This window comes from Mauremys mutica, chromosome 15 (genome assembly GCF_020497125.1).
Source record: "Mauremys mutica isolate MM-2020 ecotype Southern chromosome 15, ASM2049712v1, whole genome shotgun sequence".
Lineage (NCBI taxonomy): Eukaryota > Metazoa > Chordata > Testudines > Geoemydidae > Mauremys > Mauremys mutica.
Window position 1 is genome coordinate 5,816,054 of NC_059086.1, and position 136,010 is coordinate 5,952,063.

Genomic DNA, 136,010 nt, shown 5'->3' on the forward strand with positions numbered 1-136,010 from the left:
TCCCAGGTGGGGGACAAAAAGGCACAGTTCGCTCTGGCCACTGCTGTTCGTTGTGCCACCGTTCACTCCACTGCTCTGTTGCCAATGGCCCTGAACAGTCACCTTCTGCTGTCACCTACCACTGTGACCTCTGCGAGTTGGTCTCTTGAGGTTCCACCAGCTCTCAGTGATTTCAGCTGAGCTCTCAGTGGGGGAACCTCGCTGCTAGTGCAGTCTGGGCTGTCTCTTACACAAAAACACTGTACCCACAGGAACACTGTCCCCACAACAGGACTAAGCACTTAGACCTGATTGTCAGTGATTTCAGCTGCAGTGATCACTTAACAGAACAAAAGAGTATGGAGCCTAATCAGCTCTGTCTTTAAACAGTGGAGAGGGACAGGTCCCCACCCTCTCCCTTGATGCCTTAAAATCATCACAGACTAAGTACAGTTCTACTGCCCTTTACATCATACAATAAGAACAACATTTCATCCCCCTTTCCCCCCACATTCAAGTGGTTTGTAACCCAACACCAGCCAAAATCTATCACTTGGACAACACAGCTCTGTTTGCTGGATACCTAGGTAGATTAGGTGTGAATGTAAATATAATCTGGCCCTGAAGCCTTAGCCCCCAGCTCATCACTAGCTGTCAGGGAGAACTCACTTAGACTTCGCTTACAAATCATCATTTGAAATTATTAGGTTGGCCAACATCACCGAAATCAATGCACTGACATCATAAAAAACAGCTGTATAAGGAAGCAAGGAAGCTAATCTATGTTCATACTTTTCAAATCTATTATACTTTTTCAGATATACGTATTTTATCATATACTGTATAAGCTTTTAAAGTGTGTATTAATGTTTCAGTTTAAATTCAGATTTCCAAACAGTCACTAAATTGGTATGTAACTAGCTCACAAAACTTGGGGGGGTGTTGGGAAAATTCAGGGGGGGTGTAGGGAAATCACTGCTGCCAGGTGTATGGGGGAGGTGGGCTCATATAACACACATCCCACCATCCCAGCCAATGCACACCTCCACACAACCCACACACAATGCACACCCCCACGCACAGAATATGCACCCCCAATACCCCCACATGCGCACAACACACACATTTCCACAATAGTTCCCACACACACACAATGCACACACCTCCACAACACTCCCCACCCCACCCCCCAACACCCTCCCACCACATGCACTCTGCACTCAGTGTGCACACCCACAACATCCCCTATACTCCCACAACATGCACACTGCACACTCCCTCAGCTTACACAGACCCACACAACAGGCATACAGCCACAGAGTGCACATACCCAAAACAGCCCTGTACACAACTCTCACACAGTGCACACACCTCCACACAATTAACACGGAGCATACAACCACAATATCCTCCTATACAACTCTCACCCCCACCCCTCCACCTAACCCACAAAGCCCCTATGCAACACAGCCAGCCACAATGGCAACACAAACACTTGTGCACCCGCAGCACATACACAACACAGCACAATACGCCCGAACATCTACACAACTCACACAGCCCCCTCCCAACACAGGCACCTGCAAACCCACCCTCCATAACTTGCACAACACAGGCACCAGTGCACCCACATTCCCAGTCACACAGCATGAAATCCAGTGCCCAGACGGAGCCCAACACGCACCCCTCAGTCAGAATACGCCCCTGTGTATGGACAACACACAACCCCATGGGACCACGACACAGGCATCCCACATGACACACATGCACCACAAACTCTAGTATCCACAACACATGCACCCCCACTGCACCCCCCATCACACACAACATCCCTACAACAGCTACCCCTCCACACAAAACACACAACCCCTGTGCGCCCCCCCACACCCCTGTGAGAAACCCACAACACAGACCCAAGGATCCACAGCCCCCCCCCTTCCCCCACACCACAAAACACAGGTACCCACCCATACATGACACCTCCCGCCCCACGTTTCCAGAGTCCCAGGCTGCGGGCTGATAGCCCTAAGCCAGGGGCTTGAGCCCGGAGTGGGGGCAGTTCTGTAGAGGGGTGATGGGGGACTTGCGGGAAGGGGTGGATAAGGAGGTGCAGGGGGGCAGGCTCAGGGGGATGGAGGGGGCAGGGCGGGGGAGCAGTTGGCTGGTTCTCTAGCCTGATTCGGAGCTCGAGGGTGCTGGGTGGCCCTGCGGGGGGGGGGGGTGAGGGCATGCCGGGGGGGGGTGCATGTAAGAAGGTCATACGGTGTGTGCAGGGTGTACGGGGAGGGTCGTGTGGGTGGGGAGGGAAGGTTGTGTAGGGTGGGAGGGGCATGTGATGTGGGGGGTGCACACGGTGTGTGGGCAGAGCTTGTGCAGCGTATGCGTGGGGGGGGGTCGTGCAGTGGGGGAGTGTTGGGGGAGGGGTCGTGCAGTGTGTGCATGGGGGGGATTGTGCGGTGGGGGAACTGTATGGGGGGGATTGTGCAGTGGGTGCGTGGGGGTTGTGTTGAGGGGTCATGCAGGGGGGTGGTTGTGTGGTGGGTGTGCGTACGTGGGGGGATTGTGCAAAGGGTGTCATACGATGGAGGGGGGTTTGGAGGGGTGGTCACGTGGCTTGTGGGGGGGTGTCATGCTGTGTGTGTGGAGGGGGTATTGTGGGGGAGGTTGTGCGTGGGGGGGGTGGGAAGGTGTCATGCAGTGTGTGTGGAGGGCATATTGTGTGTGTTGTGTGGTGTGGGGGTTGTGTGTGGGAGAGGTGGGGGTGTCATGTGGTGTGTGGGGAGTTCTGCATGGGAGGGTATGTGGGGGGATGTCATGCTGTGTGTGTGTGTGGGGGGGGAGATCAGTTCCTGGTGCCCACGTCCCATAAGCCAACCCGACCAGGCCCGGCAGGGGCAGCGCCCGTGACCCCAGGATGGGGGGTCAGGGGGCCAAGGATCCCATTTCAGCCTAGACTCAGGGCAACAATTAGAGGGTGCAGCCGGGGGGCAGGCCGGGGCGCAGGCCAGGGGGAAGGGGTAGGTCTCCAGCTGCCCAGCTCTCCCCCAGGTCCCCGGCAGGGCTCAGGGTCCCACGGAGCTGTCAGCACTCACCCGCCCACAGCCCGGCTGCTCTGCGCGTCCCGGGCAGAGAGCTCGGCGAGGAGCTGGGTGCTGGGAGAACCTGCTCCGCTCCCAGAGCTGGGGAGAGAACCCAGGAGTCCTGGCCCCCAGGCCCCGCCCCAGCGCTGTGAGCCCCTTGGCTGGGCCATGCTGGGCTGGCACCATCCCCGCTGGGGCCCATGCAGCAAGAGGGGCAGGTGGGCAGCGCTGGGCCAGGTGCTGACGACACCCGTAGGAGGGGCCAGAGGCCTCCCCCCAGCCCCAGCAGCTTCACGGACAGCTCCATGGCCCTGCACCAGGCCCCCTCTGCCCTTTGACTGAGGGAACCCTCCGGGTGCTGTGCTGCCCCAGTACGGAGCCCCAAGCCCAGCGGTGCCCTGCGGGCCAGGGCATCCCTGGGTACCCTGGCCCTGGGACTTCCCCGCTTGCTGCCAGGAGGGTGCAGTGCAGGGACCTCAGCCCTCTGCGCTCCCCTCCTGATGCCCCCCAGCCTTGCTTCCCTCCCCTCCTTCTGTGCCCCCTGGCACCCCCCAGCCCTGCGCCCCTCTGCACCCCCCAGCCCTGCTCCTGTGTGCCCCCCTCCTATCGCCCCCCAGCCCTGCGCCCCTCCTCCTCTCTGCCCCCTGGCACCCCCCAGCCCTGCTCCCCTCTGCACCCCTCCCCTCCTCCTCTGTGTCCCCCTCCTATCATCCCCCAGCCCTGCTCCCCTCTGCACACCTGCTCCTCTGTGCCCCTCCTCCTGGTACCCCCCAGTCCTGCTCCCTTCTGCACCACGGAGAGCCGGCAGTTCCATCCCACCCAGGGGTGTCACCCACTAGCTGGCACCCAGGGGACCAGTGTTTGGCCAGAAAACACCGAGGACACAAACTTGACCCATGTCCATCACCTCAGACCAATGTTGGGCTGGAGGGATCTCGCCAGGCCCCAGCGTCCAGCTTCCCCCCACCCCTGGGAACGTCTAGATTGTGTCCCGCAAACCCTCCAGCGGCAGCGTCTCACCCCAGGGTGGGAGGAGCTCAAAGCTGGGAGTTCCCCTGAAGAGCAAAGGCCCAGGGCTCGAGCAGGGCTAACGAACAGCATTGGGGGGAGAATGGCCCTCCCCAATCCCAGCCTACCGTGCTAGGCATGCGGCCAAACGAGGTGGAGCAGCGGGAGGAAGGTGACACGGAGGCGAGTCCAAGGACCGCGCATGTCCTGGGATTTACCGTGTCGGCAGTCTGGGGCCAGAAGCAGCGGCTCTGGTGTTTGTACAGCCCCTAGCGCCATGGGGTGGGGGGGCTTCTCCACGCCTGGTGCTTCGAGGCATTCCCTCCGGGCCGCTCTGAGGCAGCGAGCACATCTCGCCCCTGCCCAGCCAGGCCTGCGGTACCACAAAGCCAGGGCCGGCTCCAGACCCCAGCGCGCCAAGCGCGCGCTTGGGACGAGTCCCGTGGGAGGGCGGCAGGCGGCTCCGGCGGACCTCCTGCAGGTGTGCCTGCGGAAGGTCCGCTGCTCCCGCGGCTCCGGTGGAGCATCCGCAGGCATGCCTGCGGGAGGTCCACCGGAGCCGCGGGACCAGCGGACCCTCCGCAGGCACGTCTGTGAGAGGTCCACCGGCGCCGCGGGACCAGCGGACCCTCCGCAGGCACGTCTGTGAGAGGTCCACCGGCGCCGCGGGACCAGCGGACCCTCCGCAGGCACGTTTGCGAGAGGTCCACCGGAGCCGCGGGACCAGTGGACCCTCCGCAGGCACGTCTGCGAGAGGTCCACCGGCGCCGCGGGACCAGTGGACCCTCCGCAGGCACGTCTGTGAGAGGTCCACCGGCGCCGCGGGACCAGCGGACCCTCCGCAGGCACGTCTGTGAGAGGTCCACCGGCGCCGCGGGACCAGCGGACCCTCCGCAGGCACGTCTGTGAGAGGTCCACCGGCGCCGCGGGACCAGCGGACCCTCCGCAGGCACGTTTGCGAGAGGTCCACCGGCGCCGCGGGACCAGCGACCAGCAGAGCGCCCCCCGCGGCGTGCCGCCCTGCTTGGGGCGGCGGAAATCCTAGAGCCGCCCCTGCACAAAGCGAAGCCACTTGCCTGGGGAGGTTGGTGTCCGGCTGGCCCCTGACTGCAGAGGGGGGGCCTGACTCGGCCTTGCTTCCCCCGCCCTGCTCCTTGCGGATCCCCGTCACATACACACACCCTGGGCGAGTCTCAGCAGACGTTCTCTGCGCGGTAACAAAGCCAGGCCCTGGCACCCAGCGACGCTGCCCAACAGGTGCAGATCCAGCCGGGGTGGGGCCAGGTGGTTCGGTGCTGGGCATGGGGGACACTCTGGCTGGAGCCTTGGGAGCGGCCCAGCCCAGGAGGCTACGTGCAGGTTTAGGGCCACAGGCTTCAGCCCCCCCCAACCAGCTCAACAAACAGGGTGAGGCACGGGGCAGCGCAGCCTGAGTGACAGAACTGGGGCGGGTGGCAGAGGAGAGAAGGCTGGTGATGTGGGACCAAAGTGTGATGGTGCAGCCACAACCTGGGGGGCAAGAGGCCAGGCCTCTTGGTGCCACTCAAACTGGGGGGCTAATGGCCCAGGTGTGCTGGCGCCATACAAGATGGAGGCCACGGGATACGGTGGGAGTTGCTGAGGGACGAGGCCTGCTGGTGCCGCTCAATGCCCAGCTGGGAGGTTGAGTGAGGAGGTCACGTGTGGCAGTGGAAGGGGACCCAAGGGGGTAGCTGCTGCCAGTTTCCCTGGCACCCCCCCACCCCACTCCTGCCCGCCACGCTCCCAAACCCAGGCAGCAGCAGGCCGTGTTATATAGAATATAGATATATTTATGGATATACAAATTTCATACAGTACCAGGATGGATGGATGGATGGACAGACAGACGGACAGACACGCAGAGCGCTACGTTTAAAAAAAACCCAACAATAATAATGTACAGGGACGACGATGACAGAAGCTTCTTTTAAAAAAAGAATCTCGGGTAGAAATGATTGTTCCTCACAAAAAAAAATTGTAGCAAAATGGTGAAAATAATAATAATAGTGAGATGCACTAGTACCTGGTGAGCGGAGCTAGGGGGAGGGTGGGACAGGAGGCAGTGCCCCAAGATTCAAGTGTCCAGTCTGGGTCCCTCCGCAGATAACCATGGTGCACGGGTGGAGGGGAAGGAAAGGAACCACTGGTGCCACCCCTCTGGCTTGCCGGACAGAGCTGACCGCCCTCGGTTTGTTCGTCTTGGACAGCCAGAGAAATCCAGAAGGCTCATGGGAGGCCAGGGTGCCGGAGGAGCCCACGGGCACCACGGTTGGGACAACTTTGAGGATTCACAACGGAAGCTCTGGATTTTTGAGGATGAGGAACTGGGGAAGAGGAGAGGCCGACAGGGGAGCCGGTCCCAGAAGATGATGAAGCCTGAAAAACCACAAAGAGCAGCTTGTTCCGAGGTGGGTCCAAGGGAAGCCAGCTGCTCCAAGGGGAGGGAACCCATCCCAGTGTGGATCTAGAACCTGGAAGCTCCATGAAGCTGGGATCCATTCAGATGATGATCTAGAACCCTGGAAGCTCCATGGGGTGGGAACCCATTCTGATGCTGGTTCCAGTTGCACTGTGGAGGATCCAGTTCCAGTGTGGATCTAGAACCTGGAAGCTCCATGAAGCTGGGATCCATTCAGATGATGATCTAGAACCCTGGAAGCTCCATGGGGTGGGAACCCATTCTGATGCTGGTTCCAGTTGCACTGTGAAGGATCCAGTTCCAGTGTGGATCTAGAACCTGGTGGGTTTCCTTGGGGGGGACGGGATCTCATATTGCCATGGATCAAGAAACTGGCTTCTCCACGAGGCAGAGTTCCCATTGAGACATGGATCTAGAATCCAGTAATTCCATGGCAGGGGAAAGCTTCTATCCCAATGTAGGTCTAGAATCTGGGCACTCCATGGGGCAGGGATCCCAGTCTGATGTGTATCTAGAACCCAACAGCTTCATGGTGGCAGACAGATCCCACTCCAGTGTGGATCCAGAACTCAGTTACTCCATGGAGCAGAAATCCCAGTCTGGCACAGATCTAGAACCTGATTACTCCATCAGGCTGGGATCTGATCTGGTGTAGATCTGGGACACGGGGGTCCCATTCTGCTGTGGATCTAGAACCTGGTTGTTCCACAGGGGGAGGGATCCTGTCCTGCGGTAGATCTGGAACCCAGGCATCCTGTGTGGAGAGGACCCTGTACCAACACGGCTCTCCAGTCGCTCTGTAGTGTGATTTCGGGGAGTCCAAAGCCTTCAACCAGTCCAACGTACCCCCTCTAACAAACCCCACCAGGCTGGCGGGAAACGCGGCCTCGGCTGGCCAAGGCAGGAGTGGCCACTGCTCCGACGTAGTGAAGGTTTACAAAAGTTAAATGCACTTTATTTTTTAATATAAAAGGTTCCGCTCGTGGGGTGTTTATCCTCCTGCTGGAAGAGCGATTCAAAAAAACAGTGAGACCATTAAATACAGGTGGGGCGAGGCGCCCCGGGGTGACGGTCCCAGGCACGCTGGAATCACGCAGCAGGATTTGCTCCTTCTAAAAATATATAATTTTTATATATAGATAAAAATTCTTTCACGTAAAAAAGAAGTCAGGTCAGCTGGTTTGTAGTGTCTAGGAGTGGAAGGGGGGAACCATGAAATTCAGGGGGAGTAATTAGAGATGACTGGGCAAAAGTGACCCCCGATACTTCCAGCCCCGTACACATGGGGAGCTGGCATAGAGGGCAGATTTGGGGGTGTGGCTATTCGCTGCCCCCCAGGGCGCACAAGGGGTGTGGCTAGGGCGGACGATGGGGAACCCCAGGGCAGGACAGAGGAGCAGGGACCCAGGCCCCCGAATTTTCCTCCACCAGAAAACAAAGTCAGTGGTTCCCGCAGCGACCGACGGGACCTGGGGTCCGATCAGCAGCTGCCCCAGAAACCCTGCTCCCTTAGCACCAAGACCCCCCCCCGCGCCATGCGGCTCCCACACCCTACTCTGGGAAGACGCTTAGTGTTTCTAGGAGGGGGGGGCAGGAGCAGGGGGGAGATCCTGCAGCCCATTAATGCCTTCTCCTGCCCGCTCTAAGCCACAACAGCTGACACCCCCTTCCTGGGGGCTCGGCGCTTGCCTGGCCACAGCCAGATTCCTCCCCACGTTTGGAATTGTAGTGTTTGGTCATCGCACCCCCCAGATGCAGCCACAGATCTGGCACCGCCCAACTGCCCAGAGCCTTTCAGGCGCCCGCAGCGCCAGGGCCCCTTGGCAGCAGGATCCGGGGCGAGGGCTCTACAGATGTCTGAGAGTTTGGATCTGAGGCGCCGGGGGCAGCGAAGGCATGGAGGAGCCAAGACCCCCACAAGGAGGTGGAGCCCTGGTCCCATCTCACGCCCCCACCCCCGGCCGAGCCTCTTACAAGTCCAGGGGCTCCTCCACGGGCACCGACTGAAGCTGGGTCAGCACCTTCTCGTCCGAGTCGAGGCCCTCGGGATCCAGGGGGTCGCTGGCTGAGCTGCCCAGCAGCAGCCCTTCGCCCTCGGGCAGCAGGAGGCCGCTCGGCTCCGTGCCATCCAGCACCTCCACTGCCCCCTTCTCCATCTCGAAGAGCCCCTCGGTGCCTGCCGCTTGCATCTCCATGCCCGGCGAGCCAGGCCACGCTGCCGGCTGCGGCAGCGGGGACAGCACCAGGCCCTCCTGGGGGAAGTTCGAGAGGACGCCAGGCTGACGGCCGGCCACACCGTCCGCCCCAAAAGCCAAGGCCGGCTGGCCCGCCCCGGGGCCCTCGGAGTTCACGGGCCCTGGGACGGGGGCGCTGGTGCCGGTTAGAGGCGCCGTTTCTTGCTTGATGGCCAGGGCCAGGCTGCCGGCGGGGGCGGAGAGCACCGGGGACATGAGCATGGTGGCCGGGAAGGTGGCGGTCAGGATGAGCTTGCCCTGCTGGAGTGTCATGCCGGTGAGGATGGTGCCGCCGCCCGGCACTGGGTTTGTCAGGAGGAAGTTCCCTGCAGAGGGGAGAAGAGGGGTGGTGGGGGGGGGAAACCCACAGGCCTCAGATGGGTGGGTGTCATCATCCCCATTGTACAGCTGGGGAGACTGAGGGGAACGGAGCGGAAAGGACTTGCCCATGGTCACCCGCTGACCCCCCCCGCCACAGCCAGTCCTGAACCCACACTCTGGGAGAGACATGGGGTCTCGGTGGGAAGACTCGGGGACTCCCCCAACCCTCTAGGACCTTGTCCCAGGGTTCAGCACCCTTCCCCCTCCCCCCACCCCAACAGCCCCAGGCCTCCCTCTGCTTTGTGGGTGCTCCAAAATAATCTTCCCAGGGCCTGGGTCCACGACCCCACCCCCCCTTCTCTGGGATACATGGAACAGTCCCCGCCCCTCACCACCTCCCCCCAGCCCTCAGGTCCTTCCTCCAGTCTTCTCTGCCCCCCCCCACCCCCACCGCACACAGCCCCCAAATCCACCCAGCCAGGGCACAGGCCCCAATCCTCCCCCAGTAATTTCGGCTGCGCTCCCCCGGCCAGCCCCTCCCTCCCGCCCCCAGCGCGGCACCCGCGGGAGTACCTGGCGCGCCGGCGGGCAGCTGCAGCGTGGTCACGCCCATGTTGGCGTTGATGAGGTGCACGTTGCCCTGCCCCACGGTCCCGCCGGCCGCCGGCGGAGCCCCCACCTTGAGCGGGGCGGCGCTGGCCAGGATCTGGATCGGCCCCACCCCCTGCTGCAGCGTCACCACCTGCGACGTGGGCACCACTTGCGGGAGCGAGATGAGCTGGGACCCCTGGGGCACCGACACCAGCTGGGGGGCGGGGGCCCCCTGGGGCACCGAGTACACCTGGGTGGGCGAGAGCGGCACCATCTGGGGAGGGGACAGCACCGGGGTGCCTGGGGCCGGCTGGGACAGGGGCACTACTTGGGAGGGAGGCGAGACCTGGGAGATGGGGATCAGGGGCGGGGCAGGGACGTGGACTACAGCGGGCACCGGGGTGCCCTGAGCTGGCCCCGGGATGGGCGAGGTCAGGGGAGGGAAGGACAGCAGGGGAGAGCCCTGGAGGAGGGGGGTGGCAGCCGGGGGAGGCGACGTCACGGGCAGGGCCTGGCTGGGCTGAGAACTAGGCACCACTTGGGAGAGGGGAACAATCTGGCAGCCGGAGGCCACCGGCTGGGGGAGGGCTGGGGCCGGGCAGGGGGCTTCCTCGCCCGACGGCACCACCTGCGGCACTGAGCCGGCCGGCGCGGGAAGCAGCGCCCCCTTTGGGTCGGACGCGGCCGGGGGCAGGGGAAGGAGCGTGGGCACCTCGGACAGGGCCCTGACGGCCTGGCTCTCCTCCGTCTTCACCTCCACGGTGCCCGGGCCGAGCACCAGGGAGGGCAGCGCCTCCCCGGCTTCCGCCTTGATGTCAGGCCTGGCCGAGGAGGCCGGCGGCGACTCCAGGCCAGCGCCGGGCGGGGTCTTGGCCCCCCCCAGGGCGGCGCCGTTGAGGAGCACGGGCGGGGTGGACGCCACGGGGCTCAGGGTGATGGTTTGGCTGTCGCCCAGCGCCAGCCCGTTGATGAGCACCCCGCCCGGTGCCTGGAGCACGGAGCCGCCGTTCAGCAGCATGGCCTGCGGGCCGGCCGTGGTGATGAAGTTGCCGTTGAGCAGGATGGACGAGGCCCCGGAGCAGGCCCCGGCGGGCGCCGGCAAGAAGAGGTTCCCGGAGGCGACGGCCCCGTCCGGCACGGCGGGCGCCCCCACGGCCAGCTCCGTCTCCTCCGGCCCCCGGCTCAGCTCGTCCTCCGTGCTGGGGTTCCCGTCCGACTCGCTGCGGGGAGAGAGGGACCGTTAGGGGCGGGGGGGGTTAGTCAGAACTGTCGCCCCCGCCCCCTCCCCAGCTACTGCCTCTGCCCCCACCATAAAGGGGGCTGATATCCAGAGAACAATGAGAGACAGAATGGCCTAGTGGGTAGAGCAGCCAACAGGGCCTTCAGAGACCAGCTCCAGCTTGCTAGGCGAGTCCCTTCCTCGCTCCGTGCCTCAGTTTCCCCTTTGTACAGTCAGACTGCCAGCTCCTGGGGGCAGGGCCTGCCTCTCACTCAAGGGCCGGTGAGTTTAACAGCACTGAAAGCTCCTGACCCTCCCGACTGCTCGTTTACCTCGTTGCACAAACCTTCCCGGGGTCCCCAGGCTGCACCACATGCAGGAAAGTTCCCCAGGGAACCAAGAGCTCCCCACCCCCCTGGCAGAGTCCCAGCAGGACTGATTCCAGCCAGAGGGGGGCCCTCCGAGCCCACGTGGCCAGAGCCCGAGACCCCGCACGTCCGGTGGTGCCGTATAACACAGGCAATGAACCAGATCCCCAGCTGGGGTCAATCAGCGTCGCTCCATTGGCGTCTCTGGGGCTGTGCCGATCTCCCCCAGCTGAGGCTCTGGCCCCACAGATCTAGGGAAGGCAGCAGAGATCCAGCACTAAATACGTTGCGGGGTCTCAGAGTCACCGCCTCCCGGTCAGGCATCGGCCTCCCCGCCACGCGGCAGGGTACAAGGAGCTGCGACACAGAGATCCGGCCGTCCCAGGCCACGTCTCCAGCCCCGTGGGTTTGCACCAAGCCCCAGCCTCGCAGGACCCAGCTGCCCCAGGCCCCCGGCCGCACTCACTGGCCCCCCCGGCGGCACACCAGCACCGGCTGGAAGGTGAAATCACCCGGATGCCAGAGAGCTGGGGGTGGAGGAAGGGGGGTCTCACATTTCACAACAAAGGGAGAGAGTTAGGAACAGCCCCCCCTCCCCTCATGGGGCGAGGCGGAAGGTCACCAAGACACCCCCTCCTTCTTGTATTGAGGGTGTATCTGGGAGGGGCTGCAATCCCTGTCCCCCACCACCACTCTTCCCTCGGGAGCTGTGTGAGGAGGGCCCGGGTCCAAGCATCGTGGGGGATGGGTTGGGGCATATGATTTTGGGGTGCACCTAGCTGTCCTTGGGGTGTCCCAGCACTGTGGAGGGGTGGGTTAAGGTGCATATGATTTGGGGGTACACCTTGCTCTCATGGGGGGAGTCACAGCATTGTGGGGGGATGGTTTGGGGGGGGGACAGGATTTTGGGGTGCATCTAGCTTTCTCTAGGGGCTCCCAGCACTGGCTTCTGACCCTGTAGGAGGATAAGTTGGGGGTCTCTACCTATGAATATGTGGGGGGCTGCTGGCCTGTCCCTGGGGAGAGATGGGGGGCACATGGGGTTTTGGGGTGCACCCTCCCAGCTCCTCTCCTGCCCATGGGTGAGATTTGGGGAGGGAAGCTGTGCCTCTTGCTGAGTGGTCTCAGTCCAGCGCACCCCACAATGGGGGGGTCTGCCTAGGTGATTTGGAGGTGCTGTTACAGAGCAATTCCTGTGCCTATTACTGGGTGCCCTGCCGCTGGAGGGGTTGTGTTGTTTTGGAGGGTCGCTCCAGAATCCTGGGGCTCCCCATCCCCTCTCACCAAAAGGGATTCTTCCTTTCCCTGGGGGGCCAGCTTCGGAGTTCCTATAGGTTCTTGGGGTCCCCCCTTTCCCTGTGGCCCAATGAGATATTGAGGTATGCGGGGACCTGGGATGCCTGCAAAGGGGGTTCCTCTTGCTGGGGTCCCCTTCGCCTTATAAGGGGAAGCCTGCAAGAGGTCAGGATCCCCCCCAACCCCCTGTTGGGGGGTGCCTATAGGATCTAAAGAGGGGGTGAATGGGATTGAAGGGGGATCCTTCCAGGGATAGCTGGATAGGATCTTTGGGGGATGTAGCATCAAGCGGGGGTGCCTACAGAAGAGGGCTGCACGGGATGGGGTGCCTGCAGAGGAGAATCGGGGGGGGGGGAGGATGTGTAATTTCTAGAGGGGGTCCCTGCAGGGATAGATTGTAGACAATCTGAGGGGTGCAGATCTCCTGCTCCTCTACAGCCCAGGTTAATTCCCAGGGGGAGTGTATATGATGTGTGTGGGGGGGTGCGCCTTGCAGGGGCAGACTGTATAGAATCTGGAGGCCCCCCCAGAGGGGAGATGGAAAGGATCTAGGAGTTGTAGTCTGGGGGGGCGGGTTCTCCCATGGGGAAGGGGGTGCTGCGTGGGAAGTGTTCCCTGCAAAGTTTTCCAGTACTGGGCTCTCAAGGGAGGAGGTGTCCCCCACCCACAGAGGGAGGAGGTCCTGTGGGGGGCTTTCAGGGGAGCTCTGTCCAGGCTCTCAGGGGATCCCTGCAGGGGGGGGGGGGTTGTCCAGGCTCCTGCCGGGGGGAGGGGGTTCCCCGCAGGGGTGGCTATCTGGGCTCTCGGGGGGGTGGGTTCCCCACAGGGGGGGGGGATCTGTCCAGTCTCGAGGGGGGGTTCCCCACGGGGGGAGGGTCTGTCCAGGCTCTCGGGGGGGGGTTCCCCGCAGAGGATGGGGGGGTCTGTCCGGGCTCTCGGCGGGGGGGTCGCCGCGGGGGAGGGGTCTGTCCGGTCTCGGGGGGGGGTCCCCGCCCCCCCCTTTACCTCTTGCTGGGGGTGCCGGCGCCTCCCCCGCTGCGGTCCCGCTGCCGCCGGTTCTTGAACCAGTTGCTGACCTGGGTGAGCGAGAGGCCGGTGTCGCGGGCCAGGCGCCGCTTCTGCTCGGGGCTGGGGTAGCGGCTGCGGCCGTAGGAGTCGCGCAGGGCGGCCCGCGAGCGGCGCTTGAAGCAATACACCGTCTCCTCGCCGTCCCAGATGGTGCTGGGCAGCGGGAACTTCTTGCGCAGCCGGTACTTGTCCACCGCGCCCAGCGCCCGGCCCCGGGCCGCCTCGGCCTCGCGGTAGCGGGCGCGCAGGTAGAGGTCCTGCAGGAAGGGGTGGTGCGGGGCGGCGAAGGGGCGGCTCTGCAGCAGGCGGTAGAGCTCCCCGAAGTCCCCGCGCTGGAAGGCCAGCAGCGCCCGCGCCTTGGCCAGGCTCTCCCCGCCCGCCGCCGGCTCCTGCTCCCGCTCCGGCTCCGGCTCGGCCGGCAGCGAGCCCAGGAAGCGGCCCAGCCGGCCCGGGTCGCCGGCCTGCAGCAGCGCCTCGCACACGCACGACACTTGCTCGGGGGAGAAGCGCGGCGGCGGCGGGGGGGAGCCCGCGGGGGCGGGGGCCGGCGGCGGCGGGGACGGGGGGGCGGCCGCTAAAGTTGGCAGAAGTTGGCGGGACTCGCCCGGCGGCGGCGGCGGCGGCGGGGGAGCCCCCCCCGGGCCGCGGCCGGGCGCGGCGGGATCCGCAGGGAAGGAAGCCATGTTCGGGGCTCGGGTGCCTCCTTCCCCGCCCTGCCCCCCGGGTCCCCTCCCCCTGCTCCCCCCCCGCGTCCCCTCCCCCTCTGCTCGCCGCCCCCCTCCCTGCGTCGCCTCCCCCCGATCCTCGACCCCCCCTTGTCCGCTCTTCTCACTTTCCCCCTCCCGCCTGCTCCCCCTTTCCCCCCCTCCCGGTCCTTCCCCAGGCACCCCCCCCCCGCACACCCCGGGGCTCCGCCCCCTGCCCCTCGGCTCCGCCCCCTCTTCCTCCACTTCCCAAGCGCCAGCCTGGCTTGTCCCGTTCACACACAAAGGGAGCGTCGCCAAAAAGCAGCTTCCTTCCTCCCGGCACCGCCCCCCCCCCGCTCTGCCCCCCTTCTCCCGGCACCGCCCCCCTCGCCGCCACTTTGCAAAAGTTTCCAAACACGTTGCCACGCGGGGAAGGGGGGCGGATCCCGGGGCTCTCGCGCCGCTTGGCCAAAGTTGGCGAGTGTTTGCGGGTCCCTGCCGGCGCGGGGGCTGCGGCTCCCCCCACCCCCCGCCCTCGGGCGCAGGGAGACGCGGCTGCTCTGCGGGAGGCCGAGTCCGGCCCGGCGACTGGCCGCAGCGAGCCGGGGGAGGGGCAGGGCCGTTGTTGTCCGGCCACCGGGTCGGGGTGGGCTGCGCCCTGGTCTTCCTGGGCCGGGGGGAGCTGGGCGCAGCAGAGCTGGGGGCGGGGGGGCGGGAGCAGCAGAATCGGGGGCTGGCTGTGGCGGGGGGGGAGCTGGGAGCAGCAGAGCCTGCGGGGTGGGGCTGGGGGGGGGAAGCTGGGTGCGAGCCCACCCTCGGGACTATTCCGAACCTGGTGACTGCTCAGGCCACAATGTGGGGGCCCAGTCGGGGCTGAAACCGTCTCCCCAGCAAAAGATGGATTCAAACTTTCCCCCTTATAATCACCCCCTTCATACACCCGCCCCCCCCCCCCGTGTGGGGATGCAGCTGCCGCAGGCCGGGCTGGGGTTAGTTCAGCCGGGGCCGGCGGAAAGAGGGGGACAGCCCAGGGCAGTGAGCGCAGCAGGGTTGGTGTGGACCATGGAAGAGCCATTGAATCGCTTCAGCGTAGCTGGGGGTTCCCCACCACAGCCAGCCTCCTGCCCCGCTCCCCACAGCACCCCCTGCTGGGCCAGCCCAGGGCTGGAGTAGCCGGGAGCTCATAAGAACGGCCAGGCTGGGTCAGACCAAAGGTCCGTCTAGCCCAGTGTCCTGTCTGCCGACAGTGGCCAGTGCCAGGTGCCCCAGACGGGAGTGAACAGAACAGGGAATCATCAAGTGATCCATCCCCTATCACCCATTCCCAGCTTCTGGCAAACAGAGGCCAGGGACACCATCCCTGCCCATCCTGGCTAATAGCCATTGATGGACCTGTCCTCCAGGAATTTATCTAGTTCTTTTTTGAACCCTGTTATAGTCTTGGCCTTCACGACATCCCCTGGCAAGGAGTTCCACGGGTTGACTCTATGTTGTGTGAAAAAATACTTCCTTTTGTTTGTTTTAAACCTGCTGCCTATTCATTTCATTTGGTGGCTCCCCATGCAGCCAACGCCTCTGACCGGCTCCCCGCAGTGTGGTTGATGTGTGTGGGTTGTGGTTGTCGGCGTCTGGGTGGGCGTGTCGTCGTGTGGGTGGCTGTCCATGCCGGGGGTGTATCCGTTTGTGAGTGCGGCTGTTTCGGTGCTTGTGCGGGGTTGTCAGTGTGTTCAGGTGTCGCTGTGGGTGATCGGTACGTGTCAGTTGTGCTTGTCACTTGTATCGGGCCGTGACTAGGGGTTTGTGTGTGTCACTGTGGTGGGTGGTTGTGGGTTTGTGTCTCTCTGCCGCCCGCTTCCCCAGGCTATGACCGCCTCAGGGCTGGGTCTCCCAAGCATTGGTCACCCCTGGTTGCGGATTGGGGTCCCAGGGTGGGTTTCAGGGTGGATTGGGTTTCAAACAGCTGGGTTGGGAGAGGTCCGGGTTGGGAGCCCAGAGGAACAGGGATGGGCAGACCCGGCTGTCGTGGGGAGTTCCTGGCTGCATCTCTAGGGGACAGGCCTGTCTGACCCCGGCTGCTTGTGGCCAGTCCTGGGGACAGACGGGAGCAGCTGCCTGGCACAGACAGGGTGGGGAGCAGCCGCCACGGCTTAATACCCGTGCCCGGGGTCAGGTTACCAGTCATGCCCCCACCTTGGCTCGCTGGACGGCCCCAGCCCATGGGGGCAGGCTGGGACAGCGGGGGGTTCGTGGCAAAGGCAACCCTTGCAAAGCCCTCAGCTCCTGGGGAGCGTCTGAGCCTAGGGGCCGTCTCAGCCCACCCCAGAGAGCCGGGGCCATGCAGCGGGACCAGGGCCCCGAGGGTGGGGCTGGTGTTGGGGAATTCCTCCAAACTGCAGATACCAGCCTGCCTGGATTCAGGGCTGGGGCCCTGTGGGTCAGGAGTGAGGGGCAGAGCTGGGGGTGGGGGGGAGCCCAGGGCTGGGCTAGCAGGGGGCTGCGGGTCGGGAGTGAGGGGCACCGGCAGAGCTAACCCCTCTCCTGCTCCGCCAGCCCCTTTGCTCTGCGCATCCCAGCCGGGTTCTGGCTGGAGGGAGCCCAGCGGCCGCTGCCCTGTCCCTGGGGGTGTCAGATACACAGTCTCAGCGGTGGAGGGTGCCCAGGGGAGGAGGCAGCAGCCACGGGGTGGGGAGCTCTAATCTGCTGCCCTCTGCTGGGCAGGATCAGAATTGCCCGTCAGCGTGTCAAAGACCCTCCCTGCAGCTGGGATTCTCTGGCTCAGGCTGCCAGGGGAGGAGGGGCTGGGGGTGCTCTCCACACTATTGCCTACAGGGGCCAGAAGGAAATCGGGCCCAGATCCACCAAAGCTTCAGGGTCTTCACTCCCCCCCCCCCCCAAAAAAAAATATTGGGAGCCCCCCCAGGGGTCATTGATCATCCCCTCCAGAGAGACTCGCAGCAGCATGTGGGCCTGGGCGAGCACCAGGGCCTGGATCCAAGCACCCGGCCTTTGTCCGGGTAAGTGAGAGACAGGCAGAAAGTGGGACTCAGCTGGGGGCTCCCCCCACAGCCAGCTCCTGCCCTGCTCCCCACAGCGCCCCCTGCTGGGAGAGGCAGGGGCTGGAGTAGCCGGGAGCTCCCCCCACAGCTGGCTCCTTCCCTGCTCTCCACAGCACCCCCTGCTGGGAGCTCTGGAGAACACGGTGCACCAAAGTGTTTTTGTCCATCCTGGCGATGTAGCCGGAGAATGTGCAACGTGGCTTTTGAATCTAACGGGCGACTGGAGGATGGCCAGGCCTTTGTGGGCTTGTGACATTTCACACACACACAGACCACGTTATGCCCGGGATTTGGCACTGACGGCACGTATGGAAAGCCTCCAGCCGCTCCAGGTCTGCCCGGGGCAGGGACCAGGTTTCTGACCTTACAGCAGTCCAGGGAGAACATGGCACAGATCCTGACCTTGGTCTTAGCACAAGGAGGGTTTTTACATCCGTAGTGAGACCTGGACTCAGGCAGGAGGTGGCGAGACCTCTCCGTGGGGGAGCGTCCCGTTCACCACCACCGGTCGAACTCTGCCAGCAGTCTAAGTAGATGAACTCATCCCCACTCCCCATGGCGCTTGGCCCCACCTGCACCCAGGGTTCTGCTGGCCCAGCTCCCAGGTCTGGATCTTGATCTTCTGCCAGGGGACATTCAACCCCACAGCGTGGCGGGTGGGGCTGAGATTCTCTGGCTTCCCCACAAGCCAGGCAGCCCTTAGTCAGTGACCAGGTCTTGACCAACCTTGATTCTGACGGGTGGCCCGGCAAGTCCCACTGGCCAGTCAGTAGCTATCTGCCCCATAAAGCAGGCGGTTAAGTTCTCGGTGCGCCTCTGCCGAGGAGCGGCTGCGTCCCACCAGGCAGACCGTGAGCAAAGCCCCTTCCAGGGACCTAGGACCAGGAGATCGGCCTGTAGCTGCCCCACTTGGTGCGAGATCCTCTGCCCGCTGTGATGCCATCTGTCCGTTCGGCTGGCGCTTTGCCTGGTGCCCACAGGCCGATGGTCGCTGGGTACCAGCAGCATGGCCAGTCCCACCTCCTTGAGCATTGGTTTGCCGGGTCCTGTGGCATCAGCCGGGCACCAGCAAGCACGTGCCTCAGTAGGAGCTGCCTGGCCTTGTGATGGAGGTGTTAGACGGCTGTGCCTGGCTGTGGAGGCAGGACGCAGGTGCAGGATGTTGTGTGCTCTGCTGCCCTTGGCACCAGGATGGGCACATCCACCCCCGGACGCTGTGCTGTCAAGTGCCCTGGCGCCGGGGGCTGCCCCGAGATCCCTGGGATTGAGCTGGAGCTGGGAATCTGCGATGCCAGGTGTGACGCCATCAGCCGTGGGCGCGACGGGCCGCAGTAGGCGATGATGCTCTCCATAACCCACCCATGCCAGGGATTTCCCGGGCACCTACTGGGAGCCAGGTATGAGGGGTGGGGGGGTCTGGCCTGGGGTGAGGAATCACAGGAGCAGACAAAGACTCGGGTGAGATGGTGGCAGCTGGGCTTAGAGACCTGCCCGCCTGGCACAGGCTCCCTGGCCGAGGCCGAGGCTGCGACGGGCGTCACCCTCTGCTCCAGCCCAGCCATTTGCAGGGCCAGTGTCTGGCCTGTGCTTGTAACCAGCAAAGGTGGGAACTTCCAAGGCTGTGAGCTTCCTCGGAGCAGTGCCGGCCCCTCAGGCCAACTGAGAGCCTGGGGTCCCAGTACAGCACCAGGCCCCAGCGCCAGGATTCACACCCAGCCCCTCGGGCAGTGCCCGGGCCCTGGCACCAGGATTCACACCCAGCCCCTCGGGCAGCGCCTGGGCCCCAGCGCCAGGATTCGCACCCAGCCCCTCGGGCAGTGCCTGATGCACCTGGGTCCCAGTGCCAGGATTCGCACCCAGCCCCTCTGGCAGCGCCTGACGCACCTGGGCCCTGGCACCAGGATTCACACCCAGCCCCTCGGGCAGCGCCTGACGCACCTGGGCCCTGGCACCAGGATTCACACCCAGCCCCTCGGGCAGTGCCTGATGCACCTGGGCCCCAGTGCCAGGATTCACACCCAGCCCCTCAGGCAGCATGTGACACACCTGGGCCCCAGCGCCAGGATTCACACCCAGCCCCTCAGGCAGCACCTGACGCACCTGGGCCCAGGCACCAGGATTCATACTCAGCCCCTCGGGCAGTGCCTGGGCCCCGGTGCCAGGATTCGCACCCAGCCCCTCGGGCAGCCCCCAGGCTCCGGCGCCAGGATTCACACCCAGCCCCTCGGGCAGCGCCGGGGCCCCAGCACCAGGATTCACACCCAGCCCCTCGGGCAGCGCCGGGGCCCCAGCGCCAGGATTCGCAGCCAGCCCCTCGGGCAGCGCCGGGGCCCCAGCGCCAGGATTCGCAGCCAGCCCCTCGGGCAGCGCCCAGTGCCAAGCAGAGGAGCTGTGAAACCTGCCAGGGGGTCAGGCGAGGGGAATCAGCCCCTTATCCTAGCCCCTTGAGGCCCACCTTGCTTCGCCTAACCCCCTGCCCCTCCCCGCACAAGGGACAAGAATGAGCTAGGGGCGCCACCTTGTGGCTGATTGTAGAACTGCAGAAATGCAAGACACCCACGCGAGGTATGCAGGGACGTGCACTGCCTAGTGGTTAGAGCGGGGAGGGAGGGAGCTGGGAGCCAGGACTCCTGGGGTCTAGTGGTTAGAGCAGGGGGGCTGGGCGCCAGGACTCCTGGGTTCCATCCCCAGCATATGTCCACAAGATAAGCATGAGATTATTTAGCTGTGCCTCCTCCTCTCCCTGCCTCCAAAGCCCAGCAGCTCCCCCCCAGCTTCAGCATCCAGAGCTGCCTCCCGGGGACACCAGCCCTCCTGGGTCTCCCCACCTGCTCCTGGCCCTGCTTAGCTTGAGGAACCCGGCTGAGCAGTAGCAGCACCTCCCCGCCTGCTGCATTTGTGTCCCTGGGGGCCTGCTGCTCAGAGCAGCTGGGGGGCTATTTTTACTCTGGTGTCCTGCCCTTTCGCAGCCCCCCTGCACCTGCTGGGATCCTGTCAGGGGCAGGTGTCGCTCTGCCCAGGGGGTGCAGCTGGGCATGTGCATTCTGGCCTGCCAGCCCCACCCTGGCTGCAAGGGCCGGCCCAGACTGACCTCTGCCAGCTCCATCCCCAGTCTAGCCATCCGGCCCGGATTCAGGCAGCTCCCAGAGGCCTGTGTTCAGCTACCCTCCCCGTCCCCGGAAGGCAGCCTGCCTTGACATGAACCCCAGGCAAAATCGTCCCATGTTCTGCGAACCAAGGGGGCAGCCCTGGCTTGAGGCCCTGGGCTGTGTGGGTCACCTCATGTCCCATGGCCCAGGGCAGGTTCAGACCAAGGGCAAATTGGAGCATGTCTCAAAGGCAGCGATCGGCCTCTTAGCCCAGGGACGACGAAGAGGGCACAGGAGAGGTCATGCCTGGGGGCTTCTGCTTCCCCCGTCCCAGAGCACAAGAACGAGGGAACCGTCAGTGAGATCAAAAGATGGCCAATTCCAAAGCAATGAAAGGAAAGACGCGATTAGCCTGTGGAACTCCCGGCCCCATGAAATCGCTGAGGCCAAGCGCTTTGCAAGATTCCAAGCAGGAGGATGGATCCCGACTGTGTTGCCAGTTCTAGCCTCATGCTTCAGGCTCAGGTAAGCTCTGGCTACCAGGGTCGGAAAGGCTGTTTTGCGTCTCCATCTGGAGCCAGACGCTGTTGGAGGCAGGTTCCCAGGGTAGAGGGACCCGGGATCAGATCCAGTCCGGCACGGCCCATGGGCCTGTGGCCGTTTAGGGCAGAGGTGGGTAAGAGGGGAGGGCAGGAGATGGACTAAGGCGTGGGGCAGAGAAAGGTGCTGCCATACGAGCCGCAGCACAAGGATGAGGGGCACGTGGCAACGCTGAAGGGAAACGATACAAGGAAAGGACTTGGTTACGCAATGGGCCTGTGGAACTCACAGCCACTGGATATCAGGGAGCCCCCCCTCCCCCGAGCTGAGCAGGATCCAAACCAAGGAGCGACACTCCAGGGGGTTAATAAGAGAAGGGCCCATCACTGAGCCTGGGGGGGGGGGAGGGTTGCAGGTAACGTCTCCTGGGCCAGTTCTCCCAGCACTGCCCACTAGAGCTGGTTTTGCACCTTCCTCTGAAGTGGCTGGTGCTGGGCACTGCCAGCGGTGACAGACCTGCCTAGCTGGCCAAACCGCCTCCCTCCGGGCTTCTATCGCCACCTTTGGGAGGGAGTGGGGCCTAGTGGTTAGAACAGGGGGGGCCTGGGAGCCAGGATTCCTGGGTTCTATTCCCAGCTCTGGGAGGGGAGTAATGTCCAGTGGTTAAAGCAGGGGGGCTGAGAGCCAGGACTCTTGGGTTCTATTCCCAGCTCTGGGAGGGGAGTGAGGTTTAGTGGTTAGAGCAGGGGGGGCTGGGAGCCAGGACTCCTGGGTTCTATTCCCAGCCCTGGGAGGGGAGTAATGTCCAGTGGTTAAAGCAGGGGGGCTGAGAGCCAGGATTCCTGGGTTCTATTCCCAGCCCTGGGAGGGGGAGTGAGGTCTAGTGGTTAGAGCAGCGGGGGCTGGGAGCCAGGTCTCCTGGGTTCTATTCCATAACGCAGTATCATTTCTCCTTCCCACCCCCCTCCACCCCATCCCTATTCAGTTGTGTACAGCCGAGGGGAATTAACACTGCCCGACCACACAGAGGGACCCGGGCATTGACCTCTTAATGCCACCCGCCCGCCCACTCTGCCCTCGCTCCACTGAGGGGTCACCACCATGCGGGGGTGGCAGGGGGCAATGGAGCCCTGAAGGGTTAATGGAGAGCAGGTGAAGGGTTAACTAGCTGGATAAAAGCATGGGGATGGGGGTGGGGCTAGCTAGCTAGATAGTTGGGGTGTATGGGGCTAGATAGATTAGACAGAGGGGATGGATAGATTAGATAGATTGGTGTATGGGGATAGATAGAGAGAGCAGGGGGTGTATGGGGATAGATAGAGAGAGCAGGGGGTGTATGGGGATAGATAGATAGATACATTAGGTAGATAGATAGATGGGGTGTCTGGGGATGGATGGAATAGATGAGTGTATATGGGGATGGACAGACGGATGGGGGTGTTTGGTGGCTAGGTGTGTGCAGGTGGATAGATGGGTTTATGTGAGGATGGACGGATGGATAGACAGACCGATACATGGGCAGACAGACAGACGGGTGGATAGGTGTATGGGGGGGGGGCGGACAGACAGCTGTGTCTGGGGGTGGGTGGATAGATGCGGACGGACGCACGGGAGGATGGGTGTGTAAGGAGGCGGACAGACAGCTCTGTCCAGGGATGGATGGGGGGATGGATGGATCGATGCGGACGGACAGACAGACAGGTGGATGGTTATGGGGGGAACGGACAGACGGGGAGAGGCGGACGGGAGGACGGGTGAATAGGCGGGCAGAGAGCTGTGCCCAGGGATGGGTGGATGGATGGATGCGGGCGGACGGGAGGATGGATGCGGGTGGGCAGAGCGCCGTGTCCGGGGATGGCTGGGTGGATAGATGCGGAGGGACGGGAGGACGGGTGTATAGGGAGGCGGACAGAGCGCCGTGTCCGGGGATGGATAGATGGGTGGATGCGGGAGGACGGGTGTATAGGGAGGCGGACAGAGCGCCGTGTCCGGGGATGGATAGATGGGTGGATGCGGGAGGACGGGTGTATAGGGAGGCGGACAGAGCGCCGTGTCCGGGGATGGCTGGACGGGCACAGACGGGCTGGCTCCGTGGCGGGGCGGTGGGGGCTGGCTCCGTGGCCGCGGGGGGGGGGGGGGGGGTTGGCTCTGTGGCAGGCGGGGGGGGTCTGGCTCCGCGCCGGGAGCGGGCGCGGCGGCAGGGAAGGGGTTAAGCGCCCCCCCCCCCCGCCCCGGGAGCTGTACATGGGCAGTGGGTGCGGCCCCGCCAGCCCCCGCCCCCTGGCCCGGGCGGCTCCGTCCGCTGCGCTGCCAGCCCGGGGCAGGGCGCAGGGAGCCGCGGGCCAGGCCGGGGAGGTTCGGGGAGCCGCCCGGGGCCGGCCGGGGGCTGCGATGAGCCCGATCCGGGCCAGGGGGCGCTGAGCCGGGCGCCCATCCCCGTGGCTTCGGCGCGCCTGGCTGGATGTGAGGGAGGGGGCGAGGGCTCTGCCGACCCACGCGCGGGGGGACCCGCCGGGCTCGCGTCCGTGTCCCCGCCCTGCCCCCCACCCCACGAGCGCCCGCGATGTCCGCCGAGGTGCGACTGAAGCAGCTGGAGGCGCTGGCGCTGGACCGGAGCTTCCTGGGGCTGGACACGCTGCTGGACCTGCTGCTCTGCGTCTCCCACGAGCTGGGCGCCTCGCCCCTGGCCCACGAGAAATACATCGCGGAGTTCCTGCGCTGGGGTGAGCCCGCCGGACGCCGGGGTCCCTCCCTGGCCGCCCCCGCTCACGCCCCGGACACCTGGGTCCCGCCCCGGCTGCCCCCACTCACACCCCGGACACCGGGGTCCCTCCCCGACCGCCCCCCCTCACGCCCCGGACACCTGGGTCCCTCCCCGGCCGCGCCTCCTCACGCCCCGGACACCTGGGTCCCGCCCCGGCCGCGCCTCCTCACGCCCCGGACACCTGGGTCCCGCCCCGGCTGCCCCCCCTCACACCCCGGACACCTGGGTCCCTCCCTGACCACCCCCCTCATGCACCGGACACCTGGGTCCCTCCCTGACCACCCCCTCTCACGCCCCAGACACCTGGGTCCCTCCCTGGCCAGGGTGGCATATCAGGGGCCACGCAGCTTGGTGGGGTGATGATCCAAGGGGACGTGGTGCTGTGATGAGTTGGGGGTGCCTGGAAGCCCATGGGGAGGGGGGGGGCTGGTGGCCAGGCAGTGTCATGAGTTTGGGAGGACAGGAGGGGGTCTCACGTTCTTGGCAGCATTTTCCTTGGCATCTCCTCTAAGCCCCCTAACGGCCTGGCCCAGGGTGGGCCAGGAACCAAGATAAAGTGGCCCCAGGGCAGCCCACTTATGGAGGAGAGCCGATGAGTCACCCCAGCAAGCCCAGGGCACTGGGCAATCCACTGAGGGGGGGGGGGAACCGGGGCACGGCCCCGCTGTCCCTGCCCCCTCACCTCCTGGGCACAGCGGGGCCCCCAGTGAAGGGCAAACGGCCCGGGTGCTGGGGAGAAGGCTACCAGGTGTGGGGCGAGTCCCTGGGGGGCAGGGGGTCTGTATCGAGATCCCCCCGCCAGTGAAATCAGCGACGGGTGCCCAGTGACGAGGGGGTCCGGGCTGGGGTGGGTCTGGATCGGCCTGGTAGGGGGACGCCTGGGTGTTGCGGATCCGAGCTCTCTTGGGGGTCTGGGTTGGGGGGGTGTGGAAGTTCTGGTTGCCTGAAGCCTATATCGTGGGGTGGTGGCAGGAGCCCCGAGCCCCACAGATGATTCTGCATCATGCGTGGGACGGGGCTCAGGGCAGGGCGGGGAGCCTGTGGGATCCACGCTGGGGGGGGTCTCCAGCCTGGTATCACCAGACCAGACGGGCGGCCGCTGGGTGTCGCGGGAGGGGTCCCCCTGGCAGTTCCAATCTGGCCTCCGTTAACCAAAACCTGCCCCTCGCCGATCCCCCTCTCAGCCCAGTTCCGAGTCGGCGTGTGAGCTCCCAGCCCCCGGCCGGCCCATGGAGATGGAGCCTCACGGAGTGCGGTTCCCTTGGCCGGGGGGGGGGGGGGGACGACAGCACCTGCTCCGGGGGTGCTTCAAATCCAGGCCTCTCTCGGGCCTGCTGCCCAGTCAGTGTCCGACGCTCCCAGGGGGTGAAGAGGGGGCTGCTGGGCCAAGAACCCTGGCTGGCGCTGAGGGCTCTGGGAGGAGAGTGGGGTCTAGTGGTTAGAGCAGGGGGGCTGGGAGCCAGGACTCCTGGGTTCTAGTCTCTGCTCTGCCACAGCCCATAGTCAAGTCCCTTCCCCTCCCTGCGACTTCCTTTCCCTCCGGTGGCAATGAATAGGGAGGGCAAGGAAGGTTCATTAGTGACCTCAGGGGAGGTCGCCAGCTCGGAGGGGGGCAGGGTGGGGGGGGGTAAGGACCCCAGGGTTCTGTTCCTGGGCAGGGTGGAGTTCTTGGGGGGGGGAGGAGCTTGCCTAGGGCAGGGGGTGCCCATAATTCCCTAGACCTCCCCCTCGCTGCCCCTCCTTGGCTCTGTCCCTGGCGGGCGGGGGGCAGGCTGGCTGACCAAGTGCTCGGCCAAGGGAACGTGCTGTGGGCAGAGGGGATGGCCCCGCCCACCTGGCAGCAGCCATGATGCCCCCCCCCCCTCCCAGGGCAGACTCAGGGGTTAGGCCAGGAGAGGAGCTGGGAGCCAGGACTCCTGGGTTCCCTGCCCAGCTCTGGGAAGGGAATGGGGCCTAGTGGTTAGAGCAGGGGGGGTGGGCGCCAGGAGGGGAGCGGGGCAGCGTGCTTCCAGCTGGGAAAGTTTAGCGTCCGGCTCCTGTGTCCCTGGGTAAGGGCTGGAGCTGGGTAGCTTGGGCTGGTCTCTGGCTCAGGCGGTTACCGCAATAAGGAGAATTGTCTGACGCGTTCTCCCAGCCCGTTGCAGAGCTGGGCGGGCCGGGGGCCCTGGCTTCCCCCTCCGTGAAATGCGGATGAGGAGGCCCAGAGAGGCCACGTGACAACCAGAGAACCCAGGCGTCCTGGACATGTGCCGTGCAATCCATGGGCTGGGAATCCTCACCCCCCCAACCACAAGGCAGGATGTAGGCCAAGGAGCTCGGGCGGAGGGCTGGAATAGCGGGGGTGGGGTGGGGGCTGGACTGGGGGGTAACAGGGGCGTTGTCTTCTGAAATGGAGGAATCTTGCAACTGTCAGGTGATGCCTTGGAAGGGAAAAGACTCATAGCCTGGGGGGTCCCCATCCTGCGCTCCCCTCCACCCCCAGCTCTGCCGGTGCCCCTCACTCCCAACCCGCAGCCCCCTGCTAGCCCAGCCCTGGGGTTCCCCCAAAACACTAGCTGGCAGATCTCCACCCAAATTGACCCCCAAAGCTTTCTGGTTTCAAGGCCAGCTGCCCCCCCCACTCTCTCTTGTGCCCCTCGCTATGCTCTGTCTGCCCTGCCCCCTCCTCCCCAGCCCCTGGCCTTCCCCCGCCCCCCCTCCCAGCCAGGCCTGGTGCATTCCAGACCCCCATTCGCATCACACAGCTGCTATTGTTCAGCCTGGATGGAGCCTCATGGCACAGGCATGCCAGCTGTCCCAGGGAGGCGGGGAGTCTGTCCCCGGGGGTTGGCATCCTGGCCAGGCCGTGATGGGGTCCCTGGAGGCAGCTGGGAGAAGGGGCACAGGTTGTGGGCACAGGCTGCTGGCATTGCTCCGTTCTCTGTTGAATCTCCCCGGCGTGGAGACTTCAAAGCACCCAAGACGTTATCCCTGCTCTCAGGATTATGGGACTGGACTGGCACCCAGGACTCCTGGGTCCTCTTCCCAGCTGTGGGAGGAGAGAGGGGTCGAGGGGTTAGAGCAGGGGGCTGGGAGCCGGGACGCCCAGGTTCTATTCCCAGCCATGAGAGGGGAGAGAGGTCGAGGGGTTAGAGCAGGGGGCTGGGAGCCGGGACTCCCAGGTTCTGTTCCCAGCCATGAGAGGGGAGAGAGGTCGAGGGGTTAGAGCAGGGGGCTGGGAGCCGGGACTCCCAGGTTCTATTCCTGACTCTGTCACTGATTTGATGCACTTCTCTGCTCTGGGATTTGGTTTCTTGTTTGGATGATGGAGCCGGTGACACCCATAAACCTCTGGAGAAAGCAGCCAGGCACTCAGGCAGAAGGTGTTCAGGGAATGAAAATTGCGGCCACCTCTGGGGTGGGGCGCAGCAGCTGTGTAACAGCCACCCAGCGCTGCAGTGTGGAAGCGAGAGGCGGTCGAATGGGGTTACCGGGGAGCTTTCATGGGCACCTGCCACTGGAGATGCCAATGCCTGAACAGGCCGCAGGCTGAGCTTCCCTCTCCCGCCTCTAGGGGGAGCCCTTGTGGGGCTGAGCTGGGGCTTGTTGGCAGGGTGGGGACCCACCAAACCCCTCCCTCCAGCCTCATCCCCAGCTGGGAAATGGCCAGTCTTTGGGCCTCGCTACACGGGATCCGGCCATCTCTGCCCCAGGGTGGTGGGTTCCCTTCCGAGCCCCACTGGCCAGGGGTGACTCGCCCCATGTGCTATTGATGGGGCACTGCTGTGGGGAAGCTCGCAGCGCTGGAGCCCCCCAGCTCTGTGCTGATGGGGCACTGCTGTGGGGAAGCCTGCAGCACCAGGGGTCCCAGTTGGCCAATGCCGGGGGAAGCCCGCAGCGCCGGGGGCCCAGTAGGGCACTGCTGCCTGGAAGTTCACAGCACCAGAGCCGGAAGGCCCCCACCTGCGTTCGCTCCCGTCAGCCTCATCCCCGAGCGGGATCCCGGCGGGAAGACACTGGGTTTGGCAGTGGCTGCCGGCCACTCCGCCAGGCCCGCTGGATCCGCTCCTTATGTGGAGAAGCTGGCAGAGCCGCTCCTGCCCCCGGGCCCGGCCTGCGCCACGCGCTGTCGCAGGGGGATTTGTTGTCTGCATGCTGGGAGTTTGTGCAATGCCATAAAAGGCCGGCTGCTCTCGCCACTGCCTCCCCCACCCCCCCTCGCTCTGCGCCGGGAGCTCAGTGCCAGGCTAAACACAGGTCCAGGTCCCGCTGCTCACGGGGAGCCAGCAAAGCCCAGCTCAGGGGAGCAGGCTCCAGCACCCCCCAGTGGCCTTAATATCAGAGCAATGCCCTGCCCCACACAGCACCCCCTGCTGGGAGAAGCTGGGGCTGGAGTAGCCAGGAGCTCCCCCCCACCGCAGCCAGCTCCCGCCCTGCGCCCCACAGCGCCCCCTGCTGGGAGAGGCCGGGGCTGGAGTAGCCAGGAGTTGCCCCCACAGCCAGCTCCTGCCCCGCTCCCCACAGTGCCCCCTGCTGGGAGAGGCCAGGGCTGATTTGTCTTCTCAGTGAAGGGAGGACAGGCCATGAATTTTACAAAGCTGCAGTAGGGCTCAATGGTTAGAGCAGGGGGAGCTGGGAGCCAGGACTCCTGGGTTCTACCCCCGGCTCTGGGAGTGGGGTGGGGTCTAGTGGCTAGAGCAGGGGGCTGGGAGCCAGGACTCCTGGGTTCTACCCCCAGCTCTGGGAGGGGTTGGGGTCTAGTGGCTATAGCAGGGGGCTGGGAGCCAGGACTCCTGGGTTCTGTCTCAGCGCTGGAAGGGGAGCATGATCTAACTAGTGCTCTGGTCAGGCCCTGACTAGATCCCTTGCTGTAGAATCAGTTCCCACCCCCACACCACCAGTTCTCCGGGCTCCGGTCATCAGGCCCAGGGCTGACCCCATTGCCTGGGGGCCAGCATGTGGTTACAATAGTCAGTGGCTCCATCATGTCTTGGGGGGATCCTGGAGAACTTCTGGAGCAGCACGGCTGGGGACAGGGAAAGGGAGCAGTGGGGGTACTGGGGGGCTGTGGTGAACTGGTGGGGGCGGATGGGGGAGACTCCTGGGATGTGGAGGGGTAGACTCTTGTGGTGGACTAGTGGGAGGGGAGCTGGAGGGGGCGCTGTGGTGCACTAGCGGGGGTGGAGGGGGGCTGTCGGGGGGGCTGTGGTGCACTAGCAGGGGTGGAGGGGGAGCTGGGGGGGCGCTGTGGTGCACTGGCAGGGGTGGAGGGGGAGTTGGGGAGGGCGCTGTGGTGCACTGGCGGGGGTGGAGGGGGAGCTGGGGGGTGCTGTGGTGCACTGGCGGGGGTGGAGGGGGAGCTGGGGGGTGCTGTGGTGCACTGGCGAGGGTGGAAGGGGAGCTGGGGGGCGCTGTGGTGCATTGGCGGAGAGCTGGGGGGGCGCTGTGGTGCACTGGCGGAGAGCTGGGGGGCGCTGTGGTGCACTGGCAGGGGTGGAGGGGGAGCTGGGGGGGCACTGTGGTGCAATTGCGTAGAGCTGGGGGGGGACTGTAGTGCACTGGCAGGGGTGGAGGGGGAGCTGGGGGGGCGCTGTGGTGCACTGGCAGGGAGCTGGGGGGGGTGCTGTGGTGCACTGGTGGGGGAGGAGGGGGAGCTGGGGGAGCGCTGTGGTGCACTGGCAGGGAGCTGGGGGAGCGCTGTGGAGCACTGGCAGGGGTGGAGGGGGAGCTGGGGGGCGCTGTGGTGCACTGGCAGGGAGCTGGGGGAGCGCTGTGGTGCACTGGCAGGGGTGGAGGGGGAGCTGGGGGAGCGCTGTGGTGCACTGGCAGGGGTGGAGGGGGAGCTGGGGGGGCGCTGTGGTGCACTGGCGGAGAGCTGGGGGGGCGCTGTGGTGCACTGGCAGGGAGCTGGGGGGGCGCTGTGGTGCACTGGCAGGGGTGGAGGGGGAGCTGGGGGAGCGCTGTGGTGCACTGGCAGGGGTGGAGGGGGAGCTGGGGGAGCGCTGTGGTGCACTGGCGGAGAGCTGGGGGGGCGCTGTGGTGCACTGGCAGGGAGCTGGGGGGGCGCTGTGGTGCACTGGCAGGGGTGGAGGGGGAGCTGGGGGAGCGCTGTGGTGCACTGGCGGAGAGCTGGGGGGAGCGCAGTGGTGCACTGGTGGGGGTGGAGGGGGAGCTGGGGGGGCGCTGTGGTGCACTGGTGGGGGTGGAGGGGGAGCTGGGGGGGCGCTGTGGTGCACTGGCAGGGAGCTGGGGGGAGCGCTGTGGTGCACTGGTGGGGGTGGAGGGGGAGCTGGGGGGGCGCTGTGGTGCACTGGTGGGGGTGGAGGGGGAGCTGGGGGGGCGCTGTGGTGCACTGGCAGGGAGCTGGGGGGGCACTGTGGTGCACTAGCGGAGGTGGAGGGGGAGCTGGGGGGAGCGCTGTGGTGCACTAGCGGAGGTGGAGGGGGAGCTGGGGGGGCGCTGTGGTGCACTGGTGGGGGTGGAGGGGGAGCTGGGGGGAGCGCTGTGGTGCATTGGCAGGGGTGGAGGGGGAGCTGGAGGGGTGCTGTCGTGCACTGGCAGGGAGCTGGGGGGGCGCTGTGGTGCACTGGCGGAGAGCTTGGGGGGCGCTGTGGTGCACTGGTGGGGAGCTGGGGGGGCGCTGTGGTGCACTGGGGGGGAGCAGGGGTGCGCTGTGGTGCACTGGGGGAGAGCTGGGGGGGCGCTGTGGTGCACTGGTGGGGAGCTGGGGGGGGGCGCTGTAGTGCACTGGCAGGGATGGAGGGGGAGCTGGGGAGGCGCTGTGGTGCACTGGCAGGGAGCTGGGGGGGCGCTGTGGTGCACTGGCGGGGAGCGGGGGGGGGCGCTGTGGTGCACTGGCAGGGAGCTGGGGGGCACTATAGTGCACTGGCGGGGAGCTGGGGGGCGCTGTAGTGCACTGGCGGGGAGCTGGGGGGGCGCTGTGGTGCACTGGCGGAGAGCTGGGGGGGCGCTGTGGTGCACAGGCGGGGAGCTGGGGGGGGCACTGTAGTGCACTGGCAGGGAGCTGGGGGGGCACTGTAGTGCACTGGCGGGGAGCTGGGGGGGGCGCGGTGGTGCACTGGCGGAGAGCTGGGGGGGCGCTGTGGTGCACTGGCGGGGAGCTGGGGGGGGCGCTGTGGTGCACTGGCGGGGAGCTGGGGGGGCGCTGTGGTGCACTGGCGGGGAGCTGGGGGGGCGCTGTGGTGCACTGGCGGAGAGCTGGGGGGGCGCTGTAGTGCACTGGCGGGGGCAGGGAGTGGGGCGCTGTGGTGCACTGGCGGGGGCAGGGAGCGGGGCGCTGTGGTGCACTGGCGGGGGCAGGGAGCGGGGCGGGGTGTAGCCCCTCCAGGCCGTAGTTTGTATATGGAAAGTTTCAGGCGCAGGAATTTCCGTCCCGGGCACAAGCCCCGCCTAGGCCCGGCTGGAATCTGAGAATCGCAGCGAGCCCAGATTCCCAACCCCGCCACGGCCCGAAATAGGAGCTGGGGGAGGGGGGGGGGGATCCTGTCAGCGCCCCAAGGCCTCCCGCGAAGCTGCCTCCTCCCCCACCGAGGGGGCGGGGGAGGGGGTCTGAAGTGTCCAAAAATAGACCCACGTCTTCACTAACGTGTTGCTGGCCACTGCTCTCCTCCCAGCGCCAGGCCTTGGTGGGGGGCAGCACCTCTGCCCCTCCCGGGTCTGTGCAGCACCTGGCGCGCTGGGGCCCTGATCCCTGCTGGGGCTCAGGGGTGATAGTCATAATTCCTCTCCCTGGCCCTCCCCCTTCATTGCCACCAGCGGGAGAGTGGGGTACAGGGAGGGGCTGTCACAGAGCCGGGGGGAGAACCCAGGAGTCCTGGCTCCAGCCCCCCTGCTCTAACCACTAGACCCCACTCCCCTCCCAGAGCTAGGGAGAGAACCCAGGAGTCCTGGCTCCCAGCCCCCCTGCTCTAACCACTAGACCCCACTCCCCTCCCAGAGCTAGGGAGAGAACCCAGGAGTCCTGGCTCCCAGCCCCCTCTTCTAACCACTAGATTTGTCAGGTGTCTCTAAAGCGAGCGGGTCGGACCCAGCCCCCTCCTGGCTCTGCTCCATTTTTCCATGAGGTTTTTTTCATCAGCTCGCTAGGAAGCCGCGGCCTGTGGAGCATTTGGGGCGTGGCAGGGACAGGCATTCGGGGCGCTGTGGGGACGGAGTGGCGTGTGGGGCGTGGCAGGGACATGGGTGTTCAGGGCATTGTGGGGACGCAGGGGCCTTCGGGGCGCTGCGGGGGGGAGGGCGTGCGGGGCGTGGCAGGGACGGGCATTCAGGGCGCTGCGGGGTGGAGGGCGTGCGGGGCGTGGCAGGGACGGGCATTCGGGGCGCTGTGGGGGGAGGGCGTGCGGGGCGTGGCAGGGACGGGCATTCGGGGTGCTGCGGGGGTGGAGGGCGTGCGGGGCGTGGCAGGGACGGGCATTCGGGGCGCTGCGGGGGGGAGGGCGTGCGGGGCGTGGCAGGGGACGGGCATTCGGGGCGCTGCGGGGTGGAGGGCGTGCGGGGCGTGGCAGGGACGGGCATTCGGGGCGCTGCGGGGTGGAGGGCGTGCGGGGCGTGGCAGGGACGGGCATTCGGGGCGCTGCGGGGTGGAGGGTGTGCGGGGCGTGGCAGGGACGGGCATTCGCGGCGCTGCGGGGTGGAGGGCGTGCGGGGCGTGGCAGGGACGGGCATTCGGGGCGCTGCGGGGTGGAGGGTGTGCGGGGCGTGGCAGGGACGGGCAGTCGCGGCGCTGCGGGGTGGAGGGTGTGCGGGGCGTGGCAGGGACAGGCATTCGGGGTGCTGCGGGGTGGAGGGTGTGCGGGGCGTGGCAGGGACGGGCATTCGGGGCGCTGCGGGGTGGAGGGCGTGCGGGGCGTGGCAGGGACGGGCATTCGGGGCGCTGCGGGGTGGAGGGCGTGCGGGGCGTGGCAGGGACGGGCATTCGGGGCGCTGCGGGGTGGAGGGCGTGCGGGGCGTGGCAGGGGCCTTCGGGGCGCTGCGGGGTGGAGGGCGTGCGGGGCGTGGCAGGGACGGGCATTCGGGGCGCTGCGGGGTGGAGGGCGTGCGGGGCATGGCAGGGACAGGCATTCGGGGCGCTGCGGGGTGGAGGGCGTGCGGGGCGTGGCAGGGAGGGGTTATTTGGGGCGCCCAGGGAGGGGGCTGCTGCGTTGCCATCAGCCAGGAGGGGGATATGGGCTCGGGGCACGTGGAGGGGGTGGCCGGAGGAGCAGGCACTGGCTCAGTCAGCCTGGGCTACGGGGGTTTTAGTGGGGCTCTGAGCTCGCTGGGTTCCGCTCTGGCCCGGATTCCTGTCCACGCGGGGCAGTGCCCCAGACGGAGACGGCTCCTGGCTCGTCTCTCCCGCGGTGCCAGGCGTGGCCAGGCTGACAGACCCTCCCCATTCCACTTCCCCAAACAATCCCCCCCCCGCCCGCCGCGGTGTTTACACTCCCCTATATTAATAGACTGGCACGACCTGCCCCCGCCTGCTGCCCAGCCACAGGGGACGGATTTAGCTCTGGATCTCGCCCAGCTGCATCTCCCCCCCGGTCCCCGCCCCAGGTCAGACCTCGGGCTATTTTGTCCAAAGAATGGTCTGGCGGCGAAGGCGGGTGGCCGAGTGCCAGCTTGAGGGCACCTCAGCCCCCTGACCTTGCTTCCTGCGCGGCAGGAGGAGGGGACTGGGGCTCAGGAGGTCTAGCGGTTAGAGCATGGGGGAGGGGGGGAGTCCGGACTCCTGGGTTCTCGTCCCAGCTGCGGACAGGGAGCACGGGCGAGTGTTAGCAGCGAGTGATTGTTACCACCCCCAAAGCTTGTTAGGAGCGCGCCGTGCCCCCCCCCCCGGGGTTGAGAGCCTCCGTAAGCGTGGCACCCGCCATCCCCCACCCCGCCAAGCCCAGGCCTGAGGTGATTGAACTAGCAGCATAGGGGCCTGCACCTGCCCAGGGGCGAATGGCCCCCAACATCCAGCCAGTCACCCCCACCCCAGCACCTTCTGACCCTCCCCCCGCTCAGCCCAGGCTGGCCCCTTTGCTCGCACACATGATGGGAGTAAGGGGTCACGGCCCCTCCCTGCCCAGCGCAGGGTTGTGGGCGGAGACATGGGTGATATGCCCCGTCCATGCACGGGACCCTGCCCCTTTGCCGTGGTCTCTTCCCTCCCTCTCTCTATCCCCCCCCCCCCCTCCACACCATCTAGGGTTAAATGCCCCAGGCTGATTAGCCGCTCCCCAGGCCACAGCTAAGGTCTGGGTGTGGGGAGCTCGGCCTCGAGTGATGGGTCGTTATTTGCCATAGTCCCGGCCAGCCGAGGGAGCAGGACCCAGGCTGGTTCCTGCCCCCAATTGCTTGCAGAGAGGTGGGGTAGGGGGGAGCCCCTGCTGGCTCCAGTAAGACGCTGGCCTGCATCGCTTGCCTGGTGGCCGTTCTCCATGCGGGAGTTCGGGGTCCCATGCGGGAGCTGGGGCAACACACACTCCCGTACTCTTCCCCCTCCAGCGGGATCCGCGGGATGCGAGCCTGCCCACCCGCGAGCTAAAGGAGCAACCGCAGCAGCCAGCAGCGGTAGTTGGCCGTTATCCTCTTAGTAAAGCAGCCGCTCCAGGGGCCACTGGCTGCACAGGGGCGTTAGCGCCTCACCCGTGTTTCGATGCTGCAGCGACAGGCGCCCCGAGAGACTGGCGGAGACGGGGGAGCTTCCAGCAGCTCGGGAGGAAGGGGACCGGTCCCGGACACAGAGCGTTTTACCGTGGCTAAATGTCTGGGAACAAAGAACGGGGGCCGTGCTCCCAGGACGGGGGGGACAATCGGCAGAACACGGGTGCCCAGTGCGGCTCCGGGGCCGAACAGGCTAACGCACCCGCAGGGGCGTCTTGCGGAGGAGCAAAGAGGTGATTTTCCCTCTGGACTGGGCCCTGGTGCGATCGCTGTGGCACTCCTGGGTCCAGCTCCGGCGCCCACGATTCAAGGATGTTGATAAATTGGTGTAAGCATCGGTCGGGAGCTCCCGGGACCCCCTTGCAGCCCGGCTCTGGGGCAGCAGGGTTGAGGGCAGCAGCAGGTGCGGGTAGACTGACTCCAGTGGCTCGGCTGGGATAAAAGCACCAGGGCTCCCCATCCTCATGCTTCAGCTGGGAGCTGCTCACCGGCAGGGTCAGGAAGGCCACTGCCCCCATGGCATAGCACCGTGCAGCCGGCAGGGAATGCATGTGTGAGATCTTCGCTTGGCTGCTGCTGGAGCTCCGGGTTGATTCGAGTGTGTTTGGAGGCAGGATACCGGAGTCGATGGAGTCCCAGGTAGATCCAATGTGGCTAGAAGTGGGATATGGGCCAAGATGGAGCCTCGGGCAGATCCGGTGTGGCTGGAGGCAGGATACTGGAGTGAATGGAGCCCCGGGCAGATACGGTGTGGCTGGAAGTGGGATATGGGCTGAGATGGAGCCCTGGGCAGATACGGTGTGGCCGGAGGCGGGATACTGGAGTTAATGGCACCTCGGGCAGATCCGATGTGGCTGGAGGCAGGATACTGGAGTGAATGGAGCCCCGGGCAGATCCGGTGTGGCCGGAGGCGGGATACTGGAGTCCATGGAGCCCCGGGCAGATCCGATGTGGCTGGAGACAGGATAATGGAGTCCATGGAGCCCTGGGTAGATCCAGTGTGGCCGGAGGCAGGATACTGGAGTCCATGGAGCTCTGGGTAGATCCGATGTTATTACTGCTCCCAGTTCAGCGCCGTGTCCAGCCCTGCATCCACACTAGGGACAAAGGGGCTTTTTTGAACACACAGTAAAAATCTTTGCATGGACAAGGGCAGCTTGTAATTTTCCCACGCGTTCGCTGCTCCAGGCTCCCCTCCCAGGATAGGCATACGCTGCCCCGTGAGCCCAGGATTCGAACTCCGGCTCCAAACTAAACCACCTTCCATCTACGCACAAACGGTGCTAACCCAGGACCCGGACCCAGCCTCCCAGGACCCTCCAGGGCAGAGTGTCCAAGCCTGAATCAAGCCAGGACCCAGGGTTCAAATCCTGTTGCTCTGGTCTGCAGTGTAGACAGTTTCCCACGGCTGGCTAATGGATGTGAACCAAACTGCCTTGTCCGCACTCGGGTGTTAGCGAACGTGGGGTAAAACCGCCGTTGTTTCTGCCTGCCTGGGCCCCAGGCCCCTGGTGTTGTCACTGACCCTGGTGAAAAATGACTGGGAACCCCTCCCGCAGCAGAACGGCCGGGGAACGGGGTGTGGATAGGAATCGCCGGCTAGGGCCTGGGACCAGCAGCCGATGCACTTTGGAGCCCCGCTGCCCTGGGCCTGGGGGCTGTCTGCACCGCGCCTAGACGGCACCGCGGCCCATGGCGCTACCCCTGCCCCGGCAGCCTGGATTTCACCCCCGAGCGCACACGCAGAGCCCTGGTGGCGTGTCCAGCTCGTGCTGGGATAGACCCGTGCTGTGGCTTTTCCCTGGAGGCAGCCAGCAGAGGCCGTTATGGATGGAAGGGGCAGGGCTGCTTTCCAGGTAAAAACTACCTTTGCTTTGCCTCCCCTAGGATTTCACGTGGCGATAGCTAGTCGGGCTAAGAAACCCACCTTTTTTTTTTTTTTGCTGTGACTTGACACGTTCTCAGGGTTGCGCCGGCTTCTCCGTCACGCCTCGTGCTAAACTGCTGCGCAGCGTCGCGGCGTGAGCGTTTAACACAGCTGCTGCGCCCCGCCCCAGAGGGGGCTGCATGGCGGTTGAATTTGTCCGGAGCGCCTGGGGCTCTGGCAGGGCAGGAGACCCCGGAGAAAGGAAAGCACTCGATGCAGGCGGGTATTGAGAAGGCTGGGGCTGGCGCTGAGAAAGGAGCATGCGAAAGACCTTACCCCACAGCACCCGAGCCCGGCCTGCGTTCAGTACCAAGCAATCAGCCGCCGGAGACTGAGGGGCCTGAGAGGGGAACCTCAGGGGGGACCAGGGGTGTGCATGGGTGGGGGATCCCTGGGAGTGCCAGGGCCCCATTCTACCCTCCCCCACAGGGCTGGCTGTGTGGGGAATGGGGAGGTGCAGAACCGATGGCTGTGGGGGGCAGGTGAGGGGGGAGCACAGGGCTGGGGGGATGGGGAGGTGCAGGATCGTGGGTTGTCGGGGGTGGGTGAAGGGGGGGAACAGGGCTGTGGGTGGGGGTGTGCAGGACTGATGGCTGTGGGGGGCAGGTGATGGGGGTGCACAGGGTTGGCTGTGGAGGGGATGGGGGTGTGGAGAAATTATGGCTGTGGGGAGTGGGTGAGGGGGGTGCATGGGGCTGGCCATGGGGGGGATGTGGAGGTGCAGGCCCAAAGGCCGTGGGGGGGCAGGTGAGGGGGGTGCACGGGGCTGGCAGTGGGGGGGATGGGGGTGTGGAGAACTGATGTCTGTGGGGGCAGGTGAGGGGGGTGCACAGAGTTGGCAGTGGGGGGGATGAGGGTGTGGAAAACCGAGGGCTGGGGGGGCGGGTGAGGGGGTGCACAGGGCTGGCAGTGGGGGGGATGGGGGTGTGGAGAACCGAGGGCTGTGGGGGGCGGGTGAGGGGGGTGCACAGGGTTGGCAGTGGGGGGGATGGGGGTGTGGAGAACCGAGGGCTGTGGGGGGCAGGTGAGGGGGTGCACGGGGCTGGCAGTGGGGGGGATGGGGGTGTGGAGAACTGATGTATGTGGGGGCAGGTGAGGGGGTGCACAGGGTTGGCTGTGGGGGGGATGGGGGTGTGGAGAACCGAGGGCTGTGGGGGGCGGGTGAGGGGGGTGCACAGGGCTGGCAGTGGGGGGGATGGGGGTGTGGAGAACTGATGTCTGTGGGGGGCAGGTGAGGGGGTGCACAGGGTTGGCTGTGGGGGGGATGGGGGTGTGGAGAACCGAGGGCTGTGGGGGGTGGGTGAGGGGGGTGCTGGGGGGCCAATGGCTTCCGGGTGGTGTGACCCCCGAGCCGCAGTAGGGAGGGGGGCGGATTGACCTGGGAATGTCATTTGGTTTTACTGGCACTGTCTGCGTGGGGGATGGGAGAGCAGGGGGTGACTTTAGGTGGGGGATGGTACCTGAGCCTGGAACCTGAGCGGGGGGGGGGGGGGGCCGAGGCGACACCTTTGCCCGGGAAACCGGACAAAGGGAGGGGGGAGAGGAGGGGGGGAGCTGGCTGGAGGGGGGTTGGTTTCAGTTTTGGGCTGGCTGGGCAGAGGCAGGAACCCCAAGTCTGGGGTCTGAGATCTTTGCGCCCCCCCCCCCGAGGGTCCTGGCTGGGGGGTCCTGCTTGGGACCGTGTTCCTGTCGTCTAATAAACCTCGTTTTACTGGCTGGCTGAGAGTCCCGGTGAATCGCAGGATGTGGGGGGTGCAGGGCCCTGACTCCCCCACACTCCGTGAGCCCCCCCCATAGCTTGATTGACCTGCGTCCCTCCTGTCCCACTCCAGCCGAACCAGTGACCGCCCGGCTCAAGGAGCTGCAGCTGCAGCGAGACGACTTTGAGATCCTGAAGGTGATCGGGCGCGGCGCATTCAGCGAGGTGAGAAGGGGCCGCGTGCCGGGAAGCCGGGCCAGCCGCAGGGCCGCCGGCATGCCAGGCAGCCGGGTCCCCCGGGATCCCAGCGCTGACCTTGTGCATGGGGGGAGGGGTCGCAGCTGCCATGTGTCCGGCTGCGTCAACACAGCCCCGCCCCCCCCCCCGCCAGCCCCCGGCGGGGTGCAGAGGGCTGCCCCAGGCAGCCGCAGGAGAGCTGCCGTTGGCCATTCGCTGGGCAGCCCAAAGGAGCCAGAGAAAATGGTTTCGTATCAAGCCGAAAATGCAATTTTTGGTGACTTGCAAAGTTAAAAAAAAGAAATCGTTCCGGGCCGAAGAAAATCTTTTGGTTTTTTCAGAGCTTTTTTGAAGTTTCAAAACCGAAATGAAAGAAAAGGACCATGGGGCGCGTAAAGTCGCTTCCGAGGGAAACCCTGGGTCTTGGAAAGGATGGAAGGAAACCTTTCGATTTCCCTTTTTTCCCTGGAATTTTCCCCTCCTGCCCCCACTGCGCCCCGCCCCCCCCCGCCCCGCCCCCTGAAACTCTTCGGCGCCACAAATGCACAGTGTGTCCTGGGGTTGTCCAAGCTGCGTTTTTTCACAGAAAAAATGGTTCAGGGTGGAAAAGTTTGTCCAGCTCTAACTGTCAGTAATACACACAAGGAAGGAGTAATTCACTCCCCGTACAGTCAACCTGTGGAACTCACTGCTGGGGGATATTGTGAAAGTCAAAAGTACTAGTGGGTTCAGAGGAATGCGAGTCGTTTCTGGAGGATAGGCCAAGACGGGCAGGGATGCAGCCCCATGCTCCGGGTGTCCCTAAGCCGCTGACTGCCGGGTGCTGGGACTGGATGACAGGGGATGGATCATTCGGTAATTGCCCTGTTCTGGTCATTTCCCGGCATCTGGCAGTGGCCACTTCCAGGGTCAGGATACTGGGCTAGCTGGCCCATTGGCCTGCCCAATCTGGGGAGGAAGCTCTGGCCACAACATCAGGGCGGGTCCTTCCCGCTAAGGATGCGGGTTCAATCCCCGGGTGTGCTGGGTTGGAGAGGGACCAAGCACGGCAGAACCAGCGGTGTCAGGTCTCTGCTCTACAGCTTGGGCAGTGTGGGGTGGTCAGTGCCCCTCTGGCCGATTGGTAAGGGGGAGCCCCATTTCCCAGCAGTGACCCACTTCATAACCTTCCCCCCAGAGCTGGCAGGTTCTGCCCTGCCCATGCCCTGTCCCCAGGGAGGTGGCACTGCAGCCCCCACCCCCTGCTCCCCACCCCCCACTGCACCCCAACTCTACCCTGGATTCCTAGAGGGGCCTTATTCCGGCTTTGTGACCGGCCCATCCCAGGCTGCGGATATTGGCGCCGGGGTGGGGTGGGCTCTGTTCCTGCTGGGAGCTGCACCGAGACAGCCAGCCTGCCCCCTCCCGCTGGGGTGTCTCTGTGCCAGCCACGGGCCGTGTCTCCCCCCGCCGACAGGTGGCGGTGGTGAAGATGAAGAGGACGTCGCAGGTGTACGCCATGAAGATCATGAACAAGTGGGACATGCTGAAGCGGGGCGAGGTGAGTCGGAGGCGCGAGGCGCTGGGGGGCGCGGGGGGCTGATCCCAAACGGGCCTTGGGCTTCCCCGAAGGTCCGGATGCCCCCTTTCCAGTGCCTCTCCCTGGTGCCCACCGGGTTGGAACGTTACCACTGCCCCTACCTGCTGCCAAGGCATGGCTCAGACGCCCACTCCCACCCATGGCAGCCCCATTCCTGCCCCCACCATGGCACGGCCCAGCTGCCACCCCCCCGACCCACGGCATGCCCTGTCTGTGCCCACCCCTGCCACAGCTCGGCTGCCACACACCACCCATGGCAGCCCCATCCCTGCCCCCCACACAGCACGACCCAGCTGTCATCCCCCACCCATGGCAGCCCCATCTCTGCCCCCCACCATAGCACGACCCAGCTGTCATCCCCCACCCATGGCAGCCCCATCCCTGCCCCCCACCACAGCACGACCCAGCTGTCATCCCCCACCCGTGGCAGCCCCATCCCTGCCCCACGGCACGACCCAGCTGTCATCCCCCACCCGTGGCAGCCCCATCCCTGCCCCACAGCACGACCCAGCTGTCATCCCCCACCCGTGGCAGCCCCATCCCTGCCCCACGGCACGACCCAGCTGTCATCCCCCACCCGTGGCAGCCCCATCCCTGCCCCACGGCACGACCCAGCTGTCATCCCCCACCCGTGGCAGCCCCATCCCTGCCCCACGGCACGACCCAGCTGTCATCCCCCACCCGTGGCAGCCCCATCCCTGCCCCACGGCACGACCCAGCTGTCATCCCCCACCCATGGCAGCCCCATCCCTGCCCCACGGCACGACCCAGCTGTCATCCTCCACCCGTGGCAGCCCCATCCCTGCCCCACAGCATGACCCAGCTGTCATCCCCCACCCGTGGCAGCCCCATCCCTGCCCCACGGCATGACCCAGCTGTCATCCCCCACCCGTGGCAGCCCTATTGCTAATTCCTTCTGGCCAGTGTCTTCATCTGTCTGCCCCCCCCAGCAATAACTCCCACCCCCACTGTGTCCAGGATCCTCTGCCCTCCCCCCCCCCGGGGCCTGCAGGGTAAGAGCCTCTGAACTGCCCCACCTGCCCTGCTCTGCCCCCTCTGGCATTGCCCTGTATCCCAGCGCCACGTACCAGGGCCAGACCCTGCTCCGATCGCTGCTGGGATCCTGCCCTGTCAGAGCCCTGTGTCCCCACCCGCTGTAGAAGTGCCCGATCTGCCCACCCCCTGGGCACTGCCCCCTCTCCCACCTCCCTCCCCCCATGGCATGGCCCCTTCTAGCCACCCCCGTCCTCCAGGGCATCGCCCCACCTAGCAACACATACACCCCCCGGTGATGCTGGCCTGAGCCTCTCGCTGCCCGCCTCTCCCCATGGCATTGCCCCGTCTTTTCAACCCGCCCACCTCCCGCCCGTGGCAGGGCTCGGTGCCCATCTCCCCAGCTCTGTTATCCCCGCCCCCCTGCCCCTTGCCACGCTGTGAGGTCCCAAGGAACTGGGGGCCCTGTTGTGGGGCCCAGACCCTCCCCCCAGCCTGGCTGGCCCCTCTCACCCCCTGTCCCCTGGCGGGCCCCACCCCCCCCCAGCCGGGCTCAGCGTCTCTCCCGCGGGGGCAGGTGTCCTGTTTCCGCGAGGAGCGGGACGTGCTGGTGAACGGAGACAAGCGCTGGATCACCCAGCTGCACTTCGCCTTCCAGGACGAGAACTACCTGGTGAGCACCCGGCGCCGGGCACCGCGGGTGGGGGGCGGGGGGGGCAGGGGGCACATCGCCAGCACCTCCCGCCCTGCCCCCTTCACAGACCATCTGCCTAGGGATGGACCACTCCAAGCCCTATAGACCTGAGAGCCTGGGGTCTCCATAGGGGCCACGCTGGGGAACAGCCACTCCAGACCATATAGGGACCTGGCCTGTGATCTCTATGGACCCTACAGCCTGAGATTTCAATACAGGGACACACACTGGGGGAAAGCGACTCTGGGCCCTATAGACCCTATAGCCTGACGTGTCTGTAGGGGACAGAATGGAGACCGTGGGATGTTATGAAGGAGACATCTTCCGGACCTCCCGCCACCAGCTGTGAGATTACAGCCGGGCCGGGGCGGGGTGGGGGGAGGAAGCCAGGACTCCTGGGTTCTCTCCCCAGCTCAGGGAGGGCTGTGGGGTCTAGTGGTTAGAACAGGGGTGGTGGGAGCCAGGACTCCTGGGTTCTCTCTCCAGCTCAGGGAGGGCTGTGGGGTATAGTGGTTAGAACAGGGGTGCTGGGAGCCAGGACTCCTGGGTTCTCTCCCCAGCTCAGGGAGGGCTGTGGGGTCTAGTGGTTAGAACAGGGGTGGTGGGAGCCAGGACTCCTGGGTTCTCTCTCCAGCTCAGGGAGGGCTGTGGGGTCTAGTGGTTAGAACAGGGGTGCTGGGAGCCAGGACTCCTGGGTTCTCTCCCCAGCTCAGGGAGGGCTGTGGGGTCTAGTGGTTAGAACAGGGGTGGTGGGATCCAGGACTCCTGGGTTCTCTCCCCAGCTCAGGCAAGGCTGTGGGGTCTAGTGGTTAGATGAGGGGTGGTGGGAGCCAGGACTCCTGGGTTCTCTCCCCAGCTCAGGGAGGGCTGTGGGGTCTAGTGGTTAGAACAGGGGTGGTGGGATCCAGGACTCCTGGGTTCTCTCCCCAGCTCAGGGAAGGCTGTGGGGTCTAGTGGTTAGAGGAGGGGTGGTGGGAGCCAGGACTCCTGGGTTCTCTCCCCAGCTCAGGGAGGGGAGGAGGGTCTAGTGTAGCTAACACAGCGGGCGCTGGTCATCCCAAGGGCAGGAGACCCCCACGCTGCCAGCACGGTCTCTCCCCTGCTGTTCTGGCCCCCGTGGGGGGCTGCCCTGGAAGGTGGCCTGTCGGGGGCGTTGTCACGCCGCGTCTCCGCTCCCGCAGTACCTGGTGATGGAGTACTACGTGGGGGGCGACCTCCTGACGCTGCTGAGCAAATTCGGGGACCGCATCCCCCTGGACATGGCCCGTTTCTACCTGGCCGAGATGGTGATGGCCATCGACTCCATCCACCGCCTGGGCTACGTGCACAGGTAGGGCGCCCCCCGGGGCAGGCGGGGCATTGCGAGCAGAGGGGGCAGCCGGCGCTGGGGGGGAGGACAGCAGAGTGCAGCTGCTTGATCTCAGCAGGGACCGACCCGCGGGTCTGGCCAGGGGCCGGGCGCCTAGAGCATCAGGCAGACGGAGCCCCGGCCCCCTTCTTCAGCCAGACACCCCCTGCCACCCCCAGCCCCCTTCTCCAGCCAGACACCCCCTGCCACCCCCCGGCCCCCTTCTCCAGCCAGACACCCCCTGCCTCCCCCCGGCCCCCTTCTCCAGCCAGACACCCCCTGCCACCCCCCGGCCCCCTTCTCCAGCCAGACACCCCCCTGCCGCCCCCCGGCCCCCTTCTCCAGCCAGACACCCCCCTGCCTCCCCCGGCCCCCTTCTCCAGCCAGACACCCCCCTGCCGCCCCCCGGCCCCCTTCTCCAGCCAGACACCCCCCTGCCGCCCCCGGCCCCCTTCTCCAGCCAGACACCCCCCTGCCACCCCCCAGCCCCCTTCTCCAGCCAGACGCCCCCCTGCCTCCCCCAGCCCCCTTCTCCAGTCAGACTCCCCCCTGCCACCCCCCGGCCCCCTTCTCCAGCCAGACTCCCCCCTGCCACCCCCCGGCCCCCTTCTCCAGCTAGACACCCCCTGCCACCCCCCGGCCCTTCTCCAGCCAGACACCCCCCTGCCTCCCCCAGCCCCCTTCTCCAGCCAGACACCCCCCTGCCTCCCCCCGACCACTTCTCCAGTCAGACTCCCCCCTGCCACCCCCCGGCCCCCTTCTCCAGCCAGACGCCCCCCTGCCTCCCCCCGGCCCCCTTCTCCAGCCAGACACCCCCTGCCACCCCCCGGCCCCCTTCTCCAGCCAGACACCCCCCTGCCTCCCCCGGCCCCCTTCTCCAGCCAGACACCCCCCTGCCGCCCCCCGGCCCCCTTCTCCAGCCAGACACCGCCCTGCCGCCCCCGGCCCCCTTCTCCAGCCAGTCACCCCCCTGCCACCCCCCAGCCCCCTTCCCCAGCCAGACGCCCCCCTGCCTCCCCCCGCCCCCTTCTCCAGTCAGACTCCCCCCTGCCACCCCCCGGCCCCCTTCTCCAGCCAGACACCCCCTGCCACCCCCCGGCCCTTCTCCAGCCAGACACCCCCCTGCCTCCCCCAGCCCCCTTCTCCAGCCAGACACCCCCCTGCCTCCCCCAGCCCCCTTCTCCAGTCAGACTCCCCCCTGCCACCCCCCGGCCCCCTTCTCCAGCCAGACACCCCCTGCCACCCCCCGGCCCTTCTCCAGCCAGACACCCCCCTGCCTCCCCCAGCCCCCTTCTCCAGCCAGACACCCCCCTGCCACCCCCCGGCCCCCTTCTCCAGCCAGACACCCCCCTGCCGCCCCCGGCCCCCTTCTCCAGCCAGACACCCCCCTGCCTCCCCCGGCCCCCTTCTCCAGCCAGACACCCCCCTGCCACCCCCCAGTCCCCTTCTCCAGCAAGACGCCCCCCTGCCTCCCCCAGCCCCCTTCTCCAGCCAGACGCCCCCCTGCCTCCCCCAGCCCCCTTCTCCAGTCAGACTCCCCCCAGCCACCCCCCGGCCCCCTTCTCCAGCCAGACACCCCCTGCCACCCCCCGGCCCTTCTCCAGCCAGACACCCCCCTGCCACCCCCCGGCCCCCTTCTCCAGCCAGACGCCCCCCCTGCCACCCCCGGCCCCCTTCTCCAGCCAGACCCCCCCCCGGCCAGCCCCCGGCCCCCTTCTCCAGACAGCCACCCCCCTCCCCCCCCCGGCCCCCTTCTCCAGCCAGTCTCCCCCCTGCCACCCCCCGGCCCCCTTCTCCATCCAGACACCCCCCTGCCACCCCCCGGCCCCCTTCTCCAGCCAGACGCCCCCCTGCCTCCCCTGGCCCCCTTCTCCAGCCAGTCACCCCCCCTGCCACCTTCTCCAGCCAGACACCCCCCTGCCACCCCCCGGCCCCCTTCTCCAGCCAGACACCCCCCTGCGTCCCCGAGCCCCCTTCTCCAGCCAGTCACCCCCCTGCCACCCCCCGGCCCCCTTCTCCAGCCAGACGACCCCCCTGCCACCCCCCGGCCCCCTTCTCCAGCCAGACGCCCCCCCTGCCACCCCCGGCCCCCTTCTCCAGCCAGTCACCCCCCCTGCCACCCCCCAGCCCCCTTCTCCAGCCAGACACCCCCCTGCCCCCCCCCGGCCCCCTTCTCCCGCCAGACGCCCCCCCTGCCACCCCCCGGCCCCCTTCTCCAGCCAGACGCCCCCCCTGCCACCCCCCGGCCCCCTTCTCCAGCCAGACGCCCCCCCTGCCACCCCCAGCCCCGCTTCTCCCGCCAGACACCCCCTGCCACCCCCCGGCCCCCTTCTCCAGCCAGACACCCCCCTGCCACCCCCCGGCCCCCTTCTCCAGCCAGATGCCCCCCTGCCTCCCCTGGCCCCCTTCTCCAGCCAGTCACCCCCCCTGCCACCCCCCAGCCCCCTTCTCCAGCCAGACACCCCCCTGCCACCCCCCTGCCCCCTTCTCCAGCCAGACACCCCCCTGCGTCCCCGAGCCCCCTTCTCCAGCCAGTCACCCCCCTGCCAATCCCCAGCCTCCTTCTCCTGCCAGACACCCCCCTGCCTCCCCGAGCCCCCTTCTCCAGCCAGACGCCCCCCTGCCTCCCCCAGCCCCCTTCTCCAGCCAGACGCCCCCCTGCCTCCCCCGGCCCCCTTCTCCAGCCAGACACCCCCTGCCCCTTACCCTGGGGGGCTGCTAATTGTCGGAACAGAGCATCAGATCAGCCCTTTGCTCCCCAACCTGCAGCCCCCAGGGCCGGAGCACGTGGGAGCTCAGAGCTCCCAGACGCCCTCTCGTTCCCCCGTGCGCTGCCCAGGGCCCCGGCCAGCCAGGCACTGTACCAGGCTACCAAACGAGGTCGGATTTCTTGGCTTTCACAACCACCCCTGTCCCCTGCCCACCCCCCAGCCCGTGATGCTGGGTCTGCCCCTGGACGCGCCTGCCTGAGCCAGAACAGCCATAAACGCTGTCCTAGATTCAGAATCATCTCGCCCGGGCCCGGCTCCAAATCACATGAGCCACCGAGGCCTGGGAAGGTTCAGGGCCAGGCACAAGGGCCGGGGAAGGCCCAGAAGAGTGGGGGAGGGTGAGGGGATGGAGCAATGGATGGGCAGACGGACAGGGCGGATGGACAGACAGACAGGCGGATCCTAGGCCAGCTGGATCCTGGAGATGGCCGGGGAGGGAGACCCAGGGCCTGGCTTTGGGGAGGACCCTGCGTTAGCGCTGGTCGAAGGGGAGCATCCGGGCCCCTGGCTTCCTGCGGGGACCTTGGTACATGGGCCTGGCCTGGGATGGGAAACCTCCAGGCAGAACCCGCGGGGAGGAGGGCGGAGTGAGGTGGCGCTTTCACCAGCCTGGCACTAGGGGGCGCCGTGCTGCCGGGAGTGGGGTGAAGGCACAGGAAGGGGCGCTCTGCCCTCGGTCGGTGGTGCCCCAGCCTGGCACTAGGGGGCGCCGTGCTGCCGGGAGTGGGGTGAAGGCACAGGAGGGGGCGCTCTCCCCTCGTCAATGGTGCCCCAGCCTGGCACTAGGGGGCGCCGTGCTGCCGGGAGTGGGGTGAAGGCACAGGAGGGGGCGCTCTGTCCTCAGTCAGTGGTGCCCCAGCCTGGCACTAGGGGGCGCCGTGCTGCCGGGAGTGGGGTGAAGGCACAGGAGGGGGCGCACTCCCCTCGGTCGGTGGTGCCCCAGCCTGGCACTAGGGGGCGCCGTGCTGCTGGGAGTGGGGTGAAGGCACAGGAGGGGGCGCTCTGCCCTCGGTCAGTGGTGCCCCAGCCTGGCACTAGGGGGCGACGTGCTGGTGGGAGTGGGGTGAAGGCACAGGAGGGGGCGCTCTGCCCTCGGTCAGTGGTGCCCCAGCCTGGCACTAGGGGGCGCCGTGCTGCTGAATGTGCCATTGGCAGAATTCACACGCCCGGGACGCTGTTGGCAGGAGCTGGAATGTTTTCCCAGCGTCCCGGCTATGTGGCAGCCTGGGCCCCCGATGGCTTCTCGGGGTGGGAGGGGGGGGGGATGGTCCTCCACTTCCTGTCTCAAAGCTGCCAGGCTCCCCCACAGGGCTGGGGGAAGCGAACGTCACCTGGGAGTGAGGGGGTGACACCCTAACTCCCCCCCCCAACAGTTTCTTTCTGCCCACCCGCCACCCTCCCAGAGACATCAAACCCGACAACATCCTGCTCGACCGCTGCGGGCACATCCGCCTGGGGGACTTCGGCTCCTGCCTCAAGCTCCGGGAGGACGGCACGGTGAGTGCAGTGCCCCCTTCCCCCCCCCCCCAACACTGGCCGCCTCGGGCAACAGCGCCGAGGCAAACGACGCAGCTTCCCGCCGGAGATCTGCCGACCGGCAAACCCCTCTCTGCCACGGCTGGACTGGGGGGGGCTCCCTGTCCACGCTCCCTGCTTCTAGTTCGCTCTGCCTCACCCTGCCACACTCCTGGACTGAGCAGCTAGGACACGGCTGGTCTGGGAGTCTGGGTGAGTCAGCAGAAGCAGCTCTGCATCTCTATGCAGGGAGCAGACGGTGTGGGGAGGGCAAAGGGACCCTGCCACGCCATGGCCCTTGTGGCACCAAAGACAAGGGGGGCATCTGAAATGGTGTCCCCCACATGCTGAATCCTCTCCTTCCCCCTCCCCGGCAGATCTGCTCGTCGGTGGCAGTGGGGACCCCCGATTACCTGTCCCCCGAGATCCTGCAGGCCGTGGAGGACGGGAGCCACTCGTACGGCACCGAGTGCGACTGGTGGTCCCTGGGCGTCTTCGCCTACGAGATGTTCTTCGGGCACACGCCCTTCTTCGCCGACTCCATTGTTGAGACCTACGGGAAGATCATCCACTTCAAGGTGGGGGGCGGGCAGTGGGGCAGGGAGGCGGCACCGGCACCTGGGACCCCAGGAGGAGTGAACAGTCTCCTCTAGTCCCCACCCGCTGCCAGGCATCCCCTTGCCTCCCCACAGCACCCTGCCCCCCATCTCCGCCCCAGCGCCCTGCCCCATCTCCGCCCCAGCGCCCTGCCCCCCATCTCTGCCCCAGCCCTGCCCCCCATCTCTGCCCCAGCGCCCTGCCCCCCATCTCTGCCCCAGCACCCTGCCCCCATCTCTACCCCAGCCCTGGCCCCATCTCTGCCCCAGCGCCCTGCCCCCCATCTCTTCCCCAGCCCTGCCCCCATCTCTGCCCCAGTGCCCTGCCCCCATCTCTGCCCCAGCCCTGCCCCCATCTCTGCCCCAGCGCCCTGCCCCCCATCTCTGCCCCAGCCCTGCCCCCCATCTCTGCCCCAGTGCCCTGCCCCCCATCTCTTCCCCAGCCCTGCCCCCCATCTCTTCCCCAGTGCCCTGCCCAATGTCTCTGCCCCAGCGCCCTGCCCCCATCTCTGCCCCAGTGCCCTGCCCCCATCTCTGCCCCAGTGCCCTGCCCCCATCTCCACTCCAGCACCCTGCCCTCCATCTCTTCCCCAGCCCTGCCCCCCATCTCTGCCCCAACACCCCGCCCCCAATCTCCACCCCCGTGTCCTGCCCCCCATCTCTGCCCCTCATCACTGCCCCAGTGCCTTGCACCCCCATTTCTCCCCCTCTCCACCCACCGGCCCTGCCCCCCGTCTCCACGCCCAGCATCCCCGGTTTGCCCCCCCAGCTGCCCTGAGCCCCCGGCCTCCCGCCTTCCAGGAGCACTTTCGCTTCCCGCTCTCGGCGCCGGAGGTGCCGGACGACGCCCGGGCCCTGATCCGAGGGCTGCTCTGCCCCCGGGAGACGCGGCTGGGCCGGAACGGGGTGCGGGACTTCCGGGAGCAGCCCTTCTTCGCCGGCGTGGACTGGGAGGGGCTGCGGACGCTCACCCCGCCCTTCGCCCCCGAGTTCGCCAACGCCACCGACACCTGCAACTTCGACGTGCTGGACGACTGCCTGACGGACATGGTGAGCGGGGGCGGGGTAGGTGACCTTTCCTTTCTCAGACCCCCCTCCCGTCAGCGCCCCGCATGGCTGCCCCCTCCCCCCGCTGCACCCCCTCTCACCTTGGTCACTCGGGGCCGGTTCCGCTCGCCCCCGGGCCGGGCCGCCCGGAGACGCTCGGGGCGGGCGATGGCCTGGCATCGCCACGTCTCTGGCCAGCTCAGGCCCCCTGGCACCGCAGAATGGCCCTAAAGTGGGGGTGAGGGACCCCCGAGTATCCCCCCCACTGGCTGGCATGGAGCTGGCGTAAGGGTCCTGCTCCCAGCCCCTGGGGTGTGGCCAGAGCGCCCTGTGCTGTGGCTATTCCCTGCCCCCCAGGGCCCATGGGGGGGCACAGAGAGGGCAGAGCACGAGTTAGAGCAGCCCTGAGGCTGCACTAAGTGAGGCCAGGAACTGGGGGCAGCTGCAGAGACCCTGGGTGCCCCCTAGGAGGGCGGGGGGTCCCTGTCCTGCTGCAGGCTGAGATCTGCCCTTGCCTCCTGCCCCGGGGGGGGGGGAATAACATGAACTCCCAGCGCCCCCCCCAGTCCCTTTCCCAACTGAGCCAACATAAAGCTTCCCTGTCTGCCCGCCAGACCCCCTGCCCCCACCTATTGCCCCCCATCCATCCCTGTCCTCCAGCCCCCACCTATTGCCCCCCATCCACCCCTGTCCCCCTGCCCCCACCTACCGCCCCCATCCACTCCTGCCCCCAGCCCCCACCTATCGCCCGTCAACCCCCCTGCCCCCACCTATTGCCCCCATCCACCCCTGTCCTCCAGCCCCCACCTACCACCCCCCATCCACCCCCTGTCCTCCAGCCCCCACCTACTACCCCCCATCCACCCCCTGTCCTCCAGCCCCCACCTACCGCCCCCATCCACCCCCTGCCCCCAGCCCCCACCTACCACCCCCCATCCACCCCTGTCCCCCAGCCCCCACCTACCACCCCCATCCACCCCCTGCCCCCAGCCCCCACCTACCACCCCCCATCCATCCCTGTCCCCCAGCCCCCACCTACCGCCCCCATCCACCCACTGTCCTCGAGCCCCCACCTATCGCCCCCCTTCCCTGCCTGTCCCCTGCCCCCACCTATCGCCCGTCAACCCCGCGGCCCCACCTACCGCCCCCATCCATCCCTGTCCCCCAGCCCCCACCTACCGCCCCCATCCACTCCTGCCCCCAGCCCCCACTTAAGACCCCCATCCACCACCCCTCCCACCTCCCACTCGCCCCTCCCGCCTACCTCCTGCCATCCCCCCAGCCATCCCCTGCCCGCCCCTCAAACCAACCCACACCCACCTCTCACATGTCTGCATGGAGCCTGGAATCACCTGCACACGTGTCTGCCTTTTGCTTGCATGGCTAACGCAACCGGCCCATCGCGGGCGGGGGGGGGGGGGGCAGGGCCGTGTTGGCCAGCAGAATTCGGAGCTGTGTGGGGCACATGGGGCAGGCCCTGCCGGGGGTGGGGGCAGAGCTGCGTCCCCCCCAGTTCAGGGCCCCCCTCGGTGTCGCCCCCAGGAGACGCTGTCGGACGTGCTGGAGAGCTCCCCGCTGGGCGTGCACCTGCCTTTCGTGGGCTTCTCCTACGCCAGCACCAGCCTCAAGTAAGGGGGTGCTCGGGGTACGGGAGAGGGGGACACGGGGCCTGTCCCCTCTGGGGGTGCAGGGGGGGGGCTCGGGGCCTCCCCCGGCCCAGCTCGCAGGGTCCGTGCACGGGCAGCCTGGTCAGGGGCTGGGCCTGGTCTGGGGGGAAATGGGGGGTTCCCCTTCCTTGGGCAAGGGGCAAGGGGAGCCCTCCTGAGGACTGGTTGGGGGTGACCCTGGCAGGACTGGGGGTACTGGGGTGCCGGCCGTGGGGGGGCATTGGGTTTGGGGGCTGGGGCCGGCTCTGACAGAGCTGTGGCGGGGGGCCAGCTGTGGCTGGGGTACAGTGTGGTTGGGGCCTGGGGCCAGCTGTGGGGGGGCAAAGTGGGGTTGGGGGCTGGGGCCAGACCTGGGGGGGGTGCTGGGGGGTTGGGGGCTGGGTCCGGCCCTGGGGGGGGGTGCAGTGGGGTGGGGGGCTGGGGCCAGACCTGGGGGGGTGCTGGGGGGTTGGGGGCTGGGTCCGGCCCTGGGGGGGTTCAGTGGGGTTGGGGGCTGGGTCCAGCCCTGGGGGGGGTGCTGTGGGGTTGGGGGCTGGGGCTGGCCCTGGGGCTCCAGGCGGGGCCGTGAGATTCTCCCTTCTCTCAGACAGAATGAGCCGGGGGACAGGGGCCGGGAAATCGCTATGGAGCTGGAGTGCAACCGGGGACCCCCCCTACAGGAGCAGCCCCCCAACCTGCCCCCCGGAGACCTGGTAAGTGGCTGCACTTGAGGGGCCCAGTTGACTTCCTGCTGTGGGGTCCCAACCCACAGCCCCCCCCCCCCCAGCTCTGCTAGTGCCCCGCAGTGGCGGATTTAGAGGTTTAGGGTTACGGTGCAGGAGCAGGCTGGGGGTTGGGGTGCAGGGTCTGGGAGGGAGTTAGGGGGCGGGAGGGGGCTCAGGGGTGGGGGTGCAGGGTCTGGGAGGGAGTTACGGGGTGGGAGGGGGCTCAGGGCTGGGGGTGCAGGGTCTGGCCAGGAGTTAGGGGGCAGGGGACAGCTCAGGGCTGGGGGTGCAGGGTCTGGGAGGGAGTTAGGGGGCGGGGGACAGCTCAGGGCTGGGGGTGCAGGGTCTGGGAGGGAGTTAGGGGGCGGGGGACAGCTCAGGGCTGGGGGTGCAGGGTCTGGGAGGGAGTTAGGGGGAGGGAGGAGGCTCAGGGCTGGGGGCAGGGTCTGGGAGGGAGTTAGGGGGCGGGGGACAGCTCAGGGCTGGGGGGGCAGGGTCTGGACCAGGAGTTAGGGGGCGGGAGGGGGCTCAGGGCTGGGGGTGCAGGGTCTGGGAGGGTGCAGGAGTCAGGGCAGGGGGCTGGGGGTGTGGGCTGGGGTCGTGGGGGTGCTCCCAGCCCCCTGCCCCACCCCACCCCTCCCCTCCCCCTGCCCTGAGAGCAGGCCAGGCTGGGGTCCCTTTGGAGCCTGGGCCCGGTGCATTGGCACCAGTGGAAACCCCGTCCTGGTTCACGGGAAGGCACAGAAAAGAGCAGGGGGCTGCGGTAGAGCGCCTCAGTGGGTGGGGTTATGCAGATTAGGAGTCTACAGGGAAACCAGCCAGAGGAAGGCGGCTGCAAGACTTCTTTGTGTTTGAACAGAATTGTGTGTTCAGGGCTCTTGCTTTGAATCCTTCCACTGAGTCATGTCGGGGAAGTGAGCCTCACTTCGAGTTACCTAGTTGTGGTGTTTGTTGCGTGGCTGGGACCTGGTCACGGTGAGGCAGAGACTCGCAGATACTCAGTATTGTTTCTCGGCTCTATGCGCTAAGCTCAAGCGTAGATGCTCTTCCCGGCTCATGAGACAGCTCATAGGGTCCGACACCATCGGGTGGTCCAGACACATTCATACAGGACACCGACAATACCACACTGAGTAACTGAGACCACTGGCCAGGGAGATAACCCACTTCCTTCCTGACGAACCAAGGGTCGCACCCCACCATGTACTCATTCGCTGCACCGGACTCCTTCTACATCCCATGGGTGGCGTGCCCGAGCCCACTTATCCACTGACGCTTCAAAAACTCTTGCACCCCAATCTGGGGCTATGCCAGTTATGTGATATTTATGTATCTCCTCACCCTTGCAACCGATACCTGTCATCCCTCCGAACTCCAGCCTGCCCCCAGATGGACGGTACCTTCCCTCTTAGTCTATTTAATTTTAAACGTTAACTTTAATCCATGTTTTAAATCTGTTCTTGTCAGTTTAATCGCGGACATGTCCTTTCAGTGAGGACTGTGTAATGAATTGATTTTGGGAACAGGGGGCTGGGTTAGGAGCTTGCTCCAGCCGCCTCGTGCATGGACCTGGTATGGCAGTGCCGCCGGGAACGGTGCGGCTCCTTCTGGGGAGAATCTTCTGGTCAGAAAATCAGAAAGAGTTTTACTGAGATGATGCTTCTTTAAAGTGGATTTTATTCAAGTAGTTGAAAAATGTGACGTCTGGAGCACTTTGGTTTATTGATTGTTACGGTTTCTTGGGGGTGTTTTGTGAGTCTATAGACGTGAGGTTCTTTGTCTTGCTAGAGCAGCGGTTCTCAAACGTTTGTACCCAGCAATTCTCTGCATGCCCAGTTATTCTCCCAGCAAGTCTCTGCGTGCGACCCCCCTTATCAATTAAAACCACCTTTTTATATATTTAACACCATTGTAAAAGCTGGAGGCAAAGCAGGGTTGGGGCTGACAGCTCGTGATCCCCCCCATGGAATAACCTCGTGACCCCCCGAGGGGTCCCGCCCCCCAGTTTGAGAACCCCTGTGCTAGAGGATTGTTTAAGAAGCTGGGATCCTTCTTTCTGCTGGGAGTCTTTTCAACAGTGTGAGGGCCGAATGCTTTCCAGACTGTGGGGCTGTTGGGGAGATGGTTGGTTGGGTTTTTTGTTGGTTTCTTTTCGGTGGGGGGGGGGGGGCGGGGGGTTGGTAATATTTGAGGTCATACGTGTATCAACACCTGCATGAGTTACAGAGACTTCTCCCCACCCAGCCGACGTGCCATGTGTCTTGGTTTGTAAGACCAAGACAAGGCACCAGGTGTCGTGCTGCACCCGGCACACGGGGGTCTCAGTCCTGATTGTTTCCCCCCAAACCTTCCGTAATGTAAATGCTAAATAATCATCCTTAACGTCTCAGCGATGCCACCCTCCCCCTAACCCCCGAAATCACGAGATTGGCTTTAAAATCATGAGGATTCTTTTTTAAAAAAATGTAATGAGCAGTGTGTGGGGGGGAGGAGGGCAAGGACGCTGGGGAACCAGGGGTCTGGGCAGTCGGGGTGGGTTATGGCCCCTGATGGAGCTGAACCCGGGAGCGACCAAACACATCTAGCCCCTGGGCCAGTCCTGCCTGGCTGGGTGCCCTGGCGCCACGGTGCCCGGCCAGGCTCGCCCCCCTCACGGCCGCTCTCTCCCGGCCAGGGCTGCAAGGCGCCCGACGGGCAGAAGCTGGATCTCGCCGCCTTCCTGGAGCTGCAGGCGGCTTTCGAGTCGGAGCTGCACACGCGGGAGGGGCTGCGCCAGGAGCTGAGCATGGTCAAGGTGGCCAACCAGACCTTCGCCAGGTGAGGGGCAGGGAGTCCGGGGGGAGCTGGGGGCATGGGCGGGGCGGGGGGGCTGGGGAGAGCCAGGGACATGGGCAGGGGGGTCAGGGGCCTGGAGCTGCCTGGGGGGGGTTTCCAATGCTGCCCCCCTGAGGTGTGTGGCAGCGCCCCCTGCCAGCCAGCGGTGCCCATGTGAAGGGGGCTGGGCGGGGGGCAGATTTGCTGGTTCTGGGGCTCAGCTCCCCTGATGCGCCCCCCTCACCCCCCAGCCGCCTGCAGGAGGCCGAGAGCCGCAACCTGGAACTGGAAGCTCAGATCAAGCGATTGGAGGCGCAAATCGAGGGGATGAAACGGCCTGGGGAGGAAGGCAAGTGCCCCCCTGCCCATCCCCCTGCCCCCTCCAGCTCTGCCCCCTGCCCCGCCCTCCCGCTCTCCCCTTACCCCCCTGGCCCCCTTGTGCCCTGCCCCCTATGACGCCTGCCCCACCCCCTGCCCCCTCCAGGCACTGCCCCAGGCCCCCTACCCCCCTTGCCCCCACTGACCTGCCCCCTACACACCCCCTGGTCTGCCCCCTCCGGGCCCTGCCCAGGGCCTGTCCCCCTGGGACCCTTCTCCCACCTCCCCTCAGGGCCTCTCCCTGTCCACCCCTGTGTCACGCCCCTCGCTGTGCACCCCATTCCCTGTCACTCCCCTCTCTGCACCCTCCTCTTTCTCCTCCCCCGCCCCCCACTTTCCCCTCGATTCCCCTGCTCCTGCCCCACCCCCGTGCCAGGGGAAATCGGCCCGTGGCAGGCCCCCTATGCTGAGGTGGCCACATCTCTGGTCCGACTGGGGGATCCCCCTGTAATGGGGGGCTGGGGGTTTCAGGCTGACGGAAGGGGCCGGGGATGGGCAGGACCGTAATTAATTGGGCGGGACGGGGGGCAGAGACCATTCCGGGCTGGTGACGTCTGTCTGTCCCGGCGCTAGCCTGGGCTTTGCCCCCTGCAGCCGCGGATGTGAGCCGGGAATTGGCCCCCGAGCCCTGGCACGGCCAGGGAAGCCGAGTTCCCGCGTGGGGCAGGTTACACCCACGCTCCCGGCCGGTGCCCTTACCCAGCCCCCGCGCCTGGCCAGACCGACCCGTTCCTGAGCTGGGGAGCTGAGGTGCCGCCCCTGGTGCCCGCGCGGGTGGGGGCCTCGGTTCACCTAGGGCTGAGCCTGCCTGCGGGACAGGGGTCTGTGCATGCCTGGGGCGGGGGCTCTGGTGCCCACGAAGCTCTGCATGGCAGGCACCGGGGCTGAGCAGTGGGCACGGCTGGGTGGTGGGGGCCCGTCTGCCCTGGGGGAGGGGGGGTGACCCCTGCATGGCTGGGTGGTGGGGGCCGTCTGCCCTGGTGGGGTGGGGGGGGTGACCCCTGCATGGCTGGGTGGTGGGGGCCCGTCTGCCCTCGGGGGGTGACCCCTGCATGGCTGGCCTCCTCGGGCCGCGCACGGTCCCACCTCTCTCTTTTCCTTGCAGCTGCTGTGGGGCGGCCCCCCGGCTGCGCTGCCCCCTGGCTGTGCCGCACGGAGCACCCCACTGATGTAAGCCTGGCCTGGGGGCACCGTCTGGAGGGGGGAGCTGGGGCTTAGCACCGGGGCTGGGCACCAGGCTACAACCCAACGGTGCCACTCAGGGCCCCACGCCTGGGGGTGTACGTGGGTTATGTCTGTGGGCAGCTTGGGGAGCTCTGCCCGCTTGTGCCAGGGCTGGGGTGGAGAGCAGGGCCCAGTCCCCTTCCCCCTGCCGGGGCAGGTCTGGCAGGTCTGGGAGGAGGTTTGGCCTGGGTGCAGCCCCAGTGCCGGCCCGCCCCCCCCCCACGGCCCCTGGCCGGTTCTGCTGATCGGGCATCTCTGCTTTCTCCATCCAGCCAGGCGGCACCATGGCACCGCGACGCTGTGAATACCCGCTTGTGGTACCTCTGTACCGCCACTTGCTGCTCTTTTCTAGGGTACGTCGGCCCCCGCTGCTCGCCCGCCTGGCGCCTCACCCGCCCTGCCCCCGCCTGGCGCCTCACCCGCCCTGCCCCCGCCCGGCTCCTCACCCGCCTGGCGCCTCACCCGCCCTGCCCCCGCCTGGCGCCTCACCCGCCCTGCCCCCGCCCGGCTCCTCACCCGCCTGGCGCCTCACCCGCCCTGCCCCCGCCTGGCTCCTCACCCGCCTGGCGCCTCACCCGGCCTGCCCGTGCCTGGCGCCTCACCCGCCCTGCCCCCGCCTGGAGCCTCTCCTGCCCTGCCCCCGCCTGGTGCCTCACCCGCCCTGCCCCTGCCTGGCTCCTCACCCGCCCGTTTCTGTGCCCAACTCTGTGCCCCCTGCCCTGCTTTGTGCCTGGCTCTGTGCCTGCCCTGCCCCCACCCTGCCCAGCCCCACCTTTGGGGCTCAGGCTGGGGTTTGGTTTAAAGCCAACTTGCGCTGGTGGCAGCTGCAATCTGACCCCCGCTGGCCCCCCGGGGCCCCACCTGCTTAACCTTTGGCTTCAGGTGCTTTCCTGCCCCCGGACCCGCCTCCTCTGACTAACCCCATGTGTCACCCCCATGTGGCTGCTCCCACATGAGCTCCAGCCCCCTCCAGTGTGACCCGCCCTCCATCCGGGCCCCCCAGGCCTCCCACCAGCAGGCCCCAGGGGGCACCCGCCGCCAGCCCCGCTTGGCCTCCGTGGGGCGGGTGTTTATAGCGAACATGCCACATTGTGGGGAGCGGGCGAGGGCCCGTCTAGGGGCACCAGCTCCCATCTAGCCCCATGGTGCGGACCGGGCGGCTTGGGGCCCCAGGGATTATGGGACATTGGGCTTTTCCCCTCTAGGGGCGCTGGCTCTGGTCTGGCCCCATGGCAGGGACTGGTTGGCTCAGAGGGGTGGGGAATGGGAATAATGAGCCGGGGGGGGGGAGCCGCTGAGCAGCCCCCAGTCCCCGAGCCCCCTCTGCCTGCTAGGGGGGTGCCCTTGCTGACGGTGCATTTCCCTCGCAGGTACCTAGGCCCTGCATCACCAAGGCGGGATACCTGCTCCTTTGTACCGGCGGCTTTGGGCTGGCAGCGCCCAGCCAGGACCTGGGGGAGCCGTCCTGAGCGAGGCCGGGCGCTCGCCCCGCTGCCCCCGCCCGCCATCCCCGTCACTGCCCGGCCAGCACCGCGGGGGTGCCCGGCAGCCCTCCTCTCCGGGAGGCCTCACACCAGAGCTGGGGACGCCTGGGTGCCAGCACCCCAGGCCCACAGGCCCCTTCCCACCCGGAGCCAGGCTGTGTGGCTCGAGCCCCTCCTGCCATCAGGGGACCATCTCTCCAGTCCCCTCCTAGGCCTACCCTGGCCCTGGGTGCGTCTGCTCCTGCCTGGCAGCCCTCTGGCCTCCCCACTGCGGACCCTGGCCAGCCCCCTCTGCGTGGGACAGGCAGCCCCTGCCCTGCCCAGCCCCAGCGCCACCCCACGGCCCTGTTCGTCAGCTGGGGAAACTGAGGCAGAGCGCGAGGAAGAGAGGCACCTAAGGACGCACAGTGAGTCAGGGGCAGAACTGACAAACGAACCCGGGAGACCTGGCTCCCAGCCACCCCTCCCCCTGCTCTAACCACTACACCCCACTCCCCTCCCAGAGCTGGGGATAGAACCCAGGAGTCCTGGCTCCCAGCCCCACCCCCCCTGCTCTAACCACTACACCCCACTCCCCTCCCAGAGCTGGGGATAGAACCCAGGAGTCCTGGCTCCCAGCCCCACTCCCCCTGCTCTAACCACTACACCCCACTCCCCTCCCAGAGCTGGGGCTACAACCCAGGAGGCCTGGCTCCCAGCCCTCCTACCCCAACCACTAGCCCCCAGATTGTTCTAAGAGGCCTGTCACTTTGGAAGTAACCCCAGTCCCTGGGGGGGGGGGGGGGTGAAGCGATGGTCATGCCAGGGGGTGGTGCCAGGCTGGGCAGCCCGCTACACCCCCCCCCCCACAGGAGCCTGGTGTTTCCTAGCCCCCGCCCCAGCCCCCTGGCTCTTAGAAGGCCCCATGGCACCGCTCCCAGCGCCCTTTGCCCCGGTGATCCTGGGTCCTTGGCACCGGCCGTGTACCCCCCTGCTCCATGGGAAGGGGAGGGGCCCAGCGGAGGGGCCGGCTGGGACCTGCAGAGACGCAGCCGAGGGAGCCCATGGGTGCCCGTCCCTGCCCGAACAGAGCCGCAAGGTGGCAACAGCTGGTGGGGGCCTGCTGCCCAGGGTGCCCTGCTCCCCCCGGGCACAGGGTTGGCATCGCCATTAAAGGCTGAATTTATGCTGCTAAATCACCCATCACCTGCTGGTCCCCCTTCTGCCATGGGGGGGGCAGTGACTCCCCCCCCTCCCGCAACACCCCCAGCTAGTAATTTATTTCTAGTGTTGGCATCGCCCATCGACCCACCCCCAGGCCACTGGTTCCCTGCCCCCCAGCCACCCTTCTCCATTGCACACCTGGGGGGGGCGCTCTTGGGGGGAGGGTCCTGGCAGAGCCGCCAAGGGCAGTTTTGCACTTTGACCCTGTTAATTTATAGCCACCTGCTGCCCCCCTCCCCCATGTATTTATTGGCCCTCGGCGCCAGCCGGGCCCGGGGGCCGGAGGCGGGACGAGGGCCCCGGCCAGGAGGCTTTGTCTGAACTGTGGAGAGGAAATAAAGAAGCCGAATTGGTCCCGGGGGCGCCAGCCTCGTGTGTGAGCGTCGGGGGGGAGGGGGGACACGGGATCAGCGCCGCCCGCCCCAGCACCAAGGGGGGAGCCGAGCCTGGGGCGCCCCCGCCTGGCTGAAGGGATCTGCCATGGTGGAGGGGACGAGAAGCTGGGGATCTGGGCCCCACACGGCCTCTGCTGGCCAGTCACTGGGGGGGCTCGGCGACTGTGCCCTCTGGCTGGCCCAGGGGCGCCCCCTCCTGGCTGAGCGCGATGCTGCTGCTCTGGCCCTTGGGGCCCCAACCCCGCTGGGGCCGAGCTCTGCCCCCTGCTGGGGGGGGGTTACGCTCAAAGGGGCCCAGCAGGCCGACCAAGCAAGTGCCCCCCAGTGGGGATAGTGGGGCTTTACCCACAGGCCAAATGCAGCCTGGTGGGGGTTGGGCCAGGGTGCGGGGAACAGGCCAGCAAGGGGCACTCGCCCCCCCCCCCGCAGCGGGGGTGGGGGGGGCAACAGGCCTCAGGGCCAGGCCCATGGGCAGCGGGCAGCAGCCAGGAGCTGAGTGACACAGGAATGGCCCAGGTGCACACACTGAGCCCTCCCCCACCCCCGGCCACCCCAATACCCCACCCCCGATGCCCACCCCATGCCCCTGCAATAGCCACCCTCCCACCAGGCACCCGCTCACTGCCCCCCAATGCCCACTCACCCATCCCCCCCATGTGCACCTACCCACCATCCCCCACACCCATCCCCCTCGCCCCACGCACACCCGCTCACCTTCCCACTTACCCCCCCACGTGCACCCACCCACCCACTATCCCCCACACGCACCCCCTCACCCAGCCCTCTCGCCCCACGCACGTGCTTACCCATTCCCCCTTGCCCCACGCACACCCGCTCACCCCCCCACTCACTCATCCCCCCCACGCACACCCACCCACCCACTATCCCCCACACGCACCCCCTCACCCAGCCCTCTCGCCCCACGCACCTGCTTACCCATTGCCCCTTGCCCCACGCACACCCACTCACCCCCCCACTCACTCATCCCCCCCACGCACACCCACTCGCCCCCCCATAGCTCCACCCCACGCACAGACTGGTCACATCCCCCCTCGCCCTGCCTGGCCCAGGCTACTGAGCCCATGATCAGGCTCCAGGGCGGAGCCGGGGGTGAGCCCAGGGGCGCCCTGCAGGAGCAGCTGCCCCACCGAGCCCCAGCAAACAGCCACAGCCAGGCCTCGCCGTGCAGCCCAGCTGGGACGGACCCCGCTGCCAGCCCCACGCAGGGAGACCTGAGCAGGGTGCTGATGCTGGGGAAGAACTGGGCTAACAGGGGGCTGCGAGTCAGGAGTGAGGGGCACCGGCAGGGCTGGTGGGGAACCCAGGGCTGGGCTGGCAGGGGGCTGCCGGTTGGGAGTGAGGGGCACCGGCAGGGCTGGGCTGACAGGGGGCTGCCGATTGGGAGTGAGGGGCACCGGCAGGGCTGGGCTGACAGGGGGCGCCAGGTTGGGAGGGGCACTGGCAGCACTGGCAGGGGGGCCAGGACACACGCTGCCCCTGTACCAAGCCGTTTTACCCAGAGGCCTGGCCAAACTCCAACTCCGTTCATGGCCCCCATGGCTTCAAACGTGCCCAGACATTTTCACTGCCCGGCCTGGCCCGGCAGGTCATGACTCTGTGACTTACAGCAGCTGCTGTCTTCCACCCCAGAGGTGGCTGCATCTCAGTGGCCGGGGCAGAGGTCCCTACGCATTGTCCTACCACGGGGAAAAAACCCCTAGATGCATTTTACAATTCCAAAGCCCAGCAGAGACCCTGGCCTGGGACTCAGAGGCAGGTTCGATTCCTACCCCCAGCCCGCACGGCAAGTCCCTGCTCAGCTCCCCCAGTCCCCCTGGCCAGGCTGCAGCCAGCAGGGGGTTGAAAGCCAGTTAAGTTCAGCTGGTGCCAAGCCCGCTGTGCCCCCAACGACTACTTCACACCTGGGCACAATGGCTGTTCGTGCCAATGCTGGCTGCTTGTTCCCAGCCTGGCCCCGCTCTCTCCACAGCAACTGCAGCTAACCCAGTGCAAGGAGCTGGCCAGTCCCTGCCACCTGTTCAGCCAGAGCTCGGGGGTGGGGATGCCAACGGGGCCCCAACCTCGGTCGCCGTGTCCGGGCAGCGCCCGGCACGACGGGGCCCCGACCTCAGTCGCCGTGTGTCTGGGCAGCGCCCGGCCCGACGGGGCCCCGATCTCGGTCACTGTGTGTCTGGGCAGCGCCTGGCGCGACCGGGCCCAGAGCTCGTCGCTGTGTGTCTGGGCGGCGCCCGGCCCGACGGGGCCCCGATCTCGGTCACTGTGTGTCTGGGCAGCGCCTGGCGCGACCGGGCCCAGAGCTCGTCGCTGTGTGTCTGGGCGGCGCCCGGCCCGACCGGGCCCTGATCTCAGTCACTGTGTGTCTGGGCAGCGCCCGGCCTGACGGGGCCCCGACCTCAGTTGCCGTGTCCGGCCCGACGGGGCCCCGATCTTGGTCGCTGTGTGTCTGGGCAGCGCCCGGCCCGACGGGGCCCCGATCTCGGTCACTGTGTGTCTGGGCAGCGCCCGACGCAACCGGGCCCCAATCTCGGTCGCTGTGTGTCTGGGCAGCGCCCGGCCCGACGGGGCCTCGATCTCGGTCGCTGTGTGTCTGGGCAGCGCCCGGCCCGACGGGGCCCCGATCTCGGTCGCTGTGTGTCTGGGCAGCGCCTGACGCGAGGGGGCCCCGATCTCGGTCGCTGTGTGTCTGGGCAGCGCCCGGCCCGACGGGGCCCCGATCTCGGTCACTGTGTGTCTGGGCAGCGCCCGGCCCGACGGGGCCCCGATCTTGGTCACTGTGTGTCTGGGCAGCGCCTGACGCGACGGGGCCCAGAGCTCGTCGCTGTGTCTGTTTAGTACCCAACCCAAGGGACCCTGATCTTGGTTACTGTGTCTGGGCAGCACCAGGTGCATTGGGGCCCTGATCCTGGTTGAAGACACAAAGCGAATGATTTTAAATAGCCAGGTGGTGGGATGGGCCCAGCCTGCCCCCCCATGCTACCAGGAGAGGAGCTGGGGCTGCACCTGCCAGGCTGGCCCTGTCCTAGCCCCACGGGCAGCCGGGCGCAGCTGGAGGCGCACACAGAGCTGAGGCAGGGGGCAGTGGTCTGAAAATCGTTTCTTTAGTATAAATAAGAACTTGCAGAACCGCAGCTCCATAACTTAGACATTCGGCCACAAGGGGAACAGACGGCAGAGGGGTCCCCCCTCCCTGCAGGTCCTGCCCCCACCTGGGGGAGTCCAGGGGGCAGGGGTCCCAGAGGGCTGCCTGTGGGGGAGGGGGCCAGAGGGCACAGGTGAGTGGCCATGGGAGGACACCACGGCTAATACTGTTCTTTGTGCTGACCGGGCTCGCCCAGGGCCCACGCTGGGTATACGCCGAGCAGGGGCCAGGCCAAGCCGCAGGGATTCACGGGGTGTTTGGCTCAGCTCCCGGGGGGAGGGGGACGCCTGCTCCAGTGGTGGGGAGTTCCCCAGGCCCAGCCCAGCGAAAGGCGCACCTCCTGCCAGCCTTCCCACAGCGGTGGAGGCAGCGGCTGTCGCTCAGGCAGCTGGGACCAAGGCCCCCCGCAACGTGAGCCCAGGGGGGCCGTTCCCAGGGAGAGGGACTCAGCACAGCACACAGGCACCCCCAGCTGGAGCTCGCGGCCAAGGCTTTAGAGTTGGGAGGGGTCGGCGCTGTGGCCAGCTGCAGGAAGAAGGGGCCGCAGCCAGGCAGCGCCGTGAGCACCCCCAGCTCCAGGGAGCCCAGCGAGAGCCGAGGTACGTGGCAGCTCCCCTCTCTGCCCAGGCACAGGGCAGATGCCCAGAGCGGGTACAACGCAGGGTGTTGGCACTGCAGCCTGGGAGTTTCTCCAGCTCTTTGGGGGTTGCTCACACGGAGGGGAGGAAGAGGAGGGATTTGCCAACCTGCTGCCCTCAGGGCAGCTTTCCACTCAGCCCTGCTGCCTCCGGGCCCGGGGATCAGTAGCAGTAGCGGGCGCAGAGGCCCTGTGGGGTGAGGACAGACAGGCAGGCAGGCAGGCAGGCAGGCTCCCCTCAGCTCGGCCACCAGAGCGAGCGCTGGCTCAGGACGAAGCCCGGCCTGCCCACAAGGGATCTGGGACAGCAGCAGGTGGTGCCGGGGACGCCGGCGGTAGCTTGTGGCCACGTGGGGGCAGGGTGCCAGGTCTCCAGGACTGTGTATGCTCCAGGGTGGGCGTCCCTTGGCAGAGGAAGTGCAGGTAGTGCCGGCCTGTAGGGGCCCTTCTGGCCACTCCAGAGTGTTCTGGGGAAACTGAGGCAGCAGAAAGGCCCCCCCTCCCCTCCCAGCTCCTGCGCTCCAGGCTGTTGTGCAAAGTGAGGGCTCTGGGGAGACCGGCTCTGCTCCCATCACTCCAGGGCTAAAGTCCCCCAATGCTTTAAACAGGGGCCATTAATACGTTAAGGGAGGGGGTGGCCCGGGCCGGCGGAGGGGCCTGTGCTCTGTAGATGGGGATCTATATATTAAACCTCTGTTAGCGGCTCACCACCACGGGAAGCGTCTGGCCACGCAGCGTCAATTAGCGTTAAATAACGAGGGCCCAGAGTCTGGGCAGTGCCAGGTGGCCAAGCTGGCACCACGTGGGGGCGGGCGCTCCCGGGGTTATACCACAGTGCCGCTGGGCGAGCTGCCGTTCTGAGAGGTGAGGTTCTGAAAGGGAAGGGGGAGATGGTTAGAACTGGGGGGTGAGGGACAGACACCCCACACAATAACAGACAGGGACGGGAGGCTGCAAAGGGGCAAAGCTGGCCCCACAAGTCAGGACTTTGCACCTCCCCAGGCCCAGGACTCTAGGCCGATGTCCCGTCGCCAGGGACTGAAACACGGGCACCGACCAGGGCTTGGCCTGGCTAAGGGATCGCGGCACCAAACTCCCCCCAGACCAACAGCAACTAGGCACCAAACCACCCTGGAGGATCTGGGCCCAACCTCGTTGATTCCCTTTGCAGCGGCCAGAGCCAGAGGGGGCCGGTCCCTGTGCCTGAGTCCTGGCTCTGAACAGATCTCTGCCAGCCCAGCCCATCACAGACCCGCTCCCCGTCCCCCCACCCTCCAACCCGGGGGCGGTGGCCAGGGGCAGAGCTTTGCCTGGGTACTATGGTTGTTCCAGCTGTGAGCTCTTCGGGGTGGGGACTGTCTCTCCCTGCAGCCAACACAACCCCCCTGCGCATACACACCCCAATCTCTGTCAGGGGCTGTGCAGCACCCGGACAAGGCTCTCCCCATCCCTGTCAGTGCCTGCACAGTACCTGGCACTACACCCCCGACCCCCATCAGGGTCTGTGCAGCACGTCTCCCCACAGCAGGAGCTGCGCAGAACACTCCCCCCCCCCCCCGTCAGTGTCTGCACAGTACCTGGCATTACACCCCCCCGACACCCATCAGGGTCTGTGCAGCACCTAGCATAACGCCTCCCCACAACAGAGGCTGCGCAGAACACCCCTCTCCCCCGCAATCTCCGTCGGATCTGTGCAGCACTTGACAACAACAATCCACCTCAAAGTGCTTTACAAAGGAAGACAGCGTCATTAGCCCCACTGCACAGATGGGGAAACTGAGGCACAGGGCGGGGACGTATCTTGCACAAGGGCACCCAGGAGCAAATCCCACAGCCCCCACCCAGTGGTATGAAGGTGATGGGGGCCATGTGGGTGGCCCTGACGCCGGGGGCAGAACCTTCGTTGCTGGAGACAACAGGTAAGCCCGAGAGAGCCTCGCTCCCCTCGCCGGGCCCTGGAGCAGCTGTCAGGGCTGGCGACCGGCATCCGATCCCATTGCTTGTCTTTGTTCGCGAGCCCAGCTGGAGTCCCAGCACAGCCAGGGACCGGCCGGCCGTGGCGGGGGTGGGTGGGCGGGGAGAGCGCTACAAGGTGCAGGTCTGGATGGAAACTGCCTTCCAGAGGCAAAGCTCTTCTGCTGAACAAGCCCCCACTCCGGTCCCAGACCCCCAAAGCCACTGGAAGCGCCTCTACCGGGGAGGCAGCGGACGCGCCAGCAGCTGTGGCATCTGGGTGAAATCAGGGCAGAGTCGGCAGCTGTGAAGCCCTTGTTGTATCCCCAGGGCAGGGCTCACCAGCCCCCTCCCGCATCCTGCTAACGGGGCTTGGTCCCCCAGGCCGCCCTGCGCACCCAAAGCTTTCTAGCCGCAGGCTCCCGCTGGCACAAGATGTGGGGAGAAGCCAACGACCCTGCAGCACAGAGGGGCCAGGCGGCTCCAGAGAGAAGCGGCTGCAGCCCATGGGATTCCGAGCACTAACGAGAGTTCACACAACTCCCCCGCCTGCCTGATTCAGAGCTGGTGACCGTCTCCTGGACGCAGGGTGCCCATTTCTGAGTGGGGGTCCCAAGGCTCGGGCTGGGGGGGCCCGAGCCTTGGGACCCCCAGGAGCTGGTTAAGAACTTCAAGAAGGGCAGCTGAGGGGCCGGGTGCCCCTGGGATCACGCAGCCCCAATGTCCTCACTGACAGCGGGCAGAGCCGGGGCGCACAGGCGGGCCCTGCTGAGTTTTAAGCGCATCACTCACGGTCCTGTTTCCCGGCAAAGTCGGTGACGGGCCAGCAGCCTGGTGTGTGAACCCTTTGCTCGCAGGCTACAACCACCATGGAGATGGGTGGGACCAGCGGCAGGACCAGAGGGGAACACGCTACGCCAGGCTGACTCCCACACGACTGGAGCGAGCGGGTTCCCGCCCAGCACTGCGGCTCCAGCGGTGATTTGCGCTGGACAGGAAGTCGGGAGGGTCCGAGTCTCTGCCAGAGCCACAACCTCTGCACGGCGTGAGTGTGAGGCCGGGCTGGGAGGCTCGCTGCCAGCTGCAGTCCAGACGTACCCAAAGGGCAGTTGTGGGTTCCTGCTGCAGAACCCCGGGGGCTGCTGTGTTAGTCGGGGTGGGGGGGGGGAGGGCACTGTAGGCATCCCCGATTTCACACCTCTGTGCCTCAAGGCAGCAGTTAAAGGGTGGGGGGAAGGGTGGAGACGTGCCCCTCCAACTGGGGAGACAGGGAAGGGCAAAGTTAACCCCAGGTGCTCGGAAATCAGGAACCTGCCTCCCCAAAATCACAAGATTCGCTTCAAACTCCTAAGATTTTTTTAAATAATCGGGGGGGGGGGGGTTATCTTTAGCCTCCTGGTGTCTGAGCCGTTTGGGGTTCCCCTGCTTTCACGTTTGCAACTTTTTCTTCCCAACCACAAGGGCGAGAAACTTACTTTTGTTTTTTAAACGTGATTCTCAGGTCACCAGGAGACGCCGGCAGCCGGGGCTTTAAGAGCGGTTTTAAATCAGGACTAAGAGACCTGCTCTGGCTCCCGCAGGAGCTAATGCTCCTACGGCCTGCGCTACACAGGAGGTCAGGCTAGATGACGGCGCTGGTCCCTTGTGGCCTCAGAATCTATGAAAAGAGGAGATATGGCGAGAGTTGGCACCACGGAGGGGGCACTGCCTGATGCACAGAAAGGTCTGAGAAGACAGCGGAAGAGGGGGGTTCATATTACACCTGAGAATGGGGGGGGTAGGACTTTCCCCAGAAGCCTCAGGAAGGCAGAGGGCCCCACTTGTTGGCATGCAGGAGAAACAGGAAGTGAAACTGACTAGACCCGGAGGGAAACTGACTAGGGTAGCTGCAAAAAGCCAGCTGGCATAGGTGGGGCAGGGAAGTCGATTGGTGACGGGGCTCGAGCGACATGCGGCAGATCTCAGAAACCTGCACCCTGCAAGTCATGAAGCTCTTCACCCCGCCCCCCCGCTCCCTCCCCGAAAGATCCCTACCCCTGCCAAGCAAGAGTGAAATCACAGCCCTGCCGGGGCTCGATTTGCAGAGAGCAGTGTCTGCCGACGCCCTCCAGCCCCCAAGACACACGCAGCGGGGGCATCACTGCTCCCATAGAACAGGGCATGGAGGAAAGCAGCCGGGAGCGGGAGGGCTGACGGTGGGAGAAGTGGAACCCCAAAGTCTCTCCCAGCGCCCCACGGCTGGAGCGCCTTTCGACAGAGGATCTCAAAGCGGGTGGCACCCAGCAATTGCTGGACACCTCCCCCAGTGCTTCTGCCGCGCTGCCACTCCAACACAGAGTCAAGTGATTTGCCCCCAGGGTTGAAAACCAAACCAGCGAGTCAGCGGCAGAGACTGGAGTCACCCGGGGCAGCAGCATCCCTAGAGCGAAGCTTGAGACTCGCTAACAGCTGATTTTGCTAAGAGCTCTAAAATCCACTTGCTCACTTGGCCTGTCTGGAAGATGACTGGGCCCCGTGCAGGGGATGTGCCCCACAGAATCCCCTGGAGGAAGGCCAGGGGAGGTCTGGGAGGTCTGGGCAGCGGACATCCAGGGTGGTCTGGGCAGCGGAGGTGAGTCCAGCCCCGGCGTAGCTGGTGGCCATAAGCCAGCCCTAAATATGACTATTCCCCTAGCGAGGACACGCTCAGACGCTTCCTGCTGCCCCACGTGCAGCGTCCCCACCTCACTGGGTACCGTCGGGAAGGGCAGAGCAGAGGGGGAACCTCTCGCAGCGAGCAGAGTTCGAGCTGGGGGGCCGAGCTGGCCCATTGGCAGAGGTTTATGTCTAGGCACTCGGCCTTCTGCAGCAGCCAGCCGGGACAGGGAATAGCTAGAGCCAGACGCTCAGTCCCTGGTCCAAGAGCCGGTCACCACTCCCCTCCCAGAGCCGGGAACAGACCCCAGAGGTCCCAGCCCCTCCCTGCAGTGACCTCCGGTCCCCACTCCCCTCCCAGAGCCGGGAACAGACCCCAGGGGTCCCAGCCCCTCCCTGCAGTGACCTCCGGTCCCCACTCCCCTCCCAGAGCCGGGAACAGACCCCAGGGGTCCCAGCCCCTTCCTGCAGTGACCCCTGGTCCCCACTCCCCTCCCAGAGCCGGGAACAGACCCCAGAGGTCCCAGCCCCTCCCTGCAGTGACCTCCGGTCCCCACTCCCCTCCCAGAGCCGGGAACAGACCCCAGGGGTCCCAGCCCCTCCCTGCAGTGACCTCCCGTCCCCACTCCCCTCCCAGAGCCGGGAACAGACCCCAGGGGTCCCAGCCCCTCCCTGCAGTGACCTCCCGTCCCCACTCCCCTCCCAGAGCCGGGAACAGACCCCAGGGGTCCAGGCCCCTCCCTACAGTGACCCCTGGTCCCCACTCCCCTCCCAGAGCCGGGAACAGACCCCAGGGGTCCCAGCCCCTCCCTGCAGTGACCCCTGGTCCCCACTCCCCTCCCAGAGCCGGGAACAGACCCCAGGGGTCCAGGCCCCTCCCTGCAGTGACCTCCAGTCCCCACTCCCCTCCCAGAGCCGGGAACAGACCCCAGGGGTCCCAGCCCCTCCCTGCAGTGACCCCTGGTCCCCACTCCCTTCCCAGAGCTGGGAACAGACCCCAGGGGTCCCAGCCCCTCCCTGCAGTGACCTCCCGTCCCCACTCCCCTCCCAGAGCCGGGAACAGACCCCAGGGGCCCAAGCCCCTCCCTGCAGTGACCCCTGGTCCCCACTCCCCTCCCAGAGCCGGGAACAGACCCCAGGGGTCCCAGCCCCTCCCTGCAGTGACCCCTGGTCCCCACTCCCCTCCCAGAGCCGGGAACAGACCCCAGGGGTCCAGGCCCCTCCCTGCAGTGACCCCTGGTCCCCACTCCCCTCCCAGAGCCGGAAACAGACCCCAGGGGTCCCAGCCCCTCCCTGCAGTGACCCCTGGTCCCCACTCCCCTCCCAGAGCCGGGAACAGACCCCAGGGGTCCCGACACGCACTTTACACTGGACCCCACTCCCTAATTTCTTACCTGCTGTGCCAAATGCCCTCCTGAGTACAACAGCCGTTCCCACTTCCCTCTCCTCCGCCCCTGCTCTGCTCAGCGCGCTGCCCCAGGCAGGAGCCATTCCCCACGGGCTGCAGGGCTCCAGGGGCTTTGGAGGCGCCCGCCAGAGGGGAAGCAGACACCTCGGCCGCTCTGGGCTCAGTACGTGCAGGCCTCCCCCTCCCCAGGGCAGCCCTGCAGTCCCCGGCGGCTGTACTTACGGCTTTCCCAGGCCTGGCCCAGGTGCAGATGAGCCCCTCCTGGCAGGCGGTGATGATGCAGTCCTCCAGGAAGAGCAGCACCGTCAGCCGCTCGTGGGCGATCTTCTTGCAGACCAGGGGCTCCAGCAGGGGCACCTCGTTGATGCGGGGGCAGAGGGCCGTGCCCAGGACCTTGGCCGTGTCCAGCTTGCTCCGGGGCGCCCCCCCGTTGAGCTTGTCGTTGCTCTTGCTGATGTTGCCCAGGCTGTGGTAGCGCTTGTGCTCCTTCTCGGCGCTCTTGTCCCGGCGCTCCTGCAGGGTGAGCGTGGCGAACTTGCCGATGCTGAAGGGCACGGCGCTGTCCGTCGCGTGGCTCTTGGCGGCGCCGGTGACGGCCGGGTGGGGCAGGCTGTTGGAGCGCGAGAGCGAGCGGGGCAGGATGGCCCCGCCGCTGCTGCCCCCCGGCTCGCCAGCCAGGTTGCTCCCGCCGCTCACCGAGGAGGGGATGCCGGTGCTGAAGGTGTTGGTGAGAGTCCGGGCCCGGGAGAGCGGGTGGTGGGGGTACAGCACGTCCTCCGTCAGGTCCCACAGGCAGAACTGCGTGTCCTGCCCGGCCGAGCCGAAGCGGTAGGTCACCGAGGGGGAGCTCTTGGTGCTGTGCTTGGAGAGGCGGGACAAGGTGCTGCTAGTCCGCACCCGGCCAAAGTGGGCCGGCTCCTGGGGCTCGTCGTCGCTGCCGCTCAGCTCCGGCGGCTCCTCCTCCTCCACGCTGCTGGTGTAGGGGTCGAAGGCCACCGCGTTGACCCAGGACTTGTGCCCGTGCCCCCTGGCGATGACCCGGCCCTCGGCGAAGGACCAGACGGTCACCAGGTCGTCCTCGCCGCCGGTGACAACGTAGCGCCCGTCGGGGCTCCAGCAGACGCACAGCAGCCCCCCGAAGTAGCTCTTCATCATGCCCTGCAGCAGCATGGAGTCGAAGTGGAAGACGCGGAGGCAGCCGTCCTGGCTGACGCAGGCCAGGTAGCGGCCGTCGGGCGAGAAGGCGAACTCATTGAGGGCCCCCTCGCCCACCGCCCACTTCACCAGCGGGTTGCGGGCGCTTTTGCCCTTGCAGGCGTAGACGGCAAAGCCCTCGCCCTGCTTGAGGAGCGTGTACTGGGGCAAGGCAGAGCCGCACGGGTGCTCCACGTTGTACAGGTACAGGTGCCCGCTGGCGTGGGAGGCCAGGAAGAGGCTCTCCGTCTCCGGGATCCACTTCAGGTAGGTCACCTTCGTCTTGTCGATGAGCCGCTGGGGCAAAGGGAAACCGACAGCAGGGATCAGATTGAGGAGATCGTCCCTAGGGGGAGCCCCACAGGGTGGGGAGGGGAATTCAGGTCGGGGGCCTGCCCGGGCCTTGGCCGCTCCACTGGGGTTGGTTGGGACAGTGGCTTGTGACGTGGCCTGCTGGGCCCTAGACTGAGAACTCCCCAAATCGTTGCATACAGAGCAAGGGACAGATGGCAACGGCGCCCCGTACTGGGCTGGACCTGAACCAGGAACATGCAGGTGGAAGGGCCTGTAGCCTGCTCCCAGCCCTCTGCCTCACCATTAACCCTTCCCAGCGCAAACCGCAGCCTCGTTTCAAAACCCCTGCAGCTAAAAAAGAAACATGCAGGAAGCATTTAGCAGGCCCAGGCAGCAGCAGGGGAGCGTTTTGCCAGCTGAGAGTCAGGCACAAACCCCCCCCGAAATGTACATCACCCATGCAAACAAGAGCAGCGGTGAAGTCCCGCTCTGCTTGCTGCTGCTACCAGGGTTATTTCGGGTAACGGACAGAACATTAACGACCTCAGAAGATGGTTTATAATGACAGGCTCCCCAGGAGCGCCCAGAGACCCCTAGAAACACACAGGGCTCGGTAACCAATCAGGGGGAAGAGAACTGCCTCACAGAACTGCCCCCAAACTGTGGCCTGGCCTGACCCTGCTTTTAATTTGTGAAATGTGACATGGTGCCAGGAGCATGGGAAACCTTGCACTGCTGACTAGCACCCCCTAGTGGCCAGTCTGAGGACTAGCACAGACGGGCTCTGAACAGGAAGGGGGTGAGACACAAGACCCATTGGCTCCAGGCAGGGGCGGCTCCAGACCCCAGCACGAAAGCGTGTGCTTGGGGCGGCATGCCGCAGGGGGCGCTCTGCCTGTCGCCGGGAGGGCAGCAGGCGGCTCCGGTGGACCTCCCGCAGGCGTGCCGCCGTCCTGCGGATGCTCCACTGGAGCCGCGGGACCAGCGGACCCTCCGCAGGCACGTCTGTGGGAGGTCCACCGGAGCCGCGAGACCGGCGACCGCCAGAGCGCCCCCTGCGGCATGCCGCCGTGCTTGGGGCGGCGAAATTGCTAGAACCGCCCCTGGCTCCAGCGGGACTGGGTGAAATCCTGCCCGGACTAAGGAGGGAGCAAAAGGCTCGTTAGCGGCGGGGCTCTCACCTCCTCATTGAACAACTTGCTGGTGTCCTTCTTGATGAGATCCAGGTACTGGACCTGGCCGGCGGAGAAGCCCACCAGCAGCGAAATGCTGTCAGCGGCGGCCGTGAACTGGTTGAAATCATGGCAGGTGGGCTGCGTGCCTTTGTAGATGCGCTTGTCGATGGGCTTGTTCAGATCCAGGGACTGGAATTCAACAACACCAGGAGGGGTGAGAAGCCGCTGGCTTTGAAAGAGGAAATGTCAGTTACATCCCCCCCCCGTAACCCTACACGCTTTGCAGGAGTGGATCTAGAGCAACGACTCTCAAGCAGGGGTTCGGGGCCACCTGGGAGGCCGCGAGCAGATTTTAGGGGATCCACCAAGCAGGGTCGGCATTAGACTCACTGGGGCCGAGGACAGAAAGAGGAAGCCCCGGGCTCTGAGCCCCACCACCTGAAGCCTCAGCAACTTAGCTTTGCTACCCTTTAATGTCAGCCCGGCCTTTTATAGGCAGAAAAAGTTGTTGTGGCACAGGTGGGCTGTGGAGTTTTTATAGCATGTTGGGGGGGCGGGGGGGAGAGGAGGGCCTCAGAAAGAAAAAGGTTGAGAACCCGTGATCTAGAGAGCAGCTGGGACCCTGAACCGAAGAGGATCCAGCACGCTGCATGGAGAACACACTGCGAGGTGCTGGCAGGAACAGGGGACCTCCCTGCTGCTCCTGTTCGGGGTAGGATCCCCAAGGGAAGCAACTGAAATCAATAACCGTTCAGGACAGCTAATCCCCTCCCTCCTGCAGCGCCCTACTGCCAAGGGCCTGAGTGTGTGGCCAGACATTGGTTACTGAGACCCAGCCACTACCTCCCCTGCTGATTGTACAGATGGGGACATTCAGGCAAAGAAGGGAAGTGATTTTTCTGTGTCAAGAAGTGACAGAGCCAGTAACAGAACCCAGAAATCCCAACTCTCAGCCCCTTCCTGCTCTAATCACTAGGCCGCTTTCCCCTCCCAGTGCTGGGGGGTGGAACCCAGGAATCCTGATTCTCGGCTTCTTCCTGCTCTAAGCACTAGATCCCACTTTCCTGCCCAATCATGACCACTTCTGATGTGCCTGTGACAGGGATTACAACCAGCTTTGCCTCACTCTAACACACGTCCCCTTCCCAGTCAGCCATTCAGTCTGCCGTAAGCGGCCAGTTGCTCTCACGCTATTTCCATCTGCGTCGCCAGCGATGTTATCACATTGCAGTAAAGACTGGAACCGTTTCCTAACTGCTTACACAGCCCCTAGAGAGGACCCCAATTACATCTAACCCCCAGGAGGCCTCTCCACAACACTTCCCACCATCCTCTTCAACCCACACGAGATCCCAAACAAGCCTTTTAAAGAAGGCCAAACCGTTCCCCTTTCAAGCGGCTCCGCTTTCCCTGCCCCTCCCCGGGAGAATCGAGAGAGAACTGGCACAGTGAGGGCTCTGACGTGGAAGAGCGCCAGCCGTGTAAGTGCCAGTCTCCACACAGCCTCCCTTACTGGTCCTAGTGATAGATCGAGAACCTTAGTGCTCCCAATTTCAGCTAAGATGCTAAATTCAGGTGTACAGTCATCTTATCTGTCTGAAGCACCACGCTCAGCCACCGGCCTGTGTGAGCAGCTGGAGTCCGCCATTAACACAAGCTGCAAACACCCACAAGAATGCTGCATCATTGAATGTACTTTGATTGGTCAGGCTCAGTAACTGATACCACAGTAAGAAGAACAGGAGTACTTGTGGCACCTTAAAGACTAACAAATTTATTTTAGCATGAGCTTTCGTGAGCTATAGCTCACTTCTTCGGATGAGTGAGCTGTGGCTCACGAAAGCTCATGCTAAAATAAATTTGTTAGTCTTTAAGGTGCCACAAGTACTCCTGTTCTTTTTGCGGATACAGACTAACACGGCTGCTACTCTACCACCACAGTCTGGCCCCAACTGCCAAGATCTCTCTGGGAATGGGCCCAGTCCCCTCACATCTTCAACACCCTTAACGGTCAACTAAAAGCTCAGAGGTCTAAAGTCAGCACACACACACCCCACCTACAGTTTGCATCCCAATTGCTGCTGCACAAATATTTGCACTGGAGTGTGTGTCAGAGAAGCGCAGTAGAAAGATACACTGCAGCAACATCCCCGCTGCTAAATGTTGTGGAAACGGAGGGATTGCAGAGCAGCGAAGTGGGACACAGCATGGTTCGGCTGCCTGGCACCCAGCACCAACACAGAATTTGGCAGGGGTTGATTGCGTAGCTTGTTTGTGCAGCTGTTTGAAAACAGCAGCATGTGGCGGATGCCCAAAGTGAACAGGACAGATGCCTGTCACTGCCATGTTTGGCCTTCACTGGAGCTAAACAGCTCACTCTGTCCTAAACTCTTTCTGCCTGCACCCCTCACAGTGCAGGAGCACTGGGGCCGCCAAGCACCCCTCGCAGTGGAGGTGCTTCCCTGTCTGGAATCCGACCCCACACGCTCCCATGCTCTTCTGCGGGAGCTTAACCCCCTCTCCTTCCCTGGGGAAGGACCCCACCCCCACCCCAACCCTCCTCAGGATTCCTGGTTCTGTCCCTCTCCTCTTTCCCAGGGGTTTCCCCCACTCCAGCCTCAGGGTCCCCCTTCCTCTACCACCATCCAGATTCCCTCTTCACTTTGGGGGTCCCTGCTGCTCTTGCTTCCAGAGGGAACCACCTCCCTTCCCGGGGGGTTTGCTGATTCCAGCCCCCCAGCCCTAGTTACCAACCCCTCCCACTCTCCCCATTACCAGCTTGCTCACCTCAGGCCCCCCAGCTCCCCCCAACTTGCCTGCCCCCCGTGACCTAAATGCTCCCCCAATCCTTGTACCAGTTACCCCCACCCAGCTCCCCCTGACATCCGCTTACTCCCCTGCTCCTCCCAGTCCCCCAAGTACCTCCCGCTCCTTGACCCCTTCTTCCCCCCGTCAAGAAATCGCTTCCCAGCCCCCGATGATCTGGGCTCCCCCCCACCCCGTTACCCCCTGACCCGGGTCCTCCCTCCCGCCCCGCGCTTCTTCCCCCAGGTCCCCCCCCGTACCCTGTCCATGGCGGGGGGGCTCCCGTCCTGCCCCCCAACCCCCCGTTAACACCGCGCCCCCCCCCCCCTCACCCGCCTGCTGGCGCGGCCGCCGGGGCCCGGCCCGCAGCCCGAGTAGAAGAAGAGCTCCCGGCCCAGGTTGCAGCAGAGGCGGCTGCGCTCGGCGGGCTCGCCCGGCTCGGCGGGCTCGGGCCCCTCGGGCAGCAGCAGCCGCACCAGCGAGAGCCGCACCGGGGGCAGCGCGGCGGGGCCGGGCGGGGGCGGGGGCGCGGCCGGGAGCCCCGGCGGGGAGGGGCCCCCGGGGGGCGGCGCGGCGGGGCCCCCCCGGCTGCGGGGCTCGGGCCCCGGCGGCGCCAAGAGCCGGTAGGAGCCTTCGCGGGTCCGGAACTGGCTCTTCAGCTCGGGCAGCAGCGGGGGAGGCCCGTCCGGAGCCGCGACCGCCGCCGCCATCTTCCCGCCGGAAGTCACCTCTGACCCCGCACCCGGAAGCGGGGCCGTAGCAACGCGGGCGGGGCCCGTAGCAACCACACACGGCCCCCGCCAGGCTCCGCCCCCTCCCGGCCCACACCGACCAAACTCCGCCCCCTCCTTGATCCTCCCTAGGCTCCGCCCCTTAGAGACCCCCCCCACCGGCTCCACCCCCTCAATGACCCCCCATAAATACTGATCCTTAGCAACCTCCCCCCAGACTCACCCCCCAGTGCCCCCCATCCCTCACCACTCCCCCAGCCCCCCCACCTTTCCCCAGCCCCCCCCCCAGCTCCCTTTCTCCCCTGGGGGAGGCTGCGCTGGGGGGTCAGGGAGATGCACCCGCCCGAGGGAGGGACGCGCCCCATGCAGCCAAGGAGGCAGAAGGACCCAGGAACAGCGATTTTTTATTTAGCGCAGATCCAGGCCCTTAGCTGTGCAGTTTCTGCTCCTCCCCACCCTCCCCCCAGAGTATCTTTGCCCTCCACGGGGCGGCGCTGCCCCATCAGCTCTCTGCTTTCTGCTCCTGCTCCGCGCCGGGCTCTGGCAGCTCCTCCGGCTGGCTGACGGGCTGGGGCCCGCCGGGCGCCGGCTCGTCCGGCGTGAGGCTCTCGGGCTTGCTCTCGGCTTCCCCGTCAGCGGCGCTGCTGGCTCCCGCCTCCTTGCTCTTCGCTTCCTGGTGTGGGGCAGGGAAAGGGGCAGACAAGATGCCTCATGAATGGAGACACCCCAGCCCCACAGCCGGACAGACCCAGGGACCCCTTGTTGAGCTGGCTTCTAGCTTTAACTGCCACCCCGACCCCCACGAGGGGATCATGTCATCCCCACCTGGGATCTCTTCAACTGCCCCTCACTTATCCTGGGCAATCACCCTCCCCCTCAAGATCTCTACATCAGCCTCGGTTTCCCAGCCTCAGGCAGGAAAGGGAGGGGCCAAAGGCACTGGGCAGGCCCTTGGCTCCATCCTTTGGCCAATGAGACCAGTGGCTGCACAAGGGTTCAGTGGGGGAGCCACATTGACCACCATGGGGCAGGGCCCCTGATGCTGCAGTGTTTGGGGAGGGCCCCCGGTGCCCAGCAGCACTCCCTGTACCCCCCCGTGCTAGGGGACACTGGGGGCCAAGAAGTAGGAAGCTCTGAGGCCAGCGGGGGGTAAATGGGACCCTGGCTGGGTGCAGCCCAGCCTCCGCCTGCCCCCAGAACGTACCTTTGCAGGAAGGGGCCCCTCCACGCTGGAGTCCAACAGGGAACCATCTCCGCCTGAACTCTCCTCTTCCTCCTGCATGCTGATGAAGATGGTGGGCGTTTCCACCTCGGGCCCCTCCTCCCGGAAGTCCATGGGCTCTTCGGCGGGCAGCGGTGCCAGGGCGTGGGCAGGGCGCGGCTGGCTGGCCGGCTGCTTCAGTTTCTGCTCCTCCTCCAGCTGGCGTTTGAGCGCCTTCTCCTGGGCCAGCCGCAGAGCGATCATGTCCTGGGACATGCGTGGGAGGAGGGGCACGGGTTCCAGCTCCTCCTGCCCGGGGAAAAAGCACCGTCAGCCAGGGAAGGGACCCCTCCCCATCCCTTCGAGTCGGGGTAGCAAAGGACTCCCCTCAGAGAGGCTGGGCTGGGGACCCCGGTCCCTGCCAGCCCGCGGGGGGAATAGATGAGGCTCGACCCACAGACCCTGGGCCTCTGCAGCAGAGCATTAACCACGGGGCTGGTCTGAGAGTCTCCGCACAGCACCTCCCTGAGCGCACGGCTCTGTTCTGCGCCTTCAGGCACTGACTGACTCCCTCCCCGGCCCGGTTCCCAGCCTCCCAGCCCAGGCGTCTCCGCTCACCTCCTCCAGCGGCTGGGAGTCTTTCACCTCCATCTCCTGCTTGCTGCTGGCTTCCAGGATGGCCATGGTGGAGTTGGGGACATGCGCTTGCTGTGCAGGGTGGGGAGGGGAATGAGGGGCCGGGTGAGCGAGGCATGCGGGAGCACGGGCCCGCATGCCCAGTGCCCGCTGCCCTGGGCTCCAGCCTCTCCCCTGCCCTGGGAACAGCCAGCTCCCAACTGGAGCGAGAGGCCGGCCCGTAAGGACCTACCCTGGGACGGGGGCAGAGCTGTCCTGGGGAGCAGTCCCTAGTCGCAGCAGGTGAGTTTAAAGGCTGAGCACAGGCTGACAGCCGCCCCTGGGGTGCTGGGGAGCTGTGTCCCCTAGGGGAGAGCTGGGAGCCCCACTGCTGGGGGGGAGAGACAGCCAAACAGGGACAGAGCCCAGCACACTAGGGAGCAAACTTGCATCAGGCTCCAGGAGATGCTGGGACTAGGGCCACCCTCCTCCTGCTGAGGGCTGGTGACTCTCAGCCTGACGCCCCACCTGCCCCAGTGCAGGAGGGGGCAGGAGGGTGATGGTGGGGGTGCTGGAGCCCTGAGGGAACTGGGTGAGAACAAACCCTAAAGAAACCCGTTCCCTACGCCCCCACCTCGGTTAGACTGAAGGGAAGCACTGCACGCTGGGGCCTGCAGTCTGTCCCTAATTATTAAAGGGAAGGGCAGCTGCATACCCACCCCATCACTTGTGTGCCCTCCCTCGCCCCCCCAGAATTACACTCAGCCCCCAGTCTCCTGCACGACCCCCGCCCCTGCCCTCCAGGGAGCAGGCCAGTACCTGGTGCGGGGTGAAGGAGCGGACGTGGGCCAGCAGGGGCTCCCGCAGCTCGGGGCACTTCTCGAAGACGGCGCTGAGCTGCTGCGGAGGGAGCTGCAGGATGACCTGGAAGGACTGGGGCTTGGTGCGCTGGCAGCATTTGATGAAGCCCTCCCACACTTTGGGGTACTTCCACACCTGGGAGGGCGAAGGGGGGGGTAAGAGAGGGGCCTTTCCACTGTGTCCACTGACACCCACACGTGGGCACAGGGGGCAGCCAATTCAGTCAGCCCTCCACGTGCCAGCGGCTCACCCTGGCTCTGGCCAGGGCTTTGCTGGGGCATGAGCCAGGCGTCCCTCTGCTGGGAAGCAGCCGGGCACCTGTATCCCCATTGCGGCCCTTTCAGAGCAGGGGAGATGCCCACCCAGAGGCAGTGCTGAGAGCCAGGCAGGCTGGCGGAGGAGCGAGGGGGCAAGGTGCGCTTGGAGCGGAGCCGCGGCCTGGTGTTGTCACATGCACCTCCAGAGCCCGCGCCCGAGGGGGAGCAGGGCTGAGAAATGGAGAGACCTGGGCTGTCTGGGGGACAGGTGAAGAGCTGCCCCTCCCCCAGCTACTTCGGAGAAATCACTTTCCTTGGCCCTAGGATGCGGCCACCTCTGGGGAGGAACTCGGCCGCTGGCCAACTGCCCGATGCCACCAGCGCGTGGCAGTTTAGGACAGGAAGTGCAGACTAAGTGCAAGGAGTAGGGCTGAGGGAGGCTGAAGAAAGGAGAGGGGGAACAGGCCAGGACAGTGGATTCAACAGAAGCCAGCGACAGGATCTTGGGGTGATGGCTCAGCCGGGAGATGACAATGCCAGCTCCAGAGCCCCCTAGTTCCAGGGCACTGGCTTAACAGGGCCTCAGCAAGACGAGCGCCCTCTAGTGGATCATCCCCTGCACTCCTAGACTCATAAATTGTAAGGCCAGAAGGGACCAATATGATCTTCTAGTCCGGCCTCCTGCTCAACGCAGGCCACGGAATCTCACCCACGCACTCCTGTAACAACCCCCTGACCTATGTCTGAGCTATTGAAGGCCTCAACTTGTGGTTTAAAGACTTCAAGGTGCAAGAATCCTCCAGCAAGTGACCCGTGCCCCATGCTGCAGAGGAAGGCGAAAAAACCCCAGGGCCTCTGCCAATCTGCCCCAGAGGAAAATTCCTTCCCGACCCCAAATCTGGCCATCAGCTAAACCCCGAGCATGTGGGCAAGACTCACCAGCCAGCACCCAGGAAAGAATTCTCTGTAGTAACTCAGATCCCACCCCATCTAGTGTCCCATCACAGGCCATTGGGCATATTTACTGCTAATACTCAAAGATCAATTAATTGCCAAAATTAGGCTATCGCATCCTACCATCCCTTCCATAAACTCCTTAGAAGCCCTGGGATTTCCAGGGGCTAACCCCACCCAGCTTAGCTTGTGCCGGGGGTCCGGGCGCTAGGCTGCCTGGCCAGGCTGCAGGAGGCGCCACAGGGCTGGGTTCCCACCTGCTTCATGATGAGGCGGGACAGGACGTTCATGACGAAGCCGCCCAGGCGTGGGTACATGGTCAGCGACTGGATGACCGTCCTCATGAGCAGCATGGGCAGGGGGCTCTGCTCCATCAGCTGCTGCATCACCACGGCCAGCACCTCCGACGTGTAGACGTTCCTCTCCCCGAAGCACAGGTTGGTGGCTGTGGAAGAGATGACGTCAGCCGAGGCCGCCAGGGATTTGGGGGTGTGGCTGAGACCCACGGAGAGGCAGAGAAGGGAGCAGGTCGCCAGTGGGCGCAAGACGAGAACCCAGGAGTCCCGGCTCCCACCCATGGGCCAGCCTGCTGCCAGTCAAGGGGAAGGAGGAAGAGGCAGCCAAAGGGCTGGCCCAGCAGATGCAGCTGTCCCCGCCGTCCGACTCCACCCAGGGCTCCGGCACCCCCTTACCTTTGATGATGGATTTCATGTCGCACTTGGCGGAGTCGATGTTGTGCAGGGCGATGAGCAGCTCCCCAGGGTTCAGGGGGGACACGGCCGAATTCCCTTCGCCTGCATAGGGCAAAGAGAGGGAGGCTGAGCTGGGAGGCCGGGCTGTCTGTGCAGACCCACTGTGCCCTAGTGGGAGGCGTGTGCTGGGCGGCCTAGGGCCCTGCTGCCCAGATCGGTTTCTCCCCCAGGCTCCCCACAAGAGACACACGAGATGGGGCTCCTGAAACTTCCCAGGCTCAGGCTTCTCCCTGGCTGGGCCGTGAAGCTCCTACCCTCACCTGGAATGGACGTGGCAGGACTGACCCCCAACTGTCCTCCCACTCAGTGTCATGGCACCATTGCCCCCCGCCCCCCAGGGTCCGTCGGCGCCAGTCCAACTCCCAGCATCATGTGGGCAGCTGGCCCTGCAGAACAGGGAAATCACGGCCCCTCAGCTCGGCACCTACCATGCTGCGTCCCCAAGAGGCGGTTGAACACCTCCTTCACCACGATGGGGTTCAGCTTGATGAGCTTGGGCAGAGCCTGGATCACCTCTTTCTGGAGCAGGGAGAAGAGAGAGGGAGAGCTTGGCAGATATCGGTTATGCCACATGACCCTCTGGCCTATTTAACACAGGGGAGACTGAGGCACGGCAAGGGGACAGGACGGACTCGGAGTCACACTGAGCCAGGGACAAAGCCAGGAACGGAACCCAGGAGTTCTGGCTACCAGCCCCCCCCCGCACTCTATCCACTAGATCATAGAATCTCAGGGTTGGAAGGGACCTTAGGAGGTATCTAGTCCAACCCCCTGCTCAAAGCAGGACCAAACCCAACTAAATCATCCCAGCCAGGGCTTTGTCAAGCCTGACCTTAAAAACCTCTAAGGAAGGAGATTCCACCAGCTCCCTAGGTAACCCATTCCAGTTCTTCCCCACCCTACTAGTGAAAAAGTTTTTCCTAATATCCAGCCTAAACCTCCCCCACTGCAACTTGAGACCATTACTCCTTGTTCTGTCATCTGCCACCACTGAGAACAGCCTAGATCCAACCTCTTTGGAACCCCCTTTCGGGTAGTTGAAGGCTGCTATCAAATCCCCCCTCATTCTTCTCTTCTGCAGACTAAACAATCCCAGTTCCCTCAGCCTCTCCTCATAAGTCATGTGCTCCAGCCCCCTAATCATTTTTGTTGCCCTCCGCTGGACTCTCTCCAATTTATCCACATCCTTCTTGTAGTGTGGGGCCCAAAACTGGACACAGTACTCCAAATGAGGCCTCACCAGTGCTGAGTAGAGGGGAATGATCACATCCCTCGATCTGCTGGAAATGCCCCTACTTATACAACCCAAAATGCCGTTAGCCTTCTTGGCAACAAGGGCACACACTCCCCTACTCCCCGCGGATGGAACCCAGCGGTCATGGCTCCCAGCCTCCTACCCTGCTCTCACCACTTAGACCCCACTCCAAATGGAACCCAGGAGTCCTGGCTCCCAGCCCCCCACCCTGCTCTGTCCATTAGACCCCCCCCCCCCACCAGGGTTAGAACCCAGTAGTCCTGGCTCTAACTACTAGAGCCTACTGCCTCCCATAAGAACAGTCTCCCCTAGGCAGTGACTGTCCAGCCACTCCCCTACTCTGGCAGTGGCAGCAGCTGGGCCAGGCAAGACGCCAGGAGCCCTGCCTGGCTCAGCAGAGCCCGCCAGGCCCCACGGGGTCCTACCTTCTCCAGGCCGTTGAGGACGGGGATGAGGAACCGGACATCTGGGAGCCGCTTGTGGTAGAGATCACGAACTCGCTTCACCAGCTCGGGAGACGGGGGCACTGCGAGAGCAAGGGCAGGTCAGCGCTGGGGGAGGGGCTGGAGAGCAGGTGGGGGAGCCCGGCGGTGAAGAACGCTTGGGGAAGCAACATTCCCATTTGAGGGGAAACTGAGGCACAGGGCAGGGCAGCCAGCCAGGGAGAAAAGCCAGCAGCCCTGCTCTAGCCGTCCGAATGCCCACTCATCTGGAGGGCGGTGCCCGCCGGGGGGTAACAGTGGCAGCGCAGGGCAGGGCACTGATACCTTTATCCGTCAGGCTGTGCAGGCATCGGGTCACCAGGGTCTCGGCCCCTTTGGGGCAGTTCTCCACCAGCAGCAGCAGCTCCGGGGAGTTCATCCCCATCCCGCGGATCTGGGCAAGGAGGGGGAGAGACGGAAGAGGCAGCCTCAGAGGAGAATCACCACGGATCGTGGGGGGAAGGAACCAACTGTGCCGAGTCAGCACGCGCAGCACGGCCGTGCCTCACCCCCAGCCAAGCCCCAAGGGAACCCAGCCAGTGGAACGCAGCCGAGTACCCCAAACCCCCACGCCCCTGGGACCCTCCCCACCCTGCTGCAAGGTGGCCCAGCAGCTGGCTAACCCGATCCGTGCAGCACGGCCAGGTAATGCTCTTCGTTTGTACCTTCCCCGCCAGAGGCTGGAGTCTGCACGGGACGCTCCTGCTTTAGGTTCTGTTCAGAAAGGCAAAGGGGGATGGACAAAGGCTGTAAGCAGATCACAGACCCCAGGCTGGCTGCTCACCAGAGACGGCTCTGAGCCACGGACAGGAGCAGACTGGAGGATAACAGGGTTATACGGAATGGCCAGCATGGATTCGTCAAGAACAAATCATCCCAAACCAACCTCATTTCCTCCCCCAACAGGGGTACTGATCTCACAGGTAGGGGAAAGCAGACAGGATGCAGCTTGATTTTAGTCAGGTTGCACAGTCCCGCCTGACAGTCTCAGAAGCAGACCAGGGAAATGCACTCTACATGGAATTACGATAAGGTGGGGGCAGGTATCTGAGAGGACGTATCTATCGGGGTCCCACAGGAGTCGGTCTTGGGTCCGCTTCAGTATTTTCATTGCTGACCCAGAGAACGGGGTGGAGAGTGTGATTAAACCTGCAGCGGACCCCAAGCTGGGAGGGGTGCAAGCGCTTTGGAGGACAGGGTTAGAATTCAGCGAGAAATTCCATCAAGACGAGTGCAAAGTACTGCACTTAAGAAGGAAAAAATCAAACTCACAGTTACAAAATGGGGAATAACTAGGGGGTCGTACTGCTGAGAAGGAGCTGGGCATTAGGGTAGATCGCACATTGAATGTGAGCCAAGAATCTGATGCAGCCGTGAAAAAGGCGAACATTGTTCTGGGTGTATTAACAGAAGTGTTGCAGGAAAGACACGCGGCGTAACTGCCCTGCTGTACTCGGCCCCAGGGAAGGCCCCAGCTGGAGAACAGGGTCCAGTTCTGGGTGCCACATTTCAGGAAAGATGTGGACAACCTGGAGAGAGTCCAGAGAAGAGCAAGAGAAACGATCCAAGGTTTCGAAAACCTGGCCTAGGAGGAAAGGTTAAAAAAACTGGGCACGTTTAGCCTTGAGAAATGAAGCCTGAGCAGGGAGCGGAGAACAGTCGTCAAATTCGTTAAGGGCTGGTAGACAGAGGACAGGGATCAATCGTCCTCCCTTCAGTGGACATGGAAAACAAGCAGCAATGGCTTAATCTGCAGCGAGGGAGACTGAGGTGAGATATTAGGACAAAAACTTTCCAGCTCTCAGAGGAATTCAGCTCTGGAACTGGCTTCCCAAGGAGGCCGAGGGATCCCCGTCATTGGAGGATTTTAAGATCAGGCTGGACAAACCCCTGTCAGGGCTGGGGCTAGGTTTGCTTGGCCCGGCCACAGCGCATGGGGGCTGGAATTGATGAGCTCCGGAGGCCCCTTCCAGCTGGGGATTTCCGGACTCCAGAACAGCTGATCGACCCACCATTAAGCCAGCTGTCAATCATCCATTATTTCTAACCTGAACCTTAATAGAAAGTGTGACCCATCTGCCTGAATCATTATTAGGTATATTACGGTAGCGCCTAGGAACCACAGTCACAGCCAGGACCCCACTGTGCTAGGCACTTTACTTTTGCTTTGCTATTAGATGTATTATGGGAGCATCTAGGCATTCCGGTCACGGAGCTGCCCCCCACGGTGCTAGGGGCTGTACAAACAGCGTGAAGATGGCCCCTGCCCCAAGAGCCTAGCTTGGAATTCAGTCTCCAGCCCTGGGCTCAGACAGTTCCTAGTCAACGGGCCCCGGCGCCCCTTTGCTTTGGGGTCAGCCTTGCAGGGGCCACAGTTCGCTGTCCCACCTGCACGGACAGCCCTGTACCGCTGCGGGGGGAGCCCTTCCCGGCGTGCTCACCGGCTGCTCGATGACCCGCAGCACGGTGCGCTTGATGTCAGCGATGGCCTCCGTGTAGACCGACGCCAGCTCGTGGATCAGCTTGTGGTTCTGCGGCAGCAGGGCCAGGTAGAGGTACAGACACTGCTTGACGGTCTCCTCGGTCCAGGGAGCAGCCACCTCTGCACGACAAGGGAGGGAGATCGGTCGTGGGGCTCCCAGCGAACAACCGCAGCTGGAGAACCAGGGGAAAGAGCAGCAGCTGCCCCGACCTCTGGTGACAGCCCAGCAGGGAGCCGAGGGACGGGCTCAGACTGCAGAAAGGGGCCGGCGGCTGGCCCCCAGGACAGCAGCCCAGGTTCACTGGTCGTCCCCACCCCACGCCTGGCCCCGCCTCGTTACCTGTGTCCTTGTCGGCGCCGAAGAGCACAGACGGGGGGTTGGGGTGCACCAGGAGCTGTAGGTAGTTCAGCGCAAACTTCTCCACGTACTCCCGCAGCTGGTCCTTCTCGTACATGCGCTTGATGAAGAGGATCGCCTGCTGGCGGACCTGCGGGGCAGACACGGCGTGTGAGGGGAGGGCTCACCCAGCACTGAGGGGCAGCCACCTCTGGGGTAGGGGGCAGCTGAAGACAGCTGCACAGCAATGCCCCACGAGCGCTCCAGTCGTATCCCTGACTAGCTGCTGGGGGACAGAGGGCTGGGATCTGGCTAGGACGCCACTGGGAACCCGCCGTCTCGCTCAGGACGCTGGGGGAGCAGTGAGGAGCTGAGTTACGGGTCTCATCGGCAGGATTCCTGAGACTTCGCGGCCAGGGCGGTGGGAGCCTGGCCTGAGGCAGTATCTGGGGGGACGAGCCGGGCTGAATGAACGCACAGAGGGGCTGGACAATACCACAAGACACCGGCTCCCGGTTGCCTGACGCACCTTGTCCTTCTCGTGGGAGCTGAGGTCCAGCAGCACGTGCAGATACTGGAACTGCCTGGACGGGCGCTTGAAGATTAGGTCCCGGAGCGTGGACATCCCCAGGTAGGTGCGGCTCTGCGACAGACAACCTCAGTGAGCAGATGGTCCCCCAGGGGCTCGGCTCAGCACCCCCCCTCAGGCTTGGGAATCGGCTCCACGCATTCAGCCGGAGGAGCTCGATCTAATGCGGACAGACAAGTGCCAGGCGAGGGACGCGGGTGGTGGGGCAGGAATCACAAGAGCCTGCCCACAGATACTGGGTGCACACACCATGTGACAGGGAGATGCCAGCCCCGCCCTGCCCCCCTGCAAGAGGGATCAGTGGGGTCGGTTAGGATCTTCTTGGGCAAGGACGGTGCCTCTTTAATAGCCGCTCTCCCCTCCCTGCTCCTCGAACCCACCTCATCCTCGCAGTACTTGCGGATCACCTCCAGGGCACTCTCTGTGATGAGCGGGGCTTCCAGCACCACCTTGGTGAAGATCCTGCAGGGGGTGCACACACAGACCATCACCACCGGGCTGCGGCCCCCAGGTTCCCTTTGAAAAGGGACCCTTCGCCTGCCCCGGAGATGCAGCCACCTCTGGGGTGCGCCAGGGCCGGAAAAGGGAGAGAACCCCTGCCCCATGACATTATCCAGGATGTTTAGGACAGGAAGTGCATGTCTCCAGCTGAGAGTGCTGGCTCCAGAGCCCTTGCGCCCCCCTGCTGGGATGGAGTGAGGATGCTCACTGCTGTGTGACGGGGAGGGCCAGGCTGGCAGTCCCACGACACGGCAGGGAGCTGGTCCCAGCAGGAGCGTTAGTTATGCTGCGCTGGTCACGCTGATGGAGCCCTGGCTGCCGCAGGCAGGACACTGCTGGGAGGACGCTCGCAGCACTGACATCCCAGCAGGGTCGCAGCTCATGGCACAGGCTAAGCTCACGCCAGGAGATGGCAGGGAGCATGTGTCCCCGACCCAGGCTAGTCTGGGTCCAGACCAATGATTCAGGCTGGGAAGGCTCCGCCTCTCAACTCCTCCCCCCCAAAGCTCCGCCCTCACAGCGGGGCCACTCACCCATCCTTCTGGTCTGGCTTCTCCTGCAGGCCGGAGAGCAGGCCGATGAGGCACTCGTCGTAGCTGTCCAGGGAGCCGGTCGGGAACGTGCTCAGGTAGGCGTTGTACTCCTGGTACAGCCAGGCAAAGGCCAGGTCCAGCCGGTTGCGGATGTCGTCCAGGATGAAGGCCAAGACCTCGCTCTTCAGGGGCACGTCAAACTGGGTCACCAGGGATGAGAGGATCTTGACACGGGCCTGGGGAGGAGAGAAGGGGAGGGTCAGGCACGGATGGTACCCAGGCCCCGCCCCGCTGCGGCCGAGCCGGTGCCTACCTGGGCCGCCCCGCTGCAGGCGACGGCTCTCTCTGAGCACAGGATCCGCTTCACGGCTCCCAGCTTCAGCTTCTCCATCTGCACGTCCGTCAGCGGCTTGATCGCGTCGCTCAGGCGGAAAACCTTCTTGCGCCCGCCGGCGCCTGCCAGCCTGGAGCGGGGAGTTAGAGCGCGGCTCAGCGCCGGAGGCGGGCACGGTTTGTAACGCTCTCACAAACCACCCACGCCTCAGATTAACCGCTCGGCTTGGCAGCGCTACCCGCCAAGCACAGTGGGAAGGCCCCAGGCATCTGGGCAATGGGAACATGCCATCAAGAGCTGGCTGGACTCAACATACATCATGGGGGACTGGGAGAAATCAGTGCCTGAGCGTTAACGGCAGCAGGGGGCTCAGGCAGGACCAGGAACTCAACAGGGCTTGGCAGCTGGAGGACAACGGACTGGAGGGGGCAGAGAGGTGTGTTAACAACAAGGACACAGCCAGACCCCGTGAGGGACCCCACAGGAGCCTGCATGGCTCCCGCCAGGACAAAGTGCCATAACCTCCGCGCCTCTTCTCTGACCTAAAGCCCTTCCACAGTGGTTCAGTCAAACTGGAAGGGCTCATGGAGTGGCGTCCCGCAGGGATCAATTCTGTTCAATAGCTTCATCAGTGATTTAGATAAGGGCATAAAGAATACACTTATAAAGTTTGCGGATGATACCAAGCTGGGAGGGGTTGCAAGCGCTTTGGAGGAGAGGATTAAAATTCAAAATGATCTGGACAAACTGGAGAAATGGTCTGAAGGAAACAGGATGAAATTCAATAAGGACAAATGCAAAGTGCTCCACTTGGGAAGGAACAATCAGTTGCACACACACAAATGGGGAATGGCTGCCTAGGAGGGAGCACTGCGGAAAGGGATCTGGGAGTCAGGGTGGATCACAAGCTAAATATGAGTCAACAGTGTAACGTTATTGCAAAAAAAAAGCAAACATCCTTCTGGGCTGTATTAGCAGGAGTGTTGTAAGAGAAGTCATTCTTCCGCTCTACTCCGCGCTGATTAGGGTTCAACTGGAGGATTGTGTCCAGTTCTGGGCACCACATTTCAGGAAAGATGTGGACAAATTGGAGAGTCCAGAGAAGAGCAACAAAACCGATGAAAGGGCTAGAAAACATGAGCTATGGGGGAAGATTGGATGAATTGGGTTTGTTCAGTCTGGAGAAGAGACGACTGAGCGGGGACATGAGAACAGTTTCAAGTACATAACAGGTGGTTACAAGGAGGAGGGAGAAAATTGTTCTCGTTAACCTCTGAGGACAGGACAAGAAGCAATGGGCTTAAATTGCGGCCAGGGCGGTTTCGGTCAGACATTAGGAACAGGTTCCTGTCCGGGTAGCTAAGCCCAGGGAGGGTTGGAATCTCAGTCCCTGGAGGTTTTTAAGAGCAGGTTGGATGAACAGCTGGCAGGGGTGGGCGAGTTATTACGTGGTCCTAGCTGCCCTCTCGAGGTCCCTCCCGGGCCTACGATTCTATGATGCTCTGGTGCCTGTTAGTATCTGCAGCGCCGCCAGGCAGCCCTGGAAAGGGCGCGACCTCTTGGGGTACCTGCCTATAAACCCCGGGCTCAGCACGGACCCTGAGCGCCCTCCCCCGAAAGGCCTCACCTGGGCTGGGTGGCCGGGATGATGGGCTCCGGCCGCCGCTTGGCTTGGGGGGCCTCTTGCTCCAGGAGGATAGTGACGCAGCCCTGGGCCCCCAGCACGGAGATGGCCTGCCCCTGGGACAGCGAGGACAGGCGCCGTTTGATCAGCACGCTCTCGGGCTTCGCCAGCTTCTCCTCCTTCGGCTCCTCCTTCAGCAGCCTGGTGTGCTCCACGCCTGGGGGACGGGGAGAGGAGCCTGTGCCAAGGAGCCGTCTCACTCACGGTGCCCTCGCGAGGCCAGGCAGAGCCATGGCCCCGGGCACCAGCCCCACGGGAAGGAGAGTGGAGGCGGGAAATGAGCTGCAGCTACCGCCAGCTCTGCCGATGCCCCCAATCCACAGCCCCCTGCCAGCCAACCCCCCCCCCCCCAGCTCTGCCTGCACCCCCAATCCCAATCCACAGCCCCCTGCCAGCCAACCCCCCCCACAGCTCTGCCTGCACCCCCAATCCCAATCCACAGCCCCCTGCCAACCAACCCCCCCCGCCAGCTCTGCCTGCACCCCCAATCCCAATCCGCAGCCCCCTGCCAGCCAACCCCCCCCCCCAGCTCTGCCTGCACCCCCAATCCCAATCCACAGCCCCCTGCCAGCCAACCCCCCCCACAGCTCTGCCTGCGCCCCTCATTCCCAACCTGCAGCCCCCTACCAGCCTAGCCCTGAGCTCCCCCCAGCTCTGCCTGTGCCCCCAATCCCAATCCACAGCCCCCTGCTAGCCCAGCCCTGGGCTCCCCAGCTCTGCCTGCCCCCCTCAATCCCAATCCGCAGCCCCCTGCCAGCCAACCCCCCCAGCTCTGCCTGCCCCCCTCAATCCCAATCCACAGCCCCCTGCCAGCCAACCCCCCCCCAGCTCTGCCTGCACCCCCAATCCCAATCAGCAGCCCCCTGCCAGCCAACCCCCCACCCAGCTCTGCCTGCACCCCCAATCCCAATCCGCAGCCCCCTGCCAGCCAACCCCCCACCCAGCTCTGCCTGCACCCCCAATCCCAATCCGCAGCACCCGGCCTGCCAACCCCCCCCCCCCAGCTCTGCCGACGCCCCTCAATCCCAATCCGCAGCCCCCTGCCAGCCAACCCCCCCCACAGCTCTGCCGACGCCCCTCAATCCCAATCCGCAGCCCCCTGCCAGCCAACACCCCCCCCAGCTCTGCCTGTGCCCCCAATCCCAATCCAGAGCCCCCTGCTAGCCCAGCCCTGAGCTCCCCCCAGCTCTGCCTGCGCCCCCAATCCCAATCCGCAGCCCCCTGCTAGCCCAGCCCTGGGCTCCCCAGCTCTGCCTGCCCCCCTCAATCCCAATCCACAGCCCCCTGCCAGTCAACCCCCCCCCAGCTCTGCCTGCGCCCCTCAATCCCAATCCACAGCCCCCTGGCCAGCCAACCCCCCCCAGCTCTGCCTGCGCCCCTCAATCCCAATCCACAGCCCCCTGGCCAGCCAACCCCCGCCCCAGCTCTGCTTGCCCCCCTCAATCCCAATCCACAGCCCCCTGCCAGCCAACCCCCCCCAGCTCTGCCTGCCCCCCTCAATCCCAATCCACAGCCCCCTGCTAGCCCAGCCCTGGGCTCCCCCAGCTCTGCCTGCCCCCCTCAATCCCAATCCACAGCCCCCTGCCAGCCAACCCCCCCCCCAGCTCTGCCTGCCCCCCTCAATCCCAATCCACAGCCCCCTGCCAGCCAACCCCTCCCCCAACTCTGCCTGTGCCCCTCACTCCCGACCCACAGCCCCCTGCCTGCCCAGCCCTGGGCTCCCCCCAGCTCTGCCTGCCCCCCTCAATCCCAATCCACAGCTCCCTGCCAGCCAACTCCCCCCCAGCTCTGCCTGCGCCCCTCATTCCCAATCCACAGCCCCCTGCCAGCCAACCCCCCCAACTCTGCCTGTGCCCCTCACTCCCGACCCACAGCCCCCTGCTAGCCCAGCCCTGGGCTCCCCCCAGCTCTGCCTGCACCCTTCACTCCCGACCTGCACCCCCCCCCCCCCCAGCAGGCAGCGAGGAATCTTGTGGACGGGGAGGGCTCCTGAAGGCTGAGGAGGCAGGGAGCCGATAAGCAGGGGGGGTGGCACGAGTCTGGGGTCTCCCCGACGTTAGCTCCCCTTCCCCCAGAGCTCCACCTGTGCTACAAGGGAGCCCCACACTTCCCCCAGCAGACGTACCTGGCCCAAGCCCTGCGGCCGTCATCTGGGTGGCCATCAGGCGGGCGAGATGCTTGATCTGGGCGTCGGTGCCGGCCGACTCCACGGGGGTGTAGGTGGCTTGGAAGGAGGCGGGCATGGTGTCGGGCAGGTACACCATGCTGATCAGCACCTGGGGCAGGAGGCAGGACACGGCCGTGACGCAGCCTGGGGGGGGAGGGGGGGGACGCCCTGCAGAGGGCGCTACTCATACGGGCCCCAGGCCCTGTGCTCTAGGCCCAGCCCCCCGCCAGCTTGCTGAGGCCAAGAGCCATTTCCAGCAGCGAGGCCCCCACAGCTTCCCACCAGGCCAGCTGAGAGCGCCCCCTGCTGAGCCTTTGCCCTGCTCCCTGCAGCCCAGAGCCCCCATCCCGCTCCCTGGAGCACAGCGCCCCCTGCTGAGCCCCCCCCTGCTTGCAGCGCCCCATAGCCCAGCGCCCCCTGCCGAGCCCCGGCCCAACAGCCCCGCAGCCCAGCGCCCCCCACCAAGCCTCCGCCCAACCATCCTGCAGCCCAGCGCCCCCTGCTGAGCCCCCAGCCAACTGCCCCGCAGCCCAGCGCCCCCCGCCGAGCTCCCTGGGCCCAGCGCCCCCCGCTGAGCCCCCGCCCAACCGCACCGCAGCCCAGCGCCCCCCCCCGCGGCACACTGGGGTCAGCACTGATTGCTGCCCCAAGCTGAGGCCCCGTCCCACTCCCCGCAGCACAGCGACCCCATGCACCATGGCACTGAGGTCAGCACTGACTGCGAGGGGAGAGCGCCCCCCTGCTGAGCTGTCCCGTGCCCTGAACCCCCTGGATTTCCCCACAGGGCTCCCATCCAGCAGGCCTGACACTCTTTGGCTTGTGAGCCGGAACAGGAGCCGCTGCTCAAGGCCTGGTGGCTGCAGCCCAACACACCCGTCCCCCGGCAGCGTGTCGGGGGGCTGTGCATTTCAGGGGTCCGGCGACCCGTCAGCACCGAGCCAGGGCCCAACCTCACCCACCAGATTGGCCACGTTGTCCGGCGTCAGCAGGGGCTGCAGGAACTCGGCCGTGATGTCCGTGTCCGAATGGGTGCTGGTCTGGGCAGAGGGCTTGGGCGGTGGCGCAGCCGCTTGCTCCAGGTCCTTATCCTCGTCGTCCTCCCCGAGAGCTGGCTCTGTGCCGGAGAGCCTGGGGTTAGAGTCCAGGGGCACTGCCAGCCCCAGACAGCCGGGGCTGGCGCCATCCCCACCCCGGGCCCGGCAGCGGAGGGCAGGCTCCTGGCAGGTGCCACGTGCACACAGAGCTACACCTTCCCGGCAGCCCCTGGGACCAGCACCTTAGGGGCCACAGCTGGTATGGCCCCAGCAGAGGGGAGGCAGCTTCCGCCCCACACGCTGCCCCCTGCCAACCTTACCCAGCCCTGGGGAGGGATTTCACTGCCTTGGAAACTCCCCCTCTACGGACAAGCTGGCAGCTCCGCGCCTCTGGATCCCCGACTGCTGTGCAGGCTGCACCCAGGGGCCCAATTCAGATGATGTCTGGGACGCCAGTGCTCCCATGCCCCCACATCGCCCCCTGCTGGGACAGGCTGGGGCTGGAGTAGCCGGGAGCTCCCCCCACAGCCAGCACCCTGCTCCCCACAGCGCCCCCTGCTGGGAGAGGCTGGGGCTGGAGTAGCCGGGAGCTCCCCCCACAGCCCACTCCTGCCCCGCTCCCTATAGCACCTCCTGCTGGGAGGCTGGGACTGGAGTAACTGGGCTGTTCCCTGGGTCACCTCCCTCTGGGAACTGGGACAAACTCACGGCTCAGGGGGCCCCCCGGAGAGCTCTCAGCTGCCTGCACCCACTCCCCCAAGGCATCCCACCCCAAGGAACGGTTGCTGCTAAATGGGGCCTCCCAGCAGAGCGAGGCCCGCCCCGCCCCCTCACCCATCTTCATCTTCTTCAGGGCCGGGTCGCTGTCATCCCGCGGGCGCTTGCGCGGCTCCTTCAGGCTGGGCATGCTGCGGGTGATCTCGGCCTGCTGGGTGCCCAGGTCCACCAGCAGGGTGGTGATCTGCGCCTGGAACTCGAAGGACGAGGGGTGCTTCAGCACGCTCAGCAGGTGCAGCTTCAGGTTCTTGCGGACGCTGCTCACCTGGGACTTAGCCAGCGTCGGCGGCAGGTTGGCTGGCGGGAGGGCGACACGGAAGGGGCGTCAGGTACGCGGGACGGGGGCTGCCCTAGAAGGGACCCACTGTAGGACAGAGGCTTGGGCTAAGCCTGAGGTCTGGCTCTGGGTAGGGAGTGGGGCGCAGGGCGAGGGAGGGGCCGAGGGTCAGGACTCCTGGGTTCTTGTCCTGGCTCTGGGTAGGGAGTGGGGTGCAGGGCGAGGGAGGGGCCGAGGGTCAGGACTCCTGGGTAGGGAGTGGGGTGCAGGGCGAGGGAGGGGCCGAGCGTCAGGACTCCTGGGTAGGGAGTGGGGTGCAGGGCGAGGGAGGGGCCGAGCGTCAGGACTCCTGGGTTCTCATCCTGGCTCTGGGTGGGGAGTGGGGCGCAGGGCGAGGGAGGGGCCGAGGGTCAGGACTCCTGGGTCCTCATCCTGGCTCTGGGTAGGGAGTGGGGTGCAGGGCGAGGGAGGGGCCGAGCGTCAGGACTCCTGGGTTCTCGTCCTGGCTCTGGGTAGGGAGTGGGGTGCAGGGCGAGGGAGGGGCCGAGGGTCAGGACTCCTGGGTTCTCGTCCTGGCTCTGGGTAGGGAGTGGGGTGCAGGGCGAGGGAGGGGCCGAGGGTCAGGACTCCTGGGTTCTATTCCTGGCCAGGGAGTGGGGGGCGCGGCTGGGGGTCAGGACAAGCGTCGGGATTTCGCTCATTAACGCACACAGAGCCCAGGGGAAGCCCCAGGCCGAGCGCTGGGCCCAGCAGCTCAGGCCAGGGAGGGGCAGCACTTACCGTGCAGGGTCTCGTAGGCCTGGATCACCTCGGCCATGAACATGGGCCGCTGGCGGGCGATGGAGGCCAGGGAGCCCAGTGCCGCCGTGAGGTTGATGCTGGAGATGGCCGGGTGCACCATGAACTTCAGCAGCTGCTCCAGGGCGGCCTTGCCCTCCTCCCACAGCACATCTGAAAGGCAGGAGCGGGCGGGGTCATGGCACGGGGAAGGCAGGTTAGGGGTGAGGGGGCCGCGTGCCAAGGGTCACCCGACCCGGCTCCGAGAGCCCTGCCGGGCCCCCACTCACTGTGTTTGATGTAGGGGTGGTCCTTGGGGATGCGGTCGAGGCTGATGTCGTTCTCATGGCGCTTGGGCACGTCCGAGTCGGGCATGCGGGGCGACAGCGTGATGATCAGCCCCTCCACGAACTTGATGGCGTGGGTGCGGATGCCGTCGTTGTCCGAGTCCAGCAGCAGGATGATGTCGCTGGCCATGGCCGACACCATCTCCCAGCAGGCCTCCTGCAGGTCGTTGATGACCTTGGACTTCACCATCCACTGCCGGGAGCCAGAAGGGAGGGGTGAGCGCCGAGGCCGGCCACCGAGCACTGACGAGGCCGGCGCCCGAGCACAGCGCCCCCTGCGGGGAGAGGCTGGGGCTGGAGTAGTCAGACGCTCTCCCCTCAGCCAGCGCCCTGCAGTGCCCCCTGCTGGGAGAGGCCAGGGCTACAGTAGCCAGGAGCTCCCCGCAAGCCAGCACCCTGAAGTGCCCCCTGCTGGGAAAGGCCAGGGCTGCAGTAGCCAGGAGCCCCCCCACCCTCCAGCCAGCGCCCTGCAGTGCCCCCTGCTGGCAGAGGCCGGGGGTGCAGTACCCAGGAGCTCCTCCCCCAGCCAGCGCCCTGAAGCGCCCCCTGCTGGCAGAGGCCGGGGCTGCAGTAGCCAGGAGCTCCTCCCCCAGCCAGCACCCCCTGCTGGGAGAGGCGTGGGCTGCGCAGGCTGGCCGAGGGGCGCTCACCTGCAGCGCCACCTTGTAGAGCTGGGTCATGGCGAGGATGGCCTTCTTCACCACGTTGACGTTCTCGTCCTTCAGCAGCATGTTCAGGTTGGCGATGAGCTTGAGCAGCAGCTCGATGTCCCGTTTGCTGGGGGCAGGGGAGAGACAGCAAACTCAGGGGGGGAGAGACGGCGCTGGCAGGAGGTGGGGCAAGGAGCTACTGCAGCAACCAGACCCTCATCCAGGACCAGAGCAACTGGCTTCTGTGGAAACCTCACCCTTGTACAGGTGGGGAAACTGAGGCAGAGGGCAAGACTTGCCAAGGTCACACAGGGAGTCAATGGCAGATCAAGGCACAGAACCCAGGAGTCCTGGCTCCCAGCCCCCCTGCCCTAACCACTTGACTCCATTCCCCTCCCACAGCTGGGAATAGAACCCAGGAGTCCTGCCTCTTCACAGCTCCTGTTGTAACCTACCAGGCTCTGCTCACAAGCGGGATCTTAGCTGGAGACAAGGGATAAGCGCCTGCCCTGCCCCGGACGCCATCCCCCAGGCAAAAGCCCAGTCCCTCCGGTCCGTAGGTAGCTGACTCCTCTTCCGCAGGCTGCTGCTGGGACGCTCCTGTGCTGGCTGAAGGGAGCTCCCAGACTCCACCCCTCCCAGCAGGGGGCGCTATAGGGAGTGGGATGGGAGAGTCTCAGCAGCTGCCGCCTGTGGGGCAGGAGCTGGCTGGGGGTCCCGTCTAGGTGCTGTACAGACCTGTAGCACCTGAGGGCTCGGAAGCTGCGGGGGAAGGAGAATTACACCCAGTGGCTCCGGGAGGCCGCAGCAAATCCGTCCTTACCAGGCCTCTTCTATGAAGCCGATGACAAACTTCCGCACCTCGATGGATTTGTCCGCCTGGAAGGCGATGATCTCCTGCAGCCGGAGAGGCAGGTGGTCAGGGCCGGCCCCAGCTGCCCAGCAGGCAGCAGAGCTGGCCGAGACGGGGAAGGGGGCCAGGGCAGGGCAGAGTTAGGTAAGGCCCAGGTGAAAATATTCACACTCCACGGGCCTGCGTTTGACACTGAGCAGTCTAAGCTGCCAGCCCTGGCACTGCCCAGGACATGGCAGGCTCGAGGGGCGCCTGGGGCTCCAGCTGGAAACCCAGCAGCCTTTGGGCAGCCGCTCAGACCTCAACCCTCCCCCCGACCATGGGCCCCCTGAGCAGGCAGTTAACGCTCTGTGTCGATCCGAGGAGTTCTCCACCTCACTCAGCCATCAGAGGGTTGGGGGGTCGCTGAGTGAACGGCCTGCAGCGCCAGCGGTACTGCACCGGCCCTTGCCACGGGCACAAGGAGAGTCAGGAAAGGCAGTTTTCAGAGGAGTCCCCGGCACCCCAACGTGGCGCCCAGGGCTACTCACATCCAGGAAGTTATCCAGCAGCGTGGGGTCCTTGTTTATAATTAGCTCCTGGACCTGTGGGGAAAGCGGAACGGCAGGGGGTGAGACCCGGGCAGATGGGCGATGGCTGATGCTGCAAACCCCTCCATCTGCCTCCCCCCAACGCAGCACCCTGCCCCATGGACCCAGCCGCTGTCCAGCGTTTCTGCAACACCAAGGAGCTCCGCACAGAGCCAGCTGAGCCCAGCATCAGGTCCTGTCCCTGCAAGGAGCCAGAGTCAGAGAATCCCGGGGCAGCCAGAGAGGGGCCAATGGCTAGAGAGATGGGGAAGGTGTGGGTCCTCAGAAGGCCGGGGAGGAATCTGGGGGGCATGAAAGAAAAGCTGATGCCATTTGACCCTGGCCCTGCTGGCTGCACCTTCGACAGGCAGGCACGCGGCCTCGGGCCCCTGTACAGCTCTTCCCAGCTCCCTGCATCCCAGCCCACTGTCATCCCATTGCTGCAGGGAGGAGCAGCGTCCTCGCTCACCTGTTTGAGGAGGTTGATTTTCGAGTCGTTGCTGATCAGGGCAGCTTGGTTTAACAGATCCACCACCTGCAGAGAGAGGGGGCACAATGGGATTCAAGACTGGCCCGGCTCCGAGGAATCTCTCGCAAGACGGAGCAAACTGATGAAGGAGGCAACACCCAAGGGCCAAGCTAGGCTGGGAGTTCAGGACAGGCCTGAGTTAACCGCTCATGCGGCACAAAGCAGCACCACAAGCAGAGATGGCAACCGAGTTAGAAGTCCTGCCCGGTACAGAGGGGCTACACACGGGTAGCTCGGGAGGGGTACGCGACGAATGGCGATGGCTGCCCTGGTGACGGATTCCTGTCCCACTAGCATTATGGTAGTGCCTAGGGCCCGAGATCAGGTCCTCATTGTGCTAGGCTACCCACACCAGTCTAGTTTCCCTCCAGCGTGGATGCCGCCGCTGTACCATTGTAAAGGTGCTTATATTGGTGTGGGGAAGGGGAATTCTAGGATAAGGCACTTTAATGACAGAGTAACTGAGTCCACGCCACGGTTGCACCAGTGCAACATACCAGGAAAAGTAACCCATCCCGACCCTGCGTTAGCGACCCTGGGATAAAAGCCGTGCAGACAAGACAGGCCCAGGGAGAGGAAGGGATGTGCCAAAGGCCACCCAGTAGGGCAGCGGCAGAGCCGGGATAGACGCCAGCTCTGCCAAGTCCCAGACTGGTGCCCTGCCCCCGGACTACGCTGCCTCGCAAGAACCTGACAGAGCCAGTGAACACATTGTACAGATGGATCACTGAGGGGCATGTCACGTGGCCCCAGCATTCACGATACGCTTCGAAACTGGACTGTAATTGGCAAGAGAGGTGAACAGACTGTAACCTGTTCCACTCCCCCTGCCCTGGGGCTGGAATAGAGCCGGTGCCCCCTACAGGGAAAGGCCCTTATCCCAGTCCCAACACCCAGGAGCCAGCCGCTCCCCCTGCCCTGGGAGTGGTGACCCCTAGAGGGGTATCCCATCCCCCCAACCCCAGGGTGGCTGGCGTGCAAGACCTGGGGCCAGATCAGAGCCACCTCTCTTGTCCCTGGTCTAGGGACAACTGGCTAAAAGGGACGAGGGCCTGAGTCCCAGCCCACTTGAACGTTCAGCCTTCGCTGCCTGTTCCCCGCCCCACGCACCCTCTCCGAGGTGGTCATGCTGTCTGTGCCGCTGCCCTCCTCCTGGGTGAAGAACTGGGAGGCGATGCTCATGCGGGCATTGCTGCCCTCCCCTGCGCGGCCGGCCATGGCGACGCGGGCACCCGGTGCGTGAGCCGTTCCCAGCCGAGAGTGGGACGACGCCCCTGCCAAGGTGTCTGTGCCCAGGGCTGGACGGGTGAGAGGGCAGTTCTGTCTCCCCGGCCCAGGAAGTCCTGGGGCTCTCTGCTCCGGCTGCTAACGAGGAGACTAATTAGCACCCTGCCCCACACAATCCCCAGCCCCCCCATGGAAGCCCAGGCCACCCCACTGCCCCAGTCTAACACCCTCCCACCCAGATACCCCCAGCCCCTCCCTGGCACCACCCAGGCCTGGATGCCCTGTCACCCCACAGGAACCCCAGCCTGCCCCACTGCCCCCATGGGATACCTATCTGCCCCCTGCTCCTCCCAACCCAGCCCCCATTAGCACCGCCCCAGGGATCACATCACCCCACGGCAGCCCCCTTTAGTCCCCCCTTTAGTCCCCTGCCCCCCTGGCCACCTGCCTCCGGCCCCCTCCCTCGTAACCCCCGCTCCGGCCCCCCAGGCCAGCCCTGGCCCTCGCAACCTCCCCATTGTAACCCCCCTCCGGCCCCTCCCTCGCAACCCCCCCCCCGCCGACCCCCCAGGCCAGCCCCCTCCCCCGTAACCCCCCCATTGTAACCCCCCCCTCTGCCCCCCCGCCAGTCCTCTCCCTTGAAACCCCCCTCCCGCCGGCCCCCGCCCCCCCAGCAACCCCCCCTTCCCGCGCTCGCTCACTCACTCTCCCGCCCGCCCCGAGCCGCGGCCCCTCACGCTCCGCGCGGCCCCCTCCCGGCCGCCATCTTCCCCCGGCCCGGGCGGTGCGCACTGCGCAGGCGCGCGCCGCAAGGCCACCTGGGTCATGTAGTTCTGCGGGGTGAAGGGGGCTGGGCGGGACCGCTGCGGGGGGTGCTGGGTAACCGAGTCCGTCGCCTGGTGCTGCCTGCCGGGGGAGGGGGGGGGGATGGTACTGCTCCCTCCTGCCCTTTGACCCATGAACCCAGCCACAGCGACCTCTCCTCGGTGCCCTTTGACCCTTGGCCCCACTGCCCTGATCACAGCAGCCTCCCTTTGATGCCCTTTGACCCCTGACCCCAATCTCAGCAGCCTCCCCAATAGGGTGACCAGATCGCGGGGGGGGGGGGCACAGGATCACAGCCCCCACCGGAGCCATGGGGGAGGAGGGGGCGCACCACAGCCCTAGGAAGCTGCAAGGAGGCTGGGGCAGGCGCTGCCCCCACAGCTCTCATTGGCCCAGTTCCCAGCCAATGGGAGCTGCGGAGCCGGCGCTCATGGCGAGGGCAGCGTGCGGAGCCCCCTGGCCACCCCTGTGCCTTGGAGCCAGAGGGAGATGTGGCCCCTTCCGGGGAGCTGCGTGGAGCCGGGTAGGGAGCCAGTCAGCTCCGCACCAACTGGACGCCTGGCGACCCTACGCTATCGGGACTAATGGGGACCCAATCGGACATCGGTCGGGACGCGGGAGAAAGAGTTAAATATCGGGACAGTCCTGATTTTATCAGGACGTCTGGTCACCCTACTCCCCAATGCCCTTTGATCCCTGACCCCACGGCCCCAATCCCAGTGATCTCCCGCCACCCCCACCCCAGTGGACATAGACCCTGGATCTCATCCCACCCATGGCCTTGACCTTTTCCCTCCACCTTTGCACCCATCCTCCAGGCCAGGGCTGTGGCCCCTTCCCAACACTTTTCACTTCCCGGCACGGGCGGCCTCATCAGGCCCATCCTGTAGGGGGGCGGGAGCAGTGATGAGCTGCCAAAATCTTAACAACTGGTTCCCTACCAGGTCTTCGGCAGCACGTCCTTCACTTGCTCCAGGTCTTCGGTGGCACTTCAGCGGTGGGTCCTTCAGTGCCGCCGAAGACCTGGAGCGAGTGAAGGACCCGCCGCTGAAGACTTGGAGCACCGCCTGGTGGGTACAAGCCCCATGTGTTTTTTAAGTTTTTTTTTTAGTCATCCCTGCCAGGGCCCCGTTGAAATCTGGCCCCCGCAGTTCCTAAAGCCGGCCCTGCACATCGGGGTTGCAAAATTGTATTGGGTGCCAGGTAGGGAATGCTGTGCCTCCCAAAACAGCCTGTCCCCCCCCATCCAACCCCCACCCACGTCCTGCCCCTGACTGCCTCCCTCAGAACCTGCAACCCATCAACCCCCCCTGCTCCTTGTCCCCTGACCACCCCCTCCTGAGACCCCCCCACCCTAACTGTCCCCCAGGACCCCACCCCCTACCCAACTCGCTCCGCTCCCTGGCTGATGTGATTAGGTCCTATGATGATGTCACTTGAATAGATATGTGGACGGAGTTGGCATCAGCCACGCCATCAGGGGCTCATTCACCTGCACACTACCAATGTGATAGATGCCATCATGTGCCAGCAATGTCCCTCTGCCGTGTACATTGGCCAAACCGGACAGTCTCTACGCAAAAGAATAAATGGACACAAATCTGACATCAGGAATCATAACATTCAAAAACCAGTGGGAGAACATGTCACCCTGTCTGGTCACTCAATAACAGACCTGAGGGGGGCAATTTTGTAACAGAACAGCTTCAAAAACAGACTCCAACGAGAAACTGCTGAACTCGAATTGATATGCAAATTAGATACAATCAGCTTAGGCTTCAAGGGAGCCACAACCTATGTTTGTTGCCAGATCTTGGGAACTTTGTATGTGCCTGAGCATGTGTTAAACATCTTAAGTAACTAGGTTTTTATTGCTGGCCCAACACGTTTTATTTGTTCAGTACAAATGTCCTTTAGAGTGGCGTCTTTGCCATTCTTGAGGGTGTTAATTCTGGACGTTAATTCAGTTCTTGTATACTGTGCCCCCAAAGTTATAAGGCTGTTTGGTGAAAGGAACAGAGGAAAGGAATTTTGTCACAAAGGGGCAGAGTTAAGGTTGATGTGTGCATTGTTCATACTTTCCTATAAAACGGGAAGTAGAGGCAGAGTTAAGTCTATTTGATGAGATAGGAAGGGAGGTGGATTTAAGGCTGGCTGACTCAATACAGCACAAAGCTAAGGCTGATCTGGGGCAGTTACCTGCGTATATCTGCTACTTGCCATTGTTTTGGTGAAAGTATCATGGGAGGGGATGAAGTTAAGATTGCTTGACCCTGGGGGTGGAGTTAAGGTTAATCTGGTGACCTCAACTGTACATTTTTTTTTATAATTTTCTAATTTTATTTTTTTTAACCAGAAACTTCCACTTTAATTTCCCCTGAATTTCCTGCTGTCCAGACATTGGTGATTACAGAGTACAGTAAACATTCCCCTCTGGATGATCTGGGATTTTTTGTTGTTGTTAAATCACGGACGTGATAGATATTCCCCTCCCGAGTTTAAAGCAGTTTATAGCCTGAGAATCTTGTCCACGTTAGATCAGCTTTGCAGCCAGTCTCTGCCCCATGGATGTCTGACACTTCCCAGGGATACTCAGCATTGCAGGACACCTCACTACCACCTGCCCTTAGCGTGAGGAAACCTTATTTGTGCCTGTCAGGGGTCAGTTCCCTGATTCCACCAGCTCGAAAAGCTCGTAAGCTCGAAAGCTTGTACCGTCCACCAACGGAAGATATTACCGCACTCACCTTGTGTCTAGCACTTAGGTACGTCTTAGCGAAAACAGGTGGACGTTTCTTTAACGCAGAATAGAGATTTGAGAAGACGCAAGTAGAATTAATGGAAACAAATGGGTCCGTATAAAATCAAATCATAACCCCCATTCTAGAGTCTGCACATAACAAGCCGCTCTTCCGTCTCTCCCAGCATTAAACCGCCGGACCAGCTGTGATCCTCCATCCAGAAGACAAGCCACGGCTAGTATAGTGGGGTGTACCTCTGCACCCCCAGACGTAGTTCCGACAATTCGTTTTCTTCACTTGTAAACCGAGCAGCTTGTTTTTTTTCCTTTGCAGACTTTGCCATCACTCGATTCGCACTTTGCTCAGCCCGTACGCCGGCGCTCACGGCGAGGTGCTCCACGCTCAAGCCACACGCAGCCAGGCAGACGGATAAGTGTCTCCTGCCTGAAAGAAGTTTGTTCATCACCTTCTGCGGACCAGCCCCAACACACGGCCCTTGCGAGCGTGATTTTCAGTGCAGACGCGTAACTCCCTACGCATTAGCCATACGCAGGTTTCGAGGTGATTATGGCGCCTGGCGTGACGCAGGCTTTGAGAAGAGATCTCACACGACACCCTCTGAGGATCTATGTAGAGACCAGTCCAGGGAACCCTGTGATCTGCGGCCAGCCGGCACCATCAGCTCCCTGGGTCCCAGCACGTGGGACGACTCGGAGGTTCTCAAGCCGGAAGGGATCATTCTGATCGTCCCGCCTGAGGCCTTCCTGGCCGGGGTCAGGGAATCCAGCCAGCCAGGCCTGCAGCCAGCCCGGATCTGGTGGTTGAGCTAGAGAGGCACTTTTACAGAGAGACGCCCAGTTGTGATTTAAAGAACTTTTTGCAGTTTTGCTGTTGCTTTCTCTGCCCTGGGTGGATTGGGTGTTTGTTCCAACCTTCCCACTCCCCAGCATCTCTTCACCTCAGCCGCCTCACCCTCGCCCCCCTTCCCTTCTCTTTGCAGTTAGCTTATCCCTTCTGAACTAAACCCACTCCCCAAATTAAGATGCTGTTTGCTGCCATCCCATTGTTCAGGACTCCTGGGTTCTAGCCCCGGCTCTGGGAGGGGAGTGGTGTCTAGTGGTTAGAGCAGGGGGGGCTGGGAGCCAGGACACCTGGGTTCTGTTCCCAGCTCTGGGAGGAGAGTGGGGTCTAGTGGCTAGAGTAGGGGGGCTGGGAGCCAGGACTCCTGGGTTCTCCCCCAGCTCTGGGAGGAGAGTGGGGTCTAGTGGTTAGAGCAGGGGGGCTGGGAGCCAGGACTCCTGGGTTCTCCCCCAGCTCTGGGAGGAGAGTGGGGTCTAGTGGGTTAGAGCAGGGGGACTGGGAGCCAGGACTCCTGGGTTCTCCCCCCAGCTCTGAGTGGGGGCTAGTGGGTTGGGGCTGGGAGCCAGGACGCCTGGGTTCTCCCCCCAGCTCTGAGTGGGGGCTAGTGGGTTGGGGCTGGGAGCCAGGACGCCTGGGTTCTCCCCCCAGCTCTGAGTGGGGGCTAGTGGGTTGGGGCTGGGAGCCAGGACGCCTGGGTTCTGTCTAATGGTTAATTCCCCTCCCTTTGAAAAATGTGCACTTTATTTCTAGCCTGATTTTCTCTCCTTTAAGTTCCCAGCCATCCAGCCTTGCTCTGCCTTTGTCTGCTGGATTAGGGAGCCCTCTGCTCTCAGCAAATCTCTCCCTGCGGAGGGGCCGAGAGGCTGGGGGCGGCTGTGCCTGCGTCAGTCGGTCTCCCAGGAGCCCCGTTGTATAATGGGAAGGGGGGGGGGCGATTGGGTTACGGGCGCCCCAGCACTCCCCGCCGGGGATTAGAGGTCGAGCAGGTAATTAGTTAATTGTGGCCCCTCGGCTCGCAGCCTCTTTTGTGCTTCTTCTGGTGCCTTAATCCCGAAACCAGCAGCAGGATCAAGCGTTCTCCTGACAACGGCCGGGGCACCGGGGAACCAGCAGGGTAACAGGAGCCTTTGGGGAGAGATGAAGCCAAAGGCAGGTAACCAGGCAGGGGAGGGCAGGTGGGAGCTGGAGGGGGGAGACACACTGGCCCCGGGGCAGGGGGCCTGTGCCGGGAACCCGAGCTCTGGGGTTCAGGTTGGAGCAGGGGCAGAGGGGCAATGAGTTTACCGTTCTCAGCCCATTCTCACGGGGGAAAGCTTGTCACATTACCAACCCCCACCCTCCCGCCCCACATGCCAGCCGATGAACCGAGGGCTGGGCCAGCAGGGGGCTGCGGGTCAGGAGTGAGGGGCACCAGCAGAGCTGGGGCAGGAGCCCAGGGCTGGGCCCGCAAGGGGCTGCGGGTCGGGAGTGAGGGGCACCAGCAGAGCTGTGTGTGGGGAGCCCAGGGCTAGAAACGCAGAGGGGGTTGTGAGCTGGGATATGGGATCCTCCTTCGCTTTCGGCTCCAACCAGCAGTGTGGTGTTGCTGCGTCTCTTAAACAGCTGCTGCGCTTCACCCCAGAGGTGGCTGCATCTGAGCGCCAGACGAGGGATCCCTGAAACCCATCCATAATTCACTGCAGGGCTCGACTCTCATTTGCGCTGAGATGCCAGCAGCCCCCTTCCCCATGGGCTGTCACAGACCCCCTCACTGGGGGAGTGTCCAGCTGTGAGGTTTGGGGGGGGAACCACATTCCCTGTGGGCTCAGGCCCAGCGCTCCCAGGACCCCCACGCTGGGAACCCAGTGTCCCTGGCCCCTCCTCTCCCCTCGCTGCTGCCAGGTGATCCTGGCGCCCTGATTGGTCCCAGGTAAATCCTGGTAAAGCTCCTCTCCCCAGCGCTCTGCCCTTAAATAGGGGCCGGGGCTTCAGCCAGTGCTGCTAGAGCACCCTCCCCCTGCTGGCCCCCCATCTTCCAGGGCTCTGCCCCCCACCCCCCCGGCTAACCTCCCTGCCCCCCAGGGCTCTGCTCCCCCTGCCCCCGCTCCCTTGGCTGGCCCCTGCCCCCCAGGGCTCTGCTCCCCCTGCCCCCGCTCCCTTGGCTGGCCCCTGCCCCCAGTGCACACTCCTGGGCCCCCCAGGTCTCTACTGCCCCCCTCCTTCTCCCAGGCTCTGCCGTCCCCTAGTCCTACTCGCAGGGGCCATGGGTAGCTTCAGCAGCCTGGAGGGCAGTGCCCAGCTTGGGGTGCTCACCTCCTGGCCCCTCCTCCTCAGACAGGGGGTCCCTGGCTTTGCCCCCCCAGCAGGACCCCTGGATCCAGCCCTAGGCTTCCCCCCAGCCCGGCCAGCCCAGCCCCCACGGCGGGTGGCCGACTTCTCCATCTGCTCCCTCCTGGCCCTGGGTGGCTCGGAGGGGCTGGGGGAAGGGGGGCGCCAGGAGGAGCTGAGCAAGGGGGCTGCAGCGTGGGGGTCGACCCCACCGGGCTACGCCTGGATCCACTGCTCCCGCTTCAAGCCGCCTCGTCTGGCAAGTAAGATCCCCCCCTTCCCGCGCCCTGGGGTGAGCCCCACTGTGGCCGTGCAGCCCCCCGGGAATGGCAGTGCCGCGAGGCACCGGGCATGGCCGGGACAGTGGGGGCTCCCCCCCCGGCTCCCCCAGCAGCTTGAGTGAGCAGGATCTCAGGTCCTCCCGCAACAGGCTGGGGCCAGCCCTGGCTGCGAGGAGAGAGCGCCCCCTGCTGAGCTCCCCACCGCTCCCTGCAGCACAGCGCCCCCTAGAACCCCATTGGGGCTGCCCTGCCTGCCAGGGGAGAGCGCCCCCTGCTGAGCTCCCCACTGCTCCCTGCAGCACAGCGCCCCCTAGCGCCCCACTGGGGCCTGCCCTGCCTGCCAGGGGAGAGCGCCCCCTGCTGAGCTCCCCACCGCTCCCTGCAGCACAGCGCCCCCTAGCGCCCCACTGGGGCTGCCCTGCCTGCCAGGGGAGAGCGCCCCCTACTGAGCTCCCCACTGCTCCCTGCAGCACAGTGCCCCCTAGCGCCCCACTGGGGCTGCCCTGGCTGCGAGGAGAGAGCGCCCCCTACTGAGCTCCCCACCGCTCCTTGCAGCACAGCGCCCCCCTAGCGCCCCACTGGGGCTGCCCTGGCTGCGAGGAGAGAGCGCCCCCTACTGAGCTCCCCGCCGCTCCCTGCAGCACAGCGCCCCCTAGCGCCCCACTGGGGCTGCCCTGCCTGCCAGGGGAGAGCGCCCCCTGCTGAGCCTCCCACCGCTCCCTGCAGCACAGCGCCCCCTAGCGCCGCACTGGGGCTGTGGCTTCCAGAAGGAAATGTGTGGGGCTGGTATTAACAGCAAGGGGGGCTGGCGGCCCTGGTCCTTCCTCTCCGGGAGCTGTGCCCCCCCGCCCGCTTCACCTCTCCCCTCTCCCCTCCCTGCAGAGGCGAAGCGGGGGGGCAGCCCCGGCCGGGCCTCCCGCAGCCCCCGCGTCCCGTTCTCCGCGGCCCAGATCGGCGTCCTGGAGGGCAGCTACCGGCAGACACGCTACCTGAGCAGCGGGCAGGTGGGGGAGTTGGCGGCAGTGCTGGGGCTCAGCGAGACCCAGGTAGGAGGCTCTGGCCTCGGGCAGGGCCTGGGGGAGCTGGGCGGGGAATTAACCCCAGACGGATCCTCTCAGTTATCAGCACCTGTTAGAGCGAGGGGCAGCGCCCATCGGCGAGGGGGATCGGCCCGTCGGTGAGGGGGATCCCCCCGGGGGTGTCCTAGGGGTAGCTGGCCTGTCGGCGAGGGGGATCCCCTGGCAGGGGACACCAGAGGGGCAGCCGGCCCGTCGGCAAGGGAGATCCCCCAGCAGCAGGTGCCCTGGGGCAGCCAGCTGTCAGAGAGGGGGATCACCCGGATGGGGACACCAGAGTGGCATCTGGCTTGTTGGTGACGGGGATCCCCCAGCAGGGGGCACCCAGGGGCAGCCGGCCCGGGGATCCCCCAGCAGGGTACACCAGAGGGGCAGCCAGCCCATTAGCGAGGGGGATCCCCCGGCAGTGGGCACCCTGGGGCATCCGGCTCGTCGGCGAGGGGGATGCCCCAGCAAGGGACACCAGAGGGGCAGCTCATAGAATCATAGAATCATAGAATCTCAGGGTTGGAAGGGACCTCAGGAGGTATCTAGTCCAACCCCCTGCTCAAAGCAGGACCAAACCCAACTAAATCATCCCAGCCAGGGCTTTGTCAAGCCTGACCTTAAAAACCTCTAAGGAAGGAGATTCCACCAGCTCCCTAGGTAACCCATTCCAGTTCTTCACCACCCTACTAGTGAAAAAGTTTTTCCTAATATCCAACCTAAACCTCCCCCTCTGCAACTTGAGACCATTACTCCTTGTTCTGTCATCTTCTACCACTGAGAACAGTCTAGATCCATCCTCTTTGGAACCCCCTTTCAGGTAGTTGAAAGCAGCTATCAAATCCCCCCTCATTCTTCTCTTCTGCAGACTAAACAATCCCAGTTCCCTCAGCCTCTCCTCATAAGTCATGTGCTCCAGCCAGGGGTGAGCTGGAGCCGGTTCGCACGGGTTCGCGCGAACCCGTTGTTAAATTTAGAAGCGGTTTTAGAACCGCTTGTTAACTAGCTTCCCTGCGAGGGAAGCTTTGATGGGCTCTGCCTGGGAAGCCTGTAATTCCTCCTCCCGGCCGCCGGGGGGCGCTGCGCTGTGCTGCGAGAGCCGTGTGAGCTGCCTCCTGGCCCTGTTGCTGCTCCTGCTCTTTGGACCTCTGGCCCTGGTGAGTCCCCGGCTGCGTCCTGCTGCTCCCAGCCGCTCCCCCCCCCCATGTGAGTATCTGCGCCCCTCCCCCGCCTTCCCTGCCCCCAGCCAGCCCCTGCCCCCTGCCCCCAGCCAGCCCCTGCCCCCAGCCAGCCCCAGCCAGCCCCTGCCCCCAGCCAGCCCCAGCCAGCCCCTGCCAGCCCCTGCCCCCAGCCACCCCCTGCCCCCAGCCCCAGCCAGCCCTTGCCCCCAGCCAGCCCCTGCCCCCAGCCAGCCCCAGCCAGCCCCTGCCAGCCCCTGCCCCCCCCTGCCAGCCCCTGCCCCCAGCCACCCCCTGCCCCCAGCCCCAGCCAGCCCTTGCCCCCTGCCAGCCCCAGCCGCCCCCAGCCAGCCCCTGCCCCGCCCCATCCAGCCCCTGCCAGCCCCAGCCGCCCCCTGCCCCCAGCCAGCCCCTGCCCCCAGCCCCAGCCAGCCCCTGCCCCCAGCCAGCCCCTGCCAGCCCCTGCCCCCCCTGCCAGCCCCTGCCCCCAGCCGCCCCCTGCCCCCAGCCACCCCCTGCCCTTGCCCCCAGCCAGCCCCTGCCAGCCCCAGCCGCCCCCTGCCCCCAGCCAGCCCCAGCCACCCCCTGCCCCCAGCCAGCCCCAGCCAGCCCCTGCCCCCAGCCCCCCCTGCCCCCAGCCCCAGCCCCCCCTGCCCCCAGCCCCCAGCCCCTGCCCCCAGCCCACAGCCGCCCCCTGCCCCCAGCCAGCCCCAGCCCACAGCCGCCCCCTGCCCACAGCCACCCACAGCCACCCCCTGCCCCCAGCCCCCAGCCCCTGCCCCCAGCCAGCTCCAGCCACCCCCAGCCAGCCCCAGCCCACAGCCGCCCCCTGCCCCACCCCCTGCCCACAGCCACCCGCAGCCAGCCCCTGCCCCCAGCCACCCACAGCCAGCCCCTGCCCGCAGCCAGCCCCTGCCCGCAGCCACCCTCTGCCCCCAGCCACCCTCTGCCCCCAGCCACCCTCTGCCCGCAGCCAGCCTCTGCCTGCAGCCCCTGCCACAGCCACCCCCTGCCCAGAGCCACCCGCAGCCCGCCCGTCTGCATCACCTGCCCACAGCCAGCCCGTGTCACTCCCTGCCTCCAGCTAGCCCTGCCCCACGCCCCTATCTGCAGCCAGCCCCACATCCACTGGTGCCCTGCAGTTCCCAGGGCAGTAACCCTGCACACGTGCTTTAATGAGGGGGAGGCAGGGAGCAGCTGGGACCCACACATGTGCACACCCTAGAGTGACCAGACAGCAAGTGTGAAAAATTGGGACGGGGGTGAGGGGTAATAGGAGCCTATATAAGAAAAAGACCCAAAAATTGAGACTGTCCCTGATCACCACCCACACATTTGAAATGGAGCTCATTTCTAGTTCAGCCCCATATTTTTTAAAAAGAACTTTAGGTAGGGTTAAAATACATCTGTATTTCCCTGGACATGTCAGGCTTTTCGGTTCTTAATCACCTCCTGGGAAAATATGGACGTATGGTAACCCTATTGGTACAAAAAATACATGCTGTCGCACATCCCTTAAATCAGAACTTTTTATAGGGAACCCGTTGTTAAATCAGAACTTTTTATAGGGAACCCGTTGTTAAGATTTTGGCAGCTCATCACTGGCTCCAGCCCCCTAATCATTTTTGTTGCCCTCCGCTGGACTCTCTCCAATTTATCCACATCCTTCTTGTAGTGTGGGGCCCAAAACTGGACACAGTACTCCAAATGAGGCCTCACCAGTGCTGAGTAGAGGGGGATGATCACATCCCTTGATCTGCTGGAAATGCCCCTACTTATACAACCCAAAATGCCATTAGCCTTCTTGGCAACAAGGGCACACTGTTGACTCATATTCAGCTTTTCGTCCACCGTAACCCCTAGGTCCTTTTCTGCAGAACTGCTGCCCAGCCATTCGGTCCCTAGTCTGTAGCAGTGCATGGGATTCTTCCGTCCTAAGTGCAGGACTCTGCACTTGTCCTTGTTGAACCTCATCATATTTCTTTTGGCCCAATCCTCTAATTTGTCTAGGTCCCTCTGTATCCTATCCCTACCCTCCAGCGTATCAACCACTCCTCCCAGTTTAGGTCAGCTGGCCTGTCGGTGATGGGGATCCCCTGGCAGTGGGCGCCCTGGGGCAGCCGGCCTGTCGGTGATGGGGATCCCCCAGCAGGGGGCGCCCCGGGGCAGCCAGCCTGTCCATGATCCCTGCCGGAGTATCCTGGTGACTCAGTTCCCAGCTTTCCTGCTCCTGCGGCGCCCCCTGCTGGAGGGTCTCCAACGGCCCGAGTGAGCCTCTCGGGATCAGGGCTCCTGGGCTGAATTCCCAGCTATGCCCCTGACTCGCTGTGCGGCCCTAGCTCTGTGCCTCAGTTTCCCTCTCTGTGCGCTGGGGCCGATGGCACCCGGGGAGGTGTCCGGTCCGTCTGAGGGCCACATTCGCGGTGACTGTTGCTATTGTTTGTTCCAAGGTGAAAATCTGGTTCCAGAACCGGCGGGCACGGGAAAGGCGGGACTTCCTGAAGGAGCAGCCAACCAGCAGCACTGCCCTGGAGGGGGCGGAGCCGGCCCATGCTGCCCCCCTCGGACGGGCGCCAATGCCAGGGCCGGGCAGTGCCAAGACGCTGCCCCCTTGAGCCGCCGCGGCCTCGGGCGTCTGATCACAACGGGGCCATTTGAGTTGCCATTTGGGGGGGCCCCCGGATTGGGGGTGATGGGCTCCCTATGGGCTGCGCACCTCCTCCCCCCTGTTGTTACAGAGCACCCATCAAACTCCAGCCCCTCCAACCGCAAACTGGTCCCCTCCCACCCCAAATCTTCAGCCAGAATTTGACTCCCCGGCCGGGATGTGTACCCCAAACTCTGACTGAGCTCAGGGGGCGGGGGCAGGACTGACACCCGCAGACACAGGAGTCATCCGGCCCGGCTGCTTGGTGCCTCCTGTGTGCAATGAATTGGGGGGGTCTCAGCCTGGCCCCTTCCCCCAACTCTCTTTCAAAACCAGCCGCCCAATTAGCACTCCAGGCCAGGGCTTCCCGTTGGGCCCCTCTACCCTGGAGCACCCCCTGCTGGGCCCCGTCCCCAGCGCTGACCCAAACCTCCATTCAAGGGCAAAGGGTGACTGTGCAGAACATCTGGGGGGGGGCAGGGAGGCAGGATGTTCCCACCCCCACCCCACCCCGATCCCTGCCTCTGACCTTCAGCCTCCACTAAGTCTTTAGCCAGTGACAATGTTTTGGCTTGAGCTGAAGGATTCAGACTGAGCAGGCGTTACCCTCCCCCCCCCCACCCATGACTGTCCCGTGTCTGTGACACACAAGGAATCAGATTCTGATCTCAGCCACCCCGGGGTCAATCCAGAGTGACCCCGATTGCAATGAGGACATGGCCAAATTCAGATCTCTGCCCCCCCCCCGGGTCGATCTGGAGTCACCCCCAACTGCAATGGGGACAGGGCCGAATTCAGATCTCAGCCCCCTCCCCCCCCACACACCTGGATCAATCTGGAGTCACCCCCGAGCCCCGACTGCAATGGGGACAGGGCTGGAGTCTGATGTCAGAAATAGCCCATGTAAATCTGGGCTCAATCCACTGAAGAAAATGGAGTCACTCTGGTTTGACACAGAGACCAGAATCCGTCTTTCTGTCAAATCCAGCTCTGCTCTGGGGTGTGATTGCCAAGGGGAGCCTGACTGGGGAGGAGCTGCCCCCAGTCCTGGGATATCTGCCGCGGGGGTTGTGCCCTGTGTCATAGGGGGACAATAAACCCCCTTTGATCCCAGAACTGGGCTCTCATGTGGTGGTTTCCTTGTGTCCCTGCTTGGGTCTGGCTGGGGGCAGAGGGGGTGTTGCCTGTGGGGCCGGGGCAGTGTCCTGTGCTCCCCCCACCCCTCGCTGCGCCCCGTTAGGCAGGGCTGGCATGGGCTGTTGGTGCAGAGCAGGCTAGAGAGGCCAGGGTATGGGGATGCAGTGGGGGTGCCCTGTCCCCCCCCCCAATGAGCCAGTGTGTCCCCCTGACCTCCCCCCCATGAACCAGTGTTGCCCTGACTTCCCCCTGCAGCCCCCAGGCCCTTCCAGTCTCTGCTTCACTGGGATATCCTACAGGAAGATCTGGATGACCTTGTAGATGGGAGTAATAATAATAGGATGAAATTTAATAGTGAAAAGTGCAAGGTCGTGCATTTAGGGATTAATAACAAGAATTTTGGTTATAAATTGGGGACACATCACTTGGAAGTAACAGAGAAGGAGAAGGACCTCGGAGTATTGGTTGATCACAGGATGACTATGAGCCGCCAATGTGATATGGCCGTGAAAAAAACTAATGCGGCCTTGGGATGCATCAGGCGAGGTATTTCCGGTAAAGATAAGGAGGTGTTAGTCATCTGGAATATTGGGTGCAGTTCTGGTCTCCCATGTTTAAGAAGGATGAATTCAAACTGGAACAGGTACAGAGAAGGGCTACGAGGATGATCCGAGGAATGGAAAACCTGTCTTATGAAAGGAGACTGAAAGAGCTTGGCTTGTTTAGCCTAACCAAAAGAAGGCTGAGGGGAGATACGATTGCTCTCTATAAATATATCAGAGTGATAAATACCAGGGAGGGAGAGGAATTATTTAAGCTTAGTACCAATGTGGACACCAGAACAAACGGATATAAACTGGCCAACAGGAAGTTTAGACTTGAAATTAGACGAAGGTTTCTAACCATCAGAGGAGTGAAGTTCTGTAACGGCCTTCCAAGGGGAGCAGTGGGGGCAAAAGACATATCTGGCTTCAAGACTAAGCTTGATAAGTTTATGGAGGGGATGGTAGGATGGGATAGCCTAATTTTGGCAATTAATTGATCTTTGATTATCAGCAGGTAAATATGCCCAGTGGTCTGGGATGGGATGTTAGATGGGGTGGGATCTGAGTTACTGCAGAGAATTCTTTCCTGGGTGCTGGCTGGTGAGTCTTGCCCACATGCTCAGAGTTTAGCTGATCACCATATTTGGGGTCGAGAAGGAATTTTCCTCCAGGGCAGATTGGCAGAGGCCCTGGAGGTTTTTCGCCTTCCTATGGGGCACAGGTCACTTGCTGGAGGATTCTCTGCACCTTGAGGTCTTTAAACCACGATTTGAGGACTTCAGTAACTCAGACATAGGTCAGGGGTTTGTTACAGCAGTGGGTGGGTGAGATTCTGTGGCCTGCGTTGTGCAGGAGGTCAGACTAGATCATCATAATGGTCCCTTCTGACCTTAAAATCTTTGAATCTATGAGTCTAGGCTCCCAGCCCCTCTTGCTCTAACCACTAGACCCCACTCCCCTCCCAGAGCTGGTGGAAGAACCCAGGTGTCCTGGCAGAACAATAGATGCAAAACCCACAGCCATATCCCCACGGCTACGACCCCCCCGCCCCGGAAGGCACCATTCCAGCTCCATGGGTCCTACCCGGGCCTAGCCCAACGTGTGGTGTGCCTCAGCCAGTGCACCCAGTGTCCCTGAAACCAAACAACCCCTGTGCTCTCCAGTGAGCTCCCCCAGGCTAATAACAGCCGGGCCCCTGCCCCTGGGGGTGAGCACTGGCCACACAGCGATCGCCTGCCCTCTCCGGCCGCGGCCTCAAATAAACCTGCACAACACCTTCTAACGCCCGGCCTGGGAGCTCCGGCCTGGGCTGCACCCCAGCCTTCGGGCAACGTAAGCTGCCTTATGATGTCAGCGTCCACACTCCGGCCTTGTCCCGCCGATGTCAGGGCCCTACCACACTGATAACTGCCCCGCCACGAGAGGCGTGGGGCTTCCGTCGGCGTTAGCGCCGCGCAGCGTCTGTGTAGACAGGGCCTCGCTTCCATGGGCCCTGGGCTGGCATTCTTGTCAATAGCACGGCTCTGCGGCCGAAATTGACAAGAAAACCGTTCACTGCTCGGGCTGTCACCAGCTAGAGCCCGGCTGCCCCCCGGGTTCCCAGCTCCCAGCCGGGCTGTGCCTGCCCAGCTCCCCACTCCCCGCCAGGGGCCTGGGTGCTGCCCGGGCTCTCGGCTGCCCCACCGGCAGGCGCCCAGCACAAAGCTTATTACAGCAGTCGGTAACCCACCAACCCCTGTTTGTGTCCTGTGACTGCAGGGGCGTTAACGGGCCATTCTGCCTGGCATGGGCCCTTGAAATCTGTGTTCACGCCTTACCAGGGCCGGTGCAAGCATGTTTTGCGCCCTAGGCGAAACTTCCACCTTGCGCCCTCCCCCATCCCCAAGCCCCCGCCCGGAGATGCCCCCCCACGGCAGCTCCGCCACGAGGCGCCCCCCCTGTGGCAGCTTAGGCGTCGCAAGCCTGGGAGGCGGGAGAAGTGAAGCAGCCACAGAGTGCTCGGGGAGGAGGCAGGGGTGAGCTGGGGCGGGGAGTTCCCCTGTGTGCCACCTCCCCCCCCTTACTTGCTGCAGGTGGCCCTCCCTGCGCTCCCCTGCCCCAGCTCCCTCCGCCTAAATGCCAGCGGAGACCAGGGCGGCTGAAGATCCGGCCGCCGCGGTCGCTGCCGAAGAAAATGCCGCCCCCCAAATTCTAGTGCCCTAGGTGACTGCCTAGGTCGCCTAAATGATTGCACCGGCCCTGCACCTTACACCAAACCGTCTGGTCTACCGTGTATGTAGCCGGGACGCTCTGAGCCGCTCTCCCAGCCCTGGAGAAGAGCTCGGTGTGGCCTCAAAGCTCGACTCTCTCGCCAACAGAGGTTGGACCAATAAAAGATATTACTGGACCTCCCACACCTTGTCTGTCTGATCCCGTGGTTCTCAGCCTTTTCAGACGACTGTACCCCGTGCAGGGGTCTGATTTGTCTGGCCTACCCCCAAGCTTCACCTCACTTAAAACCAACTTGCTTACAAAATAAGACCGAAAAATACAAAAGTGTCACAGCCACATTGTTACTGACCAATCGCCGACGATCTCATTTTCCCCATCTAATTATAAAATAAATCGATTGGAATATAAATCTTGTACTTACATTTCAGTGCGTAGTACATAGAGCGGGACAAACTAGTCATTGGCTGTATGAAACTGTAGTTGGTACTGACTGCGCTAGTGCGGTTTATGTAGCCTGTGGTAAAACTAGGCAAATATCTAGGTGAGTTGATGTACCCACGGAAGACCTCTGAGTACCCCCAGGGGGACGCGTACCCCTGGTGGAGAACCACTGATATCCTGGGACTGACACAGCTACAACAACACTGCATACATACACACAGACACACACAGACACACACACAGCAGGGCTCCCCCCCCCACCCCCACCCCCGAGCAGGGAACATCTGGGACGGGCACACACACTCACACTCAGAGCGGGGCTCGTCCCCCCAGCAGAGGGCAGCAGGGACACACATGCAGAGTGAGTCTCTTACACACACAGAACGTGTGCACACAATCACACACCCACACCCCTACCCCCCACACAGAGCATGGGTCATTCCCCCCCCAATCAGGGGGCAGCAGGGACACACACACACAGACTCAGTCACACACACACACAAAAGCATGTATGTACAGACAGACCCACACCCACACCCACACACAGAGCAGGGCTCCTCCCCTCCAGCAGGGGGCAGCAGGGAACACAGTGTCAGTCTCACACACACAGTTTCACACATGGCGCGTGCGCACAATCACACGCATGCACATGCACACACACACACACACACACACACACACACACACCCATGCCCTGGGCAGTCCCCCCCCACACCTCCAGCCATCTCTTTCCCAATGGCTCGGCTCCTGGCGCTGACCCCTGCACGGGTCCCCTGGCCGAAGGCAAACATGGAGCCCACGTCCCCTGGGCTGGGGGGGCAAAGTCCATCCCCGGCCTCCTAATCAGTCACTCACCTCTGGGGAGTAGGGGAAAGGTGCCTCCAGCCAGATAAGATCCGTCCCTTGGGATGGTGAGTGCGGGGGGGACGGGGGTCCCAAGGGCTGAACCAACTCCTATTTTAGCTCCTTCAAGCAGTCTGCTAAAGTGACAGCCGTGAGGGGGAGCATTGTCCAGTGGCCAGAGCAGGGCAGGCTGAGAGGCAGGACTCCTGGGTTCTGTCCCAGCTCCGGGAGGGGAGTGGGGTCTAGAGGGCAGAACGGGGATGGGGACGGGCTGTGTTTTACTCCCAGCTCTAGGAGGGGAGTGGGGTGCTGGGGTTAGCGGGGGGGTTGGAGTCAGGACTCCTGGGTTCTGTCCTCGGCTCTGCCACAGATTCCCTGTGGGATTGTGAATGAGTCACTTCCTTGCCCCATGCCTCAGTTTCCCCACCCTTCCTCACCTCCCAGGGCTGCTCCACACTGTGTGGCAGCCCCTGCTGGGCAGGCAGTTCAGGGAGCCAATGATCCTCCCCCCACAACCCCCCGAAGGCCCAGAACGGCAGGGCTGGCTCAGGATCTTGGCACATGTGCGGCACGGGAGCCTGTGGATGGGTGCATGTTGATGTGTGTGAAGGGGTGGGTGGAACTGTGCAGAGTGTGTGTGAAGGTGGCACGGGGCACACGGGCAGCACACATGTGTGCAGGGTTCTCCAATAACAAACTGACGTCAACAGCCCCTGAGCTACCCTACAATAACAAACCAACACCAACAGCCCCTGAGCTACCCTACAATAACAAACCAACACCAACAGCCCCTGAGCTACCCTACAATAACAAACGAACATCACCAGCCCCTGAGCTACCCTACAATAACAAACCAATGTCAACAGCCCCTGAGCTACCCTACAATAACAAACCAACCTCACCAGAGCAATCCCCGTAATCCTCAGCAAGCCCAGAGTAACAAGCTAGTGTGTCCAGCCCCTCCCCCCAGATCAGCCCTACAATAACACAGCCCCTCTGCTGCCCTGCAATGACAACCAACAGTCCCAGCCCCCACGCAGCCACAGGTGGCGAGTTATATGGGCCTGTGGTGCCCGTGCTCCACCAATATTCAGGAACATGGCGGGGCTAGCGGGGAGCCTGGCGCCTGCAGCAGCAAGCGACCTCGCCCCAGCCTGCCCCGCTCCGCCCTGCCTCTTTCCAGCTTCCGTCCCCTCCAGCAAGGGACACCGGGGGCGGGCAGGGCAGAGCGCAGGGGGGTGGACTGGGGCCAGGCCCCCCTGCTAACTCCCCAGGCCGCCTAGGACACCGCATCCCCATGAAGGGCGGGGGCCCCCCAAAGCACGGGTCCTGGGGCGGTTGCCCCAGTCCGTCCTATGGACGGGACGGCTCCGCTTGGACCCATTCTGGGCACCCTCAAAAATTATACAAACCTGGCGCCCATGCGGACGCAGCCCTACAATAACAATCCAGCAGGCACAGACCTCACACCCCTGAGCACCCCCATGGCTCCGGCGAGACCCTAAAATAACAAACCCACTGCCCCACATCGTGACCGGACACCGAAAAGCCGATATACACCGACCAGCTCCAGCACCCCCCTGAACTCTTCCGTTTGGCTTAGCCTGACCAAGGGAAGGGGGGTCCTGATCTGTGTCTGGCTGGCCCCACGGCCCCCACAGGCCAGCACGACCCCAGGGCTGCAGAGCCCCTGAGCGGCTCTGGCTGAAGGGGGAAGGGGAGGGATCTACCAAGGCAGGAGAGCCAGGGACTGGGCAGAGACTGAGCTGTCCTTTGACCTCCGCTGGCGGTGACCCTCGCAGGCAATCGACACATGTGAGGTCAAAGGTCAGTTAGGACCCCCCCACTTAAGGCACGAAGACCCCTGTGGGGATCAGCCCCTCTGATCTTTTCCACTATTGATGCCTGGAAATGGACTTGGCAGCCAATCGGTCGCTCCCTGCGAGGGGTGGGGGGCTGGGAAAGGCTGGTCCGCAGGGGGAAACCGCCCCAGCCCAGTCATTATACAGCTGTAGTGAGGCTGGCGTAACCCCCCACGTAGACCAGCCCTAAGGCATTGCTCAGCTCAGCCACGCATTGTCCAGAGCATTGTGCCCAGGCCAGGAGCGTTAGCCTCCATCGGGCAGAGGGGGAAACTGAGGCACATCGGAGTTAAAAAAATCAGTGGCAAAGCTGAGAGTAGAACCCAAGAGTCCCCTGCCATTGCCTGAACCCGTGTGTCACACAGTCGGGTGCTGGCACTGCCATGTCCCTGGCACGCGGGGCACTCGGCCGTCTTTGCTGAGCCCGAGTGTCCTCGCTGGCCAAAGCCGCTCTGCACTGTGGGTCGCCACCCCATTGCCGTCCGGTGCACTGCCTTGTGGGAGATTTACGCAGGGCATTGTGGGATACCAGCCCCCACCCAGGGAATGGAGGGAGCTACGGGGGAAAATTTTCTGCTCCATCCCCTGATCTGCCCCTTTTGGGCTGTTTTTAGAATCCCCACAGTTCCCTGCTTCCCCTGGCTTGTGGGCAGAGGCCTGGTTGCTGGATGGGCCAGCAGAGTTCCCGTGGCTGGGCTAGAGAGAGGTGAGTCCTCAGTCTCCCTCGGGTGCGCAGCCATGAATCTGAGACAACCGAGAGCACGGTCAATGCCCACTCTAACCATTGCCCGGCAGCTCTGCTCCCTGTGTGTCTGCCAGAGCCAGAGCCAGAGCCAGAGCCAGACCCGCCGGCTCCACCCACGATCATTTCCACCCGTCAGCGCCACACGGCGAATCCAGCTCCGGCAGGGCGAGGCAGAGCACAGCCTGGCGCAGGCATCCCCACTCTGGAGCTGCACCCCAAAATCCTCAGAAAAGTAACAACAAAATCAGCTGCCCAAGCTGATCCAAGTTGTCTGAGCTTTCGGGGGCCTCCTGTTTCCTCTGCACCCCCCAAGGCTAGAATCTTCTCTTATGAGCTGGGTGCTTCCTTGTTATGGGCTGGGTTAAACCCCCATTGAGGTCAGTGGGGGTGAGTGTGTGTGTGTGTGTGTAGAAAGCTGAAGAGAGCAATGTTGGGTCTGGTGTTGGCTAAAGAGGCCTGTGTACATTCTTGGTCAGAAAACAAGGCTGCATCAAAGAAAATCCCAGATTCCATCAATCTCGACTTCCAGCTGGAAGGTCCCCAGGGCCCCAGACTTTGACAAGCTGCTCAACTTCCTTCGTTAAAAAAGGGGCGACTCAGGCCCTCCTAGGAATCCGGGAGCTGGGGCTTTTCAACACCCCCGCCCAATAACAGCACCAGGAGACCCATAAGAATTGGTGACACGGCCCCCGGCAGGATGGTTGGCTGAGTCCCCGGTCGCCAGGCACAGGGCTGTGTGCTGGGGGGCTCAGACCTTTGCTGGGACAACCAGCCTCTGGGGGGGGGGGGGGGAATGCAGCCCGGCACAGATGGCTCGAATGGGACTTTCTGGCACATCTGGTTCAAATGGGACCTAAACAGCATCAGGCTCTTGTGCCGGCTTTTGCCATGGTGCGGTGGGGCGCGTTTTACCCCAGTGAACTGAGCGCATTGGGATCTGAGCCGGCCTCTCCCCAGGAGGGAATGAGCATGGGGATGCAGTTCCCTCCTGGCTCCACCAGGGGGCGATAGCCCATTGCAGGGCAGGAGCCTTTGGTGACAGCTGCTGAGCCGGTGCACGTGGGCAGGTGGGGGCCACCCACTAACCCGCTTCATGCATTTAACAGCCCAGCCTGGCACTAGTCCCCATCTGAGTAGAGCTGGATCCCCCCGAGTGCTAGGCCCCGATCCAGCCGGGCGCCCGTTTCTCCCCACTCTCAGCCCTCTCAGCGCAGGGAAGCGAAGAGTTAACCGGGGCAGCGACGTGTTATCGCAGGGGCGGGTCCCCACAGCGATCCCACCGCTGCCACCGTCTGTTCCCTTATCTCTCCATGTCCTTGGCCCGCACCTGTCAGTGCGGTGCCGCCGGCGTTAACCATTAACCAGGACTTCCTGTTTGCCGCCAAATGCAGCAGGACCGAACAGGGGAACGAGAAAGAGAAAAAGGAGAAGAAAGGCCAACGCAAAACTGGTGGGGGGCGCTTATCAGGGTGGCACCCGCTGCCATCACTGGCCCAGGGACTGGCTTCCATAACACCCTGTAATAGGGCTTGGAGACATGGACACAATGCTGCCAGCTGGAGACTGGTGGCAAGCAAATAGAAAGGTGTCAGAGGCAGAGATACAGGGAACAGGCAGCGCGTCCTTGTGGTTAGAGCGCTGGCTGGGACTCAGGAGTCCAGGGGTCAGTTCCCTGCTTTCCCCAGACTCCTCCCCACCTGTGGCAGACTCATCCTCCCTTCCTACGGCTCTGTTTAGACTGGAAGCTCTTTGGGGCTGGGCCTGTCTCTCGTGTGTCTGTGCAGCGCCTGGCATGGAAGGGCCCCGGTCTTGGTCAGGGAGCTCCTCAAGCCAAGGTGCTTGTGCCACACTGACTGAATTAGCAGGTTGTTATTATTACTGGTATTATGGTAATGGTTAAAGACCTCACTCGACATCAGGGCCCCCTTGTGCCGGGCGCTGCCCAGACACACAGTGACCGAGATCAGAGCCCTGTTGTGCTGGGCACTGCCCAGACACACGGTGACTGAGATCAGAGCCCTGTTGTGCTGGGCACTGCCCAGATACACGGTGACCGAGATCGGGGCCCTGTCGGGCCGGGCGCTGCCCAGACATCACAAGAGATGGTCCCTGTCCTGTAGAACTCACCATCTGACTAGTCTAAGGGTGGCGGGAGAGACAGGAGAGGGATATAATATACCCAGGCTCACACAGCAAGTTAGGGGTGGTGCTGGGGATAGAACCCAGGGGTCCCGGGCCAGTGCTCTATTCACTAGCCCCGACTGCCTTTCCATGGCAGCCCTGCATGTGACTGCCCCCAGCCTGGCCCCAGGAGCTCACACCCGGCCCCCTGCGTGTGAGAGCACAAGTGACCGCGTGGCCCAGTGTGGGCGGTGGTGTCCCAGCCCTCCTGGTCAGCTGGCAGCAGGTCCGTGAGACACTGGGCTGCTGTGTCCATGCAAATCCCCCCCCCCCGCGATAAGAGGGGCGGAGCAGGCAGCGCACGGCACAAAAGCAGAACTGCCCGTGGCTGGCGTCCAAGGATCACCCGAGCTGGCCAGGGCAGGGGGGCGCCGGAGCTCATGGAGCTCCACTCAGGGGCTGGGGGGCTGAATCCACCCAGGAGCAAGTCTGCAATTCTACAGCCCTGTCTCTGGCCAAAGCCCTCTGAGGCCGCTCGCTGACCCCTCCCACCACTGCCAAGTGTGTGTGTGTGGGGGGGGGAGGGTTGTGGGTCCGGGCGATCCACTCTGCTTCAGAGAGGGGAAACTGAGGAATGGAGAGCAGAGATGACCTGCCTTAGGGCACCCAGCCAATGAACCACCAAACTGCACATGGACCCCAGGCGTCCTGACTCCTAATCCCTTCTGCTCTAACTACTAGACATCACTGCCCTTCCAGAGCCAGGAATAGAACCCAGGAGCCCTGATGCCCAGCCACCCCCACGCAAACCACAGGCTTCCACAGCTGGTTACAGAACCTGGATCCTAAGCCCCTCCAACCACTAGACCCCACTCCTGTCTCAGAGCTGGGGGCAGAACCCCGGAGTCCGGGCTGCCAGCCTGTTCTGGGAACAGGAGAGCTGACCGCACAGCGCTCCACCCAGCCCTGCTGTGACTAAGCACTCGCCCAGGGCCCTGGGCAGGGCGTGCTGGGGCATGTCCCATGGCACAGAGCCATTTAACCCATTCGGAGAGCGGCGCCCTGGGTCCAGGCCTCCTGGTGAAACGGGAAGGGGACCTGGAGCGTCCCAGCTGAGAATCCCAACGGCCGGTGCCCAGAGCCAGTCCCACGCGACGGCTTGTGTGTGGAACGAGTCTGCTGGGTCTTAGCCCAGCTCCAAATATTCCCCATCAGCAGCAGGGGCCCCTGAGCCAGCCTCCGGCCTGGGCACTGAGTCCCCTGCCAGCCCTCAGGCAGGGCTGGGGTCCTACAGGAAGGCAGTGGGGGCTGGTTTCCCCATCTCTCCAGCTACAACCCTCAGCCCCCCTTGGCTGTGAGAGAGCCCTCCCCGGGAGAGGTGGGGCTGCCGGGAAAGCCTGGACGGGCTCTTAGGAGATTCTCTGTTTAGGCCCAGCTCCCCACCGTCTGAAGCCAATGGGAGTTAGGCGCTTAAACACCTTTGGAGATCTGGGTGTCAGTTTCCCCATCTGTCCCATAGGGATCGTGATCCTCGCTCGCCTGTTCCGGGGCAGGAGCTGTCTCACTCCAGGTGCGTGTTCAGTGTCTAATGCTTAGCAGCCAGGCTCCCATGGGAGTTAGGCACCTCCCTGAGGATCTGTGATTCACTCACGAACAGGTACAGGCACCTACCAAAGGAGCAGTGATGCTACAAAAGGGCCCAGTGCCCTCTTTCGCTGGATGTATTTTTCTCTCTCATTATTTTTTCTGCTTGCGTTTGCCATTCGCTCCCCAGGGCTTGTCTGCTTTGAGCTGTAAATAAACCCTGTACGAGAGCTAGGTATTAATTACTGTTACGATTGCCCTGCTTCCCCCACAAGACTGTCCGGACAACTGGAGAACTGGCATGAGAGATGCCACGCCGCCGAACAGCTGACCATTGAGACGGGAAGGACTTTATTCATTTGTAGTCAGTCTGCTTGAAAACTCTGTTCTTTAACTCAAACACCAGAGAAACTCTTTGGAGAAAAACGTTCTTTGCGAAAGATTCAACCAATCTCCCACGGCTCATTCCTCAGCCCTCCCTGACTGGAAAACCAGGGAAGGAACAGACTTGACAGTCCTGATATTTCCTAGCAAATACCCACCACACGTCAGCAAGAAGTTAAAAAATTTTTTTAAGGAGTCAAAAGGCTACAACTCGGATTTTCTTTCTCGTTGCAAGTCAATAGCATGGAATTATATTAACATCCGTCTCCAACCCTTTCTCTGGCTTGGCTAGTTAAACCATAAATTCTTCAGGGCAGAGACTATCTCTAACCAATAGACCCCACTCCTATCCCAATGATAGGAAGAGAACCCAGGAGTCCTGATGTTCAGGCCTCACTGTGCAAACCACTAGACTCCACTTCTCTCCTAGGTAGGAGGAGTGTTTTCCAGGCCCCTGGGTGGTCTTTGTAACGACAAGATGCAGCCAATCTTCTCCTCGGGGTGAGGTGCTTTCCTGATTCCCTCGTGTTCCCCAGCACCCGCACGCCCAGGCCGGGGTTGTGTTGCATCCTCACTGCTCAGTGCGAGAGACCGAGCGCACAGGGGCTTCTTTAGGCTAAATCTTCCGCCAGCGCCCCGAGCAGAGAGATCCGACCCCTCAGGGCAGGGGGGAATAAACACCCAACAAGCCCAGGCTCCAGGGCCGGTGCAACCATTGAGGCGACCTAGGTGATGGCCTAGGGTACTAGGATTTAGGGGGGCACCATTTTCTTCGGCAGCGACCGCGGTGGCCGGATCTTCGGCTGTCCCGGTTGCCGCTGGCATTTAGGCGGAGGGAGCTGGGGCAGGGGAGTGCGGGGAGGGCCGCCTGCAGCAAGTGGGGAGGGGCAGGGGAACTCCCCGCCCCAGCTCACCCCTGCCCCGCCTCCTCCCCAAGCACCCCGTGGCTGCTTCACTTCTCCTGCCTACCAGGCTTGCGGCGCCTAAGCTGATTGGCGCTGCAAGCCAGGGAGGTGGGAGAAGTGAAGCAGCCACGGCGTGCTCGGGGTGGAGATGGAGCAGGGGTGAGCTGGGGCGGGGGGGGGGTGCCTCAGGGCAGAGGGTGGGGGGTGGGGAGCTGCCGCAAAGGGGGCGCCTCAGGGCGGAGGGGGGAGCTGCCGCGGGGGGGGGCCTCAGGGCAGGGGCGCGAGGGGGGGAGGGCGCAAGGTGGAAGTTTCGCCTAGGGCGCGAAACATCCTTGCACCAGCCCTGCCAGGCTCACACCTGGCCATGATCAGCTGGGAACCTGTGTCCCCCACCTTTCAAGGGGACCTGCCCCAGGAAACAAAACAGAGATCGTACCCTGGGTTGTTGGGTTTTTTAATCTTTAGGTTGGCTCACAAAGCCCTGAAGGGCCCCCCTCTGTGCTTATTCTGCCCCATTCATTAGTCAGGCCTCATCTGACTTGATTTTCCTGGAAGTCTCCCCGGAGGACTGGAGAACTGAGCTGGACTGTGGCGTTCCGGACCCGGCTGATTGCAACTGGATGCGTTATATAAATGTGTCCCGCTCCAGGGAGGTCCAGACCGTGTGTCTCAGGGGCTGGTGTGTTAAAACCTGCGAGTTAAGTAACCAGAGAACGGGAGGGCCCAGGAGTTCTGCTGCAGGAGGCAGTTTGGCTTGGGGGTCTGCAGGAGCCTAGAAGGAGGAGCAAGTGGGGTGGGGGCTCAGAGACAGACAGGCATCGGAGCCAGGGCCATCCAGAGGATTCAGGGGGCCTGGGGTCTTCGGTGGCAGGGGGTCCTTCTGCTCCAGGTCTTCGGGGAACTTCAGCAGCAGGTCCCGGAATGAGTGAAGGACCCGCCGCCGAATTGCCGCCGAAGACCCGGAGTGGAAGAAGCTCCAGGTCTTTGGCAGCGGGTCCTTCACTCACTCCGGGTGTGTTCGGCGGCACTGAAGGACCCGCTGCCGAAAACCCGCTGAAAACTCTCGTGGGGGCCCCTGCAGGGCCTGGGGCCTGCGGCAAATTGCCCCACTTGCCCCCCCCGGGCGGCCCTGGGCGGAGCTCCACACCCAGCTGGGTGCTGTGCATGCCACCCACTGGCCAGAGAACCAGAGCCTTGGCGCTCTTCCTGGAACTAAACAGCTCACCCCCTGGCTCCGTCCCCCGCCATGTCAGCTCCCCGCTCAGCCTAAGGGGAGCAACAGCTCCTGCCCCCAACTCATGCTAGCTCCCTGGCAGTCCCTAGGGCTTTCCATCCATAGATGGCCCTGTTGTACAGATGGGGAAACCGAGGCACGGGGGAAGATGGCTCACCCAGCTTCACCCGGGGGTGGGGGGGGAAGGTGCTGGGAATACAACTCAGGTTGAGATGTGTGCGGTGCTGCAGCCCCTGAAAGGAGGCCAGATTGCCATCCGGGGTAGGCCAGGGTGCTGAGTGCCCACAGTTCCCACTGGCATTCAGGTTGCTCCCCCCCGCGGGGGAGTCCCCAGAATAAAGTGACACCCAAACACAAGGGGGAGGGCAGTTTTGGCCTTAAAAAACAAACAAACCGCTCTGTGCCTCAGTTTCCTCATCTGTGATGGAGGGATAATGGGGCCTACCCACACAGAGCAGGGCTAAGCAGCACCATCTCAATGCTCAGTGCCATTGTGGTGGTGCCTTCATTGGTCAGTCTGGCCGGAGTGAGGGAAGGGCAGGGCCTCTCCCGCTCGCTAACCTTTGCTCCAGGTGTGCTGGCTTGGGGCGGGGGGAGGCTGCGGCCCAGGCACAGAGCGGTCCCAGCCGGCTCTCGCAAAGGAAAGCGGCTTCTGTGTCTCTGCCTGGAAACAGCAGCCTGGCCGGGTGGGAAGCACATGATGGACGGAGGGGCAGGTGCACTCATAGCAGTGGGGGCAGGGTAAGCGCAGGGGGGGGGCGGTTCCTGCCAATCCAATCACACGGGGGAGTCGCTGGGGAAATAACCTTTCCAACATGGAGAGCTCATCAACAAGCAGCAGGAGAGGGCAGCACCCCTGTCTAGTGGTTAGAGCAGGAGGGGGTGGGAATCAGGATGCCTGGGTTCTATCCCCAGTTCTGGGAGCTGTGTGGTGTGGCTAGTGGTTAGAGCAGTGGGGGCTGGGAAGCAGGACTCCTGGGTTCTACTCCCAGGTCTGGGAGGGGAGTGGGATCTAGTGGTTAGAGCTGGGAGTCAGGACACCTGGGTTCCAATGCCAGCCCCACCTTGCTGTGACTGAGAAGGTCACTCCCCCAGACTGGGCCTCATTCCCTCTCCCTGTGAAATAGTCACAAGGAGAGCAGGAAGGGCATGTTAACATCTCTCTGAAAATGGAAAGCAGCCCATTAAAGTCAACTATTTATTTATTTATTATTATTATTTACAGAAAGCCTCCGAGTGCCTCTTGAAATGACAAACTATACATTTACAGGGAATGCTCTCTCCCGCAATGAGATGCGGCTGCCTCTGGGGTGCGGCACGGGGGCTGTTTATACAAGGATCCCTCACCTGGCGCTGAGATGCAGCTGCCTTTGGCGTGGGCTCCAGGGGCTATTTAGCTTCCAGATACCTGACACACCTGGGCACTAGTGCCAGAATTGACACTTGCAGCCCCTCTGCCATGCCCAGGCCGTGTAGCAGCCTGGCTGGCTGTGGGCGGCGCTCCTGCGGGGAAGGGCTGGTGCCCGTGAGCAGGTAGTGATGGGCAGCTCCTGTCTGCAGCGCCCTGGCCCTTTACAGCATAATGACCACCCATAAAAGCCCTGGGCAAACAGCTTGTAAATGTCTCCGAGGTGTTTATGGAGAGGCTGGGCTTGTGGGGGTGCAGGGAGGGATGGGACCGGCACAGCAGGATGCAGCCTCCTTCGGGGAAGGGCTCCTACGCCGCCTCCTGCAAAGCTCTCCGGGTGCTGGGCTCCCCCCAGATCTCCAGCAGGGGACTGGGGAGATGGGTCACAGGGCGCAGCCCCAGCCTGGGGCCCCCAGATCATTGCTCGACTGCTGGGCACCGGGACCTTGCAGCCTACACCCATCGGCGGGCCCTGCCCAGGCCGGTTTTGCTGTGGCGATGGCCGGATCCTGCTCCCGGGAGCTAATTGAAGCCGAGGATCCGCCCCCTGAGCAAACAGCAGCTGCTGATATAAAAGGCTTGATAGCAGGCAGGGAGCTCCCTGCCGCACAGGGGCCATCCCACGGCAGGGCTGGAGGCGTGGGGCTGGCGCTGCTCCTGGGGGAAGGTGCAGCCCCTCTTGTGGCCTTGGTTAATTTAGGGCTCGACCAAGGTCACTTTTCATGGCCCCTTGCAGCCCAGGCTTCTGTATGGGAGGCACAGCCAGGGTCACCCCCACGTGCCCACCACTTTCTACGAACGTGCCTCAGGCCTGTCCTAGCGGCCTCCAAATCAGGCCCTGCCCCCCGTCATCACACAGCAGCGTTGGTAATGAAACGATCACCCATGTGATCCTAGCAGTGCATCAGGGGAAAGACAAAATGGCTGCCACACAAGCCAACGGCTCATGGGAAATGTCTGAGGTTTGAAAACAAAATGGCCACTTCAGAAGCCAAGAAGTACAGGCGCTGACTGGGCGCCTTAACATGCAATGGCTGCCTCACGAGCCAAGGAATCAGGGGAAGTGACTGGGTTTCTGAAAGGAAAATGGCCATTTTTTGAGTCAAGAGATATGGGTGCTGACTGGATTTATTCAGATCAACTGGCCACTGCTCACGCCAAAGAATCATGGGAGCTGGCTGGGTTTGTTTAGATAAATGGCCACCTCGTACGCAAAAAAACATGTTGGCTAACTGGGTTTCCCAAAACAAAATGGCTGATTCATGAGCCAAGGAATCATGGAGGTTGACTGGGTTTCCCCCCAAAAAATATGGCCAATACAGGAGCCAAGGAATCATGGGAGTTGATTGGGTTGGCCAAAACAAAATGGCTGCCCCATGAGGCAAGGAATCATGGGAGTTGACGGGTGTCCTAAAACAAAATGGCTGCTTCAGGACCCAAGGAATCATGGGAGTTAATTGGCTTTCCCAAAACACAATGGCCACCCCATGAGCCAAGAATTAATGGAGTTTAATTGACTGCGTTTCCTGAAACAAAATGCCCGCCCCATGAGCCAATGAACCCTGGGCGCTGGCTGGGTTTCTACCCAACACTCCTGAACCAAGGCCCTGGTCTGTCCCTGACTGGGAGGTGGAACCGGCTCCACAAGTGTGGGGGGCTTTGGGGGGCTCCTCGGGGACTCCTATCTTGGGGCATGTTTGCCAAACCCAACCCAGTTAGCTCCCGTGCCCAGCTCCCAGGGACTGGCCACCCTCCTCCCCTGTCCCCAGCTTGTGTGCCCGAGCGATGGCCCCGCGGGGCCATGGGGTGGGGGGGAGCGGCGCTCGCTGGAGGAAAACAGCTGCTTCTCTCCCATCACCCTCCGCAGGGCGAGGCTGCTCCAGCCCGGCTCCCCGGCTGCCGGTTAACCATTAACCCAGCTGCGGTTAGCTCTGGCTGGGGGTGTTGCCAGCACCCACAGGCAGGCCGGGGTCGCTGAACTGCTGGGAGGCGCCCACCACCTCCCTCCAGGGCCTCGCTTCTTCCTCCCCTGTTCACCCCCCAGGCTGGGGAGTTCAAGCCTGTCTCCAGATGGATCATTAGGAAAAGACCTAGGATGGAGATTGGGGGGCAGGTTCCCCCCCCCGATCCACTCTGGCAGGGCCTGCGTCCCTCTCCCCAGCCCCTTTTTGTGATCACAGGCATGGCCCAGCACCGCCCTCCCCACACCCGCGCTCGGTGCTGTACAAAAACAAAACAGAGGCTCCCTGCCTCTAAGAGCTACGAGCCGCAGGAGGACAGGCGGGTGGGCGAAGGGTCAGGCTGAGAACTGGTCCAGATATTTAGCCTTCCCCCCCTGACTCTTCCTGCTCAGGGGCTGGCTGTGCCATGGGGCTGGGTGGCGGGCTGTCCCCAAACCCTGCCCTGGCACAGCTGGGGGTGCCAGGGCCCTTTGGGGCCACCTCCCCCCGACCGAGCGGAAAGAGCTAATTCCATCACGCGTGAAAGGTCCATTGAATAAAAACACGGCAAATTTAACTCCCCTCCCTGCCCCCAGGCTTGGAAACCCACCTCCCTGGAATCAACTGCTGCCTTCTTTTCCCCCCCTTTCCTCCCCCGGCCTCTGCCTGTCTCAGTGTCCCGCTGTCTCACACCTTGGAAGGAAACTGGCAGCTCTGACAGGAGCATCTTTATACTCGCTGCCGTGCCCACACCCGGCCCACCTTGCCGGAGACAAAGGCTCGTGTGTTCGGAGCCGGCCTGCCTGCCTCGCCCAGCTCTGGCTGCCTGGAAAACACACGGGGCCCGTGTTGATTTAAGAATGTATGGATATATATAAAACTGCTCCCAGGAGCCGGGCCGGGGGACGGATGTTTTCAGGGAAGCCGCGTGAGGATGTGAGGAAGGCAGGATCGGCAGCTTCCCGGCGCTTCGCCGGGCAGAAGGGTCGCTCAGGTGCTTTTTTCACACCCGCCCGTGGCCCCGTCTGCCGGAGCCGAGCCACCCTGGCGTCCCGTGGCATGCCCAGGGGCGGCCCAACGCCTGGCCTCACATGGGCCGAGTGTGACAGCCACTTCCTGGGAAGGATGGAGCGGAGGAGACCGGAAAGATTTAGTCGTTTAGTTTTTGTAGCAGGGCCTGATACATGGAGCAGCTCCCCAGCTGGCTGCTAGGGGGCGCTGTGCTCCATCACCCATCCACACCCCATTTCTCAGTGCCCATGGCAGGGGCTAGGGGGCGCTGTGCTCTGTCACCCACCCATGCCCCGTTTCTCAGTGCCCATGGCAGGGGCTAGGGGGCGCTGTGCCCCATCACCCACCCACGCCCGGTTTCTCAGTGCCCATGGCAGGGGATAGGGGGCGCTGTGCTCCATCACCCATCCACACCCCATTTCTCAGTGTCCATGGCAGGGGCTAGGGGGCGCTGTGCTCCATCACCCACCCACGCCCGGTTTCTCTGTGCCCAGGGCAGGGACTAGGGGGCGCTGTGCTCCATCACCCACCCACGCCCTGTTTCTCAGTGCCCATGGCAGGGGATAGGGGGCACTGTGCTCCATCACCCACCCATGCCCGGTTTCTCAGTGCCCATGGCAGGGGATAGGGGGCACTGTGCTCCATCACCCACCCATGCCCGGTTTCTCAGTGCCCATGGCAGGGGATAGGGGGCACTGTGCTCCATCACCCACCCATGCCCGGTTTCTCAGTGCCCATGGCAGGGGATAGGGGGCGCTGTGCTCCATCACCCACCCACGCCCGGTTTCTCAGTGCCCATGGCAGGGGCTAGGGGGCGCTGTGCCCCATCACCCACCCACGCCCGGTTTCTCAGTGCCCATGGCAGGGACTAGGGGGCACTGTGCTCCTTCACCCACGCCCGGTTTCTCAGTGCCCATGGCAGGGACTAGGGGGCACTGTGCTCCTTCACCCACGCCCGGTTTCTCAGTGCCCATGGCAGGGGCTAGGGGGCGCTGTGCTCTTTCACCCACCCACGCCCCGTTTCTCAGTGCCCATGGCAGGGGATGGGGGCGCTGTGCTCCTTCACCCACCCACGCCCCATTTCTCAGTGCCATGGCGCTTCCCCATCTCCTCCAGCCCCCCAGGCTGAGGGTCATGGCCCTGGCTCGGGGCCCCAGGCAGTTGGGGGGCACCTCACAAGAACTCAGGCCTGTCTGTTCCACTAGTGTCCTCAGATATCGGGGACCGAACTCGGGGAGGGGCGCACTCTTCGCGGTGCTGGGCACCCATTGGCTTCAGCTGGACTTGTGGGTGTTTGGCGCCTCTGACGGGTGAGGTGTCCAGCTGTACTGGCTGCGGTTCACAAGTAATGCCTATTGGAGACACACGGGGAGCAGAGAGAGGCCCAGGCAGTGTGGCACGGCATTGGGCTGGGGTATAGGAAACCAGGGTTCAGTTCCTGGGTGTGTCACTGACACCCTGTGGGATCCTGGGCAAATGAGCTCGGCTTCCCAGCTGTAAAATGGGTGGAATAATCTGTCTTGTCTGCTCAGACTGTGAGCACTTCAGGGCAGGGCTGTCTCTAGCTGTGTGTCCGGGCAACACCTGGCATGATGGGGCCCGGATCTCCATCACTGTGTGTCTGGGCAGCGCCTGTCACGACGGGTCCCTGATCTCGGTCACTGTGTGTCTGGGCAGCACCCGGCGCGAGGGGATCCTGATCTCAGTCAATGTGTGTCTGGGCAGCGCCCGGTGTGACAGGGTCCTGATATCAGTTACCCTATGCCTGTGTCAGGTGCTGCACAAAGTAACCCCTTTGTGTGGGGGGCCTGGTCTCACCTGGGGACTGTAGCTGTCGTGGAATAGAGAGACGGTAACTAGCAAGGATTGTGGCTCTAGTTTACGGAGTCCGGCTGTGTCTAGCAGTCGACCCGTCCAGCCTTCCCCTCTGAGCAAGGCGAGGCCCCACTGACGGAAAGGGGGCGCAGGCAGGAGAGAAGACGCTTGTTCTGATGTTTCGGGGTTCGAGGGGAAGGCTGGGGTGGCTGGGCTGGTGTTTGGTGGCTGGAGGGGAGAGCGGAGCTAGAGAGATGGGAGGAAGAGGAGAACGCATTGGGGGGAGCCGTTTCTGGGCAGCCCCGGCGGCCTTTGAACCAGGCTGCGTTTGGAGGAGGTGTTGGCCGGGCAGTGACGGGGCTGGGGTGGCCGTGACGGAGGCACTGGGCTGGGAGCCTCAAAGGGGCCATTGTAGTCTCAGCGGAGCCGGCTGCCGTGCCGTCCTGTCGGTTATTTATAACCGCCGGCAGGTATTCCACGTCGCCGCTGCCCGTGGCCGGGCTGCCCCCCCGCCCGCCCGCCACCACCGAAGGGAAACTCACTTGATCCAGGACGGCTGCACGGATAGTGGGGGGAGGGGTTGGGCTGCCCCCTGCTACTGCTGCTCTGTCATGCCCCTCCAAGCACAGCTGGCCCCTGGGGGCACAATCTGCTGGGGTTTGGGGGTAACCCCCCGAGCATCGCCCTGGGGCTGCGGGACAGCTAGGCAGTGTCACTCTGGGGACCACATTGTGTGTGTGGGTGTGTACGCACACGTCTGTGTATCCGTGTCTGCACGTGTGTGTCTCTGTCTGCATGTGAGTGACCCTGCATGTGTGTCTGTGTGTATCTGCGTGTTTTGGACGTGTCTCTGTGTGTATCTGCGTGTTTTGGACGTGTCTCTGTCTGCGTCTCTGTACATGTGCGTGTCTGCCTGTGCGGTTGTTCCTGAGCTGCAAATCCTCCGGCAGAGCCCAGCTGGGCGTGGAGCTGGGGTGGGCTCCCTGTGCTCCGGGGACCCAAATCCGGGGTGAAAGGTCAGAGCCCAGCTGGGATCCCGGCCCCGCCCTGCAGCGCTGGCCTGGGGCGGGGCTGGTTTCACACTGCCAGGGCCGCACGGGCTGGGCTGACGCAGGTGCGTCCGGGTAGCCGGGCGTTCCCCAGGATCCGTTGTTTGCACTCGCGCAGGCAAGGGAGGAAATCTTCGCAGCAAAGCAAACAGGGATGACGGGAAAGCCCTGCAGGGCTGGGCCCGGGGCCCCGGGGATCGGCCTCCACGGCCCAGTGAGCCCCAGGGCATGGAGCCGGATGTGGTGGCTGAGGAGAGGGAGATGTGGCTGGGAGGGGGCATGTTCATCCTGGTGGTTCCTCATTGGAGGCTGGGGTTGGGTTCTCAGCCTCAGCCTCAGCCCTCCCCACCCAGCTTCCCTCTGGGGAGATGTGGAGAGTGGGGGCCCGTCTCAGTCCTCAGGCTGGGCAAAGGGGGGGTGGGGCTGGGAGAATCCCCCTGCTGGGCACTGGTCTCAGGCCAGGCGGGGGCATCTCTGACTGCTGACCCGGGCAGGATTCGAACCTGGGGTCTAAGACGTTGAATGCCCTGTTCCTGACTCCCCCCAGTCACCCTGTTCCCTCCCCCTTCCTACCCCCCATAGGCCTCCTGCCCCCTCCCCCCTCCCTGATCCCCAGGGGAATAGGTGGTAGCTTCTTTATGGCGAGATAAGCTGCAGGCTGTGGGTGTGCACGTGTTTGTATGCGTGTGTGGGCACGTGTGTGTGTCTGCGTGTGTGTACCTATATGGGTGCACATTTGTGGACATGCTTGTGTGTTTGCGTGCATGCACATGTGTGTGCATGTGTACGCCTGCGTGTGTGTGTTTGTGTGCATGGACCTGTGTGTGCGCGTGTGTGGACTGCGGGGCACTTAGACGAGTTGTGCTACCAACCGAAAGGGTCTGGGTTGAGGGGGGCGTCACCGGGGGGCCTGTGGGTCGGGCTGTGCGTGCGGAGACGTGCCAGCGTCTCGGCCTGTCTCCCTGCGCCTCCCGAGCCAGGCCCACGGCGCCCCTGTACTTTTCCATTCCCGGCTGTCACTTGTTTTCCTTTCCACCCTCTCTGCAGCCGGGCGTCCCCCCTTCTCCCTGCCCTACCCTGCTCCCCGCCCCAGCAGGGCTGCCGGGACAGCTGCCTCTGTCTCCAGGGGGCGGCGCGGCCCAGGGCCGAAGCCGACTGGGGTTTATTTGCGGGCCCGGCGCAGGGCTGTGGTGAGCCCCGGCGGGCTGGGAATAAACGCCGCTTTGCTGAGCGGGGCTAATCAGACGGACCAGGAGCGTTTCTTGGTTTGGATGGAAATGGGGGGTGAAGTCAGGTCGTGCCTCCGGCGGATAAATTTAGAATCACTTGGCCTGGCTGAGCTGTTTTGAACTGTCCCCAGAAAAGGGATCCGAATGGCAACTTTATTCCTTTCGTACAGACCCTCCCGCAGCGGAGGGGGTGGGGGGATCCCAGAGCCCTCATGGCTGTCGCAGGTCAGATTCCCCTGTGTGCATCATAGAGGGGCTATAAACTGGACTCACATTACTATAATGGGAGCCTGCAGGCCCTCGGTGAGATCGGGGCCCCGTCGCGCCAGGCGCTGCCCAGACACACAGTGACCGAGATCAGGGCCCCGTCGTGCCGGGCGCTGCCCAGACACACAGTGACCGAGATCAGGGCCCTGTCGCGCCGGGCGCTGCCCAGACACACAGTGACCGAGATCAGGGCCCCGTCGCGCCGGGCGCTGCCCAGACACACAGTGACCGAGATCAGGGCCCTTTCGCGCCGGGCGCTGCATAGACAGAGTGAGAGACGGTCCCTTCCCTAAAGAGCTTGCAGTCTAAATAGCCAAAGGGCAGGAGGAGAAACTGAGGCACAGAGAAGGGCAGGGACCCATGCAGGTATCCTGAATCCTTGTCCAATGCTCTCCCCATTTGGCATGGAGCCGGCATAGCCTGCCCCTGCACCCACCCCTACACACACACACACAGAGTCATTCTAAGGTAGGGGCAGCGCATCTCACGGTGGGAGATGGCCAGCGTGCGCTGTGCTCCAGCAATCCCCAGCTGGCTGATGGCACCTTGGGGGCCACATGGAGCACCCGCCGTGCCCGGCTCGAAGCTACGCCGGGGTCTGAAATGAGGTTGCTGCGTCTGGTTCCTTGGCACACCCGGAGGGGGCCCCATGGATAAGGGCCTGGCACAGGACCAAGGCCTGGGGCCCAGGCCGAGCTAGGGGGCAAACTCTTAATGGCATCAATGGAGGTGCGTGAAACACGACCCGCGTGGAAGGGCCCCCTTTGCTGCGATGGCCCCCCCATGGCGCTTTGCAAGGCTGGCGACTGGCCAGAGCCCAGTCACGCCCCCTCTGCCCAACGCCCCCCACGCCAGGGGATTCCCCGGGACCGTGCCCCGGCGTTGCGGCCCCACCACCCCTGGTTGGCTTCCAGAGGCTGCAGGAGGCCTTTGGCAGAGCAAAGTCATTGCAGAACAGCAGGGGGCGCTGGCCTGGGGCCACGTCTCCCTGCCCCACCCCAGATCTCTGCTGCCTGGGGAGCACCTACTGCTCTCCAGCCTGCTCACGCCCCAGCCATAAAGCGGGTGGGGTCCTTTTGTCACCAGCCTTCCAGGATGCCGGTTCCTGCTTGGGGATTTGCTGCAGAGCTACAGAGCTATCCTGCGACCGTCACCTCCACCCCACCCTAGCCTGGGGCTGGGACATGGTGCTGGCAGGCCTGGAGTCAGAGACGCTCTCTCCTCCCTCCCGGAGCCTGCAACCCCAGAGGGAGCTGGGCACACGCAGCCTGTTGGGAGGCGTGTTATGGTAGCAGCTGGAGGACCCAATGGAGATATGGACCGCCATTGTGCCAGGCGCTGCGCAGACCCTGACCGAGATGAGGGCCCCGTCATGCCAGGCACTGTGCAGACCCCGTCCGAGATCAGGGCCCCGTCATGCCAGGCACTGTGCAGACCCCGTCCGAGATCAGGGCCCCGTCGCGCCGGGCGCTGCACAGACCCTGGCCGAGATCAGGGCCCCGTCGCGCCAGGCACTGCGCAGACCCCGACCGAGATCAGGGCACCGTCGCGCCAGGCACTGCGCAGACCCTGGCCAAGATCAGGGCCCCGTCGCGCTGGGCGCTGCACAGACCCAGCAAGAGACAATCTGCTCCCCAAAGACCTCACAGTCTAAACAGACAAAGCTTGGGAAGGGAACCTGAGGCCGAGGGCGGAGAAGTGACTAGCTGAGGTCACCCAGGGAGTCTGTCACAGAGCTGGGTCCTGAACCCCAGTCTCCTGGGGCCTAGGCCGGTGCCGTCACCCCCTCGCCTCCATGCCGCGTGCCAGTGTCGGACTTTGGGGCTCTGGGAGCCAGTTTCTGCCTCCATCAGGAAAGGTCTTTTCCTGGGCTGCAGGGTTTCCCAGACATCTCACTTGAACTGGTCTGGAACAGCCCCCTCCCACGGCCAGCTGGGATGGGCCCTGGGGACCGAACTCCCCTGCTCGGGGTCTGGCTGTGTCACATGGGGGGGGTACTCACAGGGCTGGACCTGCTTGGGGGACACACGCAGGATCCCTCCGTCTCCGGAGGCCTCAGTCCAGCCCCTAGTGCCAGTGTGACCCTCCTCCTCCTCCGTTCCCTGATGAACTCGCTCGGTGGGGAGGACGGGGGGTGCCCAGGCAGCCTGGAGCTGAGTGCGCTGCGGGCCGGTGACCTTCTCCCAGCAGCCTTGTTTTCATGCCGGAGGTGTCGCTGGAATGACATCTGGCCGCCCAGCCGGGGGCACATAAAGAGCCCTTTCTGGTCGGACGCACACAGCTAAAAACAGCTTTGGGGAGGGAGAGACGGAGCCACGTCCCGTCCCCGTCCCTCCCAGAGCCCTTGGGAAGCCCCATCCCGGCGGGCGGGCGGGGGGGGGGCAGGGCTGGATCAGGCTCCAGGCACTGGAGAGGGGCTGCTGGGTCCTTCTCTGCAGAGACCAACTTCAGTGCGAGGATCCCAGAGACGGGGAGATACACCACAGCTCCAGAAATCTCCCCCGTGCCTGACACGGCATCTATGTACCTACTGCCTTACACCCTACCTATGTATGTGTTTCCATGCACCCCGTCTATGTCTCCGTCTACTGATCCCTACACACCCCGTCTATGTATGTGTCTCCATACACCCCGCCTATGTCTCTGTCTACTGATCCCCATACACCCCGTCTATGTCTCTATCTAATGATCCTTATACACCTCGTCTATGTGTGTGTCTCCCTACACCGCTATGTCTCTGTCTATTGATCCCTATACACCCCGTCTATGTATATGTCTCCCTACACCCCACCTATGTCTCTGTCTATTGATCTATTGATCCCTATACACCACGTCTAAATCTCTGTCTATTGATCCCTATACACCCCATCTATGTCTCTGTCTATTGATCCCTACACACCCCGTCTATGTCTGTCTATTGATCCCTATACACCCCGTCTATGTCTCTGTCTCCATACACCCCGTCTATCTATCTACTGCTGTAGTATCTAAGCAGCTCTCAGACCCATCACCTGCCTCCTCCCCTCCAGCCAGAGGGAACCTCTTTGTTGCTGGCAGCGTCGCTGAAGGCAGCTCCATCCTGAGGACTAAGGACCAGGCAGACACACCCAGGAATAGAATTTTGCCCCTCACTGATGGACTGAGGCAGCACAGAATCAGGTCAGAGCAGTTAGAAGAGACTGAGGGCCAGATCCCAGCTGGTGTCAATGAGCCATAGCTCCAGTGGAGTCAATGGGCCAGATCCCTGCTGGTGTCAATGGGCCATAGCTCCATTGGAGTCAATGGGGCAGATCCACTTACTAAATTTTACGTCCCATTGTATTGTCTCCCAACCCAAATCCCATACATGGGAGCAGACACTTCTGCAGAGCCCCCCCACTGCCCTCCCTCAGATGGTAAATATGCCCAGTGGTCTGGGATGGGATGTTAGATGGGGTGGGATCTGAGTTACTACAGAGAATTCTTTCCTGGGTGCTGGCTGGTGAGTCTTGACCACATGCTCAGGGTTTAGCTGATGGCCAGATTTGGGGTCGGGAAGGAATTTTCCTCCAGGGCAGATTGGCAGAGGCCCTGGAGGTTTTTCGCCTTCCTCTGCAGCATGGGGCACGGGTCACTTGCTGGAGGATTCTTGCACCTTGAAGTCTTTAAACCACAAGTTGAGGCCTTCAATAGCTCAGATATAGGTCAGGGGTTTGTTACAGGAGTGGTTGGATGAGATTCTGTGGCCTGCGTTGAGCAGGAGGTCAGACTAGATGATCATAATAGTCCCTTCTGACCTTAAAGTCTATGAGTCTATGAGTCTATCCCCCCTTTCTGCCATAGTACCAACCCAGCACTCCCCCCAGGCAAGGAACCCTGGACCGAACCCCCACCAGAACTAAACCCCACCCCAAACCTTCCCCCTTTCACTCCCAGAGCTCGTAGCCCCCGCTGGCCGGCCTGCTCTGATAGTGACACAGAACAGCACCAGCACTGAAACAAAACACTCCAAAACAGCCAACCCTACCAAAACAAACCACTCCCCAGCACAGGCGGGAGAGAGAATGAACGTGCTGGCACAGATGTTGGCCATGTCGCTTAGTGTCTGACTGAGACGTGCCCAGAAGCGGTGATGAAGGCGGGGTAAGATCAGAATAGAATGAAATCGAATCACCAGCCCTCGTTAGACCAGCCTCACCAGAGCTAGTTAGAATAGGACAGAGCGGAATCGAATAGGTTCACCAGTGCCAGTTTGACTAAATTAGAATGGGAGCCGGTCGGAAACCGAAATTTCTGTTCTGCAGAGAATTCTTTCCCACCCCAAAGCTGAAATTTTCATTTTCCCGCAGAACAAACCCCCCGAATCCTTTTGACGGGGGGGGGGTGTGATTGCTTCTCTTTGATCCAATTAGGTGAAAACGCTTTGCTTCGAGAACGTCGACCCCCTTCTAAAAGACTATTAAATACAATCTGTCCTGTGCCGTCATACCCACGTGAGTGGGATATTCCGGCTGCTCTTTTCAGAGGATGCAGAGGTTGAAGGAGAAGGAATCGAAGGGATCTCACGTTGCAGCAAAACATTTTTACTGCCCCGAGAAAGCGGACACGATCCGGTTTGACTTTTTCCTGTTGGAAGATTTCGTGGCAATGGACGCAGTCCTGCAAAATGTTTGGATTTCAATGAAACTGCGGTTTTTTGACAGTAAACGGTTCTAAGGTGC

The 136,010-nt window shown here is 64.0% G+C and overlaps 4 protein-coding genes, 1 long non-coding RNA gene and 1 other non-coding gene across 18 annotated transcripts; 3 read left to right on the top strand and 3 right to left on the bottom strand.

Annotated features, from left to right (window-relative positions):
* Window positions 1-5,860: 5,860 nt before the first annotated feature.
* Window positions 5,861-14,364, bottom strand: SIX5 (SIX homeobox 5). 3 transcript variants are annotated; one of them, XR_006573746.1, is made up of 4 exons: window positions 13,542-14,364; window positions 9,636-10,873; window positions 6,826-9,067; window positions 5,861-6,692 (listed from the first exon to the last, which is right to left on the bottom strand). XR_006573746.1 is itself a non-coding variant. In XM_044988827.1 (3 exons), exons 1-3 carry the CDS (start codon window positions 14,285-14,287, stop codon window positions 8,478-8,480), a joined length of 2,574 nt encoding a protein of 857 aa, XP_044844762.1. In that variant the 5' UTR covers window positions 14,288-14,364; the 3' UTR covers window positions 5,861-8,477. The 3 variants fall into 3 exon arrangements, 1 of the variants encoding a protein (XP_044844762.1); XR_006573747.1 differs by having other exon boundaries at window positions 5,861-6,559; window positions 6,693-9,067; XM_044988827.1 differs by having other exon boundaries at window positions 5,861-9,067.
* Window positions 14,365-23,336: 8,972 nt separating this feature from the next.
* On the top strand, window positions 23,337-57,614 carry DMPK (DM1 protein kinase). 7 transcript variants are annotated; one of them, XM_044988832.1, is made up of 15 exons: window positions 23,337-23,698; window positions 38,128-38,219; window positions 39,688-39,771; window positions 41,381-41,476; window positions 42,679-42,827; window positions 47,020-47,113; window positions 47,509-47,709; window positions 48,529-48,792; window positions 50,317-50,402; window positions 51,028-51,133; window positions 53,820-53,962; window positions 54,211-54,308; window positions 55,443-55,507; window positions 55,838-55,914; window positions 56,932-57,614. In XM_044988832.1, exons 1-15 carry the CDS (start codon window positions 23,539-23,541, stop codon window positions 57,521-57,523), a joined length of 2,307 nt encoding a protein of 768 aa, XP_044844767.1. In that variant the 5' UTR covers window positions 23,337-23,538; the 3' UTR covers window positions 57,524-57,614. The 7 variants fall into 7 exon arrangements, with proteins under 7 accessions (XP_044844767.1, XP_044844768.1, XP_044844769.1 ...); XM_044988833.1 differs by having other exon boundaries at window positions 48,529-48,777; XM_044988834.1 differs by having other exon boundaries at window positions 55,834-55,914; window positions 56,932-57,165.
* LOC123350695 lies at window positions 52,563-52,751 on the top strand. Its single transcript, XR_006573802.1, has one exon. It is a non-coding gene; the product is annotated as a U2 spliceosomal RNA (small nuclear RNA).
* A 4,132-nt stretch (window positions 57,615-61,746) lies between the features above and the next one.
* Window positions 61,747-74,613, bottom strand: DMWD (DM1 locus, WD repeat containing). The gene is made up of 4 exons (XM_044989113.1): window positions 74,236-74,613; window positions 71,105-71,287; window positions 68,658-69,926; window positions 61,747-63,312 (listed from the first exon to the last, which is right to left on the bottom strand). Exons 1-4 carry the CDS (start codon window positions 74,611-74,613, stop codon window positions 63,265-63,267), a joined length of 1,878 nt encoding a protein of 625 aa, XP_044845048.1. The 3' UTR covers window positions 61,747-63,264.
* Window positions 74,614-75,026: 413 nt separating this feature from the next.
* SYMPK (symplekin scaffold protein) lies at window positions 75,027-97,506 on the bottom strand. 4 transcript variants are annotated; one of them, XM_044988822.1, is made up of 27 exons: window positions 97,384-97,506; window positions 96,562-96,813; window positions 95,392-95,457; window positions 94,884-94,937; window positions 94,324-94,397; window positions 93,501-93,627; window positions 92,794-93,043; window positions 92,507-92,677; window positions 91,507-91,746; window positions 90,598-90,752; window positions 89,597-89,747; window positions 87,415-87,649; window positions 85,767-85,917; window positions 85,454-85,689; window positions 84,800-84,881; window positions 84,360-84,473; window positions 83,834-83,981; window positions 83,453-83,613; window positions 81,297-81,405; window positions 80,955-81,055; window positions 79,703-79,793; window positions 79,215-79,316; window positions 78,780-78,967; window positions 77,270-77,446; window positions 76,454-76,543; window positions 75,839-76,144; window positions 75,027-75,307 (listed from the first exon to the last, which is right to left on the bottom strand). In XM_044988822.1, the coding sequence occupies exons 2-27, from the start codon at window positions 96,667-96,669 to the stop codon at window positions 75,137-75,139; spliced, it is 3,858 nt and encodes a 1,285-aa protein (XP_044844757.1). In that variant the 5' UTR covers window positions 96,670-96,813; window positions 97,384-97,506; the 3' UTR covers window positions 75,027-75,136. The 4 variants fall into 4 exon arrangements, with proteins under 4 accessions (XP_044844757.1, XP_044844756.1, XP_044844759.1 ...); XM_044988821.1 differs by having other exon boundaries at window positions 96,562-96,816; window positions 97,384-97,453; XM_044988824.1 differs by having other exon boundaries at window positions 87,415-87,628; window positions 96,562-96,816; window positions 97,384-97,452.
* A 16,264-nt stretch (window positions 97,507-113,770) lies between these two features.
* On the top strand, window positions 113,771-120,645 carry LOC123350636. Of its 2 annotated transcripts, none has more exons than XR_006573782.1 (2): window positions 113,771-113,824; window positions 120,004-120,645. It is a non-coding gene; the product is annotated as an uncharacterized LOC123350636 (long non-coding RNA). The 2 variants fall into 2 exon arrangements; XR_006573783.1 differs by lacking the exon at window positions 113,771-113,824 and adding an exon at window positions 116,232-116,324.
* The last annotated feature ends 15,365 nt before the right edge of the window (window positions 120,646-136,010 follow it).

Bases quoted from the DNA above. Each gene is read 5' to 3' on its own strand.
- SYMPK (XM_044988822.1), bottom strand. From the start codon at position 96,669: ATGGCCGGCCGCGCAGGGGAGGGCAGCAATGCCCGCATGAGCATCGCC. The intron at 83,982-84,359 runs GTGCGTCAGGCA...TCTGCCCCGCAG, and splicing joins GCTCCCACGAGAAGGACAAG to GTCCGCCAGCAGGCGATCCT. The intron at 76,145-76,453 runs GTGAGCGGAGAC...TTCCCCGGGCAG, and splicing joins ACTCCCAGCCGCTGGAGGAG to GAGGAGCTGGAACCCGTGCC.
- SIX5 (XM_044988827.1), bottom strand. From the start codon at position 14,287: ATGGCTTCCTTCCCTGCGGATCCCGCCGCGCCCGGCCGCGGCCCGGGG. The intron at 10,874-13,541 runs GTAAAGGGGGGG...CTCTCCCCGCAG, and splicing joins GCCGGCACCCCCAGCAAGAG to CGAGTCGGACGGGAACCCCA. The intron at 9,068-9,635 runs GTACTCCCGCGG...TCCCCTCTGCAG, and splicing joins GCTGCCCGCCGGCGCGCCAG to GGAACTTCCTCCTGACAAAC.
- DMWD (XM_044989113.1), bottom strand. From the start codon at position 74,613: ATGGCGGCGGCGGTCGCGGCTCCGGACGGGCCTCCCCCGCTGCTGCCC. The intron at 71,288-74,235 runs GTGAGGGGGGGG...GTTGAATTCCAG, and splicing joins GCGGCCGCGCCAGCAGGCGG to TCCCTGGATCTGAACAAGCC. The intron at 69,927-71,104 runs GTGAGAGCCCCG...CCTTTGCCCCAG, and splicing joins GCAAGTTGTTCAATGAGGAG to CGGCTCATCGACAAGACGAA.
- DMPK (XM_044988832.1), top strand. From the start codon at position 23,539: ATGTCCGCCGAGGTGCGACTGAAGCAGCTGGAGGCGCTGGCGCTGGAC. The intron at 41,477-42,678 runs GTGAGCACCCGG...CCGCTCCCGCAG, and splicing joins TCCAGGACGAGAACTACCTG to TACCTGGTGATGGAGTACTA. The intron at 55,915-56,931 runs GTACGTCGGCCC...TTTCCCTCGCAG, and splicing joins ACTTGCTGCTCTTTTCTAGG to GTACCTAGGCCCTGCATCAC.